Genomic DNA, 144,179 nt, shown 5'->3' on the forward strand with positions numbered 1-144,179 from the left:
GTAAGTGTTTGTTCTAACTTTGGCTCAAGGGAATAGGATTAGGATGATATTTGCTACTTGCTAATGTGGAGTACGGTGTATAGGCATGGTGACGGTTATCTATGCACCGGAGTCTAGCATGACTGTGAGTCTTGATTGCTTTTAATTCGAATAATGTGACACAAACTCCTTGTTTATTTGATGAGATTTCATATGACACAAGCTCATGTCTAGCCTCGTCACTACTTCGCCAGGGTTAGGCCAGGCACTTACCAGCACATGGGGTCGGTTGTGCTGATGCTACACTCTGTGCATTTTGTGCACAGATCAGGGAGTAGCTTACGGACCGCAGCAGTAGGACTTCTGGGAGCTATCTTCAGTCTAGGGACTCTCGAGGTAGCCTATCTGGCGTTCGCAGGCCGAAGTCCCTTTCCATGTTTCTTTGTTTGTTCATCTTGTACCAGACAAACATGATGTGTTTCCTTTCAAACATTGTTTGTAGTATTCTGTAGTAGTCTGTGAGCTAGTGACACCAGACCTTGGGTAGTGATGTGTATTAAACTTCCGCACTTTTGGTTTTTTTTTCTCAGTTGCTTTAGATTTAAAGTCTTCCGCTTAAATTTTGTCTCGTTTATTATATTGTTTTGAAAGAAAGCAGGAAAGGTGGTTTAAATATTTGGCTTGCCTAGCTCCGATAGTAGGCGCCATCACGACACCCGATGGTGGGAAATCCGGGTCGTGACAAGTTGGTATCAGAGAACTAGGTTACTTAGGTCTCACAACTCACGGACAAGCTAAGTAGAGTCTGAGGGATCGGTACGGAGACGTTTGTATTTATCCCGCAGAGGCTACTGAGTTAGGAAAACTTCACTTTGTTCATTCTTGTCGTGCAATTCTATTTCTCAAGTACTGATTGTCTTTCCACTCTATTCTTTCGCAGATGGTGAGAACACGTGCTTCCTCTTCTACCGTGCAGCAGCCTGAGCCCCTAGCAGCAGCTACTATTAGGGGCAGAGGGTGAGGCCGAGGCCATGCCAGAGGCTGAGGCTGGGGGCAGAGCTCAGCCCCGAGCGGCAGTCCCAGAGGTGGAGCCTCATGTTGACTACGACGAAGGGGTTCCAGCTCTAGCAGCTCCGGTGGGCCCAGCTCAGGTCCCAAAGGGTTTTGTAGCCACTCCAGTGCTTCAGGACACTTTGGTCCGACTGGTAGGCTTTATGGAGGGCATTTCTAGAGCGGGTTTGCTTCCCGTAGCTCCAGCCACATCTCAGGATGGGGGAGGATCAGACTCCCGATACTCGTACTACAGAGCCGGTAGCTCCTCAGGCTCAGGTTCCAGCAGTTCAGCCAGCCGTGGCAGTTCAGCCAGCTGTGGCAGCCCAGCCAGGTATTGCGGCTCAGTCCAGTGATGGTGCGACTATGTCCACGGATGCTTTGTGGAGGCTTGATCGTTTCACCAAGCTTTTCACTACTACATATAGTGGCACTCCCTCAGAGGATGCTCAGGATTTCATATTCAGCTGTCATGAGGTTCTACGGACTATGGGCATTGTAGAGACCAATGGGGTCGACTTCGCCACTTTTCGCCCGGCAGGATCCGCCAAGACTTGGTGGAGGGATTTCTATTTAGCCAGGCCAGCAGGGTCGCCATCATTGACCTGGGATCAGTTTTCAGAGTTATTTCTAGGGAAGTTTCTTCCAGTTACTCAGCGAGATGCTCTTCGCATGTAGTTTGAGCATCTCCAGCAGGGTCCTATGATGGTCACCCAGTATGAGACCCGGTTCATTGATCTTGCTCGTCATTCCATTGTGATACTCCCCACCGATAGAGAGAGGGTGCGGAGGTTTATTGATGGGTTGGCCTAGCCGATCCGTGTTCAGATGGCCATGAGTGCCGGTAGTGAGATTTCATTTTAGGAGGTGGCAGATGGTGCCCGCCGGATAGAGATGGCACTTGCTTAGGGGGGTGGTCATGGGTCTGATAAGAGGCCCCGTCATTCTGGTAGATTCACTGGTACCTCGTTTGGAGGTAGGGATTCCTATGGTAGAGGCCATCCTTCGAGGCCCTTTCAGTCAGCTCTCCAAGCTTCTCATGGTACACCAGGTGGTCGTGGTTCTCAGCCGCAGTATTCTGACCAACAGCTCTTCAGTTCACCATCAGCACCTATCAGTGCACCACCACTTCATTATTCTCAGCAGCTGAGGGCTTGTTATACTTGCGGTGATGTGAGTCACATTTCCAGATATTGCCCTCGAGCTTCCAGCAGCTCGCAGCAGCAGGGTCCTCGCCCGATGATCCAGGCACCAGTTACCCCACAGCCTGCCCAGCCAGCTAGAGGCGGGGGTAGAGGACATAAAGGTGGAGGTAGAGGTCTTAGAGGTGGAGCTCAGACCACTAGAGGTAGGGGTCAGCCAACAGCAGATCGTCCCAAGGATATGATTTAGGGAGGTGGGGCCCAGCCCCGTTATTACCCCTTGCCAGCTAGGCCAGAGGCTGAGTCATCAGATATTGTGATTACAGGTACTATTCTGGTCTGTGATAGGGATGCTTCTGTGTTATTTGATCCCAGATCTACGTATTCATATGTGTCGTCCTATTTTACACCCTATTTGGTTATGCCTAGTGAGGTCTTGAGTATTCCTGTATGTGTCTACGCCAGTGAGGGATTCTATCGTAGTGGACCGGGTTCATCGTTCATGTGTTGTGGTATTCAGGGGTCTTGAGACCCGTGTTGACTTGTTGCTCTTGGATATGGTGGACTTCGATGTTATATTGGGGATGGATTGGTTATCCCCGTACCATGCTATCTTGGATTTCCATGCCAAGACCATGACCTTAGCTTTACCGGATTTACCTCGTTTAGAGTGGAGAGGGACTTCTGGTCATTGTACCCATAGTGGTATCTCGTATGTGAAGGCTCGGCGTATGGTCGAGAAGGGATGTTTGGCCTACTTGGCGTATGCTCGCGATTCTAGCGCGGAGGTCCCTTCTATTGATTTTGTGCCTGTTGTTCAGGAGTTTCCTGAGGTTTTCCCTTCAGACCTACCAGGTATGCCGCCCGACAGGGATATCAACTTTTGCATTGATTTGGCCCCGGGCACTCAGCCCATTTCTATCCCGCCATATTGTATGGCCCCGCCGGAGTTGAAAGAGCTAAAGGAACAGCTGCAGGATTTGCTTGAGAAAGGTTTCATTAGACCCAGTGTTTCGCCTTGGGGCGCACCGGTGCTATTTGTGAAGAAAAAGGATGGTTCGATGAGGATATGCATTGATTACCGGCAATTGAACAAGGTGACGATTAAGAACAAGTACCCACTGACGAGGATCGATGACTTATTCGACCAACTTCAGGGTGCGAGGGTGTTTTCAAAGATAAATTTGAGATCTGGCTACCACCAACTGAGGATTAGGGCGTCTGTTGTCCCTAAGACAGCATTTCACACTCGGTATGGGCACTATGAGTTTTTGGTCATGTCATTCAGATTTACTAATGCCCCAGCAGCATTTATGGAGTTGATGAACCGAGTGTTCAGACCTTATTTGGACTTGTTCGTGATAGTCTTCATTGACGATATTCTTATATACTCCCGCAGTCAGGAGGACCATGAGAAGCACCTTAGAGCGATTCTTCAGACCCTGAAGGATAGTCAGTTGTATGCTAAGTTCTCGAAGTGCGAGTTTTGGTTGAGTTCGGTCGCATTCCTGGGTCATATCGTATCAGCAGCAGGTATTCAGGTAGACCCGAAGAAGATAGAGGCAGTCAAGAACTGGCCTCGACCAGCTTCAGCTACGGAGATTCGGAGTTTCCTGGGGTTAGCATGTTACTACCGTCAGTTCGTAGAAGGGTTTTCTTCCATTGCAGCCCCGATGACCAGATTGACCCAGAAAGGTGCCCAGTTCAGATGGTTAGACGAATGTGAGGCGAGCTTTCAGAGGCTCAAGGCAGCTCTGACCACGGCACCGGTGTTGATTTTGCCCATAGGTTCAGGGCCCTATACAGTCTATTGTGATGCATCTCACACTAGACTTGGTGTAGTGTTGATGCAGGATGGCAAGGTCATTGCCTATGCTTCGAGGCAGTTGAAGGTTCATGAGAAGAACTATCCAGTGCATGATTTGGAGTTGGCAGCCATTGTTCACGCATTGAAGATTTGGAGGCACTATCTGTATGGTGTGGCATGTGAGGTGTTCACGGATCATAAGAGTCTTAGTATTTGTTCAAGCAAAAGGAGTTGAATTTGAGACAGAGGAGGTGGTTGGAATTGTTGAAAGATTATGACATCACTATCTTATATCACCCGGGAAAGGCCAATGTGGTGGCTGATGCCTTGAGTAGGAAGTCAGCCAGTATGGGCAGTCTTTCTTATATTCCGGTCGGTGAGAGACCGCTTGCTTTGGACGTGCAGGATTTGGCCAATCAATTGGTGAGGTTGGACATTTCTGAGCCTAGTCAAGTATTAGCTTGCACGGTCGCTCGTTCTTTGTTATTGGAGCATATCCGTGATCGGCAGTTCGATGATCCTCATTTGTGTGTCTTGAGGGACACGGTGCAGCGTGGAGGTGCCAAGAAAGTGACCTTAGATGATGATGGTGTATTGAGATTGCAGGGGCGAGTTTGTGTGCCCAATGTTGATGGGATTCGAGAGTTGATCTTAGCGGAGGCCCACAGTTCTTGGTATTCTATTCGCCCGGGCACTGCGAAGATGTATCAGGATTTGAGGCAGTATTATTGGTGGCGCAAGATGAAGAAAGACATCGTTGCACATGTGGCTCGGTGTTTGAATTGTCAGCAAGTTAAGTACGAGCATCAAAGACCTGGTGGTCTATTTCAGAGGATTGCACTTCCCGAGTGGAAGTGGGAGAGGATTACGATGGATTTCGTTACTGGGCTTCCGATGACTCAGAAGAAGTTTGATGCATTTTGGGTCATTGTTGATAGGCTGACCAAGTCAGCGCATTTTGTTCCTGTTGCAGCCACCTATTCGTCTGAAAGGTTAGCCGAGATTTATATCAGGGAGATTGTTTGCCTTCATGGGGTGCCGCTATCTATCATTTCGAATAGGGTTCGTAGTTTACCTCGCATTTATGGAGAGCGGTTCAGCAAGAGTTGGGCACCCAAGTTGAGTTGAGTACAACATGTCATCCCCAGACGGATAGTCAGTCTCAAAAACCTTCAATTTTCCATCTTTAGCCGAACGACTCCCAAATAACCTACGGACCTCCGAATTTACTTCCGATCGCGCTCCCAAATCCAAAATCACCATACGAAGCTATTCCCAGTCTTGGAATCCCAAGCGGACATCAATAACACTGAAATGCATTTTAAACCAAACTGATGCAATTTCTTCTAAAATGCTATCTTCCACAATAGGCGCCAAAACGCTCCCGGGTTATCCAAAACCCGATCCGGTCATACGCCCAAGTCTGAAATCATCATACGAACCTGCTGGAACCTTTGGATCCCAATTCTGAGGTCGTTTACTCAAAATTCCAATCCTAGTTCATTTCTTCAATTTTAAGCTTTCAAAATGAGAATTTCTATTTAGATTTGACTCCAAACTTCCTGAATTTTAATTCTGACCATACACATAAGTAAATATACCTGACATGAAGCCGCTCATGACCTCAAACTGCTGAATGACGCGTCGGAGCTCGAAAAGACCGGTCGGGTCGTTACAGACCCATTCTTTTGGGAAATCAATTTCATCCCATTTAATAGGTCTTCTAGTAGTTACTTTGGATTTACCAAAGTTGGTTTCTATAAGAATAGTTTCATTCTTCATATCTATTATCTTACACATAGGATTCAAAGTGTATAATGGTTTGAAATGAATCCTATAATAGATGCATATAACTTCTGTACCAGGCAAATAGTCATAACCATGTAATTTGATGTTAAGTATTAAAACATTCAAAGAATTTTCATCATTAAGGGAAATTTGTAAATTAGGATAGGCATTAAAATAAACAGGGCCATAGGCCAAACTGGTTTGCACAGTCCCTATAAGAGACTTTTTCCAGTTTTGGATTCTGCCATCTCTGAGTGCTGCTATAAAGCTTTCAGGTAAGCCTCTTAGAGTGAGTGGCTTGAAGGCAACTTGTATTAAGCCTATATGCAAAAATCTATGTGAATCCCTATAAGGGGCTAGGTCATTTTCAGATAATATTCTGAATGTAGCATGGTCACTATCTACCGTGAGTGTTTCTTCAGTAGTTTTAACTACTTGTTTTAAACCTATTCGTGCAAAAGTACCTAATTGGTATATAACCTTAGGCTTAATCATTGGAATAGTCCACTTATTAAGTAGGTCTAATTGTTGGGGAAGCTCATATTCTTCCTTTCTACTGTTTTTAACAGTATTCTTTTTCCTAATGATATTCATTAAGAAATTAAGTGTTAGACTTAGACTCTAGGTTTTCTACAAAACATGGCTCTGATACCAAGGGGAGAACCGGATCGCTTCCAAATAGGGCTCAGGAATTGAATTACAAGGAGCAAGGGGAGAACCGGATCGCTTCCAAATAGGGCTTAGGAATTGAATTACAAGGACACCAGTCCTGGCCTAGCCACTAATCTCTAGGAAAACCTTAAACCACGATGCTCTTCACAATCCTTCAACGGCCACCTACCTAAACGGGTTAACGAGCACCACCGGTTAGCTTGGGACTAACCAAGGTTTATTGTTGAGACTAGTAACTGCCTAGTCTATATAGTCCTTAACCCAAAACCCCATTGGGTTTGATACAGTAGACTCTTAACTACCATAAACAGGAATAACAGATAACCATTGAGAACCAAGTCTAACACTTACCTGTTTAGCCTGTCATTTAGGCTAACAATATCGTATAAATGGATGAGGGAGGGAGCAGAACAATACCAGCACAGAGACCCTGAGTTGTGGCCAAGTGACCTTTTAAATTTTTTATTTCAGAACGAAAATATTACAAAGGGGGATTTTTACAGAGAGAAACTAGAGAGAAGGTAGAGCTAATGTTGGCTAAAAGTCTGCCTCTAACTAAAGAAGAGTGATCCTTATATAATGGATCTGTCTACAAACAAACAAAATGAAAAAGTAAAAATGGCTGACAAAATAATTAAAACGTGGCCAAAAGAAAAACTACATTATTACAATCGGACAAACCACTTTTATAAAAGTAGATTCCTTCCGATAATGGAGGGACCCCTTACTTTATTAAAGCTGTCTGGGGGACTTATTACTTTATAAAAGTCTTCGTCTTTTTACCCCAATAATCAATTGGTGGGGCCTTCTATTTCTTTATTTCTTTATGTTTTATCCTTTCCTTTGTCATTTTTCTTTACAGAAGATGCTTCTGCACTTGCTTTCAATTTGTTGATGAAGTCTTCAATTTCTGTATCACTAACTTCATCTGTATCTGATTGATTTTGGGCTTCTCCGGCTAAACACACATCTTCATTCGAAGTACTGTCAATAGAAACCATTGAGATATCATCTCCAAAATTAGTACCAAGATTTTTTGCTAAATCCTTTTTTATTTCTTCAAAATATGAAGCAAGGATTTCTTTCTGTGAAACAGCTCCCTTCTTCATTTGGAGCCTCTTGCTGATAATTTCCAAAGGACTTAGATCTTCTTCTTCATCGTTTGTATGATCGATTTGTGAATAAGCCTCTATTTTGGCCTGTATCTGTTGTATTAATTCTTCCCCATATAACTTTCCTTGCTGGTTTGACTATAGCAATTTGGACCAAAACTTATGATAGAAGGTATAACCTTCTTAATTATAATCTTCAAAAAACTATAAGTTTTTCTTGTATTAGCAATTATAGAAATGCTGAATATCTGCAGATCCTGTTGTTGAGAGTATAATCTCATAATGCATTCTGTATTTGTATGCCGGAGTAGCATATGACGCTGTATCAAATCTTGCCATAATTTGCCAAGGATTATCCTTCCATTTAAGGTCGAATTGTTCCAAAAGAATTATTAACTCTTTGGATTCTTTTTGACTATAAGTCTCAAAATTGTCATTAGTATCCTCTGATATAACTGAGGAGTATGTAGGTACATTAGATGATGACGTACCTTCATCTTTTTTGGATTTTATAAAATTCATAAATTCCTTGTATAATGGATGTTCGGTATTACCTTCTATAATATTAGCGGCTATAAGCCTTTGATTTCCTATTTGGGCAAGAATATTATTGTTTCTGCTATTAGTAACTGCCCTTCCTCTTCCTCGTTGCCGAGGAGGCTTGTATGTAAGTCTCATAGTCTGTAGACAAAGTAGTATAACTATTAGTTCAGGTATTCTCTAGTAAGAAAATCAGGAAGGGTATTATCTGACCCTTTTTTGTATATAATTTCAAAATCAAAAGGGGCTAATAAAGCTTGCCACCTTGAAAACATTTGTTTGGAAATATCATGCTTGAAATCTTTATTAAAGAAAAATTTAGCAGCCTGACAATCAGTTTTAATAATAAATTTTTGATTATATAAGTCAGTCTGAAATTTCATCACACATTTAACAATAGCAAGGATTTCCTTAGCTACAGTCGCATAATTTTTCTGGGAGTTATTCCATTTACCAGAATAAAATTGAACAAGGTATTCCTGTTTATCTACAGGGGAACATTGTTTCAGTATTCCGCCATAACCAACATCAGAGGCATCAGTTTCCACAACTTTTGCCCAAGTAGGATTGGCGAGAGTCAAACTGGGGAGGTTATTAACCTTCTGTTTAATTCTCTTGACTACTTCAGTATGACTGGCAGTCCAAGCTTTAGGATTCTTCTTTAATCTTTCATAAAGAAGAGCAGTGTCTTGAGCAAGGTCCTTTATAAAAGGAGATATATAATTTAAGCTTCCTAAAAATCTTTGGAGCTGAGTTGTATCAGTAATAATATCGGGGAATTTGGATGCAAATTCAATACTTATTTTAATTGGGATAATCCTACCCTTCTCAATGTTATGACCCAAAAATCTAACAGAAGTTTGGAAAATCATCATTTTCGGTTTTGATATAACTAAACCATTTTGTATAATAATCTTTTTAAATAAATCAAGATGTTTGAAATGAGATTCTATATTTTTTGAAAATACTAGAATATCATCAATATAAACAATTATGAAATCCGTATAAGGAAGGAAAATATCATTCATAATTTTTTAAAATTCTGAAGGTGCATTTTTCAAACCAAAGGGCATAACATTCCATTCATACTGACCCATTGGTACATTAAAAGCAGTTTTGTATCTATCTGATTCAGATACCTGGATTTGCCAATAACCTGATTTTAAATCAAATTTTGAAAATATAATGGCATCATGAAGTCTATCCAGTAAATCATTTTTATTGGGGATAGGGTATCTGATCCATTTTAACACCTTATTAAGGGGTTTATAATTTATGACTAATCTAGGAACTCCTCGTTCCTGTTCCGCATGCTTATTAACATAAAAAGCAGTACAAGACCATTTGGACTTTGAGGATCTAATTAAACCCTTCTGCTTTAAGGAATCAATTTCCTTCTTGCATAACTCCAAATAGTCGGAGTTCATTTGACAAGGTCGGTCCTTGGTAGGGATATTATCCTCAGAAAAGTCTTCTTCATAAGGAAGACTTATAATATGCTTCTTTCTACTCCAAAACGGATTCGGATGATCACCATATATAGAAGTAGCAAATTGATTTTTGAGAAAATTAATCTTTTCTACTAGTTTGGGATATTTTAAATCCTGTTCAATAGTAATGGAACAAATCTCATTTTTCAAAAATTCAATCTGATTGATTTTTAAAGAAATATTATTAGAAATTACTTCGTTCAAAAATCTTTGGACTGGCTCGGTTATAAACTCAAAAGTGATACTCTTACCATTATAAGTACCAGTAAAACTCTTTGTGTCCCAATATAAAAAAGGCATCAATTTTATAAAAAATGGGACTCCAAGTATCACTTCTTGGTGGATGTCTTTTACTAAAACAAAACTTTCAGGAATGCATGTATCCTGCTGACAAATATAAGCTTTAGGTAATTTATACGAAATACCCATTGTTCCACCGCTAACATTCTTTAAACGGTGAGTGGTTTTATGAAAATATCTGGAGGGTATAACTCCTTCTTTTACACAATTCAGATCTGCTCCACTATCAAATAGAGCGACAAACTTTTTTTTGAAATTGTAATCAATTATAAGAGTTATTTTTATTAAAAAAATTTGAGTGATAAAATATTGTAATTTTTCTAAAAATTCATCTTCAGGAAAATCCATTACTGCCAATAAAGTACTAGCAGTCTTTTCTTCTGAAGGACTAGGAATATTATCTATCTCAGTAATCTTAACACCAAGATCTGTATTAATCCCCTCAGAATTTTCTAATTTGAAAATTCTTTCATCTAAAGCTATATTTGAAACTTTTAATTCCGAGATTTCTTTCTTGAGATAACTTATCTCAGTACCTAAATCTTGGACAGTAGCAAGCCTTTTAGGCTGGGACTTATTTTTCACCATCCTTCTGATTTCAGACATGGTGTAAGGTCCTTTCTGAGATGGAATTTCTTCCACCTCTGTTCCTACCTCTGGATTTGTAGGAATTTTATCTATTAGTTGGGACCTTAATTCAGGGTCTTTAATAACCCTTAGAAAATCAATCAAATTATCATTAGACAAAACATTAATCTTTAAATCCCTAAATTGAGAGTATATATTAAAAAGTTCATCGTCGATATTACAACAATGATTTGAGCATTGTCCCTTATTACGGGACTCTTGCTCTTCTTCAGAAGATGAAGTATAACTTTCTTCATGAAGGACCCTTAGGTCTTCACTTATTGATGAAGTTCCTTCATCAGTATCAGATATTTCTGGAGAAGAATTCAGAAGAATCTTACATAAAGAACCTTTGATATGATCATATAAATCCAGTTCTTTGATCTTATCTTTGATCTTGTAATCTTTTGCATAGTGGCCTACTCTACCGCATTTGTAACAGGCCTGAGGGTTCTTTGATTTAACAAAACCCTTTCTGGCTTTATGAAAAGCCTTTCTTTTTTGGGTCTTTTCGCGCCGTTTATCCGTCGAACCCCTTTTCCTTTTGAAATCCTTTTTATGGGATTTCTTTCTTATGGATGGTATATCGATGGCGAATTGTTCACAGAATTCACCTAATTGTTGTCTCTCAGTGAGACGATGTTTCTTAATTTGTTGGTTTAGCTTGATCTCATTACATAAAGCTAAACCTTCCTGAGTGCATATACTAAAAAGTTTAGCGTATGAGTAATTATTATAATCAATACTCATTCATGTGCCTCTAAGGACCTTTCAAATCCTTTCAGCAAATAAAGGAGGGAGTCCATCTATGAATTTAGACTTCCAATGAGTACTATTACTCTCTGGTAATTCCATCACTCTGGACAAGAAAACATCTTTATACCATCTAAAAGATGTGAGGGTTTTACACCTCAAATTTTGGAGCATTGTTCTAATGGTCTCACTATTATCAGACCATCTTCCAGAAAAGTGCTCAATGATATTCATGACTAAAGAATAGACTGAGTTTTGAACAATCTTACCATCTTCAGTCTTATGGCATGCATTATTTGAAATCGCTGGTCTTGGGTGAGATAATTATCCCACCAGCCTTTCAGTTGACCAGTAAATCTGGAAATAATCATTTCTGCAATTGCCATATCTGTATTCTTATTAACTTTACAAATAGTACTGTACATAAGCATTCTATGTACTGTCGTATAGATTTGTCTTTCAGCAAGACCATCTATATTCCATTCATAAATATCAGACCCACTATAACCCTGGTGGTAATGATCATTGTCCTGTTCTTCTATCAAGACATCTTGAGGGGTAGGTCTTGGCTAGTAAAACATTCTTTGGTATGGTTTTCAAGCATATTTCTCAGAGATTTTATTAATCTCATCATCTACTTTTGTACTGCTAGTAGATGCATGCTCTAAACTTAGAGGACTAGCTCTAAATTCTCCAAATTTCTTATTAAGAAGTTCCTCAATATCATCAAGACTTTTTAATTTAAAGTCTCTTACCTCAGGAGGTGGTTGGATACTAGTAGTAGCGATTTGTTCTTTACCTTTAGTATCCTTTTGTTGGATTTTTTGGACTTCAGCTATAAGCTTGTCCAATTTCTCATGAACCTTAATAACATGTTCACCGAGAATACTCACATACGTATTAGTATAATTATTTTGGGTAAGCATGGTATTCATATTCTTAGCAGTTATGGTAGCAACATCATTTTCAAATATTTTTGAAAAAGCAGTGCAGTAAATAATTTTATCTTTTTCCCCTATATGAAAAGATTGTTGGGGTGGGAAAATAGAATTAACAATATTACTATTTGTGGGCGTATAATCTCTTTCCAACACAGAATCATAGTTATAAACATGCTTAGACATAAACCAAGGAACAAAAGCAACAATCTTATTATTCTTGCTAATGTCTGTATAAATGTCATGTCTAAAATATTGTACTAATTCAAGGGATATGAAGAATGAAACTATTCTTATAGAAACCAACTTTGGTAAATCCAAAGTAACTACTAGAAGACCTATTAAATGGGATGAAATTGATTTCCCAAAAGAATGGGTCATAGAAGAGGTTGTTGCCCCTCGAAACACTGGTAATACTGAAATTACAGAAATAGAACAAACCTCAGATGGGACTATCAAAATCAGGTTCAATGAACCCGATCAAACTAATAATATCAGTTTATCATCTAGATTAACTAGATCTAATTCTTCTTATATTTCTCCAATTGATTATGTAGTAGAATTTCCTTCGAGAGTATCCACATCACAAATTAGAGAAAATAATAGAATCAATGAAGTTAGCATTGGTAGTGATAATATTGATAAGGTCAATAATAATTCAGACCTTGAACCTACTGCATCTGAAATGGATTTTTCAAATGGTTTTAAAAATGACTGAAAACCAAACAGATTTTAGTCCGGATTCACCGGCAAGAAAAATGATTTTAGAAGAATTTCTAAAACCTAGATGGGCAGTTTTCAGAAATTTGTTTCATGAAAATATGTCCCCTGAATTATTACCATTTTTTAGACATGACTTTTATAGAGACATTAGCAAGAATAATAAGATTATTGCTTTTGTTCCTTGGTTTATGTCTAAGCATGTTTATAACTATGTTTCTATGTTGGAAAGAGATTATACGCTCACAAATGGTAATATTGTTAATTCTATTTTCCCACCCCAACAATCTTTTCATATAGGAGAAAAAGATAAAATCATTTACTGCACTGCTTTTTCAAAAATATTTGAAAATGATGTTGCTACCATAACTGCTAAGAATTTGAATACCATGCTTACCCAAAATAATTATACTAATATGTATGTGAGTATTCTGGGTGAACATGTTATAAAGGTTCATGAGAAATTGGACAAGCTTATAGCTGATGTCCAAAAAATCCAACAGAAGGATACTAAAGGTAAAGAGCAAATCGCTACTACTAGTATCCAACCACCTCCTGAGGTAAGAGACTTTAAATTAAAAAGTCTTGATGATATTGAGGAACTTGTAAATAAGAAATTTGGAGAATTTAGAGCTAGTCCTTTAAGTTTAGAGCATGCATCTACTAGCAGTACAAAAGTAGATGACGAAATTAATAAAATCTCTAAGAAATGTGCTCGAAAACCATACCAAAGAATGTTTTACTACCCAAGACCTACCCCTCAAGATGTCTTGATAGAAGAACAGGACAATGATCATTACCACCAGGGTTATAGTGGGTCTGATATTTATGAATGGAATATAGATGGTCTTGCTGAAAAACAAATCTATACGACAGTACATAGAATGCTTATGTACAGTACTATCTGTAAAGTTAATAAGAATACAGATAGGGCAATTGCAGAAATGATTATTGTCGGATTTACTGGTCAACTGAAAGGCTGGTGGGATAATTATCTCACCCAAGACCAGCGATTTCAAATAATGCATGCCACAAAGACTGGAGATGATAAGATTGTTCAAAACTCAGTCTATTATTTAGTCATGAATATCATTGATCACTTTTCTGGAAGATGGTCTGATAATAGTGAGACCATTAGAACAATGCTCCAGAATTTGAGGTGTAAAACCCTTACATCTTTTAGATGGTATAAAGATGTTTTCTTGTCCAGAGTGATGGAATTACCAGAGAGTAATAGTACTCATTGAAAGTCTAAATTCATAGATGGTGTCACGACCCGATCCCCGAACCCTATCGTGATGGAGCCTCTCGTGAAGACAAGGCCAGCCAGACCAAAATGGAACACCTCTTTTAAACAGTTAATCATCATAAACAGTAATAACATATAATATAATGCTCATAAATAGCAGAATTTAACGATAATAACAGCAGGAACCATCCCGACACAGCCCAAACCGGGGTGTCACAAGTCATGAGCTACTACAGAATCTGCTATAGGTCTACAAAGTACGGAATCCGATACAATAGTTTGAAGAAAACATAAATGATAGAGGATAAGAGAGACAAGGGGTTGCGGACGTCAACAACTACCTCGTAACTCCAAATCACTGCCTAGCCTGGAAGGAATCAGCGCTCAGGTGCGGACTCTGCTATACCTGAATCTGCACACATGGTGCAGGGAGTAATATGAGTACTCCGACATAGTGAGTAATAATTACAAATAATGGCTGAAAGTATAAAAACACGTAAAGGCACAAAGAAATTCCATATCAAGCGGTAAAATCACTTAAAGTAGTAAATCAGTGAAGAAATCAAATGATATTCCTTTTTAAAACAAGTAAAACAGGTAATTTAATAGGTAATTAACAAGTAGAAATCCGCCCCTTGGGCACAGTATCAATCGCTCAGCATAGTATCAGCCCCTCGGGCTCACTCTCAGTACAGTATCAGCCCCTCGGGCTACCTCACAATCACTCAGCATAATGGTCAGCCATTGTTACCTGACCAACTTTCATCAAACAGTGTCATTGTTGACACTGTTTCAAATCACATGGGTACCCGCGCTCATTGTGGGTGTGCAGACTCCGGAGGGGCCCCTTACGGCCCAAGTGCTATATCAAGCCACCTCGTGGCATCATCACTCAGCATATCCTCACATCACTCAAGCCACCGCATAGCATAAATAGTATCCCAGGCCCTCGGCCTCATATCACTCATCATATCCTCACATATGGCCCTCGGCCTCACTCAGTCCAGAAATCATCATAAGCCCCTTGGGCATTAGTAAAACAGTAGTTCTCAGCCCAAAACATGATGTAGAAATATCATTTAAGTTTCAAATCTGAGTAAAAGTGGCTGAGTTTGTAAAACAGTAGATATCAACAGGACTGAGTTCAAATAATAAGTCAAGCAGTAAGGAAACAGTGATAAAAATCCCCGAAGGGTCCAAATAGTTGGCACGAAGCCCAAATATGGCAATCAGCCCAAATCATGATGGTAACAAATGAATTTCAGTCAAATATTCGGTAAAATCATCAATCGGGATGGACCAAGTCACAATCCCCAGTAGTGAAAACCCCACGCTCATCATCCAGCGCGTATCTTGCCTCAATATAGCACTACGATGTGCAATCCGAGGTTTCAAACCCTCAGAACATCATTAACAACCATTACTCACCTTGAACTGGCTAATTCTCTAGCTCACGACGCCTTTGCCCCTTGAATTGGCCTCTACGCGCGTCGAATTTATCCAAAATCAGAACGAATACGTCACAATATGCTAAGGGAACAAAATCCCAAGCGAAAACATTAGAAAAATATCAAAAATCTCGAAATTAGCAAAACCCGAGACCCGGGCCCACGTCTCGGAATCGGGTAAAATTTACATTATCAGAATCCTCATACCCTCACGAGTCTAACCATACCAAAGTTATCCAATTCCGATATCATTTGGTCCTTCAAATCATCATTTTACATTTTTTAAAGGTTCCACAATTTTCTTCCCAAATTCCATCTCAAATCACGAATTAAATGATGAATTCAGTGATAGATTCATGTACTCTAACCAAATCTGAGTTAGAATCACTTACCCCGACCAATTTCTTGAAAAACCTTCGAAAAATCGCCAAAATCCGAGCTCTCTAGGTCAAAATATCAAATAAAATCCAAAACCTCGTATTTGTAGAGTACCCCTCGGATTCCGACACCGCTGACCGCACAAAAATGACCGCGGTCCGTGCAAAACCAGCGGAGTCCGCGCAAAAACGACCGCGGTCGCGCAGGTCTTGCTCTGCAGGGATAGGCTTTAGTATTTTGGCCATAACTTTTGCTACAGATGTCCAAATTGCGATATCTTTACCTTTCTGGAAACTAGACACGAAGGGCTACAACTTTCGTGTTTTGAATCACCTCAAAATTCCTTGTGGATCAAACGATATGAGCTTCCAAAGTAGGACTAGCAACCTGCAGTCTTCACGACTGCGGCCGCGGCCACTTTGACGCGGCCAGCACTAGGCCAGCGCGCCCAGCGCGAAAAGGAGCGCGGTCCGCGCCAAAACTGCTGTTCCCTCCATTTTTCTAAGTTCCGGGGTGTCCGTACTCGCTCAAAACTCACCCGAAACACACCCTAGGCCCCTGGGACCTCAACCAAAAGCACCAACACATCCTAAACATTATTCAACCTCATTCCAATCATCAAAACACCTCGACTAACACCAAAATCATCAAATCACATCGAATTCAAGCCTATGAATCTCAAGAACTTCCAAATTCCATTTTGATCAAAAACCCAACCAAACCACGTCCGAATAACCTCAAATTTTGCAGACAAGTCCAAAATGACATAACAAAGCTACATAAACTCTCGGAATTCCATTCCGAACCTCGGATCAAAATCTCACCTATCAACCGGAATTCGCCAAAATACTAACTTCGCAAATTCAAGCCTAATTCTACACCGTACCTCCAAAACCACTTCCGATCACTCTCCTAAGTCACAAATCACCTCCCGAAGCTAACCAAACCATCGGAACTCACATCTGAACCCTCTAACACATAAGTCAACATCCGGATGACTTTTCCAACTTAAGCCTTCTTAAAAGAGACTAAGTGTCTCATTTCTTACCAAATCCTCTCCGAACTCGAACTAATCATATCGATCCCATTAAACACGGATAACGAAGCGTAAAGAAGCTAAAATGGGGGAAATGGAGCGGTAACTCATGAGACGAATGGCCGGGTCGTCACATCCTCCCCAACTTAAACAAACGTTCATCCTCGAACGTGTCAAAAGACATACCTGAAGCCTCAAACAGATGAGGGTATCTATTCCGTATCTCCCGCTCGGTCTCCCAGGCAGCCTCCTCCACGGGCCGACCTCTCCACTGCACCTTCACTGAAGCTATATCCTTTGATCTCAACTTCCGAACTTGGCGACCCAAAATAGCTACTAGCTCTACCTCAAAGGTCAAATCGTCATCCAACTGAACCGTGTTGAAGTCCAAAACATGAGACGGATCCTCAATATACTTCCGGAGCATAGAAACATGAAATACCGGATGCACACTCGACAGGCTGGGTGGTAAAGTAAGCTCATAAGCCACCTCCCTAATCCTCTGAAGCACCTCAAAAGGCCCAATGAACCGAGGACTCAACTTGCCTTTCTTCCCAAATCTCATAACACCCTTCATGGGTGAAACCTTCAGCAAGACCTTCTCACCGACCATGTAGGACACATCTCGAACCTTCCGGTCCGCATAACTCTTCTGACGTGACTGCGCTGTATGAAGCCTCTCCTGAATCACCTTCACCTTCTCTAAGGCATCCTGAACCAAATCTGTCCCCAATAGTCTAGCCTCGCCGGGCTCGAACCAACCAACCGGAGATCTACACCGCCTCCCGTACAAAGCCTCATATGGAGCCATCTGAATACTCGACTGGTAGCTGTTGTTGTAAGCAAACTCTGCAAGTGGTAGAAACTTATCCCATGAACCTCCAAAGTCAATAACACAAGCACGCAACATGTCCTCCAATATTTGAATAGTACGCTCGGACTGTCCGTCCGTCTGAGGGTGAAACATTGTGCTCAACTCTACCTGAGTACCCAACTCTCTCTGCACGGCTCTCCAAAACTGCGAAGTAAACTGAGTACCTCTATCTGAGATGATATAGACAGGAACACCATGCAACCGAACAATCTCCCGAATATAAATCCCTGTCAACCGCTCTGAAGAATAGGTAGTACATGCAGGAATGAAGTGTGCAGACTTGGTCAGCCGATCCACAATCACCCAAATAGCATCGAACTTCTTCAAAGTCCGAGGAAGTCCAACCACAAAGTCCATAGTGATTCTCTCCCACTTCCACTCGGGAATAACCATCTGCTAAAACAAGCCACCCGGTCTCTGATGCTTATACTTCACCTGCTGACAGTTGAGACACCGAGTTACAAATCCCACAATATCTTTCTTCATTCTTCTCCACCAATAGTGCTGCCTCAAATCCTGATACATCTTCGCGGCACCCAGATGAGTGGAATACCGCGAGCTATGGGCCTCCTCCAGAATCAACTCTCTAAGCCCATCCACATTGGGCACACAAATCCGGCCCTGCATCCTCAACACACCATCATCACCGACGGTCACGTCCCTGGCATCATCATGCTGGACTCTGTCCATAAGTACAAGCAAATGCGGATCATCATACTAGCGCTCTCTGATGCGATCATATAAAGAAGACCGAGAAGTCACACAAGCCAACACCCGACTAGGCTCCGAAATATCCAACCTCACGAAACCGATTGGCCAAGGCCTGAACATCAACTGCAAGAGGTCTCTCCCCAACTGGAATATATGCCAAACTCCCCATACTCACTGCCTTTCGGCTCAAAGCATAGGCCACCACATTGGCCTTTCCCGGATGGTACAATATAGTGATATCATAATCCTTAAGAAAATCCAACCATCTCCGCTGCCTCAAATTAAGATCCTTTTGCTTGAACAAATGCTGAAGACTGCGATGATCAGTGTACACCTCACAAGATACGCCATACAAGTGATGCCTCCAAATCTTTAATGCGTGAACTATGGAAGCCAACTCCAAATCATGAACGGGGTAGTTCTTCTCATGGGGCTTCAACTGCCGAGAAGCATAAGCAATAACTCTACCCTCCTGCATCAACACACAACCAATCCCAACTCTTGAAGCATCACTATACACAGTATATGAACCTGAAACTGATGGCAAAACCAACACTGGAGATGTGGTTAAGGCTGTCTTGAGCTTCTAAAAGCTCTCCTCACACTCGTCCGACCATACGAATGGAGCACCCTTCTGAGTCAACTTGGTCAAGGGCGATGCAATGGAGGAAAATCCCTGAACAAACCGGCGATAATAGCCTGCTAACCCAAGAAAGCTACGAATATCTGTGGTTGAGGACGGTCTGGGCCAACTCTGAACCGCCTCTATCTTCTTCAGATCAACCTGTATACACTCGCTAGACACCACGTGCCCCAAGAAAGCCACTGAACTGAGCCAAAACTCACACTTGAAGAATTTTACGTAAAGCTTCTCCTCCCTCAGTCTCTGTAACAAAACTCTCAAATGCTCTACGTGCTCCTCCTGACTACGCGAGTACACCAGGATATCATCAATGAATACAATAACGAACGAATCCAGGTAAGGCCGAAATACACTGTTCATCAAATGCATGAGTGTTGCTGGGGCATTGGTTAGCCCGAAGGACATAACAAGAAACTCATAATGACCATATCTGATCCTGAAAGCAGTCTTAAGAACATCTGAATCCCTGATCTTCAACTGGTGATAACCCGAACGGAGATAAATCTTGGAGAACACCCTCACTCCCTGAAGCTGATCAAATAAATCATCAATGCGAGGTAAAGGATACTTGTTCTTAATTGTTACTTTGTTCAATTGCCTATAATCAATGCACATTCTCATCGTGCCATCCTTCTTCTTCACAAACAAAACCGGTGCACCCCAAGGGGACACACTAGGCCGAATGAACCCCTTATCTAGGAGTTCCTAAAGCTGTTCTTTCAATTCCTTCAACTCTGTTGGTGCCATACGATATGACGGAATAGAAATGGGCTAAGTGCCCGGCACCAGGTCAATACCAAAATCAATATCCCTGTCCGGTGGCATACCCGGCAGGTCTGCAGGAAAAACATCGGGAAAATCCCTCACAACTGTGACAGAATCAATACTAGGAGTCTCAGCTCCAACATCCCTCACAAATGCTAGATATGAAAGGCAATCCTTCCCAACCATACGCTGGGCCTTCAAGAAAGAGATCACTCTACTAGGGATATAATCAGTCACACTACGCCACTCGATCCGCGGTACACCCGGCATAGCCAAAGTGACTGTCTTAGCATGACAGTCTAGAATAGCACGACATGGAGATAGCCAATCCATGCCCAAAATGACATCAAAATCCACCATGCTCAATAGCAATAGATCCACTCGGGTCTCCAGACCCCCAATAGTCACCACACATGACCGGTACACATGGTCTACCACAATATTATCGCCTACTGGGGTAGATACATGAACAGGTAAAGCAAGAAACTCATGGGGCATACACAAATAACGAGAAAAGTATGATGACACATAAGAAAAGGTGGAACCAGGATCAAATCATACAGAGGCATCTCTGTGGCAGACTGAAACAATACCTGTAATGATAGCATCTAAAGCAATAGCATCTGGCCTGCCAGGAAGTGCATAGAAACGCGCCTGACCGCCCCTTGATCAACCTCCCCCTCTAGGGCGACCCCTAGCTGCATGACCTCCACCCCTAGCTGGCTGGGCGGGTGGTGAGGTAACTAGAGTAGTAGTCGAGGGCTTACCCCTCTGCTGAGATGAACTAGCCATACGACAAGGACACTGCTTCCACATATGTCCAAACTCTCCACACTCATAACAACTCCCAGGTACTGGAGAAGGGGACTGAAGGGAACCCCTTATACCGGAGTGACCGGCTGATGCACTCGGCATAAAAGAACCCTGAGCTGACGGGGCACGAGAAAAACTCTAGGCTGGAAGGGCACTGAGTGATGACTGGCCCCGCTGAGATCCATGATAACCATGACCTGAAGATGCCCCGCGATACTCTGGGCGGACTGGCTGAGCATGCCTGAAAGAACGACCTCTACCATGTTGAAACTGGCCCCTCGAAGAAGCACCACTATAACTGCCAGATCCTCGAGGCTTCTTGGCCTCCCTCCCCTCTCGATCCTGACGGCGAACCGTCTCAATCTCGCTAGCGATATCGACCACCTCCTCGAACGTTGCACCCAACACCCTATCTCGGGTCATAAGAATACGGAGGTGATAGTTAAGGCCATCAACAAATCTCCTGATCCTCTCACGATCTGTCGGAACCATCCAAATGGCATGACGAGCCAACTCAGAAAACCTCGACTCATACTGTGACAGTCATATCCCCCTGTCGCAACCACTCAAACTGTCTACGTAGCTCCTCTCTACGGGACTACGGCACATACTTCTCCAAGAAGAGAGTGGAGAACTGCTGCCAAGTAAGGGGCACTGCTCCAACCGGCCTACGCCTCTCATACGCCTCCCACCATGTGAAGGCAGCCCCAGTAAGCTGAAAGGTGGTAAATGCCACACCACTAGTCTCAAGAATCCCTTCTGTATGGAGCATCCGCTTACACTTATCCAGAAAACCCTGGACATCCTCACCCTCGGCACCACTGAATGACGGAGGTTGTAGTCTACCAAACCTCTCAAGATGATGCTGCTCATCATCCGACATAACTGGCACAATAAACTCCTAAGCTGGTGCAACCGGCTGAGCTGGAGGTGCCCCCGGTGTCTGTAGTCCTTGCACTACCTGCTCAGGTGTGCGAGCAGCGGGGGTCTGATTGCCTCCCCCAGCCTGTGAAGTAGCTACTGCTGTAGTGGCTGAAATTGCCTGAGCCAGTCCAGTGCAAACTGATAAGATCTGTGCCAAGGCCTCCTGAAGACCCGGAACCACGATAGGCACAGCTGGTGCCTGAACTGGTGCTGCTGGAGCATCCATAGCTGGAGCATGATCCGAAGCCGGGGCTGCTGGTGGATCAACAGGTGCTGCCCTCGCTGCTCTGCCTCTTCCACGTCCACGACCGCATCAACGGCCTCTGGTGGCTCAGTGGGTTGCACTGGTGGTCGCCCACCTCGTCCGGTAGCTCGCGTCCTCACCATCTGTGAGAGAATGGAATATCAGAAGTTTAGTACTCGGACCAACAAGATCGCACGACAAGAGTTTCAAGAATATGAAATTTTTCCTAAAGGTTCTGCAGCCTCTCGAGGATAAATACAGACGTCTCTGTACCAATCCGCGAGACTCTACTAAACCTGCTCATGACTCGTGAGACCTAAGTAACCTAGGCTCTAACACCAACTTGTCACGACCCGATCCCCGAATCTGGTCGTGATGGCGCCTTTCGTGAAGACAAGGCTAGCCAGACCAAAACATAACACCTCTTTTAAACAGTTAATCATCATAAACAGTAATAACATATAATATAATGCTCATAAATTTTGAAATTTAACGATAATAACAGCAGGAACCATCTCGACACAGCCCAAACCGGGGTGTCACAAGTCATGAGCTACTACAGAATCTGCTATAGGTCTACAAAGTACGGAATCCGATACAACAGTTTGAAGAAAACATAAATGATAGAGGATAAGAGAGGCTGCGGATGTCAACAACTGCCTCGTAACTCCAAATCATTGCCTAGCCTGGAAGGAATCAACGCTCAGGTGCGGACTCTGCTATACGTGAATCTGCACATGGTGCAGAGAGTAATGTGAGTACTCCGACTAGTGAGTAATAATTACAAATAATGGCTGAAAGTATGAAAACACGTAAAGGCACAAAGCAATTCCATATCAAGCGGTAAAATCACTTAAAGCAGTAAATCAATGAGAAATCAAATGATATTCCTTTTTAAAACAAGTAAAACAGGTAATTTAACAGGTAATTAACAAGAAGAAATCCGCCTCTCGGGCACAGTATCAATCGCTCAGCATAGTATCAGCCCCTCGGGCTCACTCTCAGTACAGTATCATCCCCTCGGGCTACCTCACAATCACTCAGCATAATGGTCCGCCATTGTTACCTGACCAACTTTCATCAAACAGTGTCATTGTTGCCACTGTTTCAAATCACTTCGGTACCCGCGCTCACTGTTGGTGTGCAGACTCCGGAGGGGCCCCTTACGGCCCAAGCGCTATATCAAGCCACTTCGTGGCATCATCACTCAGCATATCCTCACACCACTCAAGCCACCGCATGGCATAAATAGTATCTCAGGCCCTCGGCCTCATATCACTCAGCATATCCTCACATATGGCCCTCGGCCTCACTTAGTCCAGAAATCATTATGAGCCCCTTGGGCATTAGTAAAACAGTAGTTCTCATCCCAAAACATGATGTAGAAATATCATTTAAGTTTCAAATCTGAGTAAAAGTGGCTGAGTTTGTAAAACAGTAGATATCAACAAGACTGAGTTCAAATAATAAGTCAAGCAGTAAGGAAACAGTGATAAAAATCCCCGAAAGGTCCAAATAGTTGGCACGAAGCCCAAATATGGCAATCAGCCCAAATCATGATGGTAACAAATGAATTTCAGTCAAATATTCTGTAAAATCATCAATCGGGATGGACCAAGTCACAATCCCCAGTAGTGAAAACCTCACGCTCATCACCCAGCGTGTATCTTGCCTCAATATAGCACTACGATGTGCAATCCGGGGTTTCAAACCCTCAGAACATCCTTTACAACCATTACTCACCTTAAACTGGCTAATTCTCTAGCTCACGACGCTTTTGCCTCTTGAATTGGCCTCTACGCGCGTCGAATCTATCCAAAATCAGAACGAATACGTCACAATATGCTAAGGGAACAAAGCCCAAGCGAAAACATACGAAAAATATCAAAAATCTCGAAATTAGCAAAACCCGAGCCCCGGGCCCACATCTCGGAATCGGGTAAAATTTACATTTTCAGAATCCTCATACCCTCACAAGTCTAACCATACCAAAATTATCCAATTCCGATATCATTTGGTCCTTCAAATCATCATTTTACATTTTTGAAAGGTTCCACAATTTTCTTCCCAAATTCCATCTCAAATCACGAATTAAATGATGAATTCAGTGATAGATTCATGTACTCTAACCAAATCTGAGTTAGAATCACTTACCCCGACCAATTTCTTGAAAAACCTTCGAAATATCGCCAAAATTCGAGCTCTCTAGGTCAAAATATCAAATAAAATCCAAAACCTCGTATTTGTAGAGTACCCCTCGGATTCCGACACCGCTGACCGCACAAAAATGACCGTGGTCCGCGTAAAACCAACGGGGTCCGCGCAGAAACGACCGCGGCCGCGCAGGTCTTGCTCTGCAGGGACAGGCTTTAGTATTTTGGCCATAACTTTCGCTGACCAGCAACCTGCAGTCTTCACGACCACGGCCGCGGCCACTTTGACGCGTCCAGCACTAGGCCAGCGCGCCCAGCGTGAAAAGGAGCGCGGTCCGCGCCAAAACTGCTGCTCCCTCCATTTTTCTAAGTTCCGGGGTGTCCGTACTCGCTCAAAACTCACCCGAAACACACCCGAGGCTCCCGGGACCTCAACCAAAAGCACCAACACATCCTAAAAATTATTCAACCTCGTTCCAATCATCAAAACACCTCGACTACAACCAAAATCATCAAATCACATCGAATTCAAGCCTATAAATCTCAAGAACTTCCAAATTCCATTTTGATCAAAAACCCAACCAAACCACGTCCGAATGACCTCAAATTTTGCAGACAAGTCCAAAATGACATAACGAAGCTACAGAAACTCTCGGAATTCCATTCCCACCCTCAAATCAAAATCTCACCTATCAACCGGAATTCGCCAAAATACTAACTTCGCCAATTCAAGCCTAATTCTGCACCGTACCTCCAAAACAACTTCCGATCACTCTCCTAAGTCACAAATCACCTCTCGAAGCTAACCGAACCATAGGAACTCGCATCTGAACCCTCTAACACATAAGTCAACATCCGGTTGACTTTTCCAACTTAAGCCTTCTTAAAAGAGACTAAGTGTCTCATTTCTTACCAAATCCTCTCCAAACTCGAACTAATCATCTCGATCCCATAAACACGGATAACGAAGCGTAAAGAAGCTGAAATGGGGGAAATGGAGCGGTAACTCATGAGACGACTGGCCGGGTCATCACAGATGGACTCCCTCCTTTATTTGCTGAAAGGATTCGAAAGGTCCTTAGAGGCACAGGAATGAGTATTGATTATAATAATTACTCATACGGTAAACTTTTTAGTGTATACACTCAGGAAGGTTTAGCTTTATGTAATGATATCAAGCTAAACCAACAAATCAAGAAACATCGTCTCACTGAGAGACAACAATTAGGTGAATTCTGTGAACAATTCGCCATCGATATACCATCCAGAAGAAAGAAATCCCATAAAAAGGATTTCAAAAGGAAATGGGGTTCGCCGGATAAACGGCGCGAAAAGACCCAAAAAAGAAAGGCTTTTCATAAAGCCAGAAAGGGTTTTGTTAAATCAAAGAACCCTCGTGCCTGTTACAAATGCGGTAAAGTAGGCCACTATGCAAAAAGATTGCAAGATCAAAGATAAGATCAAAGGTTCTTTATGTAAGATTCTTCTGAATTCTTCTCCAGAAATATCTGATACTGATGAAGGAACTTCATCAACAAGTGAAGACCTAAGGGTCCTTCATGAAGAAAGTTATACTTCATCTTCTGAAGAAGAGCAAGAGTCCTGTAATAAGGGACAATGCTCAAATCATTGTTGTAATATCGACGATGAACTTTTTAATATATACTCTCAATTTAGGGATTTAAAGATTAATATTTTGTCTAATGACAATTTGATTGATTTGCTAAGGGTTATTAAAGACCCTGAATTAAGTTCCCAGCTAATAGATAAAATTCCTACAAATCCAGAGGTAGGAACAGAGGTGGAAGAAATTCCATCTCAGAAAGGACCTTACACCATGTCTGAAATTAGAAAGATGGTGAAAAATAAGTCCCAGCCTGAAAGGCTTGCTACTGTCCAAGATTTAGGTACTGAGATAAGTTATCTCAAGAAAGAAATCTCGGAATTAAAAGCTTCAAATATATCTTTAGATGAAATAATTTTCAAATTAGAAAATTCTGAGGGGATTAATACAGATCTCGGTGTTAAGATTACTGAGATAGATAATATTCCTAGTCCTTCAGTAATGGATTTTCCGGAATATGAATTTTTAGAAAAATTACAATATTTTATCACTCAAAAAGTTTTAATAAAAATAACTCTTTTAATTGATTACAATTTCAAAAAAGAGTTTGTCGCTCTATTTGATAGTGGAGCAGATCTGAATTGTGTAAAAGAAGGAGTTATACCCTCCAGATATTTTCATAAAACCACTCACCATTTAAAGAATGCTAGCGGTGGAACAATGGGTATTTCGTATAAATTACCTAAAGCTTATATTTGTCAGCAGGATACATGCATTCCTGAAAGTTTTGTTTTAGTAAAAGACATCCACCAGGAAGTGATACTTGGAGTCCCATTTTTTATAAAACTGATGCCTTTTTTATATTGGGACACAAAGAGTTTTACTGGTACTTATAATGGTAAGAGTATCACTTTTGAGTTTATAACCGAGCCAGTCCAAAGATTTTTGGACGAAGTAATTTCTAATAATATTTCTTCAAAAATCAATCAGATTGAATTTTTGAAAAATGAGATTTGTTCCATTACTATAGAACAGGATTTAAAAAATCCCAAACTAGTAGAAAAGATTAATTTTCTCAAAAATCAATTTGCTACTTCTATATGTGGTGATCATCCGAATCAGTTTTGGAGTAGAAAGAAGCATATTATAAGTCTTCCTCATGAAGAAGACTTTTCTGAGGATAATATCCCTATCAAGACTCGACCTTGTCAAATAAACTCCGACTATTTGGAGTTATGCAAGATGGAAATTGATTCCTTAAAGCAGAAGGGTTTAATTAGACCCTCAAAGTCCAAATGGTCTTGTACTGCTTTTTATGTTAATAAGCATGCGGAATAGGAACGAGGAGTTCCTAGATTAGTCATAAATTATAAACTCCTTAATAAGGTGTTAAAATGGATCAGATACCCTATCCCCAATAAAAAGGATTTACTGGATAGACTTCATGATGCCATTATATTTTCAAAATTTGATTTAAAATCAGGTTATTGGCAAATCCAGGTATCTGAATCAGATAGATACAAAATTGCTTTTAATGTACCAATGGGTCAGTATGAATGGAATGTTATGCCCTTTGGTTTAAAAAATGCACCTTCAGAATTTCAAAAAATTATAAATGATATTTTCCTTCCTTATACGGATTTCATAATTATTTATATTGATGATATTCTAGTATTTTCAAAAAATATAGAATCTCATTTCAAACATCTTGATTTATTTAAAAAGATTATTATACAAAATGGTTTAGTTATATCAAAACCGAAAATGATGATTTTCCAAACTTCTGTTAGATTTTTGGGTCATAACATTGAGAAGGGTAGGATTATCCCTATTAATAGAAGTATTGAATTTGCATCCAAATTCCCCGATATTATTACTGATAAAACTCAGCTCCAAAGATTTTTAGGAAGCTTAAATTATATTTCTCCTTTTATAAAGGACCTTTCTCAAGACACTGCTCTTCTTTATGAAAGATTAAAGAAGAATCCTAAAGTTTGGACTGACAGTCATACTGAAGTAGTCAAGAGAATTAAACAGAAGGTTAATAACCTCCCCAGTTTGACTCTCGCCAATTCTACTTGGGCAAAAGTTGTGGAAACTGATGCCTCTGATGTTGGTTATGGCGGAATACTGAAACAATGTTCCCCTGTAGATAAATAGGAATACCTTGTTCAATTTTATTCTGGTAAATGGAATAACTCCCAGAAAAATTATGCGACTGTAGCTAAGGAAATCCTTGCTATTGTTAAATGTGTGATGAAATTTTAGACTGACTTATATAATCAAAAATTTATTATTAAAACTGATTGTCAGGCTGCTAAATTTATCTTTAATAAATATTTCAAGCATGATGTTTGCAAGGTGGCAAGCTTTATTAGCCCCTTTTGATTTTGAAATTATATATAAAAAAGGGTCAGATAATACCCATCCTGATTTTCTTACTAGAGAATACCTGAACTAATAGTTCTACTACTTTGTCTACAAACTATGAGACCTATATACAAGCCTCCTCGGCAACGAGGAAGAGGAAGGGCAGCTACTAATAGCAGAGAGAATAATATTCTTGCCCAAATGGGAAATCAAAGGCTTATAGCCGCTAATATTACAGAAGGTAATACCGAACATCCCTTATACAAGGAATTTATGGATTTAATAAAATCCAAAAAAGATGAAGGTACGTCATCATCTAATGTACCTACATACTCCTCAGTTATATCAGAGGATGCTAATGACAATTTTGAGACTTATAGTCAAAAATAATCCAAAGAGTTAATAATTCTTTTGGAACAATCCGACCTTAAATGGAAGGATAATCCTTGGCAAATTATGGCAAGATACTTTGATGCAGCGTCATACGCTACTCCGGCATACAAATACAGAATGCATTATGAGATTATACTCTCAACAACAGGATCTGCAGATATTCAGCATTTCTATCCTGCTAATACTAGAAAGAAGATTATAATTAAGAAGGTTATACCTTCTGATGAATGGGGAATCAGCACACTCAAGGATCGTGAATATACACATCCAGACCAAAAGATTTCGGTCAAATTCAATTATTGGGATTATGTAGAAAGTTTTAATAAAACTTTTCTATATGAAAATCCTACGAGAAAACATTCTTGGTTTATAAAACTTTGTCCTAATTTATTCGGACAACAAATTCCAAACTGGTTTTTCAAATGGTGGAAGTTATACGGACCATCATTAGAGATGTTAAACCCTCTCTTCAAAGGATTATATTCTAAATGGGTAGATATATCTCCCAAAATTATTTCTCTCCAAAAAGATCATATCTTTTATGATGGTATTGTTACCATGTATTTCTTTATTGAATTTTCTATTCCCTGGATTATGAAATGGGATGTACAAACCAGTTATACTAGTGAAAGCATTCCTTGCCTTAACAGAATTTTCTATCATAAGTTCTGGTCTAAATTGCTATAGTCAAACCAGCAAGGAAAGTTATATGGGGAGGAATTAATACAACAGATACAGGCCAAAATAGAGGCTTATTCACAAATCGATCATACAAAGGATGAAGAAGAAGATCTAAGTCCTTTGGAAATTATCAGCAAGAGGCTCCAAATGAAGAAGGGAGCTATTTCACAGAAAGAAATCCTTGCTTCATATTTTGAAGAAATAAAAAAGGATTTAGCAAAAAATCTTGGTACTAATTTTGGAGATGATATCTCTATGGTTTCTATTGACAGTACTTCGAATGAAGATGTGTGTTTAGCCGGAGAAGCCCAAAATCAATCAGATACTGATGAAGTTAGTGATACAGAAATTGAAGACTTCATCAACAAATTGAAAGAAAGTGTAGAAGCATCTTCTGTAAAGAAAAATGACAAAGGAAAGGATAAAGCATAAAGAAATAAAGAAATAGAAGGCCTGACCAATTGATTATTGGGGTAAAAATACGAAGACTTTTATAAAGTAATAGGTCCCCCAGACAGCTTTAATAAAGTAAGGGGTCCCTCCATTATCGGAAGGAATCTACTTTTATAAAAGTGGTTTGTCCGATTGTAATAATATAGTTTTTCTTTTGGCCACGTTTTAATTATTTTGTCGACTATTTTTACTTTTTCATTTTGTTTGTTTGTAGACAAATACATTATATAAGGATCACTCTTCTTTAGTTAGAGGCAGGCTTTTAACCAACATTAGTTCTACCTTCTCTTTAGTTTCTCTCTGTAAAAATCCCCCTTTGTAATATTTTCGTTCTGAAATAAAAAATTTAAAAGGTCACTTGGCCACAACTCAGGGTCTCTGTGCTGGTATTATTCTGCTCCCTCCCTCTTCCATTTATACGATATTGTTAGCCTAAATGACAGGCTAAACAGGTAAGTGTTAGACTTGGTTCTCAATGGTTATCTGCTATTCATGTTTATGGTAGTTAAGAGTCTACTGTATCAAACCCAATGGGGTTTTGGGTTAAGGACTATATAGACTAGGCAATTACTAGTCTCAACAGTAAACCTTGGTTAGTCCCAAGCTAACCGGTGGTGCTCGTTAACCCGTTTAGGCAGGTGGTCGTTGAAGGGTTGTGAAGAGCATCGTGGTTTAAGGTTTTCCTAGAGATTAGTGGCTAGGCCAGGACTGGTGTCCTTGTAATTCAATTCCTGAGCCCTATTTGAAAGCGATCCGGTTCTCCCCTTGGTATCAGAGCCATGTTTTGTAGAAAACCTAGAGTCTAAGTCTAACACTTAATTTCTTAATGAATATCATTAGGAAAAAGAATACTGTTAAAAACAGTAGAAAGGAAGAATATGAGCTTCCCCAACAATTAGACCTACTTAATAAGTGGACTATTCCAATGATTAAGCCTAAGGTTATATACCAATTAGGTACTTTTGCACGAATAGGTTTAAAACAAGTAGTTAAAACTACTGAAGAAACACTCACGGTAGATAGTGACCATGCTACATTCAGAATATTATCTGAAAATGACCTAGCCCCTTATAGGGATTCACATAGATTTTTGCATATAGGCTTAATACAAGTTGCCTTCAAGCCACTCACTCTAAGAGGCTTACCTGAAAGCTTTATAGCAGCACTCAGAGATGGCAGAAACCAAAACTGGAAAAAGTCTCTTATAGGGACTGTGCAAACCAGTTTGGCCTATGGCCCTGTTTATTTTAATGCCTATCCTAATTTACAAATTTCCCTTAATGATGAAAATTCTTTGAATGCTTTAATACTTAGCATCAAATTACATGGTTATGACTATTTGCCTGGTACAGAAGTTATATGCATCTGTTATAGGATTCATTTCAAACCATTATACACTTTGAATCCTATGTGTAAGATAATGGATATGAAGAATGAAACTATTCTTATAGAAACCAACTTTGGTAAATCCAAAGTAACTACTAGAAGACCTATTAAATGGGATGAAATTGATTTGCCAAAAGAATGGGTCATAGAAGAGGTTGTTGCCCCTCGAAACACTAGTAATACTGAGGTTACAGAAATAGAACAAACCTCAGATAAAGGATCACTCTTCATGAAAATATGTTCCCAGAAATAGAACAAACCTCGAAAAATGGTTTCATGAAAATATGTCCCCTGAATTAGTACAATTTTTTAGGCATGACTTTTATACAAACATTAGCAAGAATAATAAGATTATTGCTTTTGTTCCTTGGTTTATGTCTAAGCATGTTTATAACTATGTTTCAGTGTTGGAAAGAGATTATACACTCACAAATGGTAATATTGTTAATTCTATTTTCCCACCCAACAATCTTTTCATATAGGGGAAAAAGATAAAATCATTTACTGCACTGCTTTTCCAAAAATATTTGAAAATGATGTTGCTACCATAACTGCTAAGAATTTGAATACCATGCTTACCCAAAATAATTATACTAATATGTATGTGAGTATTCTGGGTGAACAGGTTATTAAGGTTCATGAGAAATTGGACAAGCTTATAGCTGAAGTCCAAAAAATCCAACAGAAGGATACTAAAGGTAAAGAGCAAATCGCTACTACTAGTATCCAACCACCTCCTGAGTTAAGAGACTTAAAATTAAAAAGTCTTGATGATATTGAGGAACTTCTTAATAAGAAATTTGGAGAATTTAGAGCTAGTCCTCTAAGTTTAGAGCATGCATCTACTAGCAGTACAAAAGTAGATGACGAGATTAATAAAATCTCTGAGAAATATGCTCGAAAACCATACCAAAGAATGTTTTACTACCCAAGACCTACCCCTCAAGATGTCTTGATAGAAGAACAGGACAATGATCATTACCACCAGGGTTATAGTGGGTCTTATATTTATGAATGGAATATAGATGGTCTTACTGAAAGACAAATCTATACGACAGTACATAGAATGCTTATGTACAGTACTATCTGTAAAGTTAATAAGAATACAGATAGGGCAACTGCAGAAATGATTATTGCCGGATTTACTGGTCAACTGAAAGGCTGGTGGGATAATTATCTCACCCAAGACCAGCGATTTCAAATAATGCATGCCACAAAGACTGAAGATGATAAGATTGCTCAAAACTCAGTCTATTCTTTAGTCATGAATATCATTAAGCACTTTTCTAGAAGATGGTCTGATAATAGTGAGACCATTAGAACAATGCTCCAGAATTTGAAGTGTAAAACCCTCACATCTTTTAGATTGTATAAAGATGTTTTCTTGTCCAGAGTGATGGAATTACCAGAGAGTAATAGTACACATTGGAAGTCTAAATTCATAGATGGACTCCCTCCTTTATTTGCTGAAAGTATTCGAAAGGTCCTTAGAGGCACAGGAATGAGTATTGATTATAATAATTACTCATACGGTAAACTTTTTAGTGTATGCACTCAGGAAGGTTTAGCTTTATGTAATGAGATCAAGCTAAACCAACAAATCAAGAAACATTGTCTCACTGAGAGACAACAATTAGCTGAATTCTGTGAACAATTCGCCATCGATATACTATCCAGAAGAAAGAAATCCCATAAAAAGGATTTCAAAAGGAAATGGGGTTCGCCGGATAAACGGCGCGAAAAGACCCAAAAAAGAAAGGCTTTTCATAAAGCCAGAAAGGGTTTTGTTAAATCAAAGAACCCTCAGGCCTGTTACAAATGCGGTAGAGTGGGCCACTATGCAAAAGATTGCAAGATCAAAGATAAGATCAAAGGTTCTTTATGTAAGATTCTTCTAAATTCTTCTCCAGAAATATCTGATACTAATGAAGGAACTTCATCAACAAGTGAAGACCTAAGGGTCCTTCATGAAGAAAGTTATACTTCATCTTCTGAAGAAGAGCAAGAGTCCTGTAATAAGGGACAATGCTCAAATCATTGTTGTAATATCGACGACGAACTTTTTAATATATACTCTCAATTTAGGGATTTAAAGATTAATGTTTTGTCTAATGACAATTTGATTGATTTGCTAAGGGTTATTAAAGACCCTGAATTAAGGTCCCAGCTAATAGATAAAATTCCTACAAATCCAGAGGTAGGAACAGAGGTGGAAGAAATTCCATCTCAGAAAGGACCTTACACCATGTCTGAAATCAGAAAGATGGTGGAAAATAAGTCCCAGCCTGAAAGGCTTGCTACTGTCCAAGATTTAGGTACTGAGATAAGTTATCTCAAGAAAGAAATATCGGAATTAAAAGCTTCAAATATAGCTTTAGATGAAAGAATTTTCAAATTAGAAAATTCTGAGGGGATTAATACAGATCTCGGTGTTAAGATTACTGAGATAGATAATATTCCTAGTCCTTCAGAAGAAAAGACTGCTAGTACTTTATTGGCAGTAATGGATTTTCCGGAATATGAATTTTTAGAAAAATTACAATATTTTATCACTCAAAAATTTTTAATAAAAGTAACTCTTTTAATTGATTACAATTTCAAAAAAGAGTTTGTCGCTCTATTTGATAGTGGAGCAGATCTGAATTGTGTAAAAGAAGGAGTTATACCCTCCAGATATTTTCATAAAACCACTCACCGTTTAAAGAATGCTAGCGGTGGAACAATGGGTATTTCGTATAAATTACCTAAAGCTTATATTTGTCAGCAGGATACATGCATTCCTGAAAGTTTTGTTTTAGTAAAAGACATCCACCAGGAAGTGATACTTGGAGTCCCATTTTTTATAAAACTGATGCCTTTTTTATATTGGGACACAAAGAGTTTTACTGGTACTTATAATGGTAAGAGTATCACTTTTGAGTTTATAACCGAGCCAGTCCAAAGATTTTTGGACGAAGTAATTTCTAATAATATTTCTTCAAAAATCAATCAGATTGAATTTTTGAAAAATGAGATTTGTTCCATTACTATAGAACAGGATTTAAAAAATCCCAAACTAGTAGAAAAGATTAATTTTCTCAAAAATCAATTTGCTACTTCTATATGTGGTGATCATCCGAATCAGTTTTGGAGTAGAAAGAAGCATATTATAAGTCTTCCTTATGAAGAAGACTTTTCTGAGGATAATATCCCTACCAAGGCTCAACCTTGTCGAATGAACTCCGACTATTTGGAGTTATGCAAGAAGGAAATTGATTCCTTAAAGCAGAAGGGTTTAATTAGACCCTCAAAGTCCAAATGGTCTTGTACTGCTTTTTATGTTAATAAGCATGCGGAATAGGAACGAGGAGTTCCTAGATTAGTCATAAATTATAAACTCCTTAATAAGGTGTTAAAATGGATCAGATACCCTATCTCCAATAAAAAAGATTTACTGGATAGACTTCATGATGCCATTATATTTTCAAAATTTGATTTAAAATCAGGTTATTGGCAAATCCAGGTATCTGAATCAGATAGATACAAAACTGCTTTTAATGTACCAATGGGTCAGTATGAATGGAATGTTATGCCCTTTGGTTTAAAAAATGCACCTTCAGAATTTCAAAAAATTATAAATGATATTTTCCTTCCTTATACGGATTTCATAATTGTTTATATTGATGATATTCTAGTATTTTCAAAAAATATAGAATCTCATTTCAAACATCTTGATTTATTTAAAAAGATTATTATACAAAATGGTTTAGTTATATCAAAACCGAAAATGATGATTTTCCAAACTTCTGTTAGATTTTTGGGTCATAACATTGAGAAGGGTAGGATTATCCCTATTAATAGAAGTATTGAATTTGCATCCAAATTCCCCGATATTATTACTGATAAAACTCAGCTCCAAAGATTTTTAGGAAGCTTAAATTATATTTCCCCTTTTATAAAGGACCTTGCTCAAGACATTGCTCTTCTTTATAAAAGATTAAAGAAGAATCCTAAAACTTGGACTGACAGTCATACTGAAGTAGTCAAGAGAATGAAACAGAAGGTTAATAACCTCCCCTGTTTGACTCTCGCCAATCCTACTTGGGCAAAAGTTGTGGAAACTGATGCCTCTGATGTTGGTTATGGCGGAATACTGAAACAATGTTCCCCTGTAGATAAATAGGAATACTTTGTTCAATTTTATTCTGGTAAATGGAATAACTCCCAGAAAAATTATGCGACTGTAGCTAAGGAAATCCTTGCTATTGTTAAATGTGTGATGAAATTTCAGACTAACTTATATAATCAAAAATTTATTATTAAAACTGATTGTCAGGCTGCTAAATTTATCTTTAATAAATATTTCAAGAATGATGTTTGCAAGGTGGCAAGCTTTATTAGCCCCTTTTGATTTTGAAATTATATACAAAAAAGGGTCAGATAATACCCTTCCTGATTTTCTTACTAGACAATACCTGAACTAATAGTTCTACTACTTTGTCTACAGACTATGAGACCTACATACAAGCCTCCTCGGCAACGAGGAAGAGGAAGGGCAGCTACTAATAGCAGAGAGAATAATATTCTAGCCCAAATGGGAAATCAAAGGCTTATAGCCGCTAATATTACAGAAGGTAATACCGAACATCCCTTATACAAGGAATTTATGGATTTTATAAAATCCAAAAAGATAAAGGTACGTCATCATCTAATGTACCTACATACTCCTCAGTTATATCAGAGGATGCTAATGACAATTTTGAGACTTATAGTCAAAAAGAATCCAAAGAGTTAATAATTCTTTTGGAACAATCCGACCTTAAATGGAAGGATAATCCTTGGCAAATTATGGCAAGATACTTTGATACAGCGTCATACGCTACTCCTGCATACAAATACAGAATGCATTATGAGATTATACTCTCAACAACAGGATCTGCAGATATTCAGCATTTCTATCCTGCTAATACTAGAAAAACTTATAGTTTTTCGAAGATTATAATTAAGAAGGTTATACCTTCTGATGAATGGGAAATCAGCACACTCAAGGATCATGAATATACACATCCAGACCAAAAGATTTCGGTCAAATTCAATTATTGGGATTATGTAGAAAGTTTTAATAAAACTTTTCTATATGAAAATTCTACGAGAAAACATTCTTGGTTTATAAAACTTTGTCCTAATTTATTCGGACAATAAATTCCAAACTGGTTTTTCAAATGGTGGAAGTTATACGGACCATCATTAGAGATGTTAAACCCTCTCTTCAAAGGATTATATTCTAAATGGGTAGATATATCTCCCAAAATTATTTCTCTCTAAAAAGATCATATCTTTTATGATGGTATTGCTACCATTTATTTCTTTATTGAATTTTCTATTCCCTGGATTATGAAATGGGATGTACAGACCAGTTATACTAGTGAAGGCATTCCTTGCCTTAACAGAATTTTCTATCATAAGTTCTGGTCCAAATTGCTACAGTCAAACCAGCAAGGAAAGTTATATGGGGAGGAATTAATACAACAGATACAGGCCAAAATAGAGGCTTATTCACAAATCGATCATACAAAGGATGAAGAAGAAGATCTAAGTCCTTTGGAAATTATCAGCAAGAGGCTCCAAATGAAGAAGGGAGCTATTTCACAGAAAGAAATCCTTGCTTCATATTTTGAAGAAATAAAAAAGGATTTAGCAAAAAATCTTGGTACTAATTTTGGAGATGATATCTCTATGGTTTCTATTGACAGTACTTCGAATGAAGATGTGTGTTTAGCCGGAGAAGCCCAAAATCAATCAGATACTGATGAAGTTAGTGATACAGAAATTGAAGACTTCATCAACAAATTGAAAGCAAGTGTAGAAGCATCTTCTGTAAAGAAAAATGACAAAGGAAAGGATAAAGCATAAAGAAATAAAGAAATAGAAGGCCTGACCAATTGATTATTGGGGTAAAAAGACGAAGACTTTTATAAAGTAATAGGTCCCCCAGACAGCTTTAATAAAGTAAGGGGTCCCTCCATTATCGGAAGGAATCTACTTTTATAAAAGTGGTTTGTCCGATTGTAATAATGTAGTTTTTCTTTTGGCCACGTTTTAAATATTTTGTCGACCATTTTTACTTCTTCATTTTGTTTGTTTGTAGACAGATCCATTATATAATGATCACTCTTCTTTAGTTAGAGGCAGGCTTTTAGCCAACATTAGCTCTACCTTCTCTCTAGTTTCTCTCTGTAAAAATCCCCCTTTGTAATATTTTCGTTCTGAAATAAAAAATTTAAAAGGTCACTTGGCAACAACTCAGAGTCTTTGTGCTGGTATTGTTCTGCTCCCTCCCTCTTTCATTTATACGATATTGTTAGCCTAAATGACAGGCTAAACATGTAAGTGTTAGACTTGGTTCTCAATGGTTATCTGTTATTCATGTTTATCGTAGTTAAGAGTCTACTGTATCAAACCCAATGGGGTTTTGGGTTAAGGACTATATAGACTAGGCAGTTACTAGTCTCAACAGTAAACCTTGGTTAGTCCCAAGCTAACCGGTGGTGCTCGTTAACCCGTTTAGGTAGGTGGCCGTTGAAGGGTTGTGAAGAGCATCGTGGTTTAAGGTTTCCCTAGAGATTAGTGGCTAGGCCAGGACTGGTGTCCTTGTAATTCAATTCCTGAACCCTATTTGGAAGCGACCTAGCCCCTTATAATAATAACAATACATTAAAAGATTTTTCAGGTCTGTCGTTAATAATCTTCAATAATTTTCAGTTCGATGGAAGTACTAGTTTGTCCTTAATTGGTTAATACACTACAAAATAGTTTCATAAACAAACTATACTGACTTACTGAGTCGAAGTAGCGAAATGAGCTTTTCTTGTGATTCAGCAGTGCAGTCATTAATGAAGTTGCATGGACTAGTTCTCAAAAACTTTATTGGGCGATAGATTAGATTAGGGTTATCTTGTCTTAGCTTCAGCAATCTGGCATCTCTAACATATAGGCTTTCTAGCCTATTAAAAGAAAATCCCCTAACTATATCAGTCAGAAGGAAAAATGAAAGAGAAGTGAAAAGGAAGAACCAATCCGACCCAATTTTTCCCGACGAAAAAAGTAGTTGTCATAATTTTTTGGCAGAGAAATATCTCCACAAACAAATAAAGAAATTCCCTTCGTCCTCACAAGATGAAATTCAACAGCCGCACAAAATAGCTTTATCTACTATTTTTATTTATTAATTACTAGACCAATTATGATTTGGAAGTTGATCTAGAGCAAGTGTTGTATCTATTATGACATAATATTAAGAACCAACAAGGATTGCGACGAAGCGATAAGCAATTCTTCATCCTTAATTAGTTATTTCGAATTTGAGCACTGGTATGAAGTCGCCATAAAGTTTTAAGAAATACTTTATTAGGATATACTATAAATCATGCATTTTACTATTGTATTTTTATGAAATAATTATTTATTTATTTTATTTTATAAAGTTTTATTTTAAATAAATCATGTATTCGTCGGTGTGTCCTTTGCTTTTTATTTAGAGTTTTACTTATACACAGAAGATTAAATCATGATTCTTATAAGTCATAAATTTTATGTTCACAATCTAATGAGAGAATACTGGTTGTCGCACAAGGTTAAATTTTAATTTATCTTGATTATGTGTATGGTTTAATTCCGACTTCTTGTACTAGTATATTTTGGATGTATCGAACGAATTTAGTAGAGATAAATATTTTACACTGACTTAATAAATAATTCTCTAGTGCATTAAATATAGTTATACTTTAAATCTTGATATAATTATTATTAGCTGTGTATATTGTTTAATATTTTAATTTATTAAAAGGTGAGATTCTTTTGTGAGTCAATATGCCTAGTAAATTGGACAATAATGATATATCCCGACAAAGTAATAATTAGTTGATGGAATCCATGCCTTGATCTTAATATTGTTAATGTACTTTTATGAAAGCTTACAACAACAACAACAACAACAACAACAACAACAACAAACCCAATTTAATCCCACAAAGGTAAGCAGACTTTTTCCCTACCCAGTAAAGGTAGAGAGATTATTTTCGCTAGATCCTCGGTTCAAGATAAAGTGAAGAAGAGAAAGGAAGAAGAAGATGTCACGACCCCAAATGTTCACCTTTGGATGTCGTGATGAAACCTAGTCTTAAGCCTAACATTCATTGATAACTTAATAGAGATAACAAAGTGAGATAATAATATAAATCGATAAAGCTCATAATAACTCCAAAACAGATCATTAGTAACAAAATTTCAAAAACCGGTGGATCTTAGTCATAAGCTCTACAGAAATGTACTAAAAATCTCTAATATAATATTGTCCGATAATAGGATAAATAGTAGTAAAAGGAGTAACAGAAGGTGAATCTGAGGCATGTGAGCGTTGAGCAGGTATACCTTGAAGTATTTGAAAATATCTGAACGATCAAGATGTCGTGATGGAATCTAGTCTTTAAGACTAGGTAAGCCTAATACTTACTGAATTAATGCAAAATCAACCAAAAATTGTTAAATATGAAACCGAAATTTTTATACAAAGCCAACATTCTCAAAACCGGTAGTACAAGTCACAAGCTCTATTCAGTTCTCTAAAGAAAATATCTAAGTACAACTATTCCGGAATAGAATTAAATTGTACAAGATAACTTCCGCAAGTGACTCTGAGGCCTACGAACGCGACGGTAGGTATACTTTGAAGTCTCCGCAGCAATATATGGTCCTCTATCTAACAATCAACAGACTCTGAGTACCTGGATCTGCACGAAAATGTGCAGAAGTATAGTATGAGTACACCACGGTTGGTACCCAGTAAGTATCAAGACTAACCTCGATGGAGTAGTGGCGGGGTACAAGTCAAGGCATTCACTAGACAAGATAACTTGTGCAGTATAGAAGTCTAAAGCTAATAATGGAAGGTAGAAATCAGTAAATGGCAACAAAATTAACATGTGATATAAACAGTAAAGCAACAGGAACAGCATGAAGTATAATTGAGCCTAAATAAGGAACACATATAACAATCAATTAATCAAGCCGTTCTAACACACGATTCACAACGAAATCACCCTGTGATACCTTATCTCATAGTCACGAGTCTCAACCCATCATCATGTACTCACGGCACCTCGTGCCCACATCTCAAATCACAACCGCACGGACAACTCACGTGCCAATATCTCAATCCGCCTGGCATGATCACTGGCTCACAATCACAATCCGCATGGCATGATTACAGGCTCACAATCACGATCCACCCGGCCTAGTCAGTGGCTCAATATCAATATGGAAACAGATAATACAATAACACATGAGTATGATCGATAAACGTCAAGTTTCATACTACTGAGCTAGTATAAGTGGAATGTTACAAAGTATTCTTGTGCGAGTCTACTATTACAACCCCAATTAACAAGTAATATCAAAGACCTCGAATAGCTCATCGAAATAACAAAGCAATTCATGCGAGGTGTATGAAAAACACAAGGAAAAGCACACCATCACACGAAAATCACCAACACAATGTCTCCAAACCATCACACATCATCCCTAACACTGACACTCTTATCTATCTGATTGCCACCTGTATCACTCCGCCCTGACATTATTATCAGCTACCCTTATCTCTTCTATAACCACAAATATCACTCCATATAATAGCTACCCTTATCTCTCCGCCTAGACAATAATGCAATAGCCACTCGTATCACTCCATGCATTCAACAACTATGAGATGCCACCCTTATGCCCCGCATAACAACAATGGTAAAATGCCACCCTTATACTCCGCATAACAACAATGGTGAAATGTCATCCTTATACTCCGTATAACAACAACCAACCACACAACAATTTACATGGTTCATCATCACGACAACATAACATATCAACTCGTATCACAAGTGCCCGTAGGCTACAACCTTTCCAAAAATTCAACGATATCAATATTTTCACAATAAATAGCCCACGTCTCAACACAACATATATAGAATCTCAATAACAACAAAATGAATGAAAAAGTAACTCAACAAGGAATAACACCCCCTTTAAACACGACTTCAATTTGAACAGATAATTGACTCTCGCTAACTTCAATTTCAATTAATTGTTTAATGATAACCTTGATAATGAAAGTACTTCCACGAAATGGAAAACTTCGGACTCTAGTGTATGAATTAGGCTAACAATGAAAGAGGTGGAATGAACTAGTACTACGTTTAATGCATGAGAACAACCTGGCAAAAAAGGATATCATGAGACTACAATTTCAACTAAGAGTAGCTCCACAATAAAAGAAATCACATAATGATAAAAGTGATAACAATTCCAAATAAAACATATAAGAGCAAACTTGACAAGTAAAGAATGTGACATGTAACGATATCTTTAAATAAAGCATGTGATAGTAGATATGACGAATAAAAGATATAACATGTGCTAGCAATTTCGAATAAGTACATAAAAGATGCCTACGTCTAAACCAGTCAATTTCCACATATAAGCCCGAGTACGTACTCATCACCTCACATACACATCTTTCAGATGAAACAAATAGCACAAACGAATCAAATCCTAAGGGGTAGTTTCCCCACACAAAGTTAGGCAAGATACTTACCTCAAAGAAGCTAAATTGGTACTCTAAAATGACCTTCTTGAGTGAAACAATCTCCGAACGGCTCAAATCTTTCCAAAATAACTTAATATCATAAATAAAAATCATAGGAAACAATTTCGGATAATAAAGCTTCGATCTTGAACGAAAACTAAAAAGTCAACCCAAAAGATCAACCCTGGGGCCGCACCTCGGAACCCGAAAAAATTCATAAAATCCGAACACCCATTCTGATACGAGTCCAACCATACCAAATTTATCCTATTCCGACATCAAATCGTCCTTCAAATTATCATTTTACTTCTTCAAAAGTTTTCACAAAATTCTCATTTTTCTCTCATTCAATTCACAAATATAATGATAAAAATAATTATAGAATCATGAAATATAATCAATTCTGAATAAAGAATACTTAACCCAATCCAACACATGAAGAAATCCTCCAAAATTTCCCAAAACCGAGGTCTATAACCCAAAATTTGATGAAAATGGGCAAACCCTCGAATTTAAACCTTTCTGCTAGAGATTCTGCATTTGCGAGCAAAGAAGCACATCTGCAATCTCGCACCTGTGAGAAAATGCTCGCATCTGCGATAACAACCTACTAGACCAAACATCGCATCTGCACAAGGAAACCGCACCTACGACACAGTAGAAGCGAGACAAAAACAACAGAAGCGGACAGTCACCCTGAGCCACAAACTCGCATTTGCGATGGGCACCCTGCAGTTGCGGCTACGCACCTGCGTTCACCAAACCCGCAGAAGTGGAACTCATGCCTAGGACCAACATCGCAGAAACGATAGAAACTTTCGCAGAAGCGGCTCTGCACCTGCGCTCCAAAAATGGCAGGTGCGATACACCAGAAACAGACTTGCCAAAAACATGGGAACAAATTCGAAACTCGTCCGAAGCACACCCGGGGCCCCCGGGACCCCGTACAAATATACCAACAGGTTCCAAAACATAATGTGATCCTGCTCAAACACTCAAATCACATCGAACAATATCCAAACTACGAATTGCACCACAAATCAAACTTAATGAACTTATGAATTCTCAACTTCTACAACCCGGCCCGAAACATATTAAATCAAATCGGAATAACGTCAAATTTTGCATGAAAGTTCCAAATGACACAACGGATCTATACCAACTCCCGGAATCAAAATCCGAACCCGATATTCTCAAAGTCAACTCCCAGTCAAATCTCTTAACCCTTCGAGCCTTTAACTTTCTAATTTTTGCCGAAGTGCATCAAATCAACCTATGAACCTCCAAATCAAAATCCGGACATACGTCTGAGTCCAAAATCACCATATGAAGATATTGGAATCATCAAAACACCATTCCATAGTCGTCTACACCAAAGTCAAACTCTAGTCAACTTTTTTTACTTAAGATTCTGAAACAAGAATCATCCTTCCAAATCAACCCCGAATCATCCGAAATCCGAACTTGACCACACACGCAAGTCATAATACATAATACGAAGCTGCTCGAAACTTTAAGCAGATGAACGGGATATTAATTCTCAAAATGACCGGCCAGATCGTTACGACCTAGCCCTCTTAAACAAACGTTCTTCCTTGAACGTACAAAGAACTGTTCCGAAGTCACCAAATCACTTAGTGAACTTACCATACATACACTTGCAGGTGATACCACGTCACCCCAATCCACATAAGCCCGACAACACCATCTCAACTGAAAATTATTCCTTCCACCCACACTAATAAGCCTTAGAACCAAATTTTTCACCATCCGATCATTTCCCGAAGACCTGTTCCTACATCAACACACAATATCAGCCTCAACCAGCTGCAACAACTCATGCCTACACCCACAAGGTACAACCACATGATGTGGCACATTATACATATGCCGATAACAACAACTCTGACCACAATAGATCCCATAATTAAATCTAGCACCGACAATTAACCTCATATGAGCTAGAACCCTTTTCCAAACCTTCATAGCACTAACAACGATGCAAGAAACATGAAGATCCCATAACCATTCACTCAAATCAATAAGTCGCACTTAACGAAATCTGGGCACACACCTAGCAAGCTAAAACTCAATAAGCATAACACAAAAATGACTGAATATGCGAAGAGAAACATATGAGAGAACTATCAAACAAGCCCGACAGGCATAACTCCCTATCAGTACCATACTACAAATCACTTCCACAAGGAAGAATAAAAACATATGAACTAATCACGAGGATCTCATCGTAATACAACTCTACCGCGGCATGCAGCCCGGTTCAAACACATCAAACCATATTAAGACGTGAGGATCCAATCCCCAGCTCTGAATTACAAGTAGAATACAAATCATACCAACCGCAACCTTAAACTAATTCAACTCCGCAAAACAAAATCACAACACGCAATAGATTTTCCATATCGGTAGAGCATCTAAATCATAAATCGTAATCAAACCATCCAGAAATCACCTAAAAACATACTGAAATGAGTAACAAAAAGTCATTTATAAGTCTCATAGATCTCAATATTGAACAAAACAAAATGATAGATATGGGCTGTCACTATTAAATCTCCCAACCGAGGTAAACACATAAATAGAGTGCAAAATCACAAAACTCGCCCATATATGAAGTAAGATTAGATGACTCACCCCAATAAGCAGAATCAAATCAAAATAAGAATGATGCTCCTCTATAACAATCGAAACCATGCCTGTAATGTCATCATCCAGTGCAGCTGTCTCAGCCATACTACGAAAAGAATATCAATAGACCGGGCCTCCCCCTCTTGGGCGCCCTCTACCCGCCTGTCCTCCACTCCTAACTAGCTATACAAGTGGAGTAGCAACTGGAATGGAGCTCGTAGCCTGAGTGCTCTGATGAAATCCTCCTATCCCGAGTCTAGGACAATCTCTCATGATATGCCTTGTATCACCATACTCATAATAACCGCTCTGCGGGCATGGCTGCCCGTACCGAGTCTGTGCCGGATAACTAGAATAACCGATGTAGGAACCCCATACTGGTGGTGCACTAAAATATGATTGCCCCCACATGAGTACCCTGAATAACTAGAGCACCATGAGTATTATGAAGTGCGGATTGGACTGGCCAAGCCAAGTAGAATCTAAGATCATAACTGTGTCCCTCAATGAATTTGCGGACCCACTCTCTAATTGTAGGAATCAAAGTAGGTGCATGACGGGATAACTTACTGAACATGATGGCATTCTCTGACACTGTCATGGTGCCCTGGCCCAGCTGCTCAAACTCTATACGCCATGCATCCCGAAGGGTCTGGGGAACGAACTTCTTCAAAAACATCTCTAAAAACTAAGCCCAAGTGGGTGGTGCTGCATCAGATGGTCTACCCTCCTCATAAACCTGCCACCACTGGTATACTGCTCCTAACAGCTGAAATATAGTAAAAACAACTCCGCTCACCTCCACGATACCCATGGTGTGGAGAATACGATGAAACTTCTTTAGAAATTCATGTGCATCCTCGGTAGTTGTGCCAGTGAATATAGGTAGACTATACCTCTTGAACCTCTGAAATCTCTTATTTCCTTCTCTGATGCCCCTGGCCTGACCTCAGGCTAAATCGGAATAACAGGCTGTATCGGCACCATACGCGGGGGCTTAATTAATTTGAGCCCGCCGCTCTAGTGTACGGGTGGTGGGAGTTTGAGATCCTCCCCCAATCTGCAAAGTAGCTGGTGCAACAAAGATTAATCCCGCCTGAGCCAATGTACCAAACATGCTCAGGAACTGCGCTAAAGTATCCTAAAATCCGTGGGTAACAACAGGTGCCTCTGGTGCCTATCCCCTAATCGGAGCTACTAGCGGCTCCTCAACTGTTGCTCTGACACGTGCTCTAGCAGCGACACGTGCCCCTCTTAGGCCTCTCGTGGCTCTAGAAAGGGGCGCGAGTGTCTGCTCAATCGATCCGGTGGCATGTGTCCTCATCATCTGTGAGAGAATAGAGATACAAAGGCTCAAACTTCGAAATCAACAAATCAACCCATCAAGAATGAAAGAAATGGAGATTTTTCCTATTAGTTTTGTAGCCTCTTGAAGATAAGTACAGAAGTATTTATACCAATCTGCAAGCCTCTACTAAACTTGCTTATGACTCGTAGCACCTATGAACATAGAGCTCTGACACCAACTTGTCACGACCCTAGTTTTCCTCTGTAGAATATGGATGGCATCTAGTCTTTAAGACTAAGGAAGCCTAATACTTGCAGAATTAATGGCAATATCAACCAACAACTATTAAATATGAAACAAAAATTTCTATATAAAGCCAACAATCCAAAAACATGTAGTATAAGTGACAAGCTCTGTTGAGTTCACTAAAGAAATTCTTTAAGTACAACTGTTCCGGAATAGAATTAAAACTTTACAAGATAACTTTTGAAGGTGACTCTGAGGCTTGCGAATGCAACGGCGAGTATACCTTGAAGTCTCTGCAGCAATATTTGGCTCATTATCTAACAATCAACAGACTCTGAGTACCTGAATCTACACAAAAATGTGCAGAAGTATAGTATGAGTACACCACAGTCGGTACCCAGTAAGTATCAAGACTAACCTCGGTGGAGTAGTGACGAGGTACAAGTCAAGACACTCACTAGACAAGATAACTTGTGCTGTATAGAGGTATAAAGCTAATAATAGGAGGCAAAAATTAGTAAATGGTAACAAAATCAACATGTGATAAAAGCAATAATGAAATAGAAACACCATGAAGTATCATTGAGCCCTAAATAAGGAACATAGAGAACAATCAATTAATCAAGTCATTCTAACACGCGATTCATAATGAAATCACCCCGTGATACCTCGACCCATAGTTGCAAGTCATGAGTCTCAACCCATCATCATGTACTCACGGCACCTCGTGCCCACATCTCGAATGGCAACAGCACGGACAACTCACGTGCCAATATCTCAATTCGTCCGACGTGATCACAAGCTCACAATCACAATCCGTCTGGCATGATCACGTGCTCACAATCACAATCTGTATGGCATGGTCATAGGCTCAATATCAATATAGAGACAGATAATGCAAGAACACGTGGGCATGATCGATAAACGTCAAGTTTCATACTCTTGAGCTGGTATAAGTGGCATGCTACGGTGTATGCTTGTGTGAGTGTACTACTGGAGCCCCAGTCAACAAGTAATATCAAAGACCTCGAATAGCTCATCGAAACAATGTATTACAAACACAAGGAAAAGCACACCATCACACGGAAATCACCAACACAATGTCTCCAAACCAACGAATATCATCCCTAATATTGCCACCCTTATCTCTCGGACGGTCACCCGTATCACTCCGCTTTGACATTATCATCAGCCACCCTTATCTCTCCTATAACCTCCTGTATCACTCCATATAATAGCCACCCTTATTGCTTCGCCCGGACAATAACACAATATCCACCCTTATCACTTCGTACATTCATTAACAATGAGATGTCAACCTTATGCCCCGCATAACAACAATGGTGAAATGCCACCCTTATACTCTGCATAACAAAAATGGTGAAATGTCACTCTTATACTCCACATAACAACAACCAAACCAAACAACAATTCACATATGCTATCATCACGACAACACAATATATCAACTCGTATCACAAGTGCCCGTAGGCCACAACCTTTCTAAAGATTCAACGATATCAATATTTTCATAACAAATAGCCCACGGATCAACACGACATATATATAATCTTAATAACAACAAAATGAACAGAAAAGTAACTCAACAAGGAACAACACCCCCCCTTTGAACAAAATTTCAAATGCATAGATAAATGACTCTCGATAACTTCAATTTCAATTAATTATTTAATGATAACCTCAATAGTTAAAGTACTTCCACGAAATGGTAAACCTCGGACTCTAGTGTATGAATAATTCTAACATTGAAGGAGATGGACCAAACTAGTACTACGTCTAATCCATGAGAACAACCCGGCAACAAAATTTCAACTAAGAGTAGCTCCACAATAAAAGATATCACATAATAATAAAAGTGATAACAACTCCAAATAAAGCATATAAGAGAAAAGCTCGACAAGTAAAGAATGTGACATGTAACGACAACTTCAAATAAAGCATGTGATAGTAGACACGACGAATAAACGATATAACACGTTCTAACAATTCCAAATTAGTACATAAAAGATGTTTATGAGTCTAGACCGGTCAATTTTCACATATAATCCTGAGTACATGCTCGTCACCTCGCGTAAAAGGCTTTTACATGACACAAATAGCACAAACGAATCAAATCCTCAAGGGTAGATCCCCCACACAAAGTTAGGCAAGATACTTACCTCAAAGAAGCTAAACCGATACTCTAAAATAACCTTGTCAAGTGAAACAATCTCCGAACGGCTCAAATCTAGCCAAAATAAATTAATATCATAAATAAAAATCATAGGAAATAATTTCAGATAATAAAGCTTCAATCTTTAATGAAAACTAAAAAGTCAACCCAAAAAGTCAACCCTAGGACCGCACCTCGGAACCCGATAAAATTCATAAAATCCGAACACCCATTCCGATACGAGTCCAACCATACCAAATTTATCTAATTCCGACATCAATTCATCATTCAAATATTATTTTGCATTTTTGAAAGTTTTTAGAAAATTCCCATTTTTCTCTCACCCAATTCACTAATTTAATGATAAAAATAAATATAGAATCATGAAATAATAAATTCCGAATAAAGAACACTTACCCCAATCCAATACGTGAAGAACCTCTCCAAAATCGCCCAAAACCGAGGTCTAGAACTCAAAATATGATGAAAATGGGTGAACCCTCGAATTTAAACCTTTCTGCCAGAGAATCCGCATTTGCAGACAAAGAAGCGCATTTGCACTCTCGCACCTGCGAGAAAATGCTTGCATCACCGACAACAGCCTACTAGCCCAAACTTCGCATCTACGCAAGGAAGGTCATACCTGCAACACCGCAGAAGCGAGACAAAAATCGAATAAGCAGACAGTCACCCTGAGCCACAAACTCGCATCTGCGGTGGGCACACCGTAGATGCGGCCACGTACCTGCGTTCACCAACCCGCAGAAGCGGAACTCCCGCCCTATAGAAAATTTAAGCGACTGTGCACCTGCACTCCAAAAATGCAGAGGTGCGATACACCGGAAAAAGACTTGCAAAAACCATGGGAACAAATCCAAAACTCGTCCGAAACTGGCCCTCGGGACCCTGTCCGAACAGACCGACACATTCCAAAAACATGATACAAACCTTCTCGAGGCCTCAAATCATATCGAACAACATCAAAACTATGAATCGTACCATAAATCGAACTTAATAAACTTATAAATTCTCAACTTCTACAATCCGCACTGAAATATATCAAATCAACTCGGAATGACGTCAAATTTTGCATACAAGTTCCAAATGACACAACGGAGCTACACCAACTCTCGGAATCAAAATCTGAACCAGATATCATCAAAGTCTACTCCCAGTCAAACCTTTTAACCCTTCAAGCCTTCAGCTTTTTAATTTTTGCAAAAGTGTATCAAATAAACCTACAGACCTCTAAATCCAAATCCAAATGTATGTCTGAGTCCAAATTCACCATATGAAGCTATTGGAATCATCAAAATACCATTCCGGAATCGTCTACACAAAAGTTAAACTTCGGTCAACTATTTTCACTTAAGCTTCTAAATCAAGAATCATCCTTCCAAATCAATCCTGAATCATCCGAAATCCTAACTCGACCACACACACAAGTCATAATATATAATACGAAGCTTCTCGAGACCTTAAGTCGCCAAACGGGGCATTAATTCTCAAAACGAACGGTTAGGTCGTTACAACTACAATTATCGCAATTGCGGCACTAGTTCACAATTGCGGCACTAACAACCTATATGGGAAGTTGCAATTGCGATATTGGCTTCATAATTATGAAGCCTGCTCCCTTCGCAAATGCGACAAAAATGTCACAAATGCGAACCTACCCAGTATAGTTCATTTTTTGCAAATGCAATCAAGGCATCACATATGGGATACCTGAGGGCCCTCTGCTATGAACACAATTGCAATGATGGTGTTTGCAACTGCGACACCAGAGATACCAGCACACCAACAACCTATTTCAGTTCAAAATCATCCCAAAACATGTCTGAAACTCACCCGATCCCTCGGGGCTCCTAACAAAACATCCACACAAGTCTAAAAACATCATATGAACTCGGTCGCAAAATAAAAATACAAAAATAACATCTAGATCTACGAATTGAACATCAAAACGTATGAATTTCAAAAGAAAACTCAAGAACCTCTAAAATTGCAACCAAGCATCTAAATCCAATCAAACCAACTCGAAATGACACTAAATTTTGCAATCAAGTTCCAAATAGTAAAACGAACCTATTCCAAGTCCCAAAACCAAATTCCAAACCCGATATCCAAAAAGCTGACCTACAGTCAAACTTGGAAAAACTTAAAACCTCAAATTGCCAACTTTTGGCAAAACAAGTCAAATCAACCAAGGGACCTTCGAATTAAATTCTGGGCATATGTCCAAGTCCAAAATCATGATATGAACCTATCAAAGCCATCAAAACATCATTCCGGGATCAATTTCATAAAAGTCAAACTTTGGTTAATATTTTCAGCTTAGTCTTCTAAATCAAGAACTAACGGGTTCAAATCAACCCAAAACCTTCCCTGAATGAAGCTAACCAACCCCGCAAGTCATAAAGCCACAAATATATATGTGTGAAGCATCAAAAGGGAAAATGGGGCTCAAATATACAAAGAAGAAAGAATATGAATTAGCCTCAACAGGAAAATAAGATACATATTAACCTTCTACCAAGAAGAAGAAGAAAGAAGACGAATTAGCCTCAACAAGAAAATAAGATACCTACTAACCTTCTACCCTAATTCTTGACCTCCACACTCTCCTATCAATAGTCATATCCTCAGTGAGCTGAAGATGTGCCATATCCTGCTTAATCACCTCTCCCTAATATTTTTTTGGCCTACCCTACCTTTTCTTACATCCACCATGACCAACCGTTCACACCTCCCTACAGGCGCATTAGCGCTTCTTCTCTTCACTTGCTCGAACCACCTCAACATCCACTCCCATATCTTGTCCTACAAAGGGGCCACATCTATTATATCTCGAATAACTTCATTCCTGATCCTATCTCTCCTGGTATGCCCACATATACATCTCAACGTCCTCAATTCTGCTACTTTCATCTTCTGAACATGAGAGTTTTTGACTAGACAACACTCAACTTCATACAACATAGTCGACCTAACCACCACTTTGTAGAACTTACCCTAAGCCTTGGTGGCACATTTTTATCACATAAAACATCATATGCGAGCCTTTATTTTATCAACTCAGTTCCAATACGGCATGTGACATCCCCGTCAAACTCTCTGTTACCTTGGATTATAGACCCGAGATACTTGAAACTATTTCTCTTGGGAATGACTTGAGTATCAAGTCTCACATCCCCGTATACTACATGGGTCCTGTTACTATATTTGCAATCTAAGTATTTTGTTTTGGTCCTGCTCAACTTGAAACCTTTAGACTCCAGGGTATGTCTCCAAACCTCCAGCCTTGTATTAACCGCACCTCGCATTTCATCAATCAACAATATGTCATCGCCAAATAACATGCACCATGGCACTTCTCCTTGAATGGATTGTGTCGACACATCCATTGCCAAGGCAAATAAAAATGGGCTAAGGGTTGATCCCTGGTGCATGTCGCGCCCCCTTTTTCCTTTGCGGAATCGGGTTTATGACATTTTGGTTGGGACAACTCTTTCCTTTTGAAAAGGGGTTTGCAGTTTTGAAGAGTCGTCACCTAACGATTTAAGGTATGTTAGGGCACCTGTAGTGTTTATTTATAACTACGTTTGGTAACCAGAGATAGTGTAAGGACTTGAAATTATCCTAAGGGGAAGGTGTTAGGCACCCCTCAGGATCCACTAGTGTGGTTTCAGGCCAAACAGTGTTTGTGAATTTATACAATTAGCAAATAAACAAGTAGGGCTCAAATAATAGGGGATATAAGTTTAAATACACAGGTGTAAGAAAACAAATAATGAAAAAAGAAAAAAAACTAGATTTTTGAAAAGAATTACAATCTAAGCATATTCGTGAATGTAAAGAAGGGTGTCCTAGGTTTATTTATAATATGAATCACATCAATGCAATACCCGGTATGACACTCCTCAAAGAGGGGCTACACGTGGTATTAACGCACCGGTCATCATATCCATATCTACCCTTTCCCGCCCTGTGAAGGTAATTAAAGCGAAGGTTGGTCTCGACCCCTATTGCATGATGTTACTTGTCCCTTCTTATTAGTCCCGGAGAAATTTAGGACTCCTATCCTAAAAAGGGGGGGAGGTTCTAGGCAGACCCTCAGGTTTAAAGGTAAAATACTAGGCGACAAATAAGAACACATAAGACTGCATTTAGGGGGAAAACACAGAAACAGATAGAATGCTCAGATATACCTCCACAAGTAATGCACATAGACAGCATGACTCATACACAGGTAAGGTCCATATTTGAACTCAGAATTCTAAAGCATGGTATCTAAGTGATAACAGCAGAACCAGATCTATTACATGACTCAGAAAAAAAGTCCAAATCAGGCTTGCCTACTAATTCTAACAGTTGATAATTAAGCAGCATACATAAAGAAGCATGTTTCTAGTTTTGACAAATTTAGCACCTAAGGCTTTCCTAAGCGTAAAATAACATGCAGAAGTTATTCAGAATTATTAAAAAATAGTTCGGAAATTGTTTGTACCTAAAACATGTTGTCTAAATATTGCAAAGACATGCAGGGATTATTACCAGTTTGTTTAAAGTAGGATGAGACTGTTGATACTCCTTTTCATCATCAGTAGTTTAACTAAGCGTAGCTGAGTGAGTATGAACGAGAACCTAATCATGGTAGCTAATGATTTATATGCAGGATTCTTAAAGCAAGATTTCTAAATGCACAACATGATTGCAGAATTTTCTAAGAGCATGATTTCTAAATGCACAACATGATTGCAGGATTTCTAAATGCACAGCATGATTGCAGAATTTCTTAAGAGCAGGATTTCTAAATGAAATTTCGAAACATGTTTACGTGGGCAGAATCACATAATAGCAGCTTAGTTTATTGTTATTATCTACCCTATAGACGGAATTTCTAAGTGTGGATGAGATGCTGAAAACAGTACATATAAATCCTAAATAGCATGATGTCTAATGTATGAATCCTAAGCATGGTTTCTATTGCGCAATTAGGAATATAAACCTAATAACATATTTTCTACCCTTAACAACTATGGCATGCATATTTACCCCATCCCTTTCACTAGCCAACCCCAATACTTATTTTCAACATATTATTACAGACCAATATTGAAATGAATTACATTAGAAAAATAAAAGTTACACTATAGAGAGCCTGAAAACATGCCCAAACCTTCAGCACCTGATTAGGACTTCCTCCCTGAGTTATGTAATAAATCACCTCAAGTGCCAAGATTATTCCATAGCCTTTCTCATATCTGGGTGTGTCAGAGTTCCCTAAGGACCTCAAGGGATCCGGGGCAGTGCTCACACACAGATTTCATAGCCAAGACAGAGTAAGTGCAGTGTGGAAAGGCCAGTTTTCATGTGTCCAAGTTCAGAAGGAGATCAAGGGTCCCAAAGCAAGGCTCACACAAAAGGGGTAGAACCTAGTGGTCTAAGAGTAAGGTCAGAGTGCTTGACATAAGTTTAAAAGAGTTGAGTTGGAAATAGTTTTGACAATGATTAGTTTAAATAAGTTTTGGAAAAGCAATAGAAGAGTTTGCCTTAGTGAAAACCAGTTTGGAGAAGAAAAGAAACAGGACAATTAGCAACTCAAGACCAAATCAACATACATAGTTCAAACACAAATAGGGAAAGAGGGAATTGGGGACAAGTAGTTCATATGTGAAAGCATGTTTGCACATAGGTTAACACCAGAGAAGTGCTACAGAAATTAAATAGTCACAGTAATAGTCTATCACAAAGGTTCATTCCAAGAGCTTAACAATATTAGATTAAGGGGTGATAAACAGAGTTACTCATTAGGTGTAGGGGGAAGGGTTCAGGATCACATAGTGACTGGGTGTCACAAACACATGCTTACAATGTATTGGGGGTTAGGGCAGAATAGTAGTAGAAAAATGTAAGAAAGCAGTAGACATGCTGAATTATAGGGAAGGGGTCTATTACACAGAGTTAGTCATGCTACTTAATGTTAATCAAGTACATTAGGAGTCTATGATACTAACATGGCATACTAGTTGAGGGAAATAAACAAGAACTCAAGTAGACATGCTGGCCAAGTATCAAACAAGACAAGTGATACTGTATAAAGCAGTAAACAAGAAGAGCAATTAAATACATAAGCCATTAATGCAGAAGGATACATGGATTAATAGACATGGAGCACATAGAGTTGAGTTTTAGAATTGAACTAGGAACATACCAGTTAGGGAAGCAAAATGCAGAAAAGTAAAGCAAGTAGAGCTCCACAGTCTAGCCTTTGGCTTTCACCCGGCTATACAAGCAGTTAGCACAAGTAGCAGAGAAAAGAAAAGAGAGTTTGAGTGTATGTGTATTCTGAACTGTGTTCGTGTTTTGAGAGGTAAAATAAAAGTGTATATATAGCACTTTAGGAGTAGAACTAATAAGGTAAAAGAATTAGAAGCTAGTCAATTAGGGACAATCACAGAATTATAGAATCAAATCACCTAAAGGGGTTCGGAATAGACCTCCTTAATTAGGGGTAATTGATTAACGGTAACAACAGGGGTTTAATTAAGGCAAGGAGTCCAAATCATACCAAATAAGGAATCAGTAAGAATTCTAAAATTATATAGGCAATCAATTAAGGCAGAGATGACCATTTAAAGTCATAAACAAGGAAATAAATATAATCTATGCACACGAATCTTAATAGAGTAAAGTAATCAGCAAAACCTTCAAAGCATAGTGATTTCCGGAATGAATTACTCAAATCCCATAAAATAAAGATTAGACTAAGTAAGACCTCAAAGAAAATATAGTACTTAGCCGGAAAAGCAGGTTCGAACTCTAACAAAGATTAATGAGGGCAAAACCAAAAAAATACTGGATTTAACAAGGAAAAATGTTTAAGTTCAAAAGATGAAGTAAACTAACACGACTGGTACCACAAAGATACCCCAAATCAAAGCACAGATTGAAGGAACCACATAGAATCAACTAGGGTTTCATATTCTTGCACAAATCAGTCACGAAGATGAAAGGATAATTAATCAAACACATAGAAGCCAGAAAAACCCTTTGAAAAATAAATTGGGATGAACCCTAGTTTAGGAAGAGTGATAAAAAATTCGGAATAGTTAGTTAAAACAGGAAGTTTTTAAAGGAAAACGCTTAATAATGCTCGAATCACCTTAGATATAGAAAGATCTGAGAAGAATCGAACAATAGCGAATCTAAGGTTTTCGAAAAATAGTAGAGATGAATAAAAATGGTTAAAAACTCATGGATATACCTAGATCTAAGACAGATCTAAAGAAAAATGGAAAATCTCAAGAGTTAGGGTTTCAGAGAACCCAAAGAAGATGAGAGGACCTTAAAATGTCACCGGTTTTAGCCGGAAAAGTCATAGATCTTACTCGAACAGCCATGGATGGTCGGAAAATGGCATGAAAGACTACGGATAGGAGTTGAACCGCTCCATGTTCACCGGAGGACCTCAGGGGTAGTGTTAAACGGGCTTGGTGTGAAGTAGAGGCCAGGAGATGATGAGAGGCCATGGTTTCCGGCGAGGAAGGTGGCCGGAGAAGGTGGACAGTGATTAGGGTTTGAGGGTGTCTGAGAGAGAAGATAGGAGGAGAGGATTCAGAGGCAGCTCAAATGAAAGAATGGGGTAGGCTTTTGGGGTTGTTCGATTAAAAAAGGAAAGAAACAACGTGGACTGTTGATCTAAGAGATCAACGGTCGAGATTAAATGGGGTAGGTGGGTTTAGGGTTTGGGTATGGGTTAGTAGGGTGTGGGTCGGGTTTTTAATTGTAAAATTGGGCTGAGAATTTGGGGTCCAATTTGGCTATAATTTAAATAGTCAGTTTTTCCCTATTTAATTTATAAAAAATAGTAAATAATTTCTGAAAAATAATTTAAAAAGCTAAAATAATTTATAATACATAATGAGCAATTTAAAAATATAGGATCCAATTTTATGCATATAAAACATAATTAAATTTTAAAAAGGGCTAATATTGCAATTATGTGCAATTTAGCTTTAAAAATACTAAATATAATTAAAAAAATATGTAAAAATTACCTTAGCCATATTTTGGAATAAAAATAGAAATTCAATAGATTAATTATCAAAACTATAATTTTGGAAATAATTATTGGGGATTTTATGGATAAAAAGGGAGAAAATAAATCAATTTAAAAACCTTAAAATTATTTAAAAAAAACCTTGGAAATGCTTATATATGCTATTTTGAAGGTATTTTGCATATTAAAAAATATATTAAACAAAAATTGGGTATCAACAGTGTAATCCCATCATAACTGGGAAGTGTTCCGAGTCACTTCCTGCAGTCCACACCTGAGTCTTAGCAATATCATACATATCCTTAATTACCCTTATATACGCCACCGGAACACCACTAACCTCCAAACATCTTCACAAAATCTCCATTCAGACTTTATCGTATGCTTTTTCTAGGTCAATGAACACTATATGTAAGTCTTTCTTCCTCTCCCTATACTGCTTCACAAATCACCTCATTAGATGAATAGCTTTCATACTCGATCGCCTCGGCATGAATCCGAACTGGTTCTTAGAAATAGACACACTCCTCCTCACCTTGGCTTCTACCCCTCTCTTCCAAACTTTCATAGTGTGACTTAGCAGCTTGATACCCCTGTAAGTGTTACAATTTTAGATATCACCTTTGTTCTTGTACAACGGAATCATTGTACTCCACCTCCATTCTTCGGTCATATTCTTCGTCCTAAAATGACATTGAACAACCTCGTAAGCCACTTCAAACTTGTCTGACCAGCGTTCTTCCAAATATTTCGTTGGGATTTCGTCTGGCCTAGTCGCTCTACTCTTGCTCATCTTACACAATGCCCCTTCAATCTCCTCAACCTTAATACGCCTACAATACCTAAAATCACACCGACCCTCGAGTGCTCCAAATCACCCAGCACAATGCTTCAACGGTTTATGAAAGTAAATCTATCTTCTCCGTCGAATAAGTGCCTCTTCCATCAATACTTTGTCGTCCTCATATTTGATTCACTTTACTTGGTCTAATCACGAGCTTTCCTCTCTCTCACTTTACTTATGAAACCTTATAAGTTTTCATATATAAATTCGGCTGTTGGATTTTGTATCAACACATGAAATAAGTTAAGTGAAAGTCTAAAGAAAATAATTAATAACTTAAATTATCAGTAATTTAATTTAATTGACTAGTATTTGAATCATAACCTGAGGAGCTAAATAACATTTAATGAAAGAATTTTGAAATTGAACTAAGGAGTGCAATTTTAAATTTTTAGTGGAATAATTTGTAATTTATTATGGTAGTTATTAATTCCAAATTTTTGAATTATATTCATATTACGAAGCCTTGTTAATTAGATTTTGTGGTCCTCGATGTGCCTGAATAATTAAGAATTTAAAGAAAAATATTTTCTTATGGAAATGAAAACCCAACAGGTTTTGAAAAATTTTAACCCCTAAAAACGTGCTCTATATATAGGTGGATTTATTCACTAGACAACACATGTATTTTCATTCTGTTTTTGAGGAAGAATTTGCCCACATGAATTTTACACAGTTTAATTATTATTCGGATAATATAGTAGAAGAGAGTAGGACTACTTGAACCATGATTTGGTGGATAAGTTGCAATAATTGCTGGTAGATTTGCTAAAACTGGAAGCCAACTTTATTGATGATTTGTGTTCACGCTTTAAGAGGTAATTCGTGAAACTCCGTATATACTAATTATATTGTTTAGTATACACGTGATTTCGATATTTGGAATGCTTTTGATGTATGTATTATTATTCCAACATGCTTTATCTCCCAATAAGGAACTTTCTCTTGAAAATATAAATTTGGTGAGGGCTCAATACGAATACTGAACACCGAGTAAAACCCAATTAAAAAGGACATAATATTAAGGTGTTCAGTAGACCTTTAATCCTTATACACTCCTTTTTGAATTATGAATTGATCCAAAAACGACCTTTTGTACTACATAATGAAAGAATGCTAGCGCCTGGCTCAGCTCACTGATCACCGCAAGCCGAACAATGGGAATTTTCTGTAATTGTGATTTTCGAAATGAGAGGAAACTATTTTGCTTTTTAAAATTTGTTCTTTTGGCTACTAGGATTGCATGGGTTTGTTGGTAAATTTTGACTGATGGAACATGATACTATTCAGGTTATTGAAACTTCTTTCATTTTTTTTCTATTCATAAAATTTAATTTTCAATGGGAAAAAGGCCAAAATTGTCCCTATAATATCGAAACTTAGTCACGTTTATGCCCGTTTCTACTTTCAGTCCAAATATATGCCCGCCGTTAAGAAAGTAGACAAAATTGTTCCTAATCTTAACAGTTGTCCATGACTCAACAACTAAAATGACACGGTGAACTCTGTGTTCACTATTTATTTTTCATTTGTAATAATAAATAACTATACCTATTAAAATTAGTCTTCTCCTTATCTAACTTTCCAATTCAAGGCACAAAGATTTAACCGATTCTAATTTAAATAACAAGTTGCAACTTTGAATAGTTCATCATTCCAATGTCAGATTCTTTGTTCTATTCAGTCTGAAACAGATCAAAAATTTCCAAAACGATTCTCACACGATTGTTTCTTCTTTATTTGCGAAAAAGTTTGTTTCGTCAAGATTTTACTGGTTCTGATATGTTCAAGCAGTAAAGAAATTTTTTACTAAAAAATAGATTTTTTCGTTGGATGGAATTTTAAAGAGAAACAAGAGGTCACTCGCAAACGGGTTTTTATGGAGGATTTCTTTCTTCTGAATCTAGCTCTTCTTCTTTTTGTGGAAAAGGAGTGTTACTGGCCAGTTATGACCAGTAAAGAGGAGCGAGAGATGGAAGAAAAGAGAGGTGATTTTCTGATGAGTGACTGGTAGTGTTTAAAGAGATGGTTTCTAGTGAAGCTTTTTGGTGGGTATTTCCGATGAGTGATTGCTGATGATTTTCTAGGTAGAGAGAATGTGGGGGTATTTTCTTGGTGGAAGATGGCTGGAGTGGTGGTTCGAACACTGACTGGTAATAATGGGAATTTATGAAATAATTTTGTGGAGCAAGGCAAGAACCTTGAATTTGCAGCAACGGTGGTATGTTGTTAGAGAAGGAGAAGACTAATTTTAGTAGGTTTTGTTATTTAGTATTACAGATGGAAAATAAATAGTGACATGGAGTCCACCGTGTCATTTTAGTTGCTGAGTCATGGACAACCGTTAGGGTTAGGGACAATTATGTCTACTTTCTTAACGGCAGGCATATATTTAGAACGAAAGTAGAAATGAGTATAAACGTGATTAATTTTCGATAGTATAGAGACACTTTTGGCTTTTCCCCATTTTCAATTTAACTTATTATGAAGAATATGAATGAAGCCTATAGTATATGCCCTCAATTTCCATATAACAGTTTTAAGTTTTGAGATTATTCAAGAGCTAAATATGCTATTAAACTTTTCCAATTATAACTGGGCTATATTTGTTTTATAAATGGGTGAGTGACTATTAATCTGTCACGTCATAATTTGTAAATCATTCCTCGTCCACCGAATGTGCCACCACCCAAGCACAATCAACTACCGCCTGATGTACTAAGACGAGAGAAAAAATGTGAGAAGAATATTTTGCTTTTGTTAAGGAAAAGTTGGACTACCGTCATTCACATCATTAAATGTCAAAAATGTAGGAAAATGAATATACATTAAACTCATAGTTAGATGCTAAAAATTGTTGGTATTAAAAATAAAAAAGGAAAGGGAAAGGGAAAACCTAATTAACATATTGTAATTTAAATTAAAAGAGTTTCACATGTTCCAATTTAATTTCTATGACACTTTTTATGTTCCAATTTTGTAATATTCCTAACTTTATAACCTTCTATAATTCAAAAATATAATCAATCTAACTAATAGATTAACTCCATTTTCCACCGAATGCTATCATATAAAATTTTGACGAAAAGAAGTATTAATAATAGTCATTATAGTGCATCACCATTGCACTTTTTCTTTATGAACATTTCTTAGCAAGAATGTTCTCCATAAAAATCGAACCAAATTTGATAAAATGAACTGAACTGGCCGCTGACCACTTCTAGTTTATTTATCTATATCTATATCTATTTATCTATCTATATTATTATAAAAGTATGAATAAAAAGTTGAATTACAAAAATAACTTTTTAATATTAAGTATAATAACTCACAATAAAAGGACATAATCGGAATTCTAAACATTAACCTTGTAATCCTATTAGTTTTGGGACATAATACTATACATTAGGAATTCTACATGATTACCTTTAGGAATCCTACTATTATAATTATTTTCGGGCATAGATATTAGATATTAAAATATATGTGCGTCCTAGCGAAATATAATTATTGTTGCAATTCATAAATTACTTTCTCCGTAGTTTTGTAGCTTTAGGAGAGAGACTTGTGACTTCACTTATGCTATATAATGACCTAGATACATGCATATATACACGTTTTTTCCAAGTTAAGGTGAAACATATTATAGTTATATATTACGTACATAGTTCTAATAAGGAAGTAATTTTATAAGGTTAAAATCTTAATCAACTTTAAAGTCCTAAATATTAAGATTTATTACATAGTTCAAATAAGGAAAGATTTAATGAATAAAATTTTAGTTGATTGCTAAATCCAAAATATTAAGAGAATGATTAAATTACAATTTTGTCCAATGTAAACTCTATTTTTAAAGAGTAAAAAAGATTATATTGCCAAAATCCATTTAGAAACAAGATAGTATATATTATTATAAAGGCCGATTATTAAACAGAAGAACTCTGTAACGACCCGACCGGTCGTTTTGAGCTTTTACACTTGGCTCGCCAGTTCTCGGGCATGACTTGCCCCGTGTGATGTATTATGACTCATGTAAATCGTTGGTTTTGGTTTTCAGGGTAATCGGCATGAAATTTGGAAGAACAGTTCTCAGTTTGAAGCTTGTAATTCGAAAGGTTTTACCAAGATTTGACTTGTTTGTAGATGATCTCGATCGGAATTTTTATGATTTGGTTATCTTCGTTAGGTGATTTGGGACATAAGAGCGTGATCGGAATGCATTTTGGAAGTTTGTGGAAGGTTTAGGCTTGAATTGGCGAAATTGAGATTTCGGCGTTTTCCGGTTGATAGGTGAGATTTTGATATAGAGGTCAAAATGGAATTTCGAAAATTGCAGTAGTTCCGTTGTGTCATTTGGGATGTGTGTGCAAAATTTCAGATCATTCGGACGTGGTTTTGTTGGGTTTTTGATCAAAAGAGAAATTCAGAAGATTTTAGAAAGTTTGGCTTGAATCCGATGTGTTTTGGGTAATTTGATGTTGTTTGAATAAGGTATTAGAATATGTTGGTGCTTTTGGTCGAGGTCCCGGGGGCCTCAGAGTGATTTCGGATGGTTGACGGAGAAGTTTGGATTTTGTTGCAAATGCTGAATTTGCTGCTTCTGGTATTTTCGCACCTGCAGATTGGGGAACGCAGGTGCGGCACCGCATAAGCGGAGTTTTAGTCGCAGAAGCGAAAAAGGGATTGAGGAGCAGAAACCGCAGAAGCGGCTATATGGACCGCATCTGCGGAGCCGCAGATGAGGAAGTGTGATCGCAAATGCGTAATTTCGGTTGTTTAGTGATTTCTGCAGAAGCGGGCGAGAGACTGCAAATGCGGTACCGCAAGTGCGTGGATTGACCGCAGATGCGGGTGCTGGTGTCATAAATGAAATCCGCAGAAGCGGATGTTTTTTTTTTTGCAGAAGCGGAGGCGCAGATGTGCTTATAGGATCGCAGGTGCGAAAGAGCTGGGCAGAAGGTATAAAAATGCCCCTTCGCGATTTTCAGTCATTTGTTCACCATTATTGTGCGATTTTGGAGCTCTAAGCTGTGATTTCAAGAGGGGATCAAGTGTATCCACTGAGGTAAGCTACTTGGGCTTTATACCTTGTGTTTATGGTGATTATATCATTGTTTAATCATGAAAATTTGGGGGAAATTAGAGGAAGAGTTGGGAATTTAGGGCTTGAAATTGGAGAGTGAATTTTTAGAATTTGAGTGACCAGATGAGGTCGGATTTTGATAAATTTGATATGTATGAACTCGTGAGAGGATGAGGATTCCATTGTGTTAATTTTATCGAGTTTTGAGACGTGGGCCTGGGGACCGGGTTTGAGCAATTTCGGGATTTGAATGTAAATTGGATATTTTCGAGTGGGCTTCGTTCCCTTTGCATATTTTAATGATTATGTACTAATTGTGGCTAGATTTGAAGCATTTGGAGGTCGATTTGTGTGGGCGAAGGCATCGCGGGCTAGAGGTTGGACCGGATCGAGGTGAGTAATGATTGTAAATGATGTTCTGAGGGTTTGAAACCCCGGATTGCACATCGTAGTGCTATATTGAGATGAGGCACACGCTTGATGACGGGCGTGGGGTCGTTCACTATTGGGGATTGTGACTTGGTCCGTCTCGGTTGATGATTTTACCACATATTTGACTGAAATCTATTTGCTATCATCATTATTTGGGCTGAATGTCATATTTGGGCTTCGTGCCAACTATTTGAACCTGTCAGGGATTTTTATTGATATTTCCTCACTGTTTTGACTTTAAACTTGTACTCAGTCATGCTATATTCTACTATTTTCAAAACTCAGCCATGTTTACTCTGCTTTAACACTTGAAATGATATTTTAAATCATATTTTGGGCTGAGCATCATGTTTTACTGTTGCCCGAGTGGCTTATGTGATTTTTGACTGAGTAAGGCCGAGGGCCTGTGTTGTGAGGATATTTTTGGGTCGGGCTTCACGCCGCAGTGGTGATAATTTGATTACGAGGCCGAGGGCCTGAGATAGGTACGCCACGAGGTGGCTTGTTGATATTGATATGAGGCCGAGAGCCTGTTTATGATGCCACGAGGTGGCTTGATATTGTGCTTGGGTCCGTAACGAGCCCCTCCAGGAGTCTGCACACCCCCAGTGAGCGCGGGTACCCATTGTGATGTGAGATATAGCTCGAGGGGCTGGTATTATTTTGAGATATTGCCCGAGGGGCGGATTGGTTGACATTGTGCCCGAGGGGCGAACCTTATGTGCTTATCTGTAACGACCCGAACCGTCGTTTCCTGTATTTTTATTATGTACTCCCTGTTAAATGCTTATTCATGTTTCTATATGTGTACTTGGTGAATTTGAATCAATTCGGACCGAGTTTGGTATGAAATGGGATAATTAGTCTCTTTAAGGAAGAATTAGTTTGGAAAAGTCAACCGGACGTTGAATTGTGAGTTAGAGGGCTTGGAATTGAATTCCGTTGATTCGGTTAGTTTCGGGGGATGATTTAAGGCCTAGGAGCGCAATCGGAATTAATTTTGGAGGTCCGGTGAAGAAATTAGCTCATTTTGGCGAAGTTAGTAATTTGGCGATCTTCGGTTGATAGGTGAAATTTTGATCCAAAGGTCGGAATGGAATTCCGAGAATTTTTGTAGCTTCGTTATGTCATTTTGGACTTGTGTGCAAAATTTGAAGTCAATCGGACGTGATTTGATAGGTTTCGGCATCGGAAATAGAAGTTGGAAATTCTAAAGTTCATAAAACTTGGATTGGAGGTTGATTCATGATTTTAGCGTTGTTTGATGTGATTTGAGGCCTTGAGCAAGTCCATAATGTATTTTGGGACTGGTTGGTATCATTGGTCGGGGTCCCGGGGGCTTCAGGTGTGTTTCAGATGCCCAACGGGTCATTTTTGGAAGATTTTTGCCGTTTTGAGCATAAATGTAATGATCTAAAGGTTCATTTTTAGTTCTAGAGATACAAATTTGATTTCGAGACTTCCAGAATTTAAATCATGAATTATAGGACTGATCTGAAAATTTTGGTTTAATTTCATCAAGTCGCGATTGGGTTTTTGACGTGAAATGTGAGTTAATTGTTTAACAAACGAAATGGGTATTGAACTAGGAAAACGAGCTCCAAATTGATTTTCGATTGAAGGGTTGTGTTCGTATTATTATTTGTGAATTATAGGAACAAGAATCGTCTAATTCCGAGTTCGTATGATGGAGTTAGAGCCATTTTAGTGAAAAATGGCTGTGCTGCAAATTTCTTAAAAGCTGCTGTATTTTCTGCAGCAGTGAACAGTAACCGCGGGGGTGAACAGTGACCCGCGCGGGTGAACAGTGACCTCACGCGCATGAACAGTGCCCCCGCGTGAACAGTACCGAAAATTTGTAGACAGATTTAATGTCCAGCAGTCCGAGTTTGGTCATTTTTTTGACTTCCAAGCTCGGATTTTGGGCGATTTTTAGCAAGAAATCTTGGGAAATATTGAGGTAATTCACTTATGATTATTTCTACTCCATAATATTGAATTATTATCGAATAATCCGATTAGATTACATATTTTTGAGGAGTAAATTGAAGATTTAGGCCTAGAGATTTGAAAATAACATTTGAAGATTTGAGGGGTAATTTGAACTCAAATTTTGGTAAAATTTATATGTACGGACTCGTGGTGAGACGAGAAATCCGGTGATGTAACTTTCGTAATTTTTCGAGAAGTGGGCCCGGGGCTCGGGTTTTGCGAATTTCGTGAATTTTGATATTTTTGGAGTCTTTTCGATTGGGTTATATTCCCTTAGCCTATTGTAATGTATTCGTTGTGGTTTTGACCAGATTCGTCGCGCGAAGAGGTAAATTCGAGAGGCAAGGGCATAGCGGAGTAGACATTGGACCGTCTTGAGGTGAGTAATGATTTTAAATGATGCACTGAGGGTTTGAAACCCCGGATTGCACAACATACTGCTATGTTGAGATGAGACACACGTTGTATGACGAGCGCGGGGTCATTTACTATTGGGGATTGTGACTTGGTCCATCCCAGTTGATATTTTTACCGCGTAATTGATAAAGATTTATTGTTTTTCACTATGATTGGGCTTATTGCCATATTTGGGCTTCGTGCCAATTATCTGAAATCTTTTGTGAATTTACATCACTATTTTCCTCACAAATTAAAATATTATTTGAACTCAGTCCAATTGAATTATATTATTTTGTGAACTCAGCTACATTTATACTCAACTCGAGATTTAATGATATTTATAATGTTGTTGAGCTGAGCACTATTGTTTTACTGATGCCCAAGAGGCTTATGATTATTTTCTGGACTGATTGAGGCCGAGGGCCATACGTGAGGATATGTTGAGTGATGTGAGGAGGCTTTCAGGCCTCGAGTGTTATATGAGGAGGCTTTCAGGCCTCGTGTGTGATGTGTGAAGGCTTTCAAGCCTATTGATATTGCGCTTGGGCTGTAGGAGCCCCTCCGGAGTCTGTACACACCCCCAGTGAGCGCAGGGTACCCAGGTGAGTTGGGAGTGGGCCCGAGAGGCCGTTGCTTGTGTGTGGTGAGTTGGGAGTGAGCCCGAGGGGCTGATGTTGTATGTTGGTGAGTTGGGAGTGAGCCCGAGGGGCTGATACTATACTGAGATTTACATATTGAGCCCGAGGGGCAAGCTTTTGGTTTATCCTTACTGTGGAAATTATTTGTCTTTACTGTTTTAAAAGAAGAATTATCTGATACTCACTATTTTACTGTATAACTGATTTTACTGCTTGGGATAGCGCTATATTGTGCCGTTATGAGATTTCATGTTTTCAGTCGTTATTTATTTTTATTACTCACTGGGTCGGAGTACTCACATTACTCCATGCACCATGTGTGCAGATACAGGCAGAGCTGAGTTCGCTCCTGAGCGCTAATTCTTTCCAGGCCAGGCGGTGACTAGGAGTAACGAGGTAGTTGTTGACGTCCGCAGTCCCGTTTTCTCCCTTATCTTTGTTATTTATGATAATTCCAGACTTTGTAAAATATTAGTAAACTCTGTAGTAGCTCATGACTTGTGACACCCCGATTTCGGGCTGAGTTAGGAGGGTTTTCCTTATTCTATCACGTTTATTTCGCATTTAAGATTATATTGCCCATGATTTAGACTTATTCCTGCTAAGTAATTATAAAGAGATGTACTGTTTGTTGATTGGCTGGCCTTGTCCTCTCGAGAGGTGCCATCACGACCAGGTTGGGATTTTGGGTCGTGACAAGTTGGTATCAGAGCCTAGGTTACTAGGTGTAAGCACGTGATTTTTGCCCTATATGAGAATTACTCCCAAAAAATTTAAAATAAAATGATTTTCCTTGGTGTGCAATTTTGTGAGATTTTGTGATATTTTTGGATAATTATTTGTATTTGTCTGTGTTTGTTTATTTGTTAAATTAATAAAAAATACAAAAATATGTCGCATTTGCATGTAGGATTTTATTTTATAATTGTTACCAATTAAATTTGCTTACAAAAAATTAAAAATTACAAAAATAGGCATCGTTTGCATTTTTAGCATTTAATGTCCAAATATACAATTCTATGCTTAATTATTACTTAATTATGCGTTAATTGTTATTGGGAGTTAATTTGCGCTTTTATAACTTAATTTAGTTCTTAATAATAATTTAAGTATTTTTATAATTTAGTTTTAGAGAAATAAAAGAAGAAAAGAGAGCGAAAATATAAAAAAAGTCGGAATTGGGCCTTTTCTTCAATTGTAAGTCACAGGCCCAAAATAATAGTCCAACCTTCTCCACGACCCGGTCCATATCAAACCGGGTCGACCCAATCCATAACCCAAATACCCAACACCCCCCTATCTTGTAAAGCAAAACAAAAGAAAAAGAAAAAAACCAAAACCCTAAAAACTTAAAGGATCCCCCCCCCACTTTTGTGTCTTCTTCCCCAAACTCAAAAACACACAACCATGGCAGCCTTTCCGCCTCCTCACACCCAGAACAAGCTCCAACACCATCATCGCTGCCTCGTCGAGCTCGAGCATGAGCTCGCATGGTCGTTGGTCGTTGCCCTTGCTTCATCTTCTTCGTCGAAGGCAACACCTCGCCATGGACGACCCCTCAAGCTCTAGCTTCAAACGACGACTTCCCCCAGCTCTACCATAACCAACGTTGCTGCTTCTTCTTCCCCACTTCATGCTACTGCGTTTCAAGACCCAGCTGCGTCTTCATCATCTACATTATCGAGCTAAAATGCCCTCGTCCATGGCTGCCCTCTTTTTCGTGTTTCAGCTCACCCAAGCCAGTCCTCAACCTCACGTCCAAACGACCAGCGCTTCGATGCTGCTGCCCGTCGAGCAGCGCTTCGAAACCCCCCCGTCGCCGCTGCTTCTCCTCCTTCCTCCGAGCTGCTGTATCTTCCTCGCCCTGCTGCCCACGAGCAGCTTATTTTTTCAGCTATGTTGTTGCCACCATTTCGTTTGGTCGAGTTTTAGTCGAGGTCGTCGAGCGTCGTTTTGAGTTCGTCAAGTTTAAAAGGAAGGTGGGTTCGTCGTTGAAGTTCAAAGATCCGGTAGGGCAGTCTTGGTGCGACAATCGTGTCTGGATAGATTTATTCCCATTCGAGTTCTTTGTCGTTTCGATCCGGTTAGTAGATTTTGAGTTTTACTTTGTCCGTATTTCGTTTTTATATTTCTAGAAGTTAAAATCGTTAAATGTTTGATTCTTATTTTGTTCGTTGTTCAATCGTGTTTGATTCTCGAAGTTAAAATCGTTACAATCGTGTTTGATTCTTATTTTGTTATTATTTTTAGTTTGTTCATGTGTTTTGTTGGTTTAGTTTTCAGATTCAAATGGGAAATTAATTAGTTGTTTTTCATGTTTATTTCATGGTAATTTTATTCATTTTTGTAAAAAAAGGAATTATTAGTTTAATGTTTGTTAGATTCAAATTGAAGTTTAAATTAATTATTTCTTCAATTTGTTTCAGGTGTTTTATGTATTTTCAGAAATTGTTAACATTGTTTAAATCATGTGAATCCGTCATGTTTTGTTGTTTAAAAATAGATTTAATTCATGTTCATCTTTGTTTGAAGTTCGTTTTAATTTAGTAATTTAATGTGAAGTTATGTTTTGCTTTTTAATTTTGGATCATATATCTTTGTTATATTTTTGGTTGGATTTAATTTAAGAAAGATTAATTGATTATTTAAAGATTAGTAATCTGATTTTAACCCGGATAAGGAATTCTTAACCCATCTTAACCCATCACCAGATTTCCGAATCCTGCCCTGCCATTTTTACTTGATCTTTCGACCGGGTGTTGTATGGATGAGTTGCCAGAATTGCCAATCAATTAACCACCTGCCTGGTATCACACATTTAGACAACCACTTTGTTAGCGATTAGGTCTTAACAGATTTAACAACCACACGTTGGCATGAATGCACTTATACAGTTATTCCTTTCTATTATGCGTTTTCCCGATTGCATGCGTCATCCCGGCATTTCATTCCTTGTTTCATTTTTCTTCTCCTCGCCTTATCCCTCTCTTGTGCTTTAAGATGGGTTAACAGTAATCTGGTGAATCCTTGTTTTATTTGAAGATCGAGTGTGATGATGGGGTGGATTGTAATAATGATGAAGCTTATGAGGAAATTAGTAAAGAATTAAGTCACTTTGAAGAAAAACCCAAACCTAACCTAAATGACACAGAAGCAGTTAATCTAGGGGACCAAGACAATGTACGGGAAACTAAAATAAGTGTTCATTTGGAGCCACAACTTAAGGAGGAGATAATTAAAGTATTGCATGAGTACAAAGACGTTTTTGCATGGTCATATGATGATATGCTGGGTCTAAGCACCGATTTGGTGGTTCATAAATTTCCCACTGATCCAGCACTCCTCCCTGTCAAGTAGAAGTTGAGAAAGTTCAAAACAGACATAAGTGTGAAGATCAAAGAAGAGATCACCAAGCAGTTTGAGGCAAGGGTCATTCAGGTTACACGGTACCCCACTTGGTTAGCCAATGTCGTGCCTGTGCCAAAGAAAGATGGCAAGACCAGGGTGTGCGTCGATTATCGAGACCTTAACAAGGCAAGCCCAAAAGATAATTTCCCACTGCCCAACATCCATATACTGATCGACAATTGTGCCAAACATGATATTGGCTCTTTTGTGGATTGTTATGCGGGTTATCATCAGATTCTAATGGACAAGGAAGATGAAGAAAAGACGGCATTCATCACTCCGTGGGGAACGTATTGTTATCGGGTCATGCCGTTTGGTTTGAAAAATGCTGGGGAAACTTATATGAGGGCCATGACAACTATCTTCCATAATATGATACATAAAGAAATCGAGGTATACGTGGATGATGTGATCGTGAAGTCTAGACAGCAATCCGACCATGTCAGAGATTTGAGAAAATTCTTTCAAAGGCTTCGCAGGTACAATCTTAAGCTCAATCCTTCGAAATGTGCTTTCGGGGTGCCATCTGGGAAGTTGTTGGGATTTATAGTTAGCCGGAGGGGTATTGAATTAGACTCGTCAAAGATCAAAGCTATTCAGGAGTTGCCACCTCCAAGAAACAAAACCGAGGTGATGAGTTTGTTGGGAAGACTAAACTATATCAGCAGGTTCATTGTTCAGCTCACGGCAACGTGTGAACCAATTTTCAAATTGTTAAAGAAAGATGTCGCGGTCAAATGGACTGATGAATGCCAGGAGTCTTTTGATAAGATAAAGGGGTATTTGTCAAACCCACCCGTGTTGGTCCCACCAGAACCAGAGAGGCCTTTGATTCTATATCTGACAGTTGTGGATAGTTCATTCGGCTGTGTACTGGGGCAGCATGATGTTACAGGCAGAAAGGAGCAGGCTATCTACTATCTCAGTAAGAAGTTCACATCTTACGAGGTCAAGTATACTCATCTGGAAAGGACATGTTGTGCCCTAACTTGGGTGGCACAGAAATTGAAACATTACTTGTCATCTTACACCACTTACCTTATATCTCGCTTGGACCCGTTGAAGTATATTTTTCAGAAACCCATGCCCACAGGAAGGCTTGCAAAGTGGGAGATCTTACTTACAGAGTTCGACATTGTCTATGTGACACGGACTGCCATGAAAGCATAGGCATTAGCCGATCGCTTGGCTGAGAACCCCGTTGATGAAGATTATGAGCCTTTGAAAACTTATTTCCCTGATGAAGAGGTAATGCACATTGAAGAATTAGAACAAGCTGAGAAGTCGGGATGGAAACTTTTCTTTGATGGGGCCGCCAATATGAAAGGCGTAGGAATAGGTGCGGTACTTATTTCGGAAATAGGTCAGCATTACCCCGCTACAGCTCGGCTTCGTTTCTACTGTACAAACAACATGGCAGAATATGAGGCATGTATATTGGGATTGAGATTAGCTGTGGATATGGGTGTACGGGAAGTCTTGGTCATGGGTGACTCGAACTTACTGGTACACCAGATTCAAGGGGAATGGGAAACACGGGACTTGAAGCTTATACCGTATCGGCAGTGTCTGCATGAGCTTTGCTAGCATTTTCAGGCCATAGAATTCAGACATATTCCAAGGATTCATAATGAGGTTGCGGACGCTTTGGCTACTTTGGCATCAATGTTGCACCATCCAGATAAGGCCTATGTTGATCCATTGTAGATTCAAGTCCATGATCAGCATGCTTACTGTAATGTGATAGAAGAGGAAATCGATGGAGAGTCGTGGTTCCATGATATCAAAGAGTACATCAAAGCGGGAGTATATCCAACGCAGGCCACCAGTGATCAGAAAAGAACAATTCGACGGTTGGCAAGTGGGTTTTTCCTTAGTGGGGGAGTACTGTACAAAAGAACGCCAGAGCTCGGTTTGTTGAGATGTATAGATGCACGGCAAGACACAACTATCATGATTGAGGTGCATTCCGGAGTTTGCGGACCGCATATGAATGGGTATGTTCTAGCAAAGAAGATTCTCCGAGCAGGTTATTATTGGCTCACGATGGAGCGAGATTGTATCAGTTTTGTGCGTAAGTGTCATCAATGCCAAATACATGGAGATTTGATTCATGCTCCACCATCAGAATTACATACAATGTCCGCGCCATGGCCTTTTGTTGCATGGGGCATGGATATTATTGGGCCAATTGATCCAGCAGCATCAAATGGGCACAGGTTTATCTTGGTAGCTATAGATTATTTTACCAAATGGGTGGAAGCGAAGTCATTCAAGTCTGTGACCAAGAAGGCTGTAGTTGACTTCGTGCATGCAAATATCATCTGTCGGTTTGGGATCCCAAAGGTAATCATCACAGATAATGGGGCTAATATTAATAGCCATTTGATGAAGGAGACATGTGAGCAGTTTAAGATTGCTCACAGGCACTCTACTCCATACCATCCCAAGGCAAATGGTGCGGTTGAAGCGGCCAATAAGAACATAAAGAAAATACTCCAGAAGATGGTTGAAGGATCTAGACAATGGCACGAGAAATTGCCTTTTGCATTGTTAGGATATCGCACCACCGTGCGTACCTCGGTAGGGGCGACTCCTTACTCATTGGTATATGGAACCGAGGCAGTAATACCTGCAGAAGTGGAAATCCCATCTCTGCGAATCATTGCAGAGGCTGAGATCGATGATGATGAATGGTTGAAAAGCCGTCTTGAGCAGTTGAGTTTGATCAATGAGAAAAGATTGGCATCAGTGTGTCATGGCCAACTGTACCAACGAAGAATGGCAAGAGCATACAACAAAAAAGTACGTCCAAGGAAATTTGAAGTCGGGCAATCAGTACTGAGGCGGATCTTGCCTCATTGGGCTGAGGCAAAAGGAAAATTTGCCCCAAACTGGCAGGGACCATTTGTAGTAACCAGAGTGTTGTCTAACGGAGCGTTGTATTTGACAGATATGGAAGGAGAATGTGTAGAAATGGCCATCAATTCCGATGCGGTCAAGAGATATTATGTATGATTTCTTTATTTTCTGAATGTATCTGTTCGTATTTGGCATATCTTAAAGATTGAAATGATGAAGGCATTTTGTTCTGCTATCCAAACACTCTTATCCCTTGTTATCCCCTTCGAGCCTTACTTATTTTTCATACACCTCTTTCGGAATCAGCGGCACCATAAGAGAACACATGTGACGAACATAAAGAAAAGAAGGAAAGAAAAGAAAAGAAAAAAAAAGAAGAAAAGAAAAAGAAAAAGAAAAGAAGAAAAGGAAAAGAAAGAAAAGTGAAAAAAAGGGAAAGAAGAGAAACATAACAACGTAGTCTCTATAAAGTGAACTACGTTTGACTTGATCCCGAAAGGGTACGTAGGCAGCCTTACTCCGAGGTTCAGTCATACCAAATAGAAATCCAAAAATCCCCAAGCAAGAAACTGGGGCAGAAGTGGTGATTGTTATGAAAGTGGGATTCCGAAAGTTGTAATTTGAACCCATTTGAATTGTTTTGAGCCTTTTATACCTTTCTTTCTAACTCAATCCAAAAGCCTACATTACGGTCCAAAGAAAGACCTTATGATCAGTTTTGAGAAATGCCAAGATGAACAGGTAGGAATAACCCACGACAGGGGCAACACTCTGGTTCGAGCAAGAAGAACAAAAATAAATGAGAGAGTCTTATGGGTGAAAACCCTCACGGGCACCGTAAGGCGACGGGAGCTGAGAGAAAAATAAATGAGAGAGTCGTGTTGGTGAAAACCTTTACGGGCACCTCAAGGCGAAGGTGAGATAAGAAATGGAAAACTGAGAAAGGTCTGTTGATAGAAACCGTTTCGCGGTACCGCAGGGAAACAAGGTTAAGGTCTGGATAAATCAAACAAGTGATGGAAGTTCTGGGCAATGAGGTACGTCAATTGAGAGTTGTTTGGTTGGATAGATTGGGCTGATTAATCCAAAATGCATGTCTTGACCATTGGTACTAGTTGTCTCGCTCAAATAAGTTTCTTTTCCTTCTCTTTTCAAACAGTCATCTGGTTTTGGATTCTTCTTATCCTTAACTCAAAAATCATTGCATTTCATTTTTTTTTAGGGTTTTATCTAGCTGAGATGTTTCAGTGCCAGTTTTGTTCAATGCAAGCAGAAAGGACTTCAAAGTTCACTTCCAGCTTCTAGAATTGTAAAGCACAACGTGGTCAGAGCATGTCAAAAACAACTTGATGTCAAGTGGAATACAGGGAATTAACGGAAGTTTCATCGGTGAAATGATTGGGAAATGTCGTGGGAAAGGCGAAAGCTCAAACAAAAAGGTCAGAAAAGTGAAATAACAGCAGGGGTGTAAAACATTTGGGTCGCCAGAGGTTGGGAAATTTAAAAGTTGGTCAGAAAGTCAAGCGGTTTAGGGTCAGTGCGTGGAAATTAGTCAACACAAAGCAAGGCAGTGGAAGGATTTTTCAGCAAGAATGCCATCAACTAACCACCGTTTTAAACTGAAAAAATTTTCTTTGATTGAGCAGGGGGAGAAAAGTTAGTTGTTGAAGAGGAATTCTCCAGGAGGGAAAAACAAGCACTAATCAGGATAAATGCAAGTTGTCAGGAGTTCGCCTGGAGAATAGAGACATTCAATTTCAAATTTAGCAATCAGGAGTCCGCCTGGAGAACAGAGACATACTTTTCAAGTTTGACGTCAGGAGTCCGCCTGAAGAACAGAGACATACAGTTTAAATTTCAAAAATCAGGAGTCCGCCTGGAGAATAGAGACATTCAATTTCAAATTTAGCAATCAGGAGTCCGCCTGGAGAACAGAGACATACCTTTCAAGTTTGACGTCAGGAGTCCGCCTGAAGAACGGAGACATACAGTTTAAATTTCAAAAATCAGGAGTCCGCCTGGAGAATAGAGACATTCAATTTTAAATTTAGCAATCAGGAGTCCGCCTGGAGAACAGAGACATACTTTTCAAGTTTGATGTCAGGAGTCCGTCTGAAGAACAGAGACACATAGTTTAAATTTTAAAAGTCAGGAGTCTGCCTGGAGAATAGAGACATTCCATTTCAAAGTTAGCAATCAGGAGCCCACCTGGAGAATAAGGGAATACAATTCAAATTCTAAGTAGTCAGGATCCCCCCTGAAGAATAGAATGGCGATTTATTGGTTGAAATCTCGCCAACCTAAAGAAAGGAGTGGCATTTTTAAAGTTGTTGTTGAAGTTGGGAGCCCGCCCAGATAACAGAGGCATACATTTCAGTCTTTACATTTCAAGTGTTGAAGTTGGGAGCCCGCCCAGATAACAGAGGCATACATTTCAGTCTTTTCATTTCAAGCATTAAAGTTGGGAGCCCGCCCAGATAACAGAGGCATACATTTTAGTCTTTACATTCCAAGCGTTGAAGTTGGGAGCCCGCCCAGATAACAGAGGCATACATTCAGTCTTTTCATTTCAAGTGTTGAAGTTGGGAGCCCGCCCATAGAACAGAGGAATACATTTCAGTCTTTATATTTCAAGCATTGAAGTTGGGAGCCCGCCCAGATAACAGAGGCATACATTTCAGTCTTTACATTCCAAGCGTTGAAATTGGGAGCCCGCCCAGATAACAGAGGCATACATTCAGTCTTTTCATTTCAAGTGTTGAAGTTGGGAGCCCGCCCATAGAACAGAGGAATACATTTCAGTCTTTATATTTCAAGCGTTGAAGTTGGGAGCCCGCCCAGATAACAGAGGCATACATTTCAGTCTTTTCATTTCAAGTGTTGAAGTTGGGAGCCCGCCCATATAACAGAGGAACACATTCAGCATTAATTTTCAAGTATTAAAGTTGGGAGCCCGCCCATAGAACAGAGGCATACATTTCAAGATCAAGTCACAAGACAACAAAACAGAGGGTTACAACAGGAATCCCCAGCAGAAAACAATAAAAATCCCCAGCATCAGGAAGCAGAAGGTTGCAATAAGAGGTCCCAGCAAAAAACTCAAGTGCATGTGTCGAAAGGAAGAAAAGCATCGGAAGAAAAGCACCGGAAAAAATGCAAGCAGACAAGAAAGCAAGGCAACAAGAAAAATTGCAGTATAGCCTAGCTTCTTGTTTTCTTTTAAGCAAGGTGTAACAAGGAGATCGGTAAGCAGTAGTAATAGCATGCAACAACAGTAACAATGCAGTCCCACGGTAGTCCCAGCTACCAAAAAACTTCCCGAACTATATTGACCTAATTCCTGTTTAGCCCAGGATATGTAGGAAACCTTTGAAGAAAAGGTTCGGTCAAATCTTTTTCAAAAAAATGCTTCACACGGAGTACTCGGATGGGCAAAAATCGCTCGCTTTATCTTTGCACGAAAACCCTTCGTGTCTTCGGGCAAAGAGGGGCAGCTGTAAGCACGTGATTTTTGCCCAATATGAGAATTACTCCCAAAAAGTTCAAAAATAAAATAATTTTCCTTGGTGTGCAATTTTGTGATATTTTGAATAATTATTTGTATTTGTCGGTGCATGTTTATTTTCTAAATTAATAAAAAATACAAAAATATGTCGCATTTTGCATGTAGGATTTAATTCTACAATTTGTTAGTAATTAAGTTTGTTTACAAAAAATTAAAAATTTACAAAAATAGGCATCGTTTGCATTTTTAGCATTTAATGTCCAAATATACAATTTTATGCTTAATTATTACTTAATTGTGCATTAATTGTTATTGGGAGTTAAGTTGCACTTTTATAACTTAAGTTAGTTCTTAATAATAGTTTAAGTATTTTTATAATTTAGTTTTAGTGAAATAAAAGAAGAAAAGAGAGCGAAAATATAAAGAAAGTCGGAATTGGGGCCTCTTCTTCGATTTCAAGCCACATGCCCAAAAAATGGCCCAATCTTCCCAAACGACCCAGTTCATTTCGAACTGGGTCGACCCAGTCCATAACCCAAAGAGACTCAAACCCCCTTTTCTTTCATTTTTCATAAAACAAAGCAAAACAAAAAAAAAATCAAGAAAACCCTAAGAGCTAAGTCATCCGCCCCCCTCCCTATCTTCTTCTTCCTCAAGCTCCCCTCCCTAGCAGCCATGGCTGCCCTACCCCCTCACCCAATGCCACCCCCTCCAGCCCTTCCCCCTCACCCCGTCACACTCACACACACATGCACCAACAACTCCATAGCTTCCCTCCTCCATCGAGCTTCGTCATCGTCGAGTTTGAGCTCATCCATGGCTTCCCCTACTGCATCGTCTGCTCCTCGTTGCTGCGTTTGCTGCTGCATTACAGCGTTTCCGAGCAGCTGTTGCTGCGTCTCTTCTCTTCGTGTTACTGCTGCTCGCGACCGCTACTGCTTAAGCAAAAGCTTCGTCCAAACGAGCATCGTCGTCTCCATCACTGCCACTAGTTGAGTAGCGTTGCTACTGCTGCCCGCGTCGCCACTGCTGCTGCGTTTTTTCCAGCTATTTGCTGCTTCACTTCATCGTCTTCTTTGCTGCTATTGATGCTTGTTGCTTTGTCGTCTTCAAGTTCGTTTATGTCCAAGTTTCGTTGGTTTCGTTTAGAGTTCGTTCGATGTTCGTCGTTGGTCATTCACGGTTAGTTGTTCTAAGTTTTATTTCATCCATAATTTGTTTGATATTTTCAGATTTGATATTTTCAGATTTGGAATTAGTATAAGTTTGCTTTAGTTTTCTTATTTATTTTAGATAAAAATTGTTAGTTTAATTATATTGTTGTTAGATTTAAGTTGAAGATCCGATTTAATTATTTTTCAGCTTGTTTTATTAATTTTAAGAGGATTTAGTTTTAATATAGAAAGGTATTAGTTTAAATCGTTCAAATCCGTTGTTGTTTGTTAATATAGATATATTCAAGACGGATTACTAATTAAAACTGTTTAATAATCAAAATAGAAGAAATAACGTAAAAAATGGCGTTATTGAATCAGTTTGGCAAAAATTGATTAATTCCTTATTCATAAGGTTTTTTGTCAATATTAAGTTAATCGGAATCATGTAGTTAATTTCAGTTAAAACATGAATTAGTTTGCGAATCAAGTATTAGGACATGATGTGAATTAAAACAAAGTTAGTTAAGTTTAAATTGTTTAACTTTTAGAAATATGGTTTAGTAATCAAGTTTTTTCTTAATTTTCAGTATTTGTAAATAATTAATTTCAATAAGCTTAAGTCATACTAACAATATGTTTTAATCTGTTCGTGTTCATCTTGTTTGAAGTTCGTTTTTAATTTAGTAATTTAATGCGAAGTTATGTTTTGGTTTTAATTTTTGGATCAAGCATCTTTGTTATAAGTTTTGTTGGATTTAATTTAAGAAAGATTAGTTGATTATTTGAAGATTACTGATTTGAATATGTTTATTTGTTTTGTTTAAGTTTAATTCGAAGTTTGAACAAAGTGTGTTTGTTATTCTTATTGAATATTTTTATTCATGTTCATACTTTGTTTGGTTGATCTTGAATCCGAAATTTGTATAGTTTGATTTCTTGTTTATCATTTATGATTATTTCTTGAATTGGTCTCATAATCTTGTTTAAGTTTAATATAGGAATTGTTTGTTGTAATGTTGTTAGAGTTGATTTTAAGTTCAATATTATTGAATTTGGAAATCTAAATATACTTGTTTGATTGTTGTTGTTGAATCTGAAAATAGGATTGTTTGTTGCTAAAAAATATTGTTCAATCAAATTTTAGTTGTTCTTTGTTGTTTAATTTGTGTTCATGTGATTTGTTGTTGAAATATTGAAGAAATCATGTTCATGTGATTTGTTGTTTAAACATTGTTAGAAATTGATCATATTGTCTATATTTTGGTTAAGTTTGATTAATTGATTGTTATAGCTGATGGGGTAGTTTGGTAATTTGTAGTACGTTCGGGGGTAAAATAGTAATTTGCAATAAGGTCGGAGGGGTAGTTTTGGTAATTGAACATTTTGTAATTCTTTATGTTAAGCATGGGGGACAAAATGTAATGGGGTGGGTTGTGATATAATTGTTTAATATAAAGGGGGGACAAGACAAAATTTAGTGGGGAGGAATCTTGTATTTATTTATGTTAGGCATGGGGGACAAAAAATAATGGGGTGGTGTGATATATTTATTTAATGTAATAGAGATAAGTGGGAAGATAATGGGTTTGGTAGAGAAAATGGATTGATTTTAATTGATTAAAGGGTTGAGATTATATATAGGAAGTCTTGAACGCAAGACACGGAGATACGAGAGAATACAGAAGAAAAAGAACGAATCTGAACAGAAAGAAAATAAGAGAGAAAAAAAAGAGGGCTGAACATTTAAGAGAGAGAAAATTCCGAAAAAAAATATTTAAACTTTAAAAAAAAAAACTAAAAAAAAAAATCTTTTGCTTTCTTTCATTGTTTGAAATCAGAATTAATTGTTTTTCATCAAAGCTTGAAGCTTTTGTTTTGAGTTTAATACTCCACCGGTTTGCAAACTCTGTTCCTGGGTTGTTACTGCTATTGGACTTTTGTTGCTGTGCTGTATTGTTATTACTGCGTGGCTGACTTTCTTCTTCTTATATTGGCAATACCAGGTACACAACTGTAATTTTGGCATTTTGTAAGCTGAAATGAAGAACAGAATGTTAAATTTTTAATTTAGTTTTAATTTTTTTGTATTGTATTTAGATTATTCATGTATTATTATTCTGTCAATCACTGTCATTTGGCATAATTAGACATCTTATAGCGATATATTAAAAAACGCCTTAACCGGATTATTAGGAAATATATTCAAGACGGATTGTTGTGTTTGCTGCTGCATTACAGCGTTTCCGAGCAGCTGTTGCTGCGTCTCTTCTCTTCGTGCTGCTGCTGCTCGCGACCGCTACTGCTTAAGCAAAAGTTTCGTCCAAACGAGCATCGTCGTCTCCATCACTGCCACTAGTTGAGTAGCGTTGCTACTGCTGCCCGCGTCGCCACTGCTGCTGCGTTTTTTCCAGCTATTTGCTGCTTCACTTCATCGTCTTCTTTGCTGCTATTGATGCTTGTTGCTTTGTCGTCTTCAAGTTCGTTTATGTCCAAGTTTCGTTGGTTTCGTTTAGAGTTCGTTCGATGTTCGTCGTTGGTCATTCACGGTTAGTTGTTCTAAGTTTTATTTCATCCATAATTTGTTTGATATTTTCAGATTTGATATTTTCAGATTTGGAATTAGTATAAGTTTGCTTTAGTTTTCTTATTTATTTTAGATAAAAATTGTTAGTTTAATTATATTGTTGTTAGATTTAAGTTGAAGATCCGATTTAATTATTTTTCAGCTTGTTTTATTAATTTTAAGAGGATTTAGTTTTAATATAGAAAGGTATTAGTTTAAATCGTTCAAATCCGTTGTTGGTTGTTAATATAGATTTAGTTCGTGTTCATCTTGTTTGAAGTTCGTTTTTAATTTAGTAATTTAATGCGAAGTTATGTTTTGGTTTTAATTTTTGGATCATGCATCTTTGTTATAAGTTTTGTTGGATTTAATTTAAGAAAGATTAGTTGATTATTTGAAGATTAGTGATTTGAATATGTTTATTTGTTTTGTTTAAGTTTAATTCGAAGTTTGAACAAAGTGTGTTTGTTATTCTTATTGAATATTTTTATTCATGTTCATACTTTGTTTGGTTGATCTTGAATCCGAAATTTGTATAGTTTGATTTCTTGTTTATCATTTATGATTATTTCTTGAATTGGTCTCATAATCTTGTTTAAGTTTAATATAGGAATTGTTTGTTGTAATGTTGTTAGAGTTGATTTTAAGTTCAATATTATTGAATTTGGAAATCTAAATATACTTGTTTGATTGTTGTTGTTGAATCTGAAAATAGGATTGTTTGTTGCTAAAATATATTGTTCAATCAAATTTTAGTTGTTCTTTGTTGTTCAATTTGTGTTCATGTGATTTGTTGTTGAAATATTGAAGAAATCATGTTCATGTGATTTGTTGTTTAAACATTGTTAAAAATTGATCATATTGTCTATATTTTGGTTAAGTTTGATTAATTGATTGTTATAGCTGATGGGGTAGTTTGGTAATTTGTAGTACGTTCGGGGTAAAATAGTAATTTGTAATAAGGTCGGAGGGGTAGTTTAGGAATTGTACATTTTGTATTTGTTTATATGAAGCATGGGGGACAAAATGTAATGGGGTGGGTTGTGATATAGTTGTTTAATATAAAGGGGGGACAAGACAAAATTTAGTGGGGAGGAATCTTGTATTTATTTATGTTAGGCATGGGGGACAAACAATAATGGGGTGGTGTGATATATTTATTTAATGTAATGGGGATAAGTGGGAAGATAATGGGTTTGGTAGAGAAAATGGATTGATTTTAATTGATTAAAGGGTTGGGATTATATATAGGAAGTCTTGAACACAAGACACGGAGATACGAGAGAATACAGAAGAAAAAGAACGAATCTGAACAGAAAGAAAATAAGAGAGAAAAAAAAAGAGGACTGAACATTTAAGAGAGAGAAAATTCCGAAAAAAAATATTTAAACTTTCAAAAAAAAAAACTAAAAAAAAAATCTTTTGCTTTCTTTCATTGTTTGAAATTAGAATTAATTGTTTTTCATCAAAGCTTGAAGCTTTTGTTTTGAGTTTAATACTCCACCGGTTTGCAAACTATGTTCCTGGGTTGTTACTGCTATTGGACTTTTGTTGCTGTGCTGTATTGTTATTACGGCGTGGCTGACTTTCTTCTTCTTATATTGGCAATACCAGGTACACAACTGTAATTTTGGCATTTTGTAAGCTGAAATGAAGAACGGAATGTTAAATTTTTAATTTAGTTTTAATTTTTTTGTATTGTATTTAGATTATTCATGTATTATTATTCTGTCAATCACTGTCATTTGTCATAATTAGACATATTATAGCGAGCAGTGGCGACGCGGGCAGCAGTAGCAACGCTACTCAACTAGTGGCAGTGATGGAGACGACGATGCTCGTTTGGACGAAGCTTTTGCTTAAGCAGTAGCGGTCGCGAGCAGCAGCAGCACGAAGAGAAGAGACGCAGCAACAGCTGCTCGGAAACGCTGTAATGCAGCAGCAAACGCATCAACGAGGAGCAGACGATGCAGTAGGGGAAGCCATGGATGAGCTCAAACTCGACGATGACGAAGCTCGATGGAGGAGGGCAGCTATGGAGTTGTTGGTGCATGTGTGTGTGAGTGTGACGGGGTGAGGGGGAAGGGCTGGAGGGGGTGGCGTTGGGTGAGGGGGTAGGGCAGCCATGGCTGCTAGGGAGGGGAGCTTGAGGAAGAAGAAGATAGGGAGGGGGGCGGATGGCTTAGCTCTTAGGGTTTTCTTGATTTTTTTTTTTGTTTTGCTTTGTTTTATGAAAAATGAAAGAAAAGGGGGTTTGAGTCTCTTTGGGTTATGGACTGGGTCGACCCAGTTCGAAATGGACTGGGTCGTTTGGGAAGATTGGGCCATTTTTTGGGCCTGTGGCTTGAAATCGAAGAAGAGGCCCCAATCGAATGTTCCCGAAAGGGACGCCGGAAGGCTGACTTTGTATAAACAGCCACCTTTGGGTCATTATTTTAGATTTGGTCCAATTGACCCACACAGCCTTAAAAAATCCTTCGTCCCCGAGGCGCTGAAGGGTCGTGTTTGCAACACCAGGTTTTTATTGTTATTTGAAAAAAAAAGAGTCAGCGGTCAGGTGAATACCTTTGGGTTTTGTCAAAAATAAGTCAAGCCAGCTTCGGCCGCGTCTTAAACCGTTCTTGCCGAAATAGCCTTAGAGTATCTTTCAGTTGTCGAAAGGCTATTTTCGTAAAAGAACGGACAAGTTTGTAAAGTGTCATAAAATAATCCTCCCCGACCTCAACATTCATGTGAAATTTGGAAGAGGCTACATTTGCAAAAATAACCATTCGGTTGCATTTGTCAAATGGAGAGAGGAAGCTGGCCATTTGTTTTTGGAGTTTATAAATCTTTTGATTATCATATGTGAGTTGTTTGATTTCGAGTTTGTAGGTCATCTTTAAACCTTAGAAACCCAGTTTGTTTTAATATGAAAATTGAAAAAATGTTTATTATTGTTTATCTTTATTGGTCTGAACTACGCAAGGTCTGATTCATGCGGGGTCATGATACGTAGGCAATCTCCATAAGATTCGATCACAACAAAAAAATGAAAAAAAAAAAGAAAAAAAAAATCGAAAAAAAAATCAAGAAAAAAAAAAGAAAAATGAAAAAAAAAGAAAAGATGTTGTTAATAATGAGGACCGACTGAGTCCATTTTAACCTGTTTTGTTTTGAATCACAAAGAAAGTTAAGGTGGTTAGTTTGTGGTAAGCCGGACAATGACACCCAGAATATCGCACGGAATCCTTTACCTGCACATCATGATACACACTTTGCGGGGATCAGGCCTGATGACAGAAGCACTCGAATCCTATTGGGAAATTGTTGACTAAGGTTGATGATATCGAAGTTGGCAATGGTCTGGACAATACTGATGCGAAGCTCAGTGGCTAAGATGCCAATTTTGATAAAGTGGGAGGACGCTCCGTTCCTTGGTTAGCAAGAGAGAAGCTTGTGGTGGCTTATTTTGTTGTCATTTCTGTTATTCGGATTATTAGGGTTGTAATTCGGATATTGTCTCGTGTCAAACTATCTTATCTTTCCGTTTTGTCATAGCGGTTTGTTTAAGTTTGTCCAGGTTGTTTTAGGATTTTATTCTGGTTTGTTTTTGTTATTCAAACCATTTCATCGGTAGTCTAATGCAAAATCCGGTCTTTTATTATTTCCAGTCATCTTTTGTTTAGTCCTTTTATCATTTTGGTCAGCGCCGATTCTAGTGACATGACATGCGCACACAGTTTGGGCCTAGTCTTTAAAGTTAATCATAAAACCCCGGAAAGGCAATCAGAACATTTAAAGGAAATAAGAACGGTTTGAGATTATTTGAAGCCCGAGTCATGTGGAACTGGGGCAAGTAAAACATAAACAAAATCGTTAAATGCAAGATTCGCCAAATTGGCATGAGGATCGTTCATAAGAGTGAGAGTGTCGCCCAACGGTGCTTTAGAAATGACAAATGAAAAAGCAAGTGTTTAACATAATTGTCAAGTCCAGCACCATCGGAAGAAACTATAAATCTATGATCAATTGTGTTGTTTGCATTTGGCATGTTTTGAAGACTGGAATGACGAAGGCATTTTGTTCTGCTATCTAAACACTTTATCCTTCGTTACCCCCCTTTGAGCCTTATTTATTTTCTTTCATACCCCTCGTTCGAAATCAATAGCAACGACTAGGAAATACGAACCTGGAAGGTAAAGAAAAAAAATAAAAATAAAAACAAAAAAAAAAAGAAGAGAAAAATGATAACAATAAAAAAACAAAATAAAGTCAAATGAAAACAGAGGAATTGGGAACTACGTTTGACCTTATTCCTCAAAGATGATACGTAGGCGCTTCACGGCTCGGTCATAGGGTGCATAATGGCCACAATGGCCACAGTGTACATGGTGTAATAAAAAAATATAATAATAAATAATCCCCAAGCAAGAAACTGGGGCAAGGGTTGCGCTTGTTGTAAACAAATATGATTTCGAAGGTTGTAATTTTGAACCCCAAATTTGATTTGTATTTGAGCCTTTAATACCCTTTCTTTCTAGCCTGTCCAAAAACCCACATTACGGTCCAAAGAAAGACCTTCTGACCAGTCTGCAAAAGATGCCAAGTCAGACAAATGAGAGTCTTACCGGCGAACATAACATTCTGTTCCACAGCAGAAAGGACTCTAATCTCCAGCAGAGAGAGTCATACCGGCAACACTCCAAATCCCCAGCTGGAAAGTGATACAAATGAGAGAGTCTTATCGGTGAAAATCTTCACGGACACCATAAGGCGATGAAAGCTGAGAGAAAAACCAAAATGAGAGAGACTTGATAGTGAAAACCTTTCGGGCACTACAAGTCGAATAAGATTGAGAATCAGATGGGGAATTGCCAATTGAAGGTCTTGAAAGACGATTGACGACGGAAGATAGGCCACAAATGCATGCCATGACCATTAGAGTCGGTGTCTGCGTTTGATAGGTTTTTATTTATAGTTTCTTTTGTTACAGAGTCATCTTTTTCATTTGTCTTTTATTCTGTTCCCTTTTTATCTTTTTCCTTTCATAGAAAAACTCCTCAATAGAGTCTGTCTGGTCAAAACAAGTATGATTTGACTTCAAAATATGCCATCAGCTTTCCAATTATGCAAGATAAGATCTGACTAGTACATCCAAGTGGTATAGTCAGCGAGGAACAAACGCGAGGCCAGTGTCAAAAAAAAGATAACCCCAACAAAAGGGAATTGACAAAAGGATTGACAAGTGTCAAGAGGGATACCCTTGCTGAAATCAAAGGTTATAAACCTCAAGGCCAAGGCCCGTTGAACAAATCAAGGAGAGAAGTGAGCATGATTTGGGGAAATTCATACTAGACTAAAAGGTCGGGGAAATGCCAGTTTCCGAGCTATGCCACAAAAGAAGAGGGATATACCCAGCAGAAAGGGATTATCCCCAGCAAATAATATCATCCCCAACAAGTTGTGGAGCGCAGAGCAAGGAAGGAGAAAAGGAAAAGCCATCCCAGTAGGAGTATCACAACCAACCACCACGTTTTAAACTAACAAATTTTGTTTGATTTGAAACAGGTAAAGGAAATGGCATTGATGACAGAAATACATGCCATAAGGGAGACTGTCAAACTGGGGCAGAAAATTTTCCTTTCATTTGGAAAATTTTCTGGAAGTCAGGTACCCATTCGAGGAAGAATAAAGATAGCACCAGTCTCAAGGGAAGTGGTGTTTGAACCAGTGTTGCCCCAACATAATAAGTTTAAATGGAGGAAGTATTCCCCAGCAGACAGAATAAAGGGATGACACTTGTGCTCAGAAAAGCAAAAAGCCATTATCATCCCCAGCAGCTTCCAGAAGAATGAAGCATCGACTTGAAGGGATAAAATTCCCCAGCAGCGTTATCCTCAACAACGTTATCCCGAGAAGATAACACTTTTATCCCCAGCAGTGTTGAAAAAAAAATTTGAATTTGAAGGAGGGGAAGAAAGGAGACTTCCCTAGTAGTATTATCCCCAGCAATCAGGCGTCCACCTGGAGAACAAGGAAGAGTAGTTGGAGTATTAGCAATCAGGCGTCCACCTGGAAAACAAGGAAGAGCAGTTGGAGTATTAGCAATCAGGCGTCCACCTGGAGAACAAGGAAGAACAGTTGAAGTATCAACAATCAGGAGCCCACCTGGAGAATAAGGGAATACAATGGAAGTATCAGCAATCAGGAGCCCACCTGGAGAATAAGGGAATACAATTCAAATCTTAAGTAATCAGGAGCCCCCCCTGAAAAACAGAATGGCGTTTTATTTTTGACATTATTGGTTGAAGTCAAGAGCCCCCCTGAAGAACAGAAAAGGTGATTTGTTGGTTGAAGTTGGGAGCCCGCCCATATAACAGAGGAATACATTCAGTCTTTTCATTTCAAAAAAAAAAAAGAAAAAGAAAGAAAAAAAAACAACCGAAAAAAAGAAAAAGGGGAAGTAGTTTGCAGAGGAATGAAACATCTTACTCAAAAGGAAGTAATTTTGGAAGGAGTAAAATAACATATTTACTCAGCAGAGTTATCCATAGCAGTGTTATCCCCAGTGGATCATCGAGATGTAGAAGCATCCTCGACAGAGTTTCGGGCAACCCAGAGTGGGTAAGGAAGAAAAGGAAAAGTCATCCCCAACAAAATAATCCCCAGCAGTTTCGAGGGAAGACAACACAGGTAAGTAAATAATTCAGGAAGAAGGAAATGGTTCACGCATAGGAGACGCACTTCCTAAGTGAAGATTTCATTAATAGGAGACACATTTCCTCCTAAGTTTAGTTTTACTCATAGGAGATGCATTTCCTCCTAAGTTTAGTTTCACCCATAGGAGAGGCATTTCCTCCTAAGTTTAGTTTCACCCATCGGAGAGGAATTTCCTCCTAAGTTTGTTTTTACCCATAATAGACGCATTTCCTCCTACGTTTAGTTTTACCCATAGGAGATGCATTTCCTCCTAAGTTTGTTTTAGTTTCACCCATAGGAGATGCATTTCCTCCTAAGTTTGTTTTAGTTTCACCCCATAAGAGAGGCATTTCCTCCTAAGTTTATTTTACCCATAGGAGAGGCATTTCCTCCTAAGTTGTTGTTGAAATCAGGAGTCCGCCTGGAGAACAGAGACGTACTTTTCAAGTTTGACGTCAGGAGTCCGCCTGAAGAACGGAGACATACAGCTTAAATTTTAAAACTCAGGAGTCCGCCTGGAGAATAGAGACACTCAATTTTAAATTTAGCAATCAGGAGTCCGCCTGAAGAACGGAGACACACAGTTCAAGTATTGGTTGAAGTCAGGAGCCCCCCTGAATAACAGAATGGCGATTTATTGGTTGAAGTCAGGAGCCCGCCTGAAGAGAGGAATGACGTTTATTTTTAAAGTTGTTGTTGGAGTTGGGAGCCCGCCCATAGAACAGAGGCATACATTTCAGTCTTTTCATTTCAAGTGTTGAAGTTGGGAGCCCGCCCATAGAACAGAGGCATACATTTCAGTCTTTTTATTCCAAGTGTTGAAAGTTGGGAGCCCGCCCATAGAACAGAGGCATACATTTCAGTCTTTTCATTTCAAGTGTTGAAGTTGGGAGCCCGCCTATAGAACAGAGGCATACATTTCAGTCTTTTTATTCCAAGTGTTGAAGTTGGGAGCCCGCCCATAGAACAGAGGCATACATTTCGGTCTTTTTATTCCAAGTGTTGAAGTTGGGAGCCCGCCCATAGAACAGAGGCATACATTTCAGTCTTTACATTTCAAGCGTTGAAGTTGGGAGCCCGCCCAGATAACAGAGGCATACATTTCAGTTTTTCATTTCAAGTATTGAAGTTGGGAGCCCGCCCATACAACAGAGGCATACATTTCAAGATCAAGTCAGAGGACAATAAAACAGAGGGTTACAACAGGAATCCCCAGCAGGAAACAATAAAAATCCCCAGCACCGGGAAGCGAAGGTTGCAACAAGAGGTCCCAGCACAAACTCAAGTGCATGTGTCAAAAGGAAGAAAAACATCAGAAGAAAAGCACCGGAAGAAATGCAAGCAAACAAGAAAGCAAGGCAACAAGAACAAATTGCAGTCTAGCCTAGCTTCTTGTTTTCTTTTAAACACGGTGTAACAAGGAGATCGGTAAGCAGTGGTAATAGCATGCAACAACAGTAACATTGCAGTCCTACGGTAGCCCCAGCTACCAAAAACTTCTCGAACTACATTGACCTGATTCCTGTTTTGCCCAGGATATGTAGAAAATCTTTGAAGCAAAGGTTCGGTCAAATCTTTTTCAAAAAATGCTTCACACGGAGTACTCGGATAGGCAAAAATCGCTCGCTTTATCTTTGCGCGAAAACCCTTCGTGTCTTCGGGCAAAGAGGGGCAGCTGTAAGCACGTGATTTTTGCCCTATATGAGAATTACTCCCAAAAAATTCAAAATAAAATGATTTTCCTTGGTGTGTAATTTTGTGAGATTTTGTGATATTTTTTGATAATTATTTGTATTTGTCTGTGTTTGTTTATTTGTTAAATTAATAAAAAATACAAAAATATGTCGCATTTGCATATAGGATTTAATTTTATAATTGTTACCAATTAAATTTGTTTACAAAAAATTAAAAATTACAAAAATAGGCATCGTTTGTATTTTTAGCATTTAATGTCCAAATATACAATTCTATGCTTAATTATTACTTAATTGTGCGTTAATTGTTATTGGGAGTTAATTTGCGCTTTTATAACTTAATTTAGTTCTTAATAATAATTTTAAGTATTTTTATAATTTAGTTTTAGAGAAATAAAAGAAGAAAAGATCCGGATAAGGAATTCTGTTAACCCAAAAAATGGAGTCATTCTTTTCCTCTATTCGGGATTAAAATTGGTGACTTGGGACACCCTAAATCTCCCAAGTGGCGACTCTGAAATAAATAAACAAATCCCGTTTCGATTGTCCTTTAATTGGAAAAAACTCCCTACGTACCCTCGCGGGGGCGGAAAAAGGAGGTGTGACACTAGGTCTCGCGAGTCATGAGCTGGTTTAGTAGAGTCTCGCTGATCGGTACGGAGACGTCTGTATTTATCCTCAAGAGGCCGCAGAACCTTTAGGAAAATTTCATATTCTTGGAAATTCTTGTCGTGCGACTTTGTTGGTCCGAAAACTAAATTCTGTTGTTCTATTCTCTCGTAGATGGAGAGAACACGCGCTAATGGACAGGACGGACGACCACCATTGACACCTACTGAGGCCACCAGAGGCCGTGGACGCGGTCGTGGTCGAGGTAGAGCCGCATGGGCAGCATTTGTAGACCCACCAGTTGCCCCGGCTCAGGATCAGGCTCCAGCTGCAGAGACTCCAGCAACACCTGCTCAGGCACCAGTTGTGCCTATTGTTATTCCGGGTCTTCAGGAGGCCCTGGCTCAGATTCTGACAGTTTGCACTGGCCTGGCTCAGGCAGTTTCAGCCACCACTGCAGCAGCTACTTCACAGGCAGGGGGAGCCAATCAGACCCCCGCTACTCGCACACCTGAGCCAGTAGTGCAGGGATTACAGACACCAGAGGCACCACCAGTACAGCAGGTTGCTCCAGTTCAGCCGGTTGCACCGGTTTAGGATAATATGGTCCCAGTTATGCCAGACGATGAGCAGCGTCGTCTTGAGAGATTCAGTAGACTTGCACCTCCTACTTTCAGTGGTGCTCAGGGCGAGGATGCCCAAGGTTTTCTTGACAAGTGTAGACGTATGCTGAGGACAGTAGGGATCTTGGCAGTAGACTCAACCTAAGGATGAGTGGGCGCTAATACTTTTACCCAATAGCAATATTGGGGTCGATTTTCCACAGGGAACTTCAAATTGGAGTCGAGTATTTGTTTGGTCTAGGATAGCGTTTTAGCTCATAATTGATCTTCTAACATTTTTGGTTTTCTTTTGTTTAAGAGCTACAATTTATCAACTACAGTTGTAAAACTAGGTTATGCTAAAATTATGATTCTAAATTGTATGCAAGATAGATAAAAGCACTAGGGATGCAGCATTTACCTAGGTGGTCCACTAACGGGTAGAAATTCGTAATGCAAGAATGACGAATATGGGGCTTATGCTATAACCGTTACACCTTTTACACCCACTCTCACACCTCTCGGTAGAGAGAGTGATTTTGTCCAATTGACTCTCTCGAGACCAATTGGGTAGGCTAATTTGCCCAAGCAACTTATGGTTCAAGTTGGGTAATTACTCTCTCGAGGTTTAACCCGTTAATTGGGACTACCATTCTCATGGGTCCATCCCGATTCCTTGTTGGAGTTAATCTTGAGGTCATAGACTCTCTTTCTCAAGAAGAGTCAAGACCCACTAAGCTAGACTTAGTGTTTGCAACCACCAAATCTTAGTGAAAACTTAAGATTAATCCAAATAGCAAACACCCAACATCATTCATGCACTAAACAATCACACCCATCAATTTCCCACACTAGGGTTGAGCCACAACCCTAGCTAATGGGTTTATCTAGACATAGTAGTAACAAAAATCAAAGAAATAATAGATGAAATTGACATAATAGTTAACTACAATGTTAATCTACTTGATTCCACTTTAAAACTAGAAGAAATGGCCCAAAATAGGCTGATAATAGGGTAACACGAGTTCAGTTTCTCTCTGCTCTCGAACCGCCTTCCAAAAAATTGCTGCTAAAAAGTAAAATGTTCTATTTATACTTCACAGGAAAAACCGGACAAAAATACCCCAGAGGGTCTGGCGCGGACCGCGCACAAATGACGCGCGGCCGCGTAGGGCTCTGGGTCTTCATTACTTGTATCTGGTTTTGGGGGGCGCGGACCGCACAAAAGTGACGTGCGGCCGCATGAACTTCATCCACATGGACCGCACTGATTAGGTGCGCGGTCGCATGGGCTTTTGTCTCGAGTGATTGCTTCTCTGATTCTCTTAGGCGCGGACCGCACAAAAAGGGACGCGGACCGCGTTGGAACTGGGCGCGGACCGCGCGAGAAGAGGCGCGGACCGCATAGGTTATCTTAAAAATATCATGGGCTCTGAACTTTCCCGCGCGACCGCATGGCAAAACAGTGCGGTCCACGCAGGTTGAACTTGGATATGCCCAGCTTCTGAACTCTCCTGCGCGGCCGCATGACAGAACAGTGCGGACCGCGCAGGGCCTTTTGATCCCCCCTTTCAGTTGTCTCTTGACACTTGGAAAATTTCACTCCTTTTTTAGCCGATCTTTAGTATTTGTCATCTTGTCGCTCAAACCTGCAATCAAGTGTCATTTGTAAGCATTTTGGGACTATTATATGGCAATAAATGCACAAAGCTCAGGTAAGAATGGGTATAAAAACATGCAGAAATCGCAGTTATCAACTCTCCCAAACTTAAACCTTTGCTTGTCCTCAAGCAAATAAAATGAGACCTACCCCTCAATGGAAAACAACCAAGTAATTCCTGTTTATCCTAAAGTAACCTCAACAGGCATCAATTGGGACTAGCAATTGCCCTCAATGCAAATGCATCCTCAACATATTTAAACTTGCAAACTTATGGATCAAGTGCGACACAAGAGCATCAAGAGTTGACACATTTCATCACGGAACCTTTCTCAATTTCTTTGGTCATCATGGAACCCAAACTCACACATCCTTGACTTTCCCTGAGTGAATCTCACCTATTAGGGTATTTGCACACAAATCAAGATGAATGGATTTTTCTTTCGTCTCTCACAAAGAAGAGGCCCTGAGTCCGGCTCTAAGTACCATATGATTGCCCCTTATGTAAGTATACACTAATGTAGGCTTCCCTCAACTCAAGATCATATAGGACTTTTGAGGAGTCATTGTGAAGGCTTTTGGTAAAGGTAGGACGTGTTTTTGTTCAAATGGGTTTAATCTTCCCTTAAGCCCTTCTTTTGATTTATTTTGGCACACTTTCTTGACTCAATTGAGTAGTTCACTTCTTTCAAGGGGTTAGAGGGACACATTGTCACTCTTTCTTTTGCAATTCAAATCCTTTCTCCTTTTTATCACTTTTCTACACCTTTTTCACTTCTTTTTGTCGTCCTTGGATTCTCTTTTTGGTTTTTATTCATTTTTGTCTTTCTTTTTGTCTTTTTCTCTTTTTCATTGCCTTCCTTTTCTTTTGATTTTGCATCTTTTTAGCACATTGATGCCCTTCCTGTCTCTCCCCCCTCAAACTTAGACATTTGCCATTTACTCAAGGGAAGATTTGGGTGCCAAGAGGGGGTTTCGTTAGGAACGGGTATAGGTTTTTAGCTTGGTTCATGAACGAAAAAGATTTAAGGCTCAAAAGGGTTGAACTAGGGATTATTTCATTGGTAGGTCATGAAAAGTGTTCAAATTTTGCATTTTGGATCAAGGAGAGCCTATACTCACGTCTCAAGTCAAGTTCTACCTATGATTTCGCCTCAACAAATAGTCAAGGCAAGTTCTAGACCATCGGCTCGGTACTTGGGCTCGCGATTCGAATTCTCACCACACACACTCAAGGGTTTCCTAAGACGGAGTCGAGGGCCCACAACAACCTTAGATATGATTCAAGCGCCCCATGGCACAAAATGACCACGTGATGATTATTTGGTCAACACAAGAGTCTCAAGGCCACAACTTTCACCATCCTAAACACAACATAATGTCTTCGACCATAGGATCAAAGGCAAATGTGTTAGGCCCAAGTGAGGCTTTGCCTGAGGTATCCTTAACTACAAAAACTTGAAAATCAAAAAAGAAAAGAAAAATCAAAAACGGACTCAAACCCTTAAGAAAGTTGTCACACCATCTATCATTGGGAAGAGCCACCCGGTTCGCACAATATCTACCCTTGGAAAGAACCGTGGCATTAAGAAAACCAAGGGCTTATTGCAAACGCCAAAACAAAACACAATGGCTACGAGCCTAACTTTGCAACTAAAACGAAAAATAGAAAATCAAGATGAAAACCTAATGAATATGTACAAACCGGGAGTAGAATATACAACCAGGGGGAAATGAATATATACATAAACTCTGAAGATCATCTGGAATGAACAGTTATACACAAACCATCTATCCACTACTAATGTATAGAAATTAAAAGAAGGTAAAATAATATATACAGTCATCCTGACAGTTAATCCAAATAGTAGGGCCACACCCCCATGAATAAGAGCTAGCATTGTCCCCAATGCTAACTACCAAATAAGACATCAAAAATCAAAAATAAGCAAAGGATATAGAGCGGCCCCTCAAGCCTCATCAAACTGGTCCCCAGCCTGCTGCTGCTGTGCTGCTGGGACAGGTGTCTTCTCATGATCCTGCTCATCAACTGGTGGAACTGAAGAGGGCTCAACATCTGCTGTACTAGACGGGGGAGCCACCTCGATCACTATTCCCTCTGTATTAGGGAGTTTCCTCTTCTTCCTTGGCCTATCCTCCTCTGCCTGTGGCTGCTCTGCTGCTGGCTCTCCAGCTGGATCTCCAAATAATAAGTCGAATGGCATCTGATCCGCTAGCAGCTTGTCCACATCCCCTCTCAACTGTGCAACTGACTCCTTGGAAGCTTTCTGTTTCCTTAGCTTTTTGTGCTCCCGAGCCAATTTTTCCAAAGATTTTCCATGTTCCCCAACCGCCTTGGTCAAGGTATCCTGTGTTGCCATCATCTTTTCCTGGTTGGCCGGGATCTTTTTCAAAAGTTCCTCAATGGCGGAGGGAATCTCTACAGTAGTTGGTGCTCCCTGTGCCTGCACAACAGTGGTCAAAGAAGATAACTTGGATATCGCAACTGACATCCAGTTGTTTAAACTGGCAAGGGAGTGTGCGAGCTGGTTGGCAGTGAACCGGTGAGTCTTTGATGAAGGAATCACCGGATCAGATGCAACTGATGGACCAGTTGTGGAGGAAGGACCTGGGGGAAGTGTCTCATCAGGAGTAGGGTCAGAGGCTGCTCTGTCGCAACTGGCTCTTCAGACTGGCCAGGTGCGGAGGAGGTAGAAGCTGGAGTTTTCTTTCCTCTCTTTGGGTTGTCCGGACCCAACTGATCATACCATGAGTAGGGGGCCACTGGAGGTACCGTAACATCATATCTTTTCTTCTTCACTTTCAACTCTCTGAAGTAAAGGGAGAGTGTGTTCGGAAAGGGGAAGTTTGTTTTTGTTTCGTTCCCGACTTGATAAATCACCCTCGACATTATGTTTCCCATATTTAGAGGGAAGCCCGCCATGATAGCTGCCACCAAGACAGCCCGAGGAAGGGGACGGAGTGATCGTGTGTAGACGGGTCAAGTCGACTACACACGAAGGTTAACCACCCTTTTGCTTCAAAGTTGAGGGTGTTCCGCAAAATCTTTTCCTGTGCCTTCAACCACACAGGGACTGTACCTGGAGCTGCTAAATGCTCGGCCAACCACGGACGAACCTCCTCTTTCAATGCCAGCTTCTCAAGATATTGAGACTCGTCCTCATCTGCAAACCCCAAAAAGTCATTTAGCGACTTCCCATCAAAGACTACTATCTTGTCCCTCACTTTTGTTGCTTTGGAGTTCCGAACTGTGTGGTGAACATTGCAATAAAACTCCTTCACCATATGCTCGTTTGCAAATTCGACTCTCTCTTTGAAGAATCCCCAACCCTCTCTAGTGCGGAATTGTGCTTGCACGTGAGGGTTGAGTGGGACAAGATCGGCGTCTATGAACCGCCTTTCCGGAATCAACTTTCTCTTCGGCCACCATTCCCTGAATTTGTGGAAAGCGACCTCGCTGACAAACCTATCCTCCCATGCTTCTGGTTTCCTGGTTCTCTCTATACCTCTAACCTGTGGTTCACCCCCTTCAGCATATCCTCCACTATCCCCTGATATTGAAGCTGTGGGAGACGTGGAGTAAGTGCTCCCCTTGTCTTTTTCTGCTCCGGACTCATCAGATAAGTTCGAGATAACATCGACCGGCTCCTTGGAAGAGGCTATATCATCATGATCCGGGGAAGGAGGATCACGGAGTTGGAATGAAGTGGCCCTATGTGTTGGAGAAGACTCCGAGGTAATGCTCCGTGACGGAGCTTACTCACTCCCCGTGGAGTGAGATGCAGCTTTATCTGCTTCCCTGGTCTTAGGATTTAGCTTTACAATTCCTTTTCCCCTTCCCCCACGGGAGGAACCACCTCTCCCGGATTGTATTTGTTTCCCCGTTCGCTTCTTAGCCACATGTTTTTGAACCATTGCCTTCAAGGAAGACATGTCTAGCATTGTTAGTAAAAGCACATGAAATGAAATGGACAGTTCAATTGAATGAAAGAATTGCAGACACAGTTTCACAGACAGAGGAACGCGGACCGCACCAAAAGGCACGTGGTTCGCGCAGTTTACTGATTCACACAATGGTTTCTTTGAATGAACCGACGCGGTCCGCACTATTTTGTGTTGCGGCCGCGTAGCTTCAGCGCGGACCGCACAAAAATGGATGTGGACCGCACAGGTGAACTGCCAAAATGGTGACTTCTCTGAACTTTTCACACGCGGTCCGCACTGTTTTGGACTGCGGCCGGGCTGGACTCACGCGGACCCCATAGAAATGTCACGCGGACCGCATGGAGGCGATTCATCATAGCACACAAAAAAAACCACGCGGACCGTGCAAAAATGTTGTGCGGCCGCATAGGGCAGATTTAACTAAGGCGGAAAATTTTTTTCTCTTTAAGTCCCATTTTGATCGGAATTTGGCCCCTCAGTGTCCCTACTTAATTAATTACATGGATTTATGTCCCTAAGTCTCACTAAACAATAGAAATCTAAACTAACAGTAAGAAGTTATACTAGTAGAGAGTAATGAGAAGAAACAAAAAAATTAGGCTATGCATGAAATGAACAAGATTTGTTACCAGGGATTAGTGAAAAATCAATTAAATGAGCAGGGAGTGCGGATGAACAGTGAAAATTTAGAGCTCCAGATGAAAATTTGCGAAAAGGTTCAAATGAGGCCCAAGGCTTCTATTTATAGAAAAACCCTGGGGCTTTCAGCTTACCTACCAGCGCGGCCGCACTAAAATGGCCGCGGTCCGCGCTGGTTTTCTTTTAGTCACATTTTGACTACTCAGCCCACGCGGACCGCACTGCTTTGATGCGTGGCCGCGTGGGAGTTTATCAGAGACTTGGTAATTCCAGCTTCTCACTCGTGGACCGCACAGAAAGGGACGCGGTCCGCGTTGAATTTTTTTCTGAGGATGAACTCACTGCTGCTCAAGCCCACGCGGACCGCACTGCTTTGATGCGCAGCCGCGTGGGGAAATTTCCATGGACTGATCATTTTTTTTGTACTTCTTCCCTGCACTGGTTCAACATAATCCCTGCAACACTTCACAAATTATCAGCTCAAAAATCCTACTCTACAACAGAAAAACAAAGAAAAGGAAAAAGACATGGGTTGCCTCCCATGAAGCGCCTGATTTAACATCGCGGCACGACGCATGTTACCATCACAGTCATTTCAAATGAATGCGCGCCACCATGTGGCTATCATAAATCTTTCCCAAATAATGCTTGACGCGATGCCCATTGACTCGGAAGACTTCACCATTTTTATTTTTGAGATCAATGGAACCAAAGGGAGTTATCCCAACCACTTCAAAAGGGCCGCTCCACTTGGACTTCAGCTTGCCCGGAAATAACCTCAACCGGGAATTGAAAAGAAGAACCATATCACCCACTTTGAATTCCTTTCCTTTGGCATACTTGTCATGAAGGTACTTCATCTTGTCCTTATACAAGGACGAGCTGGAGTAAGCATAAAACCTAAACTTATCAAGTTCATTCAATTTCTCCACCCGAAGATTTGCAGCTACATCCCATTCTAAGTTCAACTTTTTCAGCGCCTACATAGCCTTATGTTCCAATTCTACCGGAAGATGACAAGCCTTCCCAAACACCAACCGATACGGCGACATACCAATCGGCGTATTGAAAGTTGTATGATAAGCCCAAAGAGCATCATCCAATTTCTTCGACCAGTCAGTCCTATTAGCATTGGCAGTTTTGGATAAAATACTCTTAATCTCACGGTTAGACACCTCAACTTGGCCACTCGCTTGAGGATGATAAGGAGTGGTTACCTTGTGATTTACCCCATACTTGGCTAGCAGAGAGTCAAAAGCCCGGTTGCAAAAATGAGAACTCCCAACACTAATTATGGCACGTGGAGTGCCAAACCTCGTGAAGATACTCTTTTTCAAAAATGCCACCACACTTCGAGCTTCATTATTTGGCAAAGCTATGGCCTCAACCCATTTTGACACATAGTCAACCGCTACCAAGATGTAAGTGTTTCCACAGGAACTTACAAATGGTCCCATAAAGTCTATCCCCCAAACATCAAAGATGTCAACCTCAAGAATTGTGTTAAGGGGCATCTCATCTTTCTTCGAAATCCCTCCGGCATGTTGGCATTCATCACATCTTTTCACAAAGTCACTGGCATCCTTAAACAACGAAGGCCAATAGAAACCACAACTCAACACTTTAGACGTCGTCCTTGCCCCGCCATGATGGCCATCATAGGGCGAAGAGTGACAAGCTTCCACAATACTCAGTTTCTCTTCTTCAGGAACACACCGGCGAATTACACCATCGGTGCAGATTTTAAAAAGATATGGCTCATCCCAATAGTAATCCAAGCAATCCCGCTTAAGCTTCTTCCTTTGGTTAGAAGAGAGCTCATACGGAACCACACCGGTAACAAGGTAATTGGCAATGTCGGCAAACCATGGCATATCTAGCATTGAAACCGAGAGGAGTTGTTCATCCGGAAAAGCATCATTTATCTCAAGGCCGTCCAAAGGCCTCCCTTCCTCTTCCAATCGAGACAAGTGGTCCGCCACTTGGTTTTCACTACCTTTTCTATCAATGATCTCCAAATCAAATTCTTGAAGAAGAACCACCCATCTCATTAACCTCGCTTTAGAATCTTTCTTCGTTATCAAATACCTAAGGGCGGCGTGATCGGTATGAATAATCACTTTGGCCCCCATAAGGTATGGGCGAAACTTCTCCATGGCAAAAACAATGGCAAGAAATTCCTTTTCGGTGACCGTATAGTTCCTTTGAGCTTCATTCATTGTCTTACTTGCGTAGTACACCGGATGGAACATCTTGTTGATTCTTTGGCCCAAGACCGCCCCCACCGCAACATCACTAGCGTCGCACATGAGCTCAAAGGGCAAGCTCCAATTTGGTGCGGTAATAATGGGGGTAGTCGTCTACTTTTGCTTTAGAAGCTCGAAAGCCTCCATACATTTCTCATCAAATACATATTTGGCATCTTTCTCAAGCAATTTACACAACGGGTTAACTACCTTAGAGAAGTCTTTGATGAATCTTCGGTAGAAACCCGCGTGTCCAAGAAAACTCCTCACCCCTTTGACAGAAGTAGGGGGAGGGAGCTTCGAGATAACCTCAATTTTCGCTTTATCAACCTCAATCCCTCTTTTTGAAATTTTGTGACCCAACACAATGCCTTCTTCTACCATAAAATGGCATTTCTCCCAATTGAGAACCAAGTTTGTGTCTTCGCATCGGGCCAATACACGATCCAAGTTTTGCAAGCAATCACCGAAAGAGTCCCCGACCACACTAAAATCATCCATGAAGACCTCCAAAATGTCTTCCACCATATCGGTGAAGATTGCCATCATACATCGTTGGAAAGTCGCCGGTGCATTACATAACCCAAATGGCATTCGAGAGAAGGCGAATGTGCCATAAGGACATGTGAAAGTTGTCTTTTCTTGGTCTTCCGGGGCAATGAGAATTTGGTTATAGCCTGAATACCCATCCAGAAAACAATAGAAAGCCCGGCCTGCAAGACGATCAAGCATTTGGTCCAAGAACGGCAGTGGGAAATGATCCTTTCTAGTCACCTTGTTCAACTTCCGGTAGTCCATGCATACCCTCCAACCCGTCACAGTGCGAGTCAGAATAAGTTCATTATTGTCATTAGTCACCACAGTCATTCTTCCCTTTTTTGGCACATATTGTACTGGAGAAGTCCACGAACTATCAGAAATTGGATACACCACACCGGCGTCAAGCCACTTGATGACTTCCTTTTTAACCACCTCTTGCATGGCTTCATTGAGTCTCCTTTGATGTTCAAGAGACGGACTAGCATCATCCTCTAATATTATCTTGTGCATGCAAAACGCGGGGCTAATACCCCGAATATCCGCCAAGGTCCATCCAGTTGCCCGCTTGCGCTTTTGAAGAACTGCCAAAGTGGCTTCAACCTGTACGTTAGTCAAGCAAGAAGAAAGTATAACCGGAAAAGTAAAATTAGGACCAATAAATTCATACCTAAGGTGAGGAGGAAGTGGTTTCAACCCCAACACCGGTGGCTCCTCAATAGATGGCTTGGTGGGAGGAGTTTTGCGATTTTCAAGATCAAGAGATAACTTCCTCGGTTCATAAGAATATGAGCCCATGCCAGGTAATGCATTCACACACTCCACCCTTCTAGCATCATCATCAACATCCATGTTCAATAGCACGGCCTCAAGTGGGTCCTCAACATTAGCCATAGCGCTTGTGTCATCCACTATCACTGTCGTGACAATGTCAACAAACGAGCACACCTCGTTGCTATTTGGTTGCCTCATTGATTTGCATATGTGGAACACCACCTTTTCATCACCAACACGGAAGGTCAATTCTCCCGCTTCCACATCAACCAAGGCCTTTCCCGTAGCTAAGAAGGGCCTCCCAAGAATGATAGGCACCTCAAAATCCACTTCACAATCCAAGATCACGAAATCGGCTGGCAATATGAACTTATCAACACGAACAAGGACATCATCAATAATTCCCAAAGGCCGCTTCATTGATCGGTCCGCCATTTGAAGCCTCATAGAGGTTGGACGAGGTTGTCCGATTCCCAAGGTCTTGAAGACCGAATATGGCATTAAATTGATACTTGCCCCCAAGTCGCAAAGGGCTTTTGCAAAGTCGGCACTTCCAATGGTACATGGGATAGTGAATGCGCCGGGATCCTCAAGTTTTGGAGCCATAGAATGCACAATTGCGCTCACTTGATGGGTCATCTTGATTGTCTCACACTCTATTGATCTCTTTTTTGTAACCAAATCTTTCATGAACTTTGCGTATCCCGGCATTTGCTCGAGTGCCTCCACCAAAGGCACATTGATAGTCAAACTCTTCATCATTTCAATAAATTTCTTAAATTGGTTGTCACCCTTTTGCTTGGCCAACCGTTGAGGGTAGGGAGGAGGAGGTCTAGGCAAGGGTGCCTTGGCTTTTGGCACCTCCGGTTCGGGCATATCAATGACGTGTTCCCTAGACGGGTTCACGGCCTCTTGAGTCTCCTCCTCACCCTCATCAATTGCAATTCTCCCATCATCATTTTCACTTGGTTCGACAATATCCTCAACTACCAACGGGATCTCATCATTTTGCAACTCATCTTCATCTACCGGAACTCGGTTATCTCTTAAGGCATGCACATCACCGCCTCTTCCACTTCGTGTTGTCACTGCCATCACGTGATTGTTGTGCCCTCCCTTGGGGTTTACTACCGTGTCACTTGGTAGAGAACCCTTTGGGCGAGTATTTAAAGATTGAGAGATTTGGCCTAATTGCACTTCCAAGTTCCTGATAGATGTGTTATGCGAAGCTAATTGGGCCTCGGAATCTCGACTTTTTTTCATCATTTGTTCGAACATGCTCTCTATTCGACTCATGTCATTGCCCGACGAACTCGACCCTTGAGATTGGAACGGAGGCGGGTTATTGGGCTGTTGATACATTGGGGGCCTTTGATAGCCTTGCCCCCTATTACCTTGACCACCATTGTTGTTGTTCCAATTGTTGTTCCCGCTCCAATTTCCTTGATTCCCAGAATTATTGTTCCCCCAATTGCCTCCTTGATTGTTGTTGTAATTCCAATTGTCGCCTTGTTGATTGCCCCAATTACCTTGGGGTCTCCATTGATGATTCCCTTGGTTGCCTCTATTCCCTTGGTAGTTGTTGACATATTGGACTTCCTCACTTTGGTCATCAAAACCTTCATTCGAATACCCACCACCATCATTGTTGTTGTCATATTGTTCACAATTACCTTGAGGTTGTTGTCCTCTTTGCCTCCTTTTCAACATAGAAACACCTTCCATTGCATTGACTTGGCGCAGGTTTTGGACTTGTTGCAATTGCTCCTTTGCTAATTGATTCATAGTTGTTGTAAGTTCGGCTATTGCTTGGCCATGATCGTGCAATTCCTTGTGCAAATGGATGACCGTGGGGTCACCTTGTGGCACGTTTGCTCGGCTTTGCCATGCCAAAGAGGTGTCGGCCATTTCATCAAGTACATCACATGCCTCTTGGTAAGAAAGTTTCATAAAATTCCCTCCGGCCAATTGGTTCACAATGCATTGATTTGTGGTGTTCATGCCCCGATAAAAAGTTTGTTGAATCATAGCCTCGGTCATGTCGTTATTAGGGCACTCTTTCACCATTGTTCTATATCTTTCCCATATTTCATGCAAAGGTTCTATTGGCTCCTGCTTGAAAGCTAGAATTTCATCCCGAAGAGCCGTCATATGACTTGGAGAGAAGAACTTGGCAATAAATTTGTCCGCCAATTCATCCCATGTTGTGATAGAATGATTGGGGAGCCTTTCTAACCAATCCAATGCTTTACCCCGAAGAGAGAACGGGAAAAGCCTCAATCTCAACGCGTCCTCGGACACGTTTGTCTGCTTGCTACCCCAACAAGTATCCACGAACCCCTTCAAGTGCTTGTAGGCATTTTGATCGGAGGCACCCGTGAAATAACCTCGTTGCTCGAGCAAGGTCAGCATAACATTTGTGATTTGAAAGTTCCCCGCCCGGATTCGGGGAGGAACAATAGCACTGGCGTATCCTTGATTTGGTAGAACTCTGGGGCCACTCTCGGCGGTTGTGGAGGAGGGTCTGGAATGTTGTTGTTCTCATTTGCATTTATATTGACATTCCGGCCTCTCCGTGTTGAAGTAAGACCTCATCTTGTTCTAGATCTTCTACCTCCTCCCCCACTATCACATTGCCGAGAGGGTCATTTGCATTAAGAACTATGGTACCTGATTGATCAACGCGCAAAATTAGTAAATAAGAAGGAAAGAGAAGCAAAACACAATACTAGCTACACAGATAGTCAACATCGTAAAGGTCCCCGGCAACAGCGCCAAAAAGTGATCGCAGCAGACTCAACCTAAGGATGAGTGGGCGCTAATACTTTTACCCAATAGCGATATCGGGGTTGATTTTCCACAGGGAACTTCAAATTGGAGTCGAGTATTTGTATGGTCTAGGATAGTGTTTTACCTCATAATTGATCTTCTAACATTTTTGGTTTTCTTTTGTTTAAGAGCTACAATTTATCAACTACAGTTGTAAAACTAGGTTATGCTAAAATTATGATTCTAAATTGTATGCAAGATAGATAAAAGCACTAGGGATGTAGCATTTTACTAGGTGGTCCACTAACGGGTAGAAATTCCTAATGCAAGAATGACGAATATGGGGCTTATGCTATAACCGTTGCACCTTTTACACCCACTCTCACACCTCTCGGTAGAGAGAGTGATTTTGTCCAATTGACTCTCTCGAGACCAATTGGGTAGGCTAATTTTCCCAAGCAACTTATGGTTCAAGTTGGGTAATTACTCTCTCGAGGTTTAACCCGTTAATTGGGACTACCATTCTCATGGGTCCATCCCAATTCCTTGTTGGAGTTAATCTTGAGGTTATAGACTCTCTTTCTCAAGAAGAGTCAAGACCCACTAAGCTAGACTTAGTGTTTGCAACCACCAAATCTTAGTGAAAACTTAAGATTAATCCAAATAGCAAACACCCAACATCATTCATGCACTAAACAATCACACCCATCAATTTCCCACACTAGGGTTGAGCCACAACCCTAGCTAATGGGTTTAGCTAGACATAGTAGTAACAAAAATCAAAGAAATAATAGATGAAATTGACATAATAGTTAACTACAATGTTAATCTACTTGATTCCACTTTAAAACTAGAAGAAATGGCCCAAAATAGGCTTATAATAGGGTAACACGAGTTCAGCTGCTCTCTGCTCTCGAACTGCCTTCCAAAAAACTGCTGCTAAAAAGTAAAATGTTCTATTTATACTTCACAGGAAAAACCGGACAAAAATACCCCTGAGGGTCTGGCGCGGACCGTGCACAAATGACGCACGGCCGCGTAGGGCTCTGGGTCTTCATTACTTGCATCTGATATAGGGGGGCACGGACCACACAAAAGTGATGAGCGGCCGCATGAACTTCATCCACGCGGACCGCACTGATTAGGTGCGCGGTCGCATGGGCTTTTGTCTCGAGTGATTGCTTCTCTGATTCTCTTAGGCGCGGACCGCACAAAAAGGGACGCGGACCACGTTGGAACTGGGCGCGGACCGCGCGAGAAGAGGCGCGGACCGCGCAGCTTATCTTAAAAATATCATGGCCTCTGAACTTTCCTGTGCGGCCACGTGGCAAAACAGTGCGGTCCGCGCAGGTTGAACTTGGATATGCCCAGCTTCTGAACTCTCCTGCGCGGCCGCGTGACAGAACAGTGCGGACCGCACAGGGCCTTTTGATCCCCCCTTTCAGTTGTCTCTTGACACTTGGCAGATTTCACTCCTTTTTGAGCCGATCTTTAGTATTTGTCATCTTGTCGCTCAAACCTGCAATCAAGTGTCATTTGTAAGCATTTTGGGACTATTATATGGAAATAAATGCACAAAGCTCAGGTAAGAATGGGTATAAAAAACATGCAGAAATCGCAGTTATCATATCCTTTACTACTTTTCAGTTCTCAGGTGCAGCTTTCACTTGGTGGGAGGCATATGAGCGGCGTAGGCCGGTAGGTTCAGCGCCCTTGTCCTGGCAGGAGTTCTCCACTCTCTTTCTGGAGAAGTGGGTACCGCGATCTCAGAGAGAGGAGATGCGCAGGCAGTTTGAGTATCTTCATCAGGGAGATATGACCGTATCTCAGTATGAGGTGAGGTTCTCGGAGCTGGCTTGTTATGCTCCATGGATGGTCCCGACTGATCGGGAAAGGATTAGGAGGTTCGTGGATGGGCTTAATTATCCCATTCGTATTCTGATGGCTCAAGAAAGGATTCTGAGCCATACTTTTGAGGATGCAGTAGATGTTGCTCGCAACATTGAGACGGATCGTCGTCTAGAGAGAGAGGAGCGGGAGGCTAAGAGGCCTCGTGGATCAGCTAGTCACAGTGGTGCTCCGTCTAGGGGCCAGTTTCAGCAAAGTAGAGGTCGTTCTTACAGGCCTCATCAGTCAGCTCGTCTAGAGTACTGCAGGCCATCTTTAGGCCGTGGTCATGAGGGATTTCAGCAGGGCCAGTCATCACTCAGTGCCCTTCCAGCTCAGAGTTCTTCACGTGCCCCGTCAGTTCAGGGTCCTTCTGCACCGAGTGCACCAGCTAGTCACTCCGGTGCGAGGGGTTCTTTTCAGTCCCATCCTCCATCATCTAGGGGTTGTTATAAGTGCGGAGAGTTAGGACATGTGTGGAAGCAGTGTCCTCGTCGTACCGCCAGTTCATCACAGCAGAGGGGTCAGTCCTCATCTTCTGCACCAACTACTTCAGCACCCACCCAGTTAGCTAGGGGTGAGGGTCAGGCAGCTAGAGGCCGCCCCAGAGGGGGAGGTCGAGCGGGCGGTGGTCCGGCTCGATTTTATGCTATTCCAGACCGGGCAGATGCTCTTGTGTCAGATGCTGTTATCACAGGTATTATCTCAGTCTGCCACACAGATGCCTCTGTCTTATTTGATCCAGGATCCACATATTCTTATGTATCTTCATATTTTGCCCGTCATTTGAGTATGCCCTGGGAGTCTCTTACTTTACCTGTTCATGTATCTACCCCGGTGGGCGATACTATTGTTGTGGACCGTGTGTATCGGTCATGTGTTGTGATTATTGGGGGTCTGGAGACCCGAGTTGATCTACTGCTATTGAGCATGGTAGATTTTGATATTATTCTGGGCATGGATTGGTTATCTCCATATCATGTTATTCTAGACTGTCATGCTAAGATAGTTACTTTGGCTATTCCGGGTGTTCCGAGGATCAAGTGGCGTGGCATGACTGATTATGTCTCCAACAGAGTAATTTCTTTCTTGAAAACCCAGCGTATGGTTGGGAAGGGTTATCTATCATATCTGGCTTTTGTGCGGGATGTTGGAGCTGAGACTCCTAGTATTGATTTTGTCCCAGTTGTGAGGGACTTTCCTGATATATTTCCTGTAGACCTGTCGGGCATGCCGCCGGACAGAGATATTAATTTTGGCATTTACTTAGTGCCGGGAACTCAGCCCATTTCTATTCCGCCATATCGTATGGCACCAGCAGAGCTGAAAGAATTGAAGGAGCAGCTTCAGGAACTCCTAGATAAGGGGTTCATTCGGCCTAGCGTGTCCCCGTGGGGTGCACCTGTTTTATTTGTGAAGAAGAAAGATGGCACAATGAGAATGTGCATTGATTATAGGCAGTTGAATAAGGTAACAGTGAAGAACAAGTATCTTTTGCCTCGCATTGATGACTTATTTGATCAGCTTCACGGAGAGAGGATATTTTCTAAGATTGATCTCCGTTCAGGCTATCACCAGTTGAAAATCAGGGAGTCGGATATTCCCAAGACTGCCTTCAGGACTAGATATGGTCACTATGAATTTTTGGTTATGTCTTTCGGGCTGACCAATGCCCCAACAGCGTTCATGCATTTGATGAACAGTGTATTTCAGCCTTATCTGGATGCATTTGTTATTGTATTCATTGATGATATCCTGGTGTACTCGCGTAGCCAGGAGGAGCATGCCCAGCATTTGCGTGTAGTGTTGCAGAGATTGAGAGAGGAGAAGCTTTATGCAAAATTCTCCAAATGTGAATTTTGGCTAAGTTTTGTGGCATTTTTGGGACACATAGTGTCCAGCGAGGGTATACAGGTTGATCTAAGGAAGATAGAAGCAGTGCAGAGTTGGTCTAGACCGTCGTCAGTCACAGAGATTTGGAGTTTTCTTGGGCTAGCAGGCTATTATCGCCGATTTGTTCGGGGGTTTTCTTCTATTGCATCGCCTTTGACCAAGTTGACTCAGAAAGGTGCCCCATTTGTATGGTTCGGCGAGTGTGAGGAGAGCTTTCAGAAGCTCAAAGCACTTCTGACCACAGCTCTAGTGTTGGTGTTACCATCAGCTACAGGTTCATACACGGTATATTGTGATGCTTCCAGAGTTGGGATTGGTTGTGTGCTAATGTAGGAGGGTAGAGTTATTGCTTATGCTTTTCGTCAGTTGAAGCCCCATGAGAAGAACTACCCTGTTCATGATTTGGAGTTGGCTGCTATAGTTCATGCCTTAAAAATTTAGAGGCACCATTTATATGGCGTATCTTGTGAGGTATTCACTGATCATCGTAGTCTTCGGCATTTCTTTAAACAAAAAGATCTTAATTTGAGGCAGCGGAGATGGCTTGAGTTACTTAAAGACTATGATATTACCATTCTATATCATCCGGGAAAGGCCAATGTAGTGGCCGATGCGTTGAGCCGAAAGGCAGCCAGTATGGGGAGTTTGGCTTACATCCCAGTTGGGGAGAGGCCTCTTGCAGTTGATGTTCAGACCATGGCCAATCAGTTGGTGCGGTTAGATATTTCTGAGCCTAGCCGGGTATTGGCTAGTGTGGTTTCTCGATCTTCCTTATATGATCGCATCAGAGAGCATCAGTATGATGATCCGCATTTGCTTGTCCTTAAGGACAGAGTTCAGCATGATAATGCCAAAGATGTGACTATAGGTGATGATGGCGTATTGAGGATGCAGGGCCGTATTTGTGTGCCCGATGTTGATGGGCTTAGAGATTTGATTCTTGAGGAGGCCCACAGTTCGCGGTATTCCATCCATCCGGGTGCTGCGAAGATGTATCAGGACTTGAGACAGCATTACTGGTGGAGGAGAATGAGGAAAGACATTGTGGGATATGTGGCTCGGTGTCTCAATTGTCAGCAGGTGAAATATGAGCATCAGAGACCGGGCGGTTTGCTTCAGCAGATGATTATTCCTGAGTGGAAATGGGAGAGAGTTACTATGGATTTCGTGAGTAGCCTTCCTCGGACTTCGAAGAATTTTGATTCGATTTGGGTCGTTGTGGATAGGCTGACCAAGTCAACGCATTTCATTCCGGTGTGTACCACATATTCTGCGGAGAGGCTGGCTAGGATCTTTATTCAGGAGATTGTGCGGTTGCATGGTGTTCCAGTTACTATTATTTCGGATAGAGGTACTCAGTTCACTTCTCAGTTTTGGAAGACTTTTCAGCACGAGTTGGGCACTCAGGTGGAGTTGAGTTCAGCATTTCATCCTTAGACGGACGGACAGTCCGAGCGTACTATTCAGATATTGGAGGATATGTTGCGTGCCTGCATGATTGATTTTGGAGGTTCTTGGGTTGAATTTTTACCACTTGCAGAGTTTGCCTACAACAACAGCTATTAGTCTAGTATTTAGATGGCACCGTATGAGGCCTTATATGTGAGGCGGTGTAGAACTCCAGTGGGTTGGTTTGAGCCCGGTGAGGTTAGGTTGTTGGGGATAGATTTGGTCCAGGATGCCTTAGAAAGGGTGAAGGTGATTTAGGAAAGACTTCGCACAGCTCAGTCGCGTCAGAAGAGTTATGCGGACCGGAAGGTCCGAGATGTGTCATTTATGGAGGGCGAGAAGGTTTTGCTGAAGGTTTTGCCGATGAAGGGTGTTATGAGGTTCGGAAAGAAAGGGAAGTTGAGTCCGCGGTTTATTGGACCATTTGAGGTACTTAGGAGGATTGGAGAGGTGGCTTACGAGCTTGCTTTGCCGCCTAGATTGTCGGGTGTTCATCCGGTATTCCATGTGTCCATGCTCCGGAAGTACATTGGGGACCCGTCTCATATTTTAGATTTCAGTACAATACAGTTAGATGAAAATTTGACTTATAATGTGGAGCCAGTGGCTATTTTGAGTCGACAGGTATAAAAATTGAGATCAAAAGATATAGAATCAGTGAAAGTACAGTGGAGAGGTCGGCCCGTGGAGGAGGCTACTTGGGAGACCAAGCAGGAGATGCGGAGCAGGTACCCGCACCTATTGAAACTCCATGTATGTTTCTTAACTCGCTCGAGGACGAGCGTTTGTTTTAGTTGGGGAGAATGTAACGACCCGAACCGTCATTTCTTGTCTTTTCATTCTGTATTCCCCGTTAAATGCTTATTCATGTTTCAATATGTGTACTTGGTGAATTTGAGTCAATTCGGATCGAGTTTGGTATGAAATGGGACAATTAGTCTCTTTAAGGAAGAATTAGTTTGGAAAAGTCAACTGGACGTTGACTTGTGAGTTAGAGGGCTCGAAATTGAATTCCGATGATTCGGTTAGTTTCGGGGGATGATTTAAGGCCTAGGAGCGCAATCGGAATTAATTTTGGAGGTCCGGTGAAGAAATTAGCTCATTTTGGCGAAGTTAGTATTTTGGCGATTTCCGGTTGATAGGTGAAATTTTGATCCGACAATCGGAATGGAATTCCGAGAATTTATGTAGCTTTGTTATGTCATTTTGGACTTGTGTACAAAATTTGAAGTCAATCGGACGTGATTTGATAGGTTTCGGCATCGGAAATAGAAGTTGGAAATTCTAAAGTTCATAAAACTTGGATTAGAGGTTGATTCATGATTTTAGCGTTGTTTGATGTGATTTGAGACCTCGAGCAAGTCCATAATGTATTTTGGGACTGGTTGGTATTATTGGTCAGGGTCCCGGGGGCCTCGGGTGTGTTTCGGATGCCCAACGGGTCATTTTTGGAAACTTTTTGCCGTTTTGAGCATAAATGCAATGATCTAAAGGTTCATTTTTAGTTCGAGAGATCCAAATTTGATTTCGAGACTTCCAGAATTTAAATCATGAATTATAGGACTGATCTGGAAATTTTGGTTTAATTTCATCAAGTCGCGATTGGGTTTTTGACGTGAAATGTGAGTTAAGTGTTTAACGAATGAAATGGGTATTGAACTGGGCAAACGAGCTCCGAATTGAGTTTCTATTGAAGGGTTGTGTTTGTATTATTATTTGTGACTCATAGGAACAAGAATCGTCTAATTCCGAGTTCGTATGATGGAGTTAGAGCCATTTTAGTGAAAAATGGTTGTGCTGCAAATTTCTTAAAAGCTGCTGTATTTTCTGCAGCAGTGAACAGTACCCGCGCGTGACCAGTAACCGCGCGGGTGAATAGTGAACAGTGACCTCACGCGCATGAACAGTGCCCCGCATGAACAGTACCGAAAATTTCTGGACAGATTTAATGTCCAGCAGTCCGAGTTTTGTCATTATTTTTGACTTTCAAGCTCGGATTTTGGGCGATTTTTAGCAAGAAATCTTGGGAAATCTTGAGGTAAGTCACTTGTGATTATTTCTACTCCATAATATTGAATTATCATCGAATAATCCGACTAGATTACATATTTTTGAGGAGTAAATTGAAGATTTAGGCCTAGGGATTTGAAAATAACATTTGAAGATTTGAGGGGTCATTTGAACTCCGATTTTGGTAAATTTTATATGTACGGACTCGTGGAGAGACGAGGAATCCGGTGATGTGACTTTAGTAATTTTTCGAGAAGTGGGCCCGGGGCTCGGGTTTTGCGAATTTCGTGAATTTCGATATTTTTTGAGTCTTTTCGATTGGGTTATATTCCCTTAGCCTATTGTAATGTATTCGTTGTGGTTTTGACCAGATTCGATGCGCGAAGAGGTAAATTCGAGAGGCAAGGGCATAGCGGAGTAGACATTGGACCGTCTTGAGGTGAGTAATGATTTTAAATGATGCACTAAGGGTTTGAAACCCCGGATTGCACAACATACTGCTATGTTGAGATGAGACACGCGTTGTATGACGAGCGCGGGGTCATTTACTATTGGGGATTGTGACTTGGTCCATCCCAGTTGATATTTTTACCGCGTAATTGATAAAGATTTATTATTTTTCACTATGATTGGGCTTATTGCCATATTTGGGCTTCGTGCCAATTATCTGAAATCTTTTGTGAATTTACACCACTATTTTCCTCACGAATTAAAATATTATTTGAACTCAGTCCAATTGAATTATATTATTTTGTGAACTCAGCTACATTTATACTCAACTCGAGATTTAATGATATTTATAATGTTGTTGAGCTGAGCACTATTGTTTTACTGATGCCCAAGAGGCTTATGATTATTTTCTGGACTGATTAAGGCCGAGGGCCATACATGAGGATATGTTGAGTGATGTGAGGAGGCTTTCAGGCCTCGAGTGTTATATGAGGAGGCTTTCAGGCCTCGTGTGTGATGTGTGAAGGCTTTCAAGCCTATTGATATTGCGCTTGGGCTGTAGGAGCCCCTCCGGAGTCTGTACACACCCCCAGTGAGCGCAGGGTACCCAGGTGAGTTGGGAGTGGGCCCGAGAGGCCGTTGCTTGTGTGTGGTGAGTTGGGAGTGAGCCCGAGGGGCTGATGTTGTGTGCTGGTGAGTTGGGAGTGAGCCCGAGGGGCTGATACTATACTGAGATTTACATATTGAGCCCGAGGGGCAAGCTTTTGATTTATCCTTACTGTGGAAATTATTTGTCTTTACTGTTTTAAAAGAAGAATTATCTGATACTCACTATTTTACTGTATAACTGATTTTACTGCTTGGGATAGCGTTAAATTGTGCCATTATGAGATTTCATGTTTTCAGTCGTTATTTATTTTTATTACTCACTGGGTCGGAGTACTCACATTACTCCCTGCACCATGTGTGCAGATACAGGCAGAGCTGAGTTCGCTCCTGAGCGCTGATTCTTTCCAGACCAGGCGGTGACTAGGAGTAACGAGGTAGCTGTTGACGTCCGCAACCCCGTTTTCTCCCTTATCTTTGTTATTTATGATAATTCCAGACTTTGTAAAATATTAGTAAACTCTGTAGTAGCTCATGACTTGTGACACCCCGATTTCGGGCTGAGTTGGGAGGGTTTTCCTTGTTCTATCACATTTATTTCGCATTTAAGATTATATTGCCCATGATTTAGACTTATTCCTGCTAAGTAATTATAAAGAGATGTACTGTTTTGTTGATTGGCTGGCCTTGTCCTCACGAGAGGTGCCATCACGACCGAGGGGCGAACCTTATGTGCTTATCTTTTTATTTGCCTGTCATGTACCTGTTTAATTGTGTATTTGTGCCCGAGGGGCGGATTTCTGTGCTTATCTGCACTAATTGTTTTGCATTCATTTGCGCAACTGTTAAAAAAGTCATTTTCAAAGAAGTTTAAACTGAGCTAAGATATTTTAAGAGATTTTACAGCTTCATTGCTTTCTTACTGGTTTTTGAACTGCTTCTATACAGCATGTTGATGCACTTTTCGTGATTTCTTACCATTCAGACTTTAGTTATGATTATTACTCACTGAGTTGGAGTAATCTCTTTACTCCCTGTACCTTGTGTGCAGATTCAGGTATTTCTGAATCCGATAGCGGGTATTGCCTGATCGGAGGTAGAGTCATCGAAATTTAGCAACGTAGCTGCCGGCGTTCACAACACTGCTTTTCTCCCTCTTTATTTCATTAGTCCATATTTCGTACGTTTCAGACTTTTCAGTTGTATTTAGACCCTAGTAGATGCTCGTGACTTGTGACACCCCAGTTAGGGCTGTGTTGGGTTGTACTTCCGCATTTTATCGATATTATCTGCTACTTGGTATTATTAATCATGTCTTAGACTGTTTTACTGTTATTTTAACTGTTTAACGTCGAATTGGGAATAGTTGGTTGGCCTTGTCTTCACGAGAGGCGCCATCACGACTAGTTCCGGGTTAGGGTCGTGATAAACTCATAGGGAAAAACATAGTTGTAATAACTTTGTTTGGACTAAAATAACTTCTATGTTAATTTTATTAATATTTAAGATTTTAAAATTAATACAGTCTTGTCTATTAACTTCTTATTTAAAATATGGAAGGTTTAATAAAATCAAATCCATAAGAATCCTCCATATTGATAATACATTACCACTCTATAATATTCAATACCAAAAAAAAGTAATGCTAAACGGACTGCATAAAGCGTTGAAATTGAGAAAAAAATTCCTAAGATAATATATTATTATAGTATATCTGAATGGTTTCCTACTCAAATAATAATTTTTCATTATCAATTTTTCATGAAATATAGAAAAATATACCCAATTATTAAAGAACAACTACGAAATTTTTTAAGAATATAAATGTGTGAGAAAAGAAAGAAAAATGTTGGTAAGAATCCATACCACTAATGATTTTACAAACATAAAGATCTAAACGTTGAATGTTATTGATCTTTTTACTATTTAAAAATAAAACTTATGGTGGATAAAATTATAATCACGGTTAAATATTCAAACATGAAATGAACTAATATTAAGAATCTAAATCAATAGAAAATAAATTATATTTTATATTAAAAACAAACAATCAAATCTTTCAATTAATTATTTAGCAAGAGAATTCAATTAAATTGTTTAATAAATCATCATATGAGTAAAATAATTTTTTAAGTTAAAAAAATCTTAGGATACATAAATTTATTCCATAAAAAGTGTATTAGAGATTAAAAAAATAGATCACAAAGTAAAAGAGATTAATATAATATTAAGAAGGCTATACAAGTGTTTGAGGAAGCACAACTAAAGCTAAATCGTAAACAAGAATAAGCTTTCAATACAATATTATAAAAAAAAATGACTCTGGTATAGTGGGATTATCCTTTGTAGATGTCTCTAGTGGAATCGAAATAATATTTCTATGTCATGCATTACTTGTAAATGTCAGATCAAGAGGCATGATATTGTCAGCAATAAGAACAAGTGGTACACCAACAACGATTTTATTATGAGGTCGTACAACTCACTTCAAATTTGATATACCTCTTCAAATAACTCAATTAATCATCATAAAAATCACATCAGAGCAATAATGCTAAATTTATAAGGAAGACAAAAGTGATAATATGGGATGAAGTGCTTTTGGTTAAGCGTCATATGATTGAAACAACCACCCACAGTTTTAGAGATATAATGGATATCGATGAACCGTTTGGTGGAAAAATAATAGTTTGGGAGGTGATTTCTATCAAGTACGATCAGTAGTTCCAAAAGTTACCCAAGCAGAATTTGTAAAAGCTAGCTTGCCAAAATTATACTTATGACTTCAAATGAAAAATATTCAAATGACAAGAAATATAATAGTAAGAACAGATCCAACATTCAGTGACTTCTTGCTTCGTATAGGAAACGAAGAAGAGCATCTGATAAAAGATGATTTGATTCTTCTAGAACACTTGGTTATCAATCCCAATGGTAATAGTAGTGCATTTAATAAGAAAAATATTTTCATCATTAGATTAAAATATAATTTGTGCAAATTACATGATAGAAATTAAAGAGCTTTCTTAACTAACAGAAATGAATATGTTGATTAACTAAATAAAATGTTGATTGCTAAGTTTTATGGTAAAAGCAAAATATTGTTCAGTTCTGACTTAGCAGAAGATGATACCAACAATAACTATCAAAAAAATACTTAAATACTTGAATACCAAATGGCTTTCTACTATACATGTTTGTTATCAAATTCATTATTTCCTACATATGTTAGTGTCGCCATATATATATAATAGACTAAGTTAAAATTGATCTTCCATTGCATATAGGTTGATTTTGAAGAAAAATATGTCTGTCATGCTACTGAAAACTTAGATTCGCTGAATAGCTTATATAATAGTACACATATGATATATAGAAGTTTTTAAAATAACGTCATACATACAGAACTTATGATACTGGTCAATGTGCTTCTAAGTATGTGTTTATTCCCGAATTCAACTTTTGTCTTTCGAAACTAAAGAATATCCTTTTAAATTTATTTGAAAATAATTTTCAGTATGTTTATGTTTTGCAGTTATAATAAATAAAGCACAATGACAAACATCCTAAATATTGAACTATATTTACCACAATATGTTTTCTTACATGAATAACTATATTTTGCACTTTCAAGAGAGAGATCAATATAAAGAAGTGTTCGGTAAGATACTATCACATTAGATAACTTTATACCGCAATACATAATTATCTACTTAACATCACTAAAATTGATCATTTATGTAAGTTTTGATGATATTCTTTCATTTTGAATTCACGTATTATGCTAATGTAACAATATTTTCGGCATTTAGATGATTGTTGTAATATTATATATAAAATTTCTTTCATTAATTAAATTATATTGTTCCTTCATAAAAAATAAATATTTAAACCATCATGTGCTATATTAACGTGCAACGCATGTTTATAGATACTAGTTATTATAAAAGCACGAATGTTAAAACACTAAATATTGAATGACAAAAATATCCTGAAAATATTGATAGACTTTTATATCCTTAAAAACTACATTATTCCTTCAAAGTGATTTTCCCAAGTAGGATAAAATGGTAAAGTTAAGCACTATCTAATATAGACGCTACTTCGAATTCAACTAAGAGTAGTGTTTAACTTTGTATTGGGATAAGAATGCTTCTCCTAATTGAACTAGAGTCCAGCTTCAACTTAATCTCTAAAGCCAAGAAAGTTTTTAGCTTTCAACTATTTGATATACTATGTCTTACCTATATATTTTTGAAGTTCTAAAGTCATATCAATTTCATATTAACAATAATACTTTGAACAACTTAAACTCGACTAGACTATTACCACTTACATAGAAGAGTTATGTAATTTATTCATTACATGAGTTTTTTTCTTATACATACCATTCTTCCACAGGGAAAAAACTATTATTTTGTTAAGCTAAAAGCAAAAAACATACTTTGACTGTAGACAAAGAATCATTGCCGCATCAAATTTGAATGTGATATTGGGGTTTAGTGCCACTACATTACCATTTTTTGATGAAAGTATAAGAAAAAGTAGAGTGCCATGGAAGGTAGCAATAACTAAATGACTTTTAAGCATTGTTTATCTTTTATATTATTTTTTTCCATATACTTATCTTGTTTTCTTCCACGTACCTTAACGCTTAACTAAAGTAAACCATCACACCACAAAAATGGCAAATAATATTGTATTTTTCAAGTAATTTTAATTTTTTTTTGTTTGATGTTTTATCCGATATCAGGTACACACATTGTGCTCCGACTAAATTCGAATTAGCATCGAAAAATTCCATATTGGAGGAAAATCGCTCCCTAACTATGTGATTTCACGAAGTTTAGTTTCCTTTTCTACATTATGTCAAAACATTATTACTGCTTTGGTTTGAATTATATATTATATTTTTTTTAAGGAATTGATTATTAAACTCTACATTATGTACTTATTCAACACAATATCTATATAATTGAAAGTTAAGTATTTTCAGTACGCATTTGTGACGACCCGAAGGGTCATAACCGTAGTTCTTCCTTGTTCCGCGTTTTCGAGGCCTTGAAAACCTCGCTTTTAATTATCTCGATTGGCGTGCGCAGTTCGGGCGCGTAGCCGGAAAGTTTTTATGTTAGAATATGTGAATTATGTGAAACATTTGATGAATTTTGGTATTAATATGCATAATGTTGACTTCGGTCAATATTTTGGGTAAACGGACCCGGACCTGTGATTCGATGGTCCCGGAGGGTCCGTAGGAAAATATGGGACTTAGGCGTGTGCCCGGAATCAAATTCTGAGGTCCCAAGCCCGAGAAATGAATTTTTGAAAGAAATTGTTTTTCTGAAATTTGATATGAAAATTTGAAATGAAAAGGGGGTTAGAAAATATAGGTATCGGGCTCGTATTTTGGTTCTGACGCCCGGTACAAGTCTTAAATATGTGTTAAGCACTATCTGTAAAGTTTGGCTAAAAACGGACGTTATATGACGTGTTTCGGACTAAAAATGGAGAATTTGAGTTATGAAAGTTGAAGGAAGAACATCATGTGTTTGAGGCTTGATCCTATGTATATGATGTTATTTTGGCGATTTGATCGCACGAGTAAGTCCATAAGATGTTTTTAAGGTTGTGTGCATGTTTGGTTTGGAGCCCCGAGGGCTCGGATGAGTTTTGAATGGGGCCCGGGAGGTCTTGGACTTAAGAAAATGCAGGTTCAGGTGTTGCAGACACCAGCGCGGCCGTGGTAATTTCCGCGCGGTCCGCGCTGGAGCCGCGCGGTCGCGATGCCTTTCTATGTGTTCCGCGTGGCTGAGTCTGAGGGCTAGGGTTTCAGGTCAACCAGCGCGGCCGCGCACCAAAACAGTGCGGTCCGCGCTGGAAGGGTTCAGAGAAGCCCCAATTTTTCTCCCACTCGGCGCGGCCGCAACACATTTTTGTGCGGTCCGCGCCAGGTCCTCAGAAAGGAATACAAGTTCGGAAAATCTCAGTCATTTTTCACTTTTCAAAAACCCAAAACCTAAGAGGCGGTTTTCCCAACAACTTTTTTTCTCCAAAACGATTGGTAAGTGATTTCTAACTTAATTTCTTTATTCCTTAATATCTTTTAACATAATTTCAACTTCAAATCAAAGATTTTCATGGGGAAAATTGGGTGTTTTGGGTAGAACCTAGGTTTTCTACAAATTGAGAAGTTGGACCTCAATTTGGGGTCCGATTTAAAAACAAATCATAAATTGGGATTCATGGGAGAATGGGTAACCGGGTTTTGGTCCGAACCTCGAGTTTCGACCACGTGGGTCCGGAGGTATTTTTGACCTTTTTGGGAAAAACCTTAAAACAAAATCTATTTTCATGCATTGGAGATGATTCATTTAGTAATTATTAATGTGATTAAGTAACTTATGACTAGATTCGAGCGGATTGGTGGTGGAATCAAGAGGTAAAGCTATACTAGAAGCGTGAGTTGAGTTTGGAGCATTCGAGGTAAGTGTTTGTTCTAACTTTGGCTTGAGGGAATAGGATTAGGATGATATTTGCTACTTGCTAATGTGGAGTACGGTGTATAGGCATGGTGACGGTTATCTATGCACCGGAGTCTAGCATGACCGTGAGTCTTGATTGCTTTTAATTCGAATAATGTGACACAAGCTCCTTGTTTATTTGATAAGTTTCATATAATGATAACGGTTGAGGAAGAATGATTTAAAAGGAGAATGTGTTGTGAATACTCCCTTGCCGGGATGTGTAGGCTGATATATATATTCTCCCTTGTCGGGATATTTTGGGCTGTTAGCTGTACCCTTGCCGGGATAAAGGTATTGAGTTGTTATTCTCCCCTGAAGGGGTCTACTATATGAAGTCAGATATTACGATTGATATTATGGGATCGTGTGGCACGCCGTCCACTTATATATGATATTATGGGATCGTGTGGCACGCCGTCCAATTATATATGATATTATGGGATCGTGTGGCACGCCGTCCACTTATATATGATATTATGGGATCGTGTGGCATGCCGTCCACTTATATATGATATTATGGGATCGTGTGGCACGCCGTCCACTTATATATGATATTATGGGATCGTGTGGCACGTCGTCCACTTATATATGATATTATGGGATCGTGTGGCACGCCGTCTCATGGAAACCGGAGTTTCTTCTGTTTATTTTCGATATTTCATTTTTATCTGTTACTCCCCGATAGCATGTCCCTCCCAGTTTTACTTTGTATTATCTTGTTATTGTTTTCTTGCACTTGTTGTATATATATCTGTACAGGTTAATTGTGGTAGGTACTGTCTAGCCTCGTCACTACTTCGTCGGGGTTAGGCCAGGCACTTACCAGCACATGGGGTCGGTTGTGCTGATGCTACACTCTGTGCATTTTTGGTGCACAGATCAGGGAGCAGCTTACGGACCACAGCAGTAGGACTTCTGGGAGCTATCTTCAGTCTAAGGACTCTCGAGGTAGCCTAGATGGCATTCGCAGGCCGAAGTCCCTTTCCATGTTTTTTTGTTTGTTTATCTTGTATCAGACAAACATGATGTATTTTCCCTTCAGACATTGATTGTAGTATTCTGTAGTAGTCCGTGAGCTAGTGACACCAGACTCTAGGTAGCATTTTGGTTCAAACTTCCGCACTTTTGGTTTTCAGTTGCTTTAGATTTAAAGTCTTCCGCTTAGATTTTGTCTCGTTTATTATATTGTTTGAAAGAAAGCAGGAAAGGTGTTTTAAATATTTGGCTTGCCTAGCTCTGATAGTAGGCACCATCAGGACACCCGATTGTGGGAAATCCGGGTCGTGACAGCATTTCTCGTGTAACGTACGAACGTAGACACTAGTTTATACAAACGGCAAAATAAATTGTTTACCCTTAAAACGGTACAGTTGAATTTATACGTGCTTTATAAACAAGTGAATCGGTTTGATCTCAAAATAATAAATAAATTAGACAAAAGCCTAAGACTTAGCGTTGAAATTGAGATAATATAGTAGCAATCTTGACTCCGGGGGCAGAGCTTTCGGAGGGAGTAATAACAGTATTAATAAGTGAGAAGACAAAATGTAATTAACCTTTTGAACAGAGTATAGTATTAGTTTGTCAGAAAATTCGTGTCCTTTACAATAACTGTAGAGCTCACTATTTATAGTTGCACCTAAGGAACAAGGTTATAGGATCAAACCTCTCTTAAATGATAATTATGAGGGCCATTGAAGAGTATGTAACGGTGGGCAGTGAATGCCATATTCTCTGTAACGGATTGTGCACTTAATGTTATAGAATATTCTCCATTAAATGCTACTGGGTGGCAGGTATTTAATTCGCCTTTATGGATACCATTCTCTTTGAGACCGCTGCCTTCGGACCCGACTGTCTTCTATCTTCGGCACCACGTGTTGCTTCCTTATGCGATCATTTTATATGAACATATTTTATCCTATACGAATAGTCCCCCTGCTTTTCGGTGGTATAAACTTATGTCACCGGGAAGTTGGTAAAGATACCATTTTTTGGCAGGAAATCCTCTGATCCCCTCTGAAAAGTTTCTGACAGTTGATTAGATACATGTCTCTCCACATATAATGCCTCGAACACGCGTCATCCTACGGTTCGCACTTTTGCCAGTTATCGAGGTAATTATAGACACGATCTTAGCCGCATATTCCTTTACTTATATGCATCAAACTTCTCCCTTTATACTTCATAACTTTCCAAACTCTCTCGAACTCTCTTTGCTCAACTCATACTTGCCTTCAACTTTCTCTAATCTTCTTCTATAGAAAAAGCCTTTTCTCCCTAATAACATTGGCCTCTTCTTCCAGAAGCCCAGTTCTGCAAAGAATAAAGGTAAAGCTGATGATGCAGCTCCTTCTATGGTAAGTGTCGACGTTCCCTTTTTCTATGGGTCGAAATCGGGTATACGACATTGGGAGGACAACTCTATTCCCTTTCGAGAATTGGGTTTTGGAATTGCAGAGTCGCCACCTAATGATTATAGTGCATTAGGACACTTTGAGAAGGGATTGAGTTGGAAAACCAGAGTTCGGGTAAGGGCTAGAAATTATCTCGAGGGGAAGGTGTTAGGCACCCCTCAAGATCCACTAGTGTGGTCCCGGCCATGTTACAATTGTGACTTTACAAGTAAACAATCAAGGCTCAAATAAGGACTTGCATACAACATTGCAATTAGGTTGAAAACTTTTGAAGGTAAGTAGAGAGGACAGAAATTTATGAAAAAAAGATTTGAATGGTTTCACGAGAAGAGATGAAAGCAAATAAGGGGAGGGGGTCCTAGGTTTACGATTAATATGGATCACTTCAATGCAATACCCAGCAATCACTCCTAAAAAAAGAGGGGTCGCACGTGATATTAGCGCATCGGTCATCATCTCCATATCTACCCTTCCCACCCCGTTAAGGTATTAAAGCGCGGAATAGTATCGTTACTTATTGCATGCTATTACCCGTCCCAATCCTATCAGTCCCGGAGGCATATGGGACTACTAATCCTAAAGGGGAGGGAGCTGGGGCTTTTGCAGTTTTTTTTAAAAGGATAAAATTCTAAGGCGACATTCAAAACATATACAGCAAGTATTGGGAAAGCAAGTAAGCAGATATGGCTCAAATAAACCTCCTTAAATCAGAGAAAATCATATAGTTTAGCATGTCTTACACGTACTGATTAGGTCTGAATTAAACTTAAACATTAAGGCAGGCTGATTTATCAAATATTTTCAGATAAGAAGTCCGAATTAGGCCTGCCTGCTGGTTGTAATTATCAAAGACTGATGCAATTATAGTTTTTACCCTAAAGCTTGCCTAGTTGTTAAACGAAACCTATAGGCATAATATCTATTAGTTTCAGAAATAAAGAAGTAAACTGATTGCAGAAAAAAGAATTGTCAATTACAGGGACATAAGATCTGCAGGTGTTAAACATTGTTGCTACTGATTTAGGCTTATAAGCGAGTTGACTATTCAGGTTTGGTTGACAGCTCCTATAGGCATGCTTTCTAGGCGTTACTGATTTTAAGCGTTGTTATTGTCATGCAGAAATCCTATAGGCAGGTCATCTATATGTAGTTAGTTATTTAAATCTTATAAACAGGTTTGCCTAGTGACAGATGCATATGCAAAATGCAGGAAGTCCTATAGGCATATTACCTATATGATATACAGAATTTCAAAAACGACTTATAGACATGGTATCTATATGAAGTGCAGAAAAAACTATGAATATGGTATCTACATGAAATGCAGAATTTCAGAAGTATAGGAATTCCCTATGAACATGGTATCTACATGAGATGCAGAATTTCAGAAGTATAGTAATTCCCTATGAACATGGTATCTACCCCTTTGCATGCAGTACTGACCCTCACTTTTTCACTAACACCCCAGCAGTTTATTACAAGATTATTACAGACCAGAATGAATAAGAAAAAGATAAAAAATATATTAGAAATTAAAGATTCCAACCAAGGAGAGCCTAATTCAGACCCCAGGTCTGAAATATGAAATAAAACAACTTCCAAAGGTTAGATTTCCAAAGCCATTCTCTTATTTGGGATGTGTCAAAGTTCCAAGGAGCTTCAAGAACTCTAGGCAATGCTTACAACCCCAAATATCATTGCAGAATCAGATTATAGTGCAGTGTGGAAGGGCCAGCCCTCAAATGTCTAAGCTCAGAGGGAACTCAAAGTCCCAAGGCAAGGCTCATAGGAGGGGGGCAGAACTTAGAGGCTAGGAGTAAGTGCAAGTGCAATAGAGGGGAATTAGGGGAAGTCCAGCGTAAACTGGTGGTCATACCCAACAATAAGGAGTGCTGGCACACCCTGACCAGTCTACTAGGCCACATTTTGGGAGTTAAGATCCATTAAGGATCAGGTTCAGACCTGAGCAGCAATTTTGATACTGCCAGGCCATAAACCTTAACTCAAACACATAGAAGGGAGTAGAGGTACGGGGAATTCACAACAAACAGCAGATGCAAAGAGAGAGTAGCATATTCAATAGAGAACATGAACAGGAAAGTAGCCAAGAGTGTAGCAACTACAAAGTAAACACATAGGGATGATGCAGGAATCAAAATTAGGACATACCAGTTTCAGGGAAACAAATAAGTGAAAGCAGAAGTTTTGTAAGCCAAATTACAAGCAAGTAGTACAAAAGATCTCAGAAGAGAGTAGATAATTGAAAGAGTATTGTAATTGAGAGTGTGTGTGTAAGAGTATGCAATTCAAAGTGTCTTCAAGTGCAGAAGGGTAGTCCCCTTTTATAGTGCAAAAAACAAGTAAGAAAAGGTAAGGAAATAGTTTGCAATCAATCACCTAAAGTCTCCCTTTGGTTAAGGGATTTTGATTTCAAACGGGCATAAGACAATTAAGGAAAGAATTTGATTAAAACCTTTTCCAAAGTAACATAATAAGGGTTAATACACAGGGTTTATTTAAGGAAAAAGTCCAATGGTACATGGTTTGTGAAAAATAAGGAAAGGGAATCAATCAAACAACCAGTAAAATCAAAGCTGCAAGTTTTGTTCGAATGAACCAAGTCAGAAAAAGGGTAAAGAAAGGTTCAATTAGGGAAAATCAGTAACAATCAAGTAAACACCATTAAAGGAATTCGGAATCAATTAGTAGTTGGCAAAACCTTTTGAAAGAAGAATTCTCATATATAAAGCACACAAATATGTGAATCAAGAAGAGGCTGTCAAATTATTTAGAAGAGAGTTTAATCGAAGAGAAGTTCAGAATCATAAGCAAAAAGATACAGGTTCAATTTGCAGACTCATAGTGAGTCTGAGAGTTTAGGGTCCCAAAGTGGAGCCTTAACTCGAACACAAAAATCAAAATCGTCAAAGGAAACCCCCCAAATCCTAGGGTTTCAAAATTGAATCAGACATGGAAGTGAGAAAGCAAGTCATTTGTTTCAGAGTCTCAACAAAACAGATATGATAGCATGTTTGAATGACAAAGGAAGAAAAATCATGAAGAACATATTTGAGAAAACTCGGAAGCTAAACAAGTTCAGAAGAAAGAAGATAATACAAACGTGAACACAAGTAGATGAAGCATGTAAGAACATGAACAGAGTCCAGTAAACAAGATCAAATAACTTAACGATAAACACACATAGTAAAAGAGTAAAGAAAACTAAGCAGGGATTAAATGCATAGTAGAAAAGAAAAGGTAGAAGACAATACAAGCGTAATAAAGAGTAATCACACCAGCAGGGTATGGACAAACACACATAAAGTAAAGAAGAAGAAAAATCAGAAAGATTTTTCCCAAAAAATCCTTTCAGAAACCCTAAAATCGAAGAGAAACGATTTTGAAAAGAAACTTTTGGGGAAAACACTTTAGATGGCAAGAAAAGCATAGATACAGTATAGATCTAAGCAAAAAATGGTGAAAAAACCTTGAATAGCTTAGGGTTTTGGAGAAACCCTAGAAATGAGAAAGGCTTGGAAACAGGTCTGATCTTGAGTCGGAGAGGTCAAGAATCAGGCTCCTGAGTCTTGAATATGCCGGAGCATGGCCGGAGGAGCCATGAAATCAAAGGTCTGAGAAGATCGGAGAGGGAATCTTCGAGGTCAGGCCTCGAAGCTTCGAATAACCTTGGCTTACTGGTGAAGATAGGTGAGTACCAACTATCCATGGCCTGAGAAGCCATGGATTCCGGTGACCGGTGGTTGAAAAGGGGGTAGGAGGAGGCTAGGGTTTCGGAGAGTTTTTGAGAGGATTTGAGAGGGTTTGGGATTCAAAGGCAGTGGTCCAGGTGAGAATGAGGGATTAGGGTAGTCACCTGTGTTTAATTATGGTAGGGCGAATAGTGGTCGTTGATCCGAATGATCAACGGCCTAGATTTAAGAAGGTAGGTGGGGAACCGGGTTGGGTCGTTTCAGTTGGGTTAGGGGTTGGGTCAAAAGGAATTGGGCTGGTCCAAATTTGAGTCTAAAATTGGGTCAATTTTAGGCTAAAATCGAAATGTAATGGGGCTACAATTGAAACGAACTGAGGCCAAAATTTAAATAGCCAGTTTTCCCTTTTTATTTTATAAAAATAGTAAAAATAATTTTGAAAGCAAATTAAAAGCACTGGATCCGTTAATAGTATATAAATATTAATTTAAAAATATTGGAACCAGATTCATAATTATAAAATGCTATTAAATCTTAAAGCAGGCTAAAATTGCAATTATATGCAATTTAGCTTTTAAAATACCAAATTAATTTGTAAAAATATATGAAAAGTAAACTACCTATATTTTGGTATAAATATGAGAATAAAATAAGTTATTCACCAAAGTGATAATTTTGGGAATAATTATTAAGCAATAAATCAATTTAAAATTTATTAAAAAAATTGGACAAATACTAAAACACTTGGGCATACTTATATATGTATGTATATGATATTTGAAAATATTTGCATGTAAAAGAAATACATAGGGAAAAATTGGTTATCAACAGTAAGCACCATCATTCCAAGGAGTCTTTTCACAACTAAGGACTTCGAAGAGAAGTATCCTTCTGTTAACCCTCGCACGTGCGCTGTCAATGTGTATCCTTCTTCTATCCGTCCTTCCAGCATTCCTGCTATGAAGGAAGACTGCCATTGCCATGATTTAATCATCATCGTTCCTGACCCAGCGAAACAAATAACCCTACCCAAGAAGGGTTTCACGTATTTTTATATGTATCCATTCACTTGGGACCGTTCTCTTTGAGCGGGGAGCTTGACTCCGTTATCCTAGAGTTTTGCATCTGTTACCACAAGTAAGTTCTTCTGTGTGGAGCATAGTTGCTTGTCTTCAGTGTGTATGCTAGGAGACGGGAGAGGAGCTAATCCTGGCTTGATTAATGAACCTTTATTCCCCCAAGATTTTCCACGGGGGAATAATTAATTTCAGCAAACGTGGCTACCATGCTCTGCTAACCAGCATGGATGACGACAACGATCGTGGGTGAATGGAACAGTTCGTTGCAGTTGCCACCAGAAACATCATTCTGGCCACGACTCTATCCTTTTCGGAATTATGGAACTGTACTCGTAAGTTTACCATTTGTTTTTTCTTCTAGTTAAATACTGCCCCATACTATTACTAACCCTTCTTCTTTCACTTATTTCAGCAACTCAGTGGACACCACCTAGATTTGAAGGCTTGGACCAGTAGGTCAAGAAAATTTTGGATGTCACCATGCCCGAGAGCCGTACGTGGAAAAAATTGGCTCTTAAATATGGGTGGAAGGCCAAAAATCATGGTAAGTTGAACTCATCTTGTTTTCACTTTTCGTATAGGAAAATTGATTAACCTTTCTCTCTTGTTGAATTCAGGTCTACCCCAGGGTTCAGTTGTCATCATCGAGGGGTACGTTTTGGCTAATCCTATTGATACAGCGAGGCTATTGCAGAAGGCTTTCACCTAAACAGGTATCTCCAGGTCTGCTTCTAGGGTGCAAGTTCTTCTTCTCGAAGTTCCTGGTCAGAGAACAAGCAACACAAAAGGAGATGTTCCTCTGCAGCTAGGGGAAAAAATAAAAAGGCAAAGAGTGTCGCGCCCGAGACGTCTTCGGATGCTGTAGTAATGAGCGCCACACCCGAGCCAGCCATAGACACTGTGGTGATCGATGATGATGGAGAAGCTAGTGATGAGGGGGCTTCTTTACATAGAAGACGATGAACTTTATCAGCTCAATAGAATGCTCAGTTTGTTGAGTTAGTTACACCAACCGAGTACGATGCCTCGGCACTCTGCGGGGAGTATGATATGGTGGAAAATGCTAACTCTCGCTTCAGAGTCCCAATCTCTATACGTGGTACCGTGAGGTTGAGTACCGGGTCCCTTCCGTCTTTGTTTGATGAGCAACCAACAACTAGCACTGTGTTTACCACAGCCACTTCTCAACCTACAACGCCATCAGCTTTATCTCCTTCTTCACCAACTCTGCCTTCACCACCAGCAACTGCTACATCATCTCTGCGGACTGCAGTTGCCTGAGAGGAGGATATCTCTCCTTCTTAGTTGTCACGACCCGGATTTCCCACCCTCGGGAGTCGTGATGACGCCTACTCATGAAAGCTAGGCAAGCCACATATTGTAGAATTACTAACTCATTTATTAGCCTTTTTTAACAATTTAAACTAACATGTGATCAACAGTGAAGCATTAACGATAAATAAAACAAGCGGAAGACTTAATCTGATAAATAACCAAAGCCTACATGACAATGCCAACATATGTCTCTACCTGAAATCCGGTGTCACAATATCACGGACTGTCTATGAATACTACATACAAGTGTCTAAAAGGAAAAGTACAATCTATCTCGGAAGTAAATGAAAATAGAATACATAAAAAGATAGAAGAGAACGCCGGGCCTGCGGACGCTTGCAGGACTACCTCGGGATCTCTAGCTGGACTGAAGACAACCACCCAAAGCTATGGTCCAAAAGCTGCTCCAGAATCTGCACATAGTGCAGAGTGTAGCATCAGCACAACCGACTCTATGTGCTGGTAAGTGCCTAGCCTAACCTCGGTGAAGTAGTGATGAGGCTAGGACCAGACTACCAAATAAACCTGTGCAGTTAGATAATATACAGCGGAAAGTAAAACAGGCATAAACGAGTAAAGATGGAAGGGGGTACATGCTTCGGGGGAATATCCATGCCAACTATAAATTAAGAGAAAAGCATAAGGAACAGTTTAGAATCTACAACAAATCAATGAAGAACTCGCAACCAATCTATAAACAATTGGTATTTTCTATTGTTGCAGCGCGCAACCCGATCTATATCATTTATCACTTTTGCGGCGTGCAACCCGATCCATATCATTTATCACTATTGCGGTGTGCAACCCGATCCATATCATTTATCACTATTGCGGCATGCAACCCTATCCATATCATTTATCACTGTTGCAGCATGCAAGCCGATCCATATCATTTATCACCGGTGCGGCGTGCAACCCGATCCATGTCATTTATCACTGTTGCGGCGTGCAACCCAATCCAATTATATTATTGTTGCGGCGTGCAACCCGATCCACATATACAGTTCAATACCAATTCACAAATAGAGTCCCGACAAGGGATCAATAAAGAAACAACGCTATCCCGGCAAGGGAATTGACAGTATAAGTACATCCCGGCAAGGAAGAAACATCTATAACCAAACTTGTTCCAACATCTAACTACCTCAACTAACACCAATACTCAATCATTAGTAATTTTCACGAGAATAATAATAGTCCTTGCTCAATACAGAGAATCGTCAACTTAAGCATCCGTAGTATTATTTAAGAACACAATAAATTTCAATTTAAGACTCACGGTCATGCTCGACACCAACGTATAGATACTCGTCACCATGCCTCTACGTCGTACTAAACAAGAAACAAGTAGCAAATAGGACACAACTCCTAATCCCCCAAGCTAAGGTTAGACCAAACACTTACCTCGAACTTCCACGACCAACTCAAGCCTCAAACACCGCTTTTCCTTTTGAAGTTGGCTCCAAATCAATTGTATCTAGACATAATCAACTTCATAACATCAATAAATGCTAAACAATCCAATTCCAATGCTTAATTATAGCTTTCCCATCATTCTTCCCAAAAAGTCAAAAATTAACCTCGGGCTCGCTTGGTCAAAACACAAGGTTCAGACCAAAACCCGATCACCCATTCACCCACGAGCCCGAATAGATAATTCATTCCAAAATTTGACCCCAAAACGAGGTCTAAATCCCAAATATACAAAAAGCCCTAACTCTACCCAAATCCCTAATTTTCTACCCTTAAGAGCATGATTTAAGCCTAGAAATCTAATGGGTGTTAATGGAAATTGAAGAAAATGAGTCTAAGATTACATACTTATGAATGGTGGTGAAATTCCCTTTCAAAAATCGCCCAATTTGGAGTTTAGAAGAAGAAGTTATGAAATTTTGGTTAAGTCCCATTTTGCTTCTATTTTAAAATCACTGGACAGGACTTCATCGCGTTCGCGATAGGCCTGTCGCATTCACGATAGGCCTGTCGCGTTCGTGATGAGTTAGGTCTAGGTGACCTTCGCGTTCACATCCTTAGGCTCGCATTCGCGGAGCTTTGACTCCTCGAGCCTTCGCGTTCGCGGGCCAGTGGCTGCATTCGCGTATAACAAGTGAAAACCCCCTCCCCCAGGCCAATTGCCTTACGTGTTCATGAGTTCCTCGACGTGTTCGCGAAGGGTACTCCCCCCTCAGCCTCGCGTTCGCGAAGAAGAAAACTGGTACCTGGGAAATTTGCCTTATGCGTTCGCGAGTGGGACCACACGAACGCGAAGAACAAAATCCTTGTGCATTGAGCAGTAAAACCTGCAACTTTCATAAGTTCAAAAACTTTCCGAACCCATCTGAAACTCACCCGAGCCCTCGGGGCTCCAAACCAAACATACGTACTAACACAAAAATATCATATGAACTTATCCATGCGATCAAATCACCAAAATAACCTCTTAAACAACGAATTTAGCATAGAAATCTAAGAAAAATCTCAACACTTTCAAAATATGAATTTTCACAACTACGGGTCCGAATCACCTCAAATGACTTCTGTTTCTTACCAAATTTCACAGACTCATCTTATTTCACATATAAGACATGTACCGGGCTCCAAAACTAGAATACGGGCCCGATACCATCAAATTCTAAATGCATTTCATTTCCAAAACTCATAAAAATTTCCAGAAAATAATTTTTTTTAAAAATTCATTTCTCGGGCTTGGGACCTTGGAATTCGATTCCGGGCATACGCCCAAGTCCCATATTTTTCCATGGACCCTCCGAGACCATCAAATTATGGGTCTGGGTCCTTTTACCCAAAATGTTGACCAAAGTCAACTTAAATACATTTTAAGTCTAAATTTCAACATTTTTCGTAGATTTTCACATAATAGCTTTCCGACTACACTCCTAGACTGTGCACGCAAATCAAAGTGATGCTGAAAGAGGTTTTTAAAGCCTTGTAATGTAGAATTTATTTTAAAAATAAGTGATGACCTTTTGGGTCATCACACCAGTCCCTAGTTCATGGGAATTTGGGGCATAATTATTTTGCCCCCTCCAAATATCCCCAAATAAGGAGGAGTGTCACCCTCTCGGTTTCTACCGGATGCCATCTGTTATCCTGGCCGATGGAACTTGCTAATTATCTGAAGCCTTTGGCTTCAAAAAAATAAGAATAAAATACAAACTCTCTTGGGAGAGTGTTTGTTGAACAATGTCATGGACAACACATCGGCGGTATAGTCTTTGTTTCCTTTGTTGTTTCTTCTATCTTTGTTATGGCAGGGTTTTGAGTTCGAATTTTTGTTTTGCATGCAAACTTCCTTGCTTCCGAGGGCCTTCAAAGGCTGATTCTTGATAAGGAGGAACTTACCTCCGAGCGGGATCAACTTTTGGCCGAGTGAGACCAGACTGTTGCTCGCCTCTCAGAATTGGAAACATGATTTGCTAAGGCCATGGAGTTGGAGGATCGATTGTAGCAAAGAGATCAATAAGTAGTGACCTTTAGACAAGAGACCGCCCAGTTAAGGGTGCAATTTGAAGAAGCTAGGGCTAAATGGTCATAATGCCATTCTTGCTACATCCGATCGTGAGGCTGCCTCTGCAGAAAGGTTGAATAATTTGGAGGTAGCCTTAAACTCCAAAATTGAATAAGTTACTTTTGTAGGGGAAAAGTATGGCCGGTTGGAGGAGAGGCATAAGAGGGTCATAGAGCACAATAAAGTTTTCAGCTCCACTGTCCGTGACTTTGATGCCAGCCTCCGGGCCACTAGATCCGCACGGGATAATCATTCTGCCTAGGTTGACCGACTTAAAGAAGAACTCCAGTGTCGAACGGCTTCCCTCGTTGTTGAAAAAACATATTCTACATATAGCATGAGGAGAAAGGAAGAGGCCAAATCGGGTGTCATTGACTTCGATGCTGAAATTGCTAAGGCCCGTGAGCTGGAGTCAACTGCCCAAAGGGGTCTTCCAATCCGGCCTGATGCTACCAACTCTTCTAGTTCTAGTTCTGAGTTCTCGGGAACTGAAGAAGAACCACAAAGTGATGATACTGAAGGCCAAAATGGTGAAGGCAAGATATTGAACTGGCGGCAGATCCACCCATTTCTCCTGGGGGTGCAGATGCTTCTCTTCCTATGGGTTCCGGAGATGCAGTAGCTTAGTTTTTGTTTTCTTTTCTTTCCTATATCGTTGTACTTGTGCTGTTTGGCACGTTTATTGTGAATAGAAACATTTTCTCGTTTAAGTATCATGCAATATTTTTCTCTTTGCATACTTTTTGTTTAAGTATTTGCGTAAGTTTTACTCTTTTCGTCCTTTTCATTTTAGTATTTACGCAAGGATTCAGGTGTATTTTTACCCGAAAGCATTTGGATTTAGGGCATAAGTTCTTCCGAAATCAACTAACGTGAGGGTTTCATGAGAGAGGGCCCTCTTATGTTTACGGTCCTCTTGAAGAGGACGTCTCCTATTCATTACGGCGCTAGCATTTAAAGTACTTGTTTAACTTTCAAATAATAAACTTAATTCATCGTTCAAACAAGAAACAATATAGAAATAAAAGGACTTTACTTTATTCCTTCCATTTTCAAAAGTACATAAGCATTCGTTGTGCTAAAAAGAAATTTTCATTACTTGTGGCTAACGTGTACAACTTGTTTCTATGGGGCTGACCGCATAGTCCTGGGTCCCGATGATACAACTTTGTTTTCGGGTTTCATATTTAAGTCGATGTGGCAGTCATTGTTGTCGTATCCTCATATCATTTCCCCCAGTGTTCGAATGCGAAGAATGCGAATTTGAACACTGGAAGTGTTGATCCTTTAGAGATCCCACTAGTGGATGGTTAGATAATCTTTAGTACGGTAACAAGCTTCACTCCCCCCTTAGGAACTTTTTTATTGAGACAAAGACTATCTAACAACCCCCAGTGGCTTGAACTCGTGAACGGTCGGGTAACCCTTGGCCGATAACAAATTTTACTTCCTAGTAGGAACTTCTGCTATCGAGCCAAAGATTAAAATATTCCGTAGTGATCCTTTGTTTGCTTGCCTTGTCATTTTAAGGTCTTATTTATGCTGACGAAGCTTCCTTCGTAGTATGCTTTCCGTTGTTGTCTCGTTAAAAATCTTGCCGGAAAAATGCAATTGGGACAAAAACTGGGCGAAGGAAAAAAGAATGCAGCACATACTTTCAGTGCAGGTGAGGTTCATCAACAATAGTATCTTTTGAGGTGTACCATGTTCCGGTTGCTCGGCAACTTTAGTCCGTCTTGATTTTCCAATTCATATGACCATTTCCCGGTGACAACTGAAACACGGTAGGGGCCTTCCCACGTATGACCCAGTTTCTTGCGTTGAGCTCCCAGGTGCTCTGAGTTACTTTCCTTAAAACCAAGTCTCCTACTTTGAAATAACGGAGGTTGTCTCTTCAATTGTAATATCTTTTCATTCTCTTCTTTTGGGATACCATCTTTATATGCGCCAAGTCCCTGCGCTCGTCAAGCAGCTCCAATTTTACCAATATTGATTCATTATTTGTTTCTTCTTCCGCCCAAAAATATCTCAAGGTAGGTTCCCCTACTTCCACCGGGATCATGGATTCTGCTCCGTACACAAGAGAGAAAGTAGTTTCCCTCATACTTGATTTGGTTGTTGTTTGGTATGCCCATAGTACTCCTGGTAGCTCTTCGGGCCATTTGCCTTTGACTGCTTCCAATCTCTTTTTGAGATTTTGTATAATCACTTTGTTTGTTGATCCTGCTTGACCATTTGCTTTGGATGACAAGGTGATGATGTGATCCTTTTGATTTTTAAGCCTTCAAGGAACTTTGTGACCCTTGTGCCTTGTGGCCCGTTATCGTAGGCTATCTCCTTTGGTATCCCAAATCTAAAAATTATATTCTCCCACAAGAAATCTACCAATTCACATTTGTCGATCTTCTGATAAGGACCTGCTTCAACCTACTTAGTAAAATAGCCAGTTAAAATCAAAAGAAATCTTACCTTACCAGGGGCCAGTGGCAGCGGACCGACTATATCCATCACCACTTCATGAACGGCCATGGTGACAAAACTGAGTGTGGTGGCTCTGCCGGTTGATGTAGCAATGGTGCGTAATGTTGACACTTATCATATTTTTGATCATAAGCCTTGGCGTCTTGTTCCATCAGGGGCCAGTAGTATCCTGCCCTAATTAATTTTAGAACTAAGGAATCTGCGCCTGAGTGATTTCCGTAGATTCCTTGATGGACCTCCCGCATGACTTAGTTAGCTTCGGAGGCTCCTAAACATCGGGCCAACGGGCCTTGGAAAGATCTTTTGTATTATTGACCTCCCTTGAAACTATATCTTGCTACTTGTGTAGCGGCCGAGATGCCTTGGGATCTTCAGGCAATTTTCTATGCTTGAGATAGTCAATGATCTCATTTCTCCAGTCCTAGACCGAACTAGTCGTATTTACCTCGTAATAGCTATCTGCATCTAATTCGGAATGCATAAGCTATACGACCTTACTATAGTCGGATCCCTTCATTTTTGTGGACGATCCAAGATTTTCTAGTGCATCTGCTTTCGCATTCTCTTCCCTCGGGATATGCATAATTGACCATTTCCTGAACCGAGCGAGCAACACGTGAACTTTCACTACATATTGTTGCATGCGTTCCTCTTTGGCTTCGAAGACCCTGTAGTCCTGATTTATAACCAATTGGGAGTCGCATTTGATTTCTATGACCTCGGAGTCCAGTCCCCGGGCCAACTCGAGTCCTGCAATCAAAGCTTCATACTCTACTTCATTGTTAGTCAGAGGAACAATTCTTATGGATTGCCTTAGGGTTTCTCCCGAGGGCGTGGTTAACACTATGCCGAGCCCAAACCACTTCATATTGGAAGCTCCATCCGTGAACAAGGTCCAAACTCTCGATGTCGATTCTGACACCATCAGTGCTTCTTTTGTATCCAAAGGTAACATACCTGGACTGAAATTAGCCACAAAGTCGACCAAAACTTACGACTTAATCGCAGTCCTAGGTTTATACTCTATATAAAATTCACTCATTTCGACAGCCCACTTGGCCAGCCTACCTAAATGTTCAGGTTTATGAAGAATATTTCACTGGGGAAAAGTGGTCTCCATATCTAGCGGATGACATTGAAAATAAGGCCTAAGCTTTCAAGCGGCTACTACGAGAGCTAAGGCCAATTTTTCCAGATGTGGGTAGAGAGTTTCTGCTCCCATTAAAATCTTACTAACATAATAAATAGGAGATTGTGTATCTTCGTCCTCATAGACTAAAACGGCACTTACTGCTACCTTAGAGACCGCTAAGTAGATCATCAGTATTTCGCCTTCCTCCGATTTTGACAGTAATGGAAGGACTTGAAAATACCTTTACAAATCCCTCAAAGCTTGTGACATTCCGGAGTCCATTCGAAGTTGTTCAACTTTTTGAGTAGTGAAAAGAAAGGATGCATTTCTCCGAAGACCGGGAAATGAACCTGCTCAAAGCGGCCAGTCTCCATGTCAACTTTTGAACCTCTTTCACTCTCGACAACTGATCCGAGATGTCTTGGCTTTAATTTATCGGGGTTAATACAGTCAAGATACTTTACCACTCGGATTGAACCGATATCAAGCAGACGAGTTATCTCTTCTTTGACGAATTTGTTTTTGACCTTAGCAGTAGGACGTATTTTCTGTCTTACCAGAGGGATGTTGCGATCCAGGTTTAGTTTGTGCACGGCCACTTCCGGGGCAATACATGTCATATCCGTATGTGACCACGTAAAACAGTTAACATTAAATTTGAGAAATTCGATAAATCCAGACCTGAGCTCGGGGTTTAGTTCGTCTCTAAGTGGAACTTCCTCTCCAAGAACTTCTCGAACAATGGGACTTGTTCAAGTTCCTTCGCCGTAGATTTTGTGACATTTGTTTCTTCCGGTACCTGGTTGAGTTCACTCGGTTTAGGAGCAGGTGTCGGCTCCTGTAATTTCTATGTTTCATGCTCCTTCCCTTTGCTACTAGAAACTAAGATTGTATTTATCTCTCTTGTCGTCGGTTGGTATCCTCTTATTTATTTAATTCCTTCGAGAGTTGAGATTTCAACAATTGATGATATTTTGACGGTACGACCTTCATCTCGTACAACCATGGTCTCCCCCAGATAATATTGTATCTTATATCATCGTCCACTACCTTGAAAGGGTCATCTTAATCACCCACTCGGCATTCGTGGGCAACAGAATCTCTCCTCGGGTTGTCACGCTTGCCAAATTGAACTCGGCGAGGAGTTTTGTGGCTGGAATGATACTTCCAATGACCTTGGCTTGCTCCAACACTCTCCACCAGATAATATTGCTCGAATTCCTGGGTCTACCAAAACACGTTTAATTTTAAAACCTATGACATTTAGAGAGACTACCAGGGTGTCTTTATGCGGTAGCAGTAATCCATCTATGTCTTCCTCCATGAAAGTAATGTCGTCCTCAGCGGTTTCTCGGAGTCTCTTACTGTAGGTTACTGACACCTTTGTCTTTTTTGTAGCCGAAAATGTCACACCATTAATCTCATCACCCTTCCCCCTCCCAAAAATCATGTTGATCGTCAAATGTGGAGGATCCTCTCCTGCTTTCGAAGGCTCTGCTTTATCGCGATTGCGGTCGTAATTATTTTAGTTCGATCACTCAACAATTCCCTGAGATGGCCATTTTTCTGCAATGTCTCCACCTCTTTGCACAGATGTCGACAGTCCCCAGTCTGGTAATCGTTTGTCCCATGGTATTCGCACCATAAATTAGAATCCTTTTGGCTAGGATCAGATCTCATTGGCTTCAGGAACCATGTTTCTTTAATGTTCCTCATAGCCGACACCAGCTCCACTATGCTGACGTTGAAGTTGTATTCAGAAAGCCTGGGGTAGGAAGAATCTAGAGACCCTGATATCTCCTTGTCCTGCAATGACCTGTTATTCCGGTCACGATCAACTCTCCTATCGGTAGAGAATCTATCCATCGACCGGAAACCTTTGTAGCATCCTCTCGGCCCCTTGAAGACCGTCGATCTGTGTCGAAATTATCCTTTAATTTCTCTTTATTCTTCTCCCGATCCTGACCATTGGCCGACACCGAGAAACCGAGCTGATCATCCTTAATTTTTATATTTGACTCATACTGGTTGTGAACATCCACCCAAGTTGTTGCTTGGAAATCGAGCAAACTTTCTTTCCATTTCCAGGAAGCGTAAGAACTTCTCGGATTCAAAGTTTTAGTAAATGCTTCAGCTGCACATTCATCCCGTAAGGCCGGTAGGAGCATCCTTTCCTTTTGAAATTTGGTCACGAGCTCCATTAGCAATTCTGACTCTCCTTGTGTAATCTTGAATATGTCGGCCTTTCGGACATGTACCTTCCTGACCCAACATAGGCCTTAACGAAAGAGTCTGCGAACATATCAAAGAAGTTTATGGAGTGCTCGGGCAAAAGCGAATACCATGTCAGGGCTCCCTTCGTAAGGGTCTCCCCTAATTTCTTCAGTAAGACTGACTCAATCTTATGGGGAGCTAAATCGTAACCCTTCACCGCCGTTGTATAGGTGGTGATGTGCTCCTGGGGATCTGAAGTCCCATCATACTTTGGCATGTTTGACATTTTGAATCGTTTCAGGATCAATTCTGGTGTCGCGCTTGGTTTGAACAGCAACTGAGTATACTTCCTTGAGTCCGATCCTTTTAACATTGGGGGTGCACCCGGAATTTGATCCATTTGGGCATTTTATTTCCCTGATAAACTGCATGAGTTCAATTTTAAAGGGATTGCTCTCATTGTTGTGACCGGATCCGCTACCTTTCCCCTTGCCCCATCGAAGTAGACCTCGCCCCTTGGGGTGTTATTGTTGACCCTCTGCTTTGTTTTATTTGCGGGAGCACCGGGAGGAACTTGACCTCGTCCATTCGCGTTATTGGAAGCACCTGAAAACGCCTACTTCAACTCTGTCATGATCTGATCCTGTCGTGTGAGATAGCCTATAATGGCCTTTTGTTGCTCTCTCAAGACCCTTACTATTTCAACAACGTGCTTGTATTCAGCATCATCAGGAGTTGCCTCTCAAACATATCGTGGATATTTCCCGTCGTGGACTAGCGTGGCCTCGTCCCCCCTCGTTGCGGGTATCACTGATTGAATCCTCATGTTAAGGCAGATTTCCTTGGGCCTCAACGTTGTGTGCGATGTTGATACTGTTATCTACCATTTTCTATGAGTTTTGCTAAGAATAGATAATCAAACGAGTTAGTAATAGATGCAAGGATCAACTCAATTATATAATTATCTAAGCCTCACGGTGGGCGCCAAACTATTTACTCGTAAAATGATACTGTTAAATTTATGCGTAATTTATAGACAAGTGAATCGATTTGATACCAAAATGATAAATAAATTAGACAAGAATCTAAGACTTAGCGTTAAAATCGAGATAAGATAGTAGCAATCTTGATTCCAAGAGTGGAGCTTCCGGAGGCAGTAATAACAGTATTAATAAGCAAGAAGACAAAATATAATTGAGCTTTTGAACAGAGTATTGTGAGAACGTGATTTTTGCCTCACACGAATTACTCCAAAAGAATTCCCAAAATTAGATTTTTTTTCTTTAATTATGTATTTTTCTAGGAATTACTGTGCGATTTTCCTGATTGTTTGCATATTTTTGTGTGTATATTTAATTCTATTAATGCATTAAAAATACAAAAAATATATCATCTGCACTTAGGATTTGATTTTACATTTTTTGGTTAATTTAGTAAAATGTTGTTTTACAAAAATGAAAAATTCACAAAAAATAACGTATTTTTACATTTTAGTGTTTAATTTTGCGATTTTCTTTTAATTTGGTATTAATTATGTGTGATAATTATTATTTATAGTTAATTAGTATTTTAAGATAATTTGGGTTTTTATAGCTTAATTTAGGATTTTTAAGTTTTAATGTTTGAAAAAAGAAATTAGAAAGAAATTTGAAAAGAAAAATAAAATAAGAGAGAAAATCTGGTTTTGGGCCAATTTGGCCAAAAGATCCCCAAGCCCAAACAAAAACCCGTCCAAACCCACCCCAAACCAGCCCAGACCCGTCTTCCCCAACTCGGTCTGTCTCCAGCCTCAACCAAACGACGTTGTTTCAGGCGTTTCAATCTGGACCGTTGAATCAGTCTGATCGAACGGTCCAAAGCCTTCCCCATAACTCGACCCATTCCCATACCCGGACCGCCCCAGTTGCTACACCAAACGACCCCGTTTCATTAAAAGGTTAATCATAGCCGTTGGATTCTCATCATCCAACGGCCCTAACTTAATTACCCCTTTAGTATACCCCAACCCATTAGACCCTACCCCAAACCAAACCCCCCCTCACTCGTCTCTCTTCAGAGACCAGACATAGGCACCACCTCACACCACCGTCTGCCGCCCGCCGGAAATCGCCCACGGAGGCGGACAACCTCCAATCACCCCTAGTTTTACACCATGGAACCCCCTTGATCTCCTCTTTCTAAATCCATAACCCATTCCCTTCAAATCCCCCTCAATCCCTTCGAATCTCGAATCAAAGAAACGAACCCTAAATCCCCAAACTCCAAAACGTTAAGTATATGAAGGTTTGAGGTCGAAATTGACCTTAGTTGTGTGTTCTCGGTCGAGAACACTCGATTAAGGTCTATTCCAACCACAAATTCAAAGAAAATTGCATGCCTAATTAGAGACAGTGTTCAAACATTTGGAGGTAGGTTTCCTGATTTTAATTTTTCTATTTCTTTTTATTATTATCTTCTTCTACTCCTTTCTGTTATTAGAATGTTTATTTGGTCAGTTTTGTTCAATGATTTTTTTATAATTTTTTTTTAATTAATAGATTGTTTGTTGATTTCGTTTGGTTTTGTTTTGTTGCTCAATAGTTTAAACTCGCATAATAGTAGTTCTTGAATTGATTCCTGCTAATTTCGTTGAAAGATTGAACTGTTTCATTTTTGCAGTATTAAGAGCTATTAGGCAGTCTGCTGGGAGATTTTGTTTGTATAAAGATTGAATAGCCTTAAATGATGTGAATTGGGTTCAGCTTGGTCCATGAATTTCAAGTTTAAAAACAGAAACTTTAAGATAACAGTGGAAATTATTTAAGTGTTCACCTAATTGGGAAGCTTCCATAGTGTTAGGGTTTAGGATTTCACTACTGGACAATTTAATTCAATAAGAGTTGAGTGGAATCAAGTTTTAAAATGCTGAAAGGCCATATTGTGAATCAAAAGGGCATTTCCGTTTGCCTATTTAAGAGTTCACATAAACTGAGTTCAAATAGAAGAATACTCTGAAATACTAAAAAGATAGAGCACACACACACACATACAGACCTAAGAGAAGAGAGATTTGAGGGCTGAAAAAATAGAGAGTGACAGAGAATTAAGATAGAAAGAGAGCTTAAGAGATCTTTGGGCTGAAAAATATAGATATAGAAAGAGAGTTTGAAGAGATAAAAATCAGAAAATAAAGGCACTTGCTACTGTTCCATTGAACTTTCAGAGAATTCCAGATTCTTGCAACATCTGAAAACAGTATTGCTTTATTAACGAGATTTAAAATGGATTGATGTTGGTTTTCTGGAGAGTTTTTGGGTCTAGTGTTGAAATTACTGTTCTATTGGATTGGTAACTGATTCTGTGGTTTCAATTTACTGGTTCTCGGCTGACCTTACTGCTGCTACTGATTCCTTATTCCCTTGCTTCCTTCTTGATTTCCAGGTATGTCCTTGGATCTTGAGTGACATGTGAAATGTGGGTCAGAAACATGTAATCAAGCTTTGAAGAAAATGATAATTGTTGCATGTTCTTCTGTTAATCTTCTTCGTATGCTCTCTAGTTTAGCTGTTAAGTATATGTGTTTGTGTCATTAGTGCTATGTGCCCTTGTGAGGTTTAGATTGAGTCTGCTCTAATGTAAATAATTTGGGACTATTTGTACTTCTTTGAAGATGTTTACTAATTGAGAATTGAAGCTATTAGTTTGTTAGTTAAGTTGGTTTGGCTTGGTCAAGATTGAAAGGCAGTAATTCAAATTTTGGGGTCCAACACCCCTGACTCGTATTCTGTTTCTCATTTGGTTTCCAAGCTTTGTCTTCTCATATTTAAAGTGTGGTTTTTATAAGTTTAGTTCATTGTTCACTCTTTCCCTTACTGCTTGTATAATGGTTCTGTTCCATGAAAGATTTCAAATGGGGATCATGTTTGGTTTATGCTGGAAACACCTCTAGTTCAGTCTAGGTCTTTATATTTTTTTTTTCTTCTGATAAATTGAAATCGTAAAATTGTTTAATGTGTTAATGCGAGGTCAAAATTCAGCATGTGAGTTAAGTCTATTTTGAAGTCTTGATTTATTCTTTCATTGGCAATTCAAATCAGTGCTTTTAAATGGTGAAATAGTGTCTAAATTCGAAGGTCTCATTGCAATTAAATTCCATACCTTGGCTGAAGTCTATGACAATGACTTGGGCTGTCATCTTGGCCCAGTCGTGCCAAGCTCTTGTTCTAGTATTCTTGATTCTAGGCTTCACGTTGTAGCCCAGAAGTTTACGATCTCAGTTTGTTTAGATCATGCTAGTGATTGCAAATCCCTCCCCTTAAGTTGATTGATCTTTAATGGTTGAAAGTTTTTTTTTTGTTGTTTAGCTTTACTCAACTAGTTTTGCTTTAAAAAAAATATGATTAGTTAAAGGAGGGGTGTCATATTAGGCAATGCAAATAGCCATGGCTCTCGAGCATTTAGTTTGAATTTTCTCAAGATTAGAAGTGGGGTGCGCCATGCCAAACAAAAATGACAATCGCATGGCCCTTGTTTAATTAAATTTGTTTTAATCCTTAGAATTCGAGGCGTGCCATCTAGTTGAATTTCCATGGCCCTTGCAAAGTTACAAACGCGTAGTTGCTTAGGCGCGCTATTTTAATAATTTACCTTCCTAAACTCGAGTGCGCATTTATGTGACCCAAATCCAAATCTCGACAATGTTATATGAAATGTGTTGAGAACTGTGGGTGCATTTATGTGACGCGTTCAAAATGCGTTTTATGTGACGTTAAATTTTTCTTAAAATCAAATGAAAGCGGTTTAAAGTTAAAATTGCACATAGGTTCAAAATGTTTTAAATCAGATAAATAGGCCAATAATAACAGTTGAGCGACCGTGCTAGAACCACGGAACTCGGGAATGCATAACACCTTCTCCCGGGTTAACAGAATTCCTTACTCAGATTTCTGGCTCGCGGACTGTAATGCAGAGTCAATCTTTTCCTCGATTCGGGATTTAAACTGGTGACTTGGGACACCATTAAACTATCCCAAGTGGCAACTCTAAATTTTATATGAAATAAATCTCGTTTCGATTGTCCTTTAATTGGAAAAACTCCCTTATACCCTCTCGAGATAGGAAAAAGGAGGTGTGACAGCTCTGGCGACTCTGCTAGGGAAGGAACCCAGAACTTCTGGTTCAGGGTTCAGAATTCGAGCTTGGAATAACTGTTGTAGTTGGCTTTTATTTATTATCTGATTTTTACGTATTTGAACCAAATGTGCTAAATACTGCTTTTTACCGCTTTGATATTGCTTGAATTGTATATAAAACTGTTACGAAACCCTCTTGTCTCTAAGTCTTCTAAATCATGGAGAAGGGTTCACTTCGTGTGGCTTCTCTTCTGTCTAGAGTCTTATCCTATTTTAGAACGAGGTTCGGACAAGTTGCAAAGCCGGTGAAACTTCTGTATTTCCGGTACGCTGCCCCCTCGGCTCGAGCTGTCCGCTCGGGTAAACAAGGTTTAGAACAATACACCCAGGGTTTTAAACCTAGTATAACAAAGCCTTATGCCGGATCCCTAGTAGGAACGCTTGTTTGCATCACGTGCATTTGACTTTGGGGACTCAACACAGGGGTTGGGTCCGTCTAGGACAGGTGTACCCAAATTAAAAAGACCATACTGATGCATATTTTACATGTTGTGCATTTATTTGCTTTGGGTTTGCATGCAGACCGGCTTTTGAATGATGAGAGAAAAGTTGGAAAGAAAATAGTGGTATAAGGGTTGAGTGAGTTAATCACCTGTTTTGAAAAAAACCAATGTCCAAATAGTACTGAAACTCCGCCGAATTTTTTTTTGAGAAAAATGAAATGAAAAAAAAAAGAGTTTTGTTTTCAAAAATAGTTTTATTTGCCCGAACTACGCCAGTTTGATTCTCACCGGATGTGGGATACGTAGGCAACCCTCATCGGGTCCAACTTTCCCTTTTTGCAAGAATAGCCTAAAAACAACAAAATTTTAATTTTTGTCACAAATAAGTCGGGTGATGCCATTCTTGTTTAAAATAAGCCGAATGTCCCCAAAAGGGCGCCGGAAGACTGTTTTTACAAGAACAGCCACCTTGGGTTATTTTTAACGGTTAGCAGGCACAGCCTTAAAATCTTCTTCCCCGAAGTGCCGAAAGGCCGTATTTGCGAAGCCGAGTTTGTTTTTGAAATGAAAAATTTTTGAAAAAATGGTGTTACTTTTTCTTTTTGGGTCAAAAAAATCACCTTAATAAATGTGCAGGATGAGCCAAACAAAATTGAACCCTTCACAGTCCTTAATGAGATCCCCTTAAAGCTCCACATATGGTGGAATGATCTAGGAAGAGGCAGTAGAGAAACAGTGGTAAAAGTTCTAGGAGGCCTCGTCGGACTATTGAATGTCAAGCCAAGGTTGGACATAATTGAAGCTTTAATACCTTTTTGGGACCCGACTTGCAAAGTGTTCCGCTTTTCTGACTTTGAGCTTACACCTACATTGGAGGAAGTTGCGGGTTATGCGGGCCTTAACAGAAACCTTAGAAGTCGATATCCATTGGAATCAAGACCGGTATCCCCCCACAGATTTATGGATTTGCTAAGTATTAGTCGGGATATCCAGGACGGAAACTTATCTGAAGGGTATTGCACGCTCCGGTTCTTGTATCATCGATATGGTAACCCCCGAGGTTTTGAAGAACCGAACACTGGTCTAACCCATGTCGAAAATAAAGACAAATGGGAGGCAAGGCGAGGTTTAGCTTTTATGGTAGCCTTCTTGGGTGTTGTGGTTTGTCCACGAAAAGATGGTAATATAGAGATAGGTCTTGTGGGAATGATCGATGTTGCAATCAAGAAAGGCAATAACACTGTGGCTACTCTGATCTCATCTGAAATCTACCGAGCCTTGACTATCTGTTGGGAAGGGGGAAAGTTCTTCCAAGGCTGCAATCTGTTTCTACAATTATGGATGCAAGAACATCTCTGCCACCGGGTTGGGTATATGAATTACGGTTTGACCGTTTTGAGCTGCATTGAAGAATTCGGAAGTCGAGTGGCAGGTATTGAATTCCTCGAAGGTACTAAAGCTTGGTTTACACATTTGAGATCCTTGACTGCTGATAAAATTGAGTGGGCATTCGGATGGCTTCCTGTCACCGAAGCAGTGTACACATCAGTTGAAGTATGTTATATCCTCTTGATGGGCATCCGGAGCATCTGGAGCATCCAGCTTACGCTCACTTCAGGGTTTTGCGCTAATTAGGAAGATTTCAAACTATCCCCAATGATGAAGATTTGAGTAAATATGCCATTGAACTGGGCCCAAAAGCCGCATTTTCAGAAGGGAAAATTCACCAGATATGGAATGAATGTAGGTTTCTTGAACCTAAGACCATGGTGAGAGATTTAGCTAGAGGTGAAGTGGACCCTAAGTACATTGTTTGGTTCGGCAAAAGATTCCAGATCCCCGAGAGGCCCGCAAAGAGACCACATATCCAACAATTCACCAATGATGCATAGGCGCAATGGGACTGGTTGACCAAAGAAAACGAGTACAGGGCCAAAATAAGCCAGTTGGAAAGGCGAGTCATGGAGCTTCAGTTTAAAAATGGTGTTCAAGTCGTTGCAGACAAGGGAGAAAAGAAAAAACTAGCTCAGGAAAATGAGGCCCTCAAAGCTCAGATCCAGAAGATGAAAATAGCTGCCAGAAACCCGAAAAGAAGCCGGACTGATAAAAGACTCATAAGCGGTCTGAAAAAGAAAGCCCTCGAGTATCAAGAAGACCTAGAAAAATCTGAAGCTGGTCTAGTGAAAATCCAGGCAAAATGGACAAAGAAGGTAGAAGAGTGGGCACGGTTTGTGCAACAAATGAAGAGGAACTATGAAGGGACCATCACTATCCTAAGAAGAAAGATAGCCACTCTCGAGAATGAGGTAGTCAAGCAGGCTAAAGATTTCAAAGCTGATAGGGAGCACTGTTATGATCTGATGGCTCAAATGGAGGAAGGAATGCAGCAGTTGCAAAATCAACACCTTCATGACTCTCAAGTATTAGAAGCCCGGAATCAGCAGATAGGGCGGTTGCTTCAGGAAAAAGGCAGAATTAGAGAACTGATCAGAACCATCGCTGACTACATTACCATGAAGTGCCAAGCGTGCGAGGACATGACTCGTACCACCTTTTTTGCTGCAGTGATGACTTTCGTACGCCAAGTTATGAGTGATTTGGAGCGACTGCAAGGGGATCTCGCATTTAGGCCCGCGGCGAGACCGAATGATGTCCCGCGGGCACCTGGAGCATTAATGTATTCTTGATTTTACTTGAGTCTGTACCTTACTTTTTCTGTTGGAGTCTGTTGTTTTCCTTTTTGAGTTTTTTAGCTTTGAATCGTTGTATTGCAAAAACTTTCCTTTTTATGAGAAGAACTGAAAATATTTTGTTATTCATTTTTACACTTTATTCCTAGAACTACGCTCGGTCTGATTCATGCGGGGTCATGATACATAGGCAATCTCCATAGGATTCGACCACAACCAAAAGAAAAGAATAAAATGGAAAAAGAAAAAGGGGGATAAAGGATAGGCATGAGTAACAATAAAAGGGAAAGGTCATAAATAGGAAAAGTCGGGATGACACAAGCAACCAAGAAAATGCATGATAGAAATGACTAATTGCCTAGGTGCATTGCATTCCTATGTGCGGTTGCCTATTTGTTAAAGCTCTAATCACTAACAAGTTTTGTTGTTGATATCAGAATTCAAGCAGCATACTGGCAACCCACCCATACCAAACCAGATCCAAAGGTGAAATAATCATGTCTATCCCAGATGTAGACATCAGTGTCATCGATCCTTCGAGAAAGGGGGAAGAGTTGGATGTCAATACCATGAAAGAAGAGATGTACAAATTGAAACAACAAATGGCCGAAATGTATCAAGCCTGGGCTAAAGGACAACCACCATCAGCTTACCCGGTTAACCCTACCTTCACTCCACCACCGGCTCAACCTCAGGATCATCCTGCCACCGATCTTTCCCCGAGCTTTCCCATTTACCAACACTACCGGAGCACCACTTCTCATATGCCACAATCTCCATCCTCTAAACCAATTCCATACCCTCATCTACCAGTAACTCCTGTCTTCGTAGCACCTCCACCAGTTACACTCCACAAATCTCCTAGCGAGCCAATGTTCCAGGCCCAGGACAACCAATACTACCCCTCGGAGCCCACTTTCAAAGCTCCAGAAACCCATTCCTATACTCCTCGTTTTGACTTCCCGATAGAAGCTGATAAACCATCCAAAAATCCTGAACAGGAAGAGATGTTTAGGAAAGTCAAAAGCTTAGAACAATCATTCAGGGACATGCGGGGATTGGGAGGATGAGAAGTGTGGCCTAAAAGGACCTATGTCTGTTTCCGAATGTGCAATTGCCGGCAGGTTTCAAGATGCCCAAGTTCGATCTATACAACGGGCACGGTGATCCAGTAGCACACTTGAGGGGTTTTTGCAGCAAATGAGGGGAGCAGGAGGAAACGATGAGTTGTTAATGGCTTACTTCAGTCAGAGTTTGAGTGGATCAGCATTGGAATGGTATACATGCCAAGATCACGGAAGATGGTACACATGGGATGATCTAGCACAAGCGTTCGATTGTCACTTCCAGTACAATCTTGAGATCATTCCAGATTGACTGTCCTTGACTAAACTCGAGAAAAAGCATAGCGAAAGTTTCAGAGAATACGATTTACGATGGAGGGAGCAAGCAGTAGGAGTAGACCCCCCAATGAAGGAAAATGAGATGGTGGATTACTTCCTACAGGCTTTAGAACCTACTTACTATGGCCATCTGGTCTCAGCTATGGGGAAGTCATTCAACTAAGTGGTGAAGATGGGGGGCATGTAGAAGAAGGCCTCAAGTCGAATAAAATAATGAGCTATTCGGCTATCAAATCAACTACTCAGGCTATTCAGGGAGGCATAGGAGGGATTGGGAAAAAGAAGAGAGAGGACGCGGCAATGGTTGAGTCAGGAACTTGGTCCGGATCCAGAGGATCACCTTACCACTACAATCAACCTCGACCCCACCAACAAACTTACCATCACAATCCACCCCAACACTATTATCCCCCACCAGAACCTCATTTTTCTATCCACCATGCACAAGCATACAACCAACCTCCTGCACATACGCAATGGCGTGCTCCCGCTCCACAAAATACTTATCCACATCCACGAGGACCAAGTTTCCGGCCTAGTCAAGCATTTAAGGGTGAAAGGTTGCAGAAAAAGAAAACCTTTACTCTGTTGGGAGAGTCATACACTAATCTGTTCCACAGGCTAAGATAGTTGGATATGCTGAGGCCGATACAG

Source organism: Nicotiana tabacum, chromosome 10, assembly GCF_000715075.1.
Source record: "Nicotiana tabacum cultivar K326 chromosome 10, ASM71507v2, whole genome shotgun sequence".
Taxonomy (NCBI): domain Eukaryota; kingdom Viridiplantae; phylum Streptophyta; class Magnoliopsida; order Solanales; family Solanaceae; genus Nicotiana; species Nicotiana tabacum.